The sequence below is a fragment of the Arachis stenosperma genome, chromosome 1, assembly GCF_014773155.1.
Source record: "Arachis stenosperma cultivar V10309 chromosome 1, arast.V10309.gnm1.PFL2, whole genome shotgun sequence".
NCBI classification, from domain to species: domain Eukaryota; kingdom Viridiplantae; phylum Streptophyta; class Magnoliopsida; order Fabales; family Fabaceae; genus Arachis; species Arachis stenosperma.
Window position 1 is genome coordinate 1,581,555 of NC_080377.1, and position 112,960 is coordinate 1,694,514.

Below are 112,960 nucleotides of genomic sequence, written 5' to 3' on the forward strand. Positions count from 1 at the left end.
AGAGATATCAAAACTTAGAAAAAGTTCAAAGGTTGCATACAAACCTTCGAACGAAAAGGGCTTGAGAAAACAATACAAGCCAACAAAGGGTTTTTTCAGAAAAGATCAAACATATCCAAAACAGAAAAGCATGTGCACGCACAAGGTAACTTAAACCCTTATCCAAAAAAGGGGGCATTTATTTTTAAAAACCCTTATCCAAAAAAGGGTACGAATTGGAATATTTTGCTTACGGCCTTAAAAGGCCAGAGAGAGAAATTGTTCACAAGCACCAACAGATAAATAAAGTTTAAAAAAGGGGGGACCCACAGGCCGGGCCCCCATATAGCCATAAAAATAAAGAAGTCATTTTTTGATCGGAGTAAAGGAATCACCACCACCAGAAGGAGCACCACCAGGACCGGGAGGAGGAGCCAAAGAAGAAGTCGGGGTAAGGATTGAAGAACTCGGAGCATCTTGGGGACGAGAAGGAGACTCAATAATCCTCTGTCCCCGAGTCTTTAGGTCTGACTCGGAAACGACCTCGGGAACAGGAGGATCAACAATGGCGCCATCAATAACTACTTTGTCAGGATGTAGTGGAGAAAGGTCCAAGTCGGGAGCGATAACTCTGACCTGTTCCAAGAAAATTCTCCAAGACTCCTCGGCACCATCGGCGATAGAGTCCTCCAACTCGGCGTATGCGTTCCGAGAATTCAACAAGTCCTTCCTCACGGCCACAATATCTTGAAATAAGCTGTGGTAGCTGTCTTGCGCCGTTTTCCTCAGATTCGCCTCCAAAGTGCATTGGGCCCGCAGTTTACCCTCCTCCTCCTTCAGGTGATCCCTCTCCTTCCTCAATTTATCCCTCTCCTCCTTCAACTCCTTCTCATGCTTTTCATAAATAAGAATCCTCCCCTCTAACTCCTCAACCCTCGAGGATGCCCCCAAAGAGCTGAGGGGAGCCTTCTCAAAAATGTCCAAAAGTTTGCCACAAACACCCGCCGCCCTAAAACTCTCCTCAGCCATGGTGGTAAGGTGGTTTCGAACAGAAACATCATCCATACTGATAAAAGGATAGATGTTCTTTCGGACGAATGCCATAGCATCCGCCTTAACCCCACCATCGAAGGAAGAAGAGCCAGACTCCAAAGTCTTACGCTTCTTCTTCTCGGGCTCGGAGAGAATTTGGGCTGAAGGGGGTGGTCGGGGCAAACTCGAGGAAGAAATTACAATGGGTTGAGAAGGAGTGCCAGTGTTCTTAGGAGGAGGAGGTGGAGGAGGAGGAGAAGTGATCGCCCCGGACCTAGCCCGGGACTTCGCCTTGGCCTCTCGGACCCTTTGGTAGGCCTCCTGAGCGTTCTTTTTTGCCATATCTACAAAAGAAACAACCAAGTTACAAGTCGGTATAATATAAGTCGGCGGAAACTACTCGGAAATAAAGAATGCATGCACTACCTATTTGAGATTGAACGAAAGACGGTGTTCCCTGAAGAATTTTTCTGGTATCCAAATATGGGGACCTCCCCCACGCTTCTCGGAAAAACCCTACAATGGCCGCCTCCACCTCATCCAGGTCATCGGGACCATATTTTTCACAAGAGGAGGGCGGCGACCAATAAAGGGGAAAGCGGGGAGAGGAATACTCATCCAGAAAAAAGAGGTGGTGACCCTCTACGGCTTGAACTTTGAAAAAGAAGTTTTTAAAGTCGTGGAAAGATTCATCAAAAAGGGTGAAAATCCTCCGACCTTGAATGGCTCGGAAGGATACCCATTGCTGTTTATTGTTGAGCCCACTAAAGGGCTTGGTCACATGGAAGAGAAAGAAGAAAATCTTTAGAGAAGTCGGAAAGTCCAGAGCATGGCTTATAAACTGATAAATCTTCAAAAAACCCCAAGAATTGGGGTGAAGTTGAGTAGGGGCAACATTACAATGATGCAAAACAGATATCTCAAAATCTGAGAAAGGGAGAAAAACACCCAAACGGGTGATCATGCACTCATACATAAAGAAAAAATGAGGGGCCTCCTCATTTTCTCTCCCAAAACAGACCCGGTCTTCAAGACCCGGGATTATCAGTTCGTATTTGGGCTCGTCCTCCTCTGAAGTACAGAGCCTGTGATGAGTGCGAAGATGAGTGATGAACTCAGCGTCGACCAACGGTTCCTCCCCAAGGACCGTAACATCTACCCATTGAGAAAGAATGTCTACGGAAGCCATTTTTTATATAAAGAAAAGTGGCAGAAACCTACAAAAAGGGAAAAAGAAAAGGAAAAATAAAAAAACACGGCCTCTAAGGAGAAAGATTCGAAACTAGAATCTACAGGTCAACCTATCTACTTGCAAAACAAAACATGCAAACAAAAAGCATGACATGAAAAAGGCAAAGCTAACCTTTATCCGAAAATGAAGGATGGGGAAGAACGGAAATCTTCAAGCACAAGAATGCAGCAAAAGGAGAAGTTTGAAAGATTGCAGAAACGGAAAAACGAAAGAGAGGGAAAGTATTTATAAATAGGCTAAGGGGCATAATGGTAAAAAACGAGGTAGTTATTAATGAGATCGCACCGTTTCCAAAGCCCTCAATCCCTAAAGGATCCCTCAACAGACACGACGCTTGAATTGACGTAACTGTCTGAAACAAAAGGTTGCGTAAATCACGTCGGTTTCAAAAACCCGTGAAAGTCGGCTACGAACCCGAGTTGAATACTTGAACCCAAGCCTTAAAGGGATCTTGGGCTCAAGTAGGGGCACTGTTCATACCCTGGCCCAATGATAAAGGCCCAGGCCCTATTAAAAAGCCTAATCCCATAGATTAAGCCTTACTAAACGCCGCCTTCACATACGAAGTCGGTGTTCATCCCGACCTGTGATGAAGAAGTCGGTTATGAGATTAGCTGGCAGATAAACACTCACTCAAATGAGTAACCGCCCCGAAAATCTCTCTAACCACTTCATAAAGCCATATCTTAACCTCCCTAAGATAATGGGACGGTTATTATCCTAAAGATACGGCACTACTCCAACGGTGGTTATTGGCTCACCACTATAAGTACACTGACACGCCTCAGGTATTCCTAAGTCCAATACTCTCTAAGACCTGCTTACACCCTTGCTAACTTAGGCATCGGAGTGTCTTTGCAGGTACCACCCCCCATTCACACGCGAGCACAAATCGGACGGAGCCTCCCGAGTTGCGAACCTACCTGGAGTCCTCCTCTATTATACACTTGGGCCGCCGAACGCCATCCATTGGGCTAATCTCCGGTTACCTACCGTAACAATAATATATTTTGTTTGGATTAAAAAGTAACACACAAACAGAAAAAGAAAAAATAAAGAACAAAATGAACTACTTAAAAAGTAAAACAATCTGTTGAATATTAATTTTAAATTTCTTTAAAATAATAGAAGCTTCACTTAATAAGTAAGTGTCTTTATTGTCGTCTTTGTCATGATGTCTGCTGTTGTGTTTGCATCTCTCAAGATCAACCAAAAATCAACATGTTATTTTCAAGTCATGATATTCCTGATTTTCAACACCAAAGAATTTACAAAACTAGAACTATCTTAGAAATGATTGACAAGAGTAAAAGTTTTCACACAATCTGTTTCATAAATAATATCTTTGTACCTCAAGTTCCAAACTAGAAAATATCCTCTTTAAATAGCAAACAACTCTCTTTGCAGAATATTATGACTCTCAATTGTTTCCAAACAGCCTATTTACCAACTTCCATTCCAATTCTGCTAACACAGACAAAACCAACACAATCACCAGTACCAGAATAACTAGCATCACAATTAATCTTAAAAGTACCCACTAAGGAAAGAAACCAAGAGCCACTAATGGTATAGGGGATAAATACTCGTTACAACTCAAAAATATTTCGAAACTCCTTTTCTAAGGCTAAAACTATACTAGTCACTTTATTTGGGGACCAAAGCTCGTGGGGATGAAATATCTCAATTTCTTGATCGCCAAATCCACTAGAAATCAGAAAAGAATCTAAATGAGCGCTCTTTACTATGTAGCAAGAACCAATTCATCAAATCTAGAGGTTGACAGGAAATCTTTAAAGCTTGCCAAACTAGCTAAGCTTTCGAACAATCCCGAACACAATGTAAAACCGATTCATGGCCAGAAAAGCATATTGGACAATTATCCGTGGGCGACATGCCCCTCCTGAAATAAAAACAGCAGTGGGCAGAGCCTCCGTAAGATAAAGCCAGGCCAAGAATTTGTGTTTTTTCGAAACAAACTGACGCCAAAGCCAAAGCCAATTCTCCCGATCCTCCCAATCAAACATCTTATTGAGTCACAAGTAACCACTACGAGAGTCATAAACTTTTGACGCTACACCAAACCAAAACCAACCTACTACTGAACCTGCTTGCACATCTGGGTTGTAAGAAGGAATGTTGCCTTGCAAAAACTGATTTAGAGGAGAATAGACATTCTCAAGGTGTCACTGTCCAGATGACCAAAGATCCAAGATCCGGAGATTCGAATAAGAAATATGAACATTATCTATCTCATGACAAAATTATCCCTCTCTTCTCCATTTAGAAAACCAAAAGTTTTGGTTCAAATCCCCAATGCACTAAACAAAACCTTCCTTTAAGATATCCCAAATTCTATATATACTCTTCCAAATATATGATTCCCTATCTTGAGAGTGACTAAAACAATCTTCCTGAAAGGAACGATATTTATCTGCCAACAATTGAACTCATAACTTGTTTGGATGATGAAAAATTTTTCAAAATAGCCTTCTAAAAAGGACAACATTAGTACAAAACGGATCTCTAATCTCCAAATTCCCAAACTTCTTTGGGGTGACCAGCACCTTTTAACTAACAAGATTCATGCCTCTATCATCTGCTTGACCTTTGCTAAAAAAATTTTGCATCATCGATTCTATCTTATTAGATATCCCTTTAGGAAAGAAAGATACTTGCATGCGATTAGTAGGAATAGCAGTCCCTACTGAATTGATCAAACATATCTTTTCTACCTTGTTAAGCAATCTCCCTTTTCAACTAGCTAGTCTATCCCGAATTTTGTCCAGAACATCATTGAAAGCTGCTCGTATCACCCGAAAATGACTAAGGATAACCCCTAAATGCTTGCCCAAGTTTTAGACGAATATGATAAAGGACAGCCTAGTAAAAATCTTTTTCCTTGTTGTTGAGACATTCTTGGAGTATAACACTTTAAATTTCTCCACATTAACCTTTATTTCAGAGGCTCTGCAAAAGTTATCCAAAGCTACAATTACAGTTTGAACTTGCTGCTTCTCAGCTTTATAGAAAAGAAGCAAATCATCGGTAAATATCAAGTGAGAAATTCTTGGACCCCCTCTAGAAACAGCAACTGGATTCCACATGTCCCTATCAACTTGACGATTAATAAAACAAGACAATCTTTTCATACACAACACAAAAAAATATGGTGACATAGGGTCTCCTTGCCTAAGTTTCCGACTAGGAGTGAAATTATTTAATCTACATTCTAAAGAATAGACAACAAGGAGGCAGTGACATAATGCATAATTAGATTGACTGTAGGAGTAGAAAAACTAAAACTCATAAGGATTTGTTTCAGAAACTTTCAATTAACCCTGTTATAAGCTTTCTCTAGATAAATTTTAAAAGTCAGGGTGTTTTTCTTTGTTTTCTTCATAAAATGGAGAACCTCTTGCACAATAATAATGTTGTAAGGGGTTTCCCTTTCTAAAGTAAACATTTTTTAAAGGGGGCCAAATAATATCCGTGAGATGAGAACGAAGTCTACTGATCAGGACCTTTGTTATAACTTTGTAAATTATATTGCAGAGACTAATATATCTAAAATTTTTTATAGAGATAATGTTTCTACCTCCGAAATAAGAACTAGAAGAGTCTCTAACATCCTCAAATCCATATCCATACCAAAGAATGCTTAGCTAATCCTATTCCAAACTTCAAAAAATAAGATAATAATATTATTATAAAGCTATTAGATTAAATTTGGATTAAGTACTAACGCGGTACTTATGATTTGGGATAAAAATCAAAATTATCTTTGACTATTTTTTTTTCCTAAAAATTGTTCTTGGTGTTAAATTTATTATTAAAATCATCTGTTTGTTCCAATCATTATTTAAAAGACACAACTATCATTTTGTTTTGTTTCCTTTCTGCCATTCTCGCATGCAAAGCTTGTTTTCATTTATCCTTCATCACTTATCAAGTAACAAAATGTTTCACTATCCAATGTGGTTGCTTGAAGCCTCAACTTAGATTTGTAGCGATTGAAGTTGAACCGGTGGAGAAGAGAGTTTGCGATAGCGATTTATCAAAAGTGTTGTCTTGCCTAGTTTGTTCAGCATTCATTGAAGTGTTGCTTGAGGTATGGTACTTCCTGTTCTGTTGACTCTTTGTTTGACTTTGGTTCAGCTCTTTGATACATGCGATTGGAATAGGGTTTCTAGTTTTATTTTTTGTTGCATGTTAGTCATTAATGATTCAATGTAGGTTAAATGTATTTTTAACAAGACTAGGATTTGGTGATATTTTGAGAATTTTTTTTATTTTAGTGTTATATTGTGATTATTGTTAACTGATAGGGTTTTAAGAGCAGAAAATGGAATATTTTAACGTGAATGGGGCATCATGAGGGTAGATTTGGTTATGGTAGTAGACCATTACAGTATCTGAGTGGACAAACAACAATTATTGAAGACATTGAAAGTGATTGGTGGTCTTTATTTGAAGAATAAGCAGAGATCAAGAAAATTTGGTTATATGGAGTCTAACATCTTGGCCTTATGGTATAAGGATCTAATAGTTGAAGACTTTGAGGAAACTTGAGTTGTTTAATGGCGATGTACTTGAAATGTGCAAAACAGTTGAAAAAGAAAATCATGTTGAGTTATTTGTAGTATACAAGGTTGAGGACGATAATGTGTTCCCTTCAGGTGGTTTACATTGATGTTGGGAGACATGAGGAGGTTGGTCATGAAGTTGCGGTGGGTATGAATTGGTGGTTTATCACTACAAGAAAAACGTTAAGTACTGTCGGATTTAGCATTGCACATTAGCGTCGGCTTTACTGACAGATTTATGGATGGTTTTTATGTGGAATTCGTCAGGTTAAATTGTTATTGGCGGATTTTTGTTTCCGACGGTAAATTTGATGGTAATAATTGGAGAAAAAACGGGAAAATAAGCACTAAATATAGCATGAAATTTGGTGGAACGTTGCGAACTTTGGTGACCGCAATGCGTAAATTCGACGGTAATGAGACCTAAAATTTAAAGTGCGAACTCTCTCTCTCTCTCTCTCTCTCTCTCTCTCTCTCTCTCTCTCTCTCTCTCTCTCTCTCTGTGTGTGTGTGTGTGTATGTGCGCGCGCGCGCGTGTGTGTTTGTGTGTCGCTGTCGCTATCCAGCACCATCACTGCATCTCTCTCTCCTGAGTTCTTCCTATGTTCGCTCTTCAGGTTCCATGGTCACTCTTTTTCTTTATATGTTAATTTAGGATTTCGGATTTGATTATTATATACTAATTTATTAAGAGTTAATTATATGTTAGTTTAGGATTTAGAATTTGATTATTATATGCTAATTTAGGATTTAGGGTTAAGTTATAGAATTTAGTTATATGTTGATTTAGGATTTGGTTATCATATGCTAATTTAGGATTTAGGATGAAGTTAATTTAAAATTTAGGAACTAGTTATATGTTAATTTAGAATTTAGAATTTGGTTATTATATGCAACTTTAGGATTTAGGAGTAAGTTAAGCTTCATATTAATAATTAAAATGCACTTTCAAGTAAATTTATATGAGTATAAATTGCTTTAAATTTAGTACTATAATTCCAAATAGAGATAGATATATGTATATGCTATGTAAAAGTGCGTTCTATATATACATTATATATAGTATGAATTTAAGTATGAAAACAAAGTGAACTTGGAATAAAAAGATAGATGGTAATGGAGGTATGAAGTTTCTTTACATGGCTTTCAAATAAAAAATTAAATATAAAAAGTATGCACTTTCTTAAAGTTGTTTAGTTATAGTGATTTTTGAATATTTCAAAAGCCAAGTGTGATAGTACATACACAAGAGAGAAACATTTATTGTATACTCTTATTTATATGTAATAACTTCTATGAATTAACGAAAATGTTGCCTTTTCAATGTATAAATAAGTTAATATATTCTGCTGGAAATGTTATGAATTTAATTGAATTTTGAGTGATGCTGTGGCTTGAGCTTGGTTGGATTTGTAGAAAGTGTAAAGGTGGATATATGTCCAATTTTAGGAGAGATTATGTCAAACTTTTTTAAAATAATGTAAATATTGAAAGATTTGTGTAGTATATATGCTATTTAGTATTAATAAATAATAATATATTTTCTTTGTAGACATAATAACAGGTAGCAGAGGTAGATCGAGTGGGTTTTATGGTCGTGGTAGAAGGAGGGTTTCCACCGAATCTCCAGGTACTGCTCAGTCATCGTTCTCTACCCCGACTACCCCATCGACCCCTGTGACGTCACAGGCGGGTCCAACGAACCAACAGTTCATCATGATCCTGAATCCAAACTATGTGCCTCCTTCTGTTATGCCTCCTACAGATACAACGGCAGAGCCTGCCGTGGGTGATTCGTTTAATGCGTCCTAGTAGGATCACCCTCCCCCACCGCCCGTCATACGGATGACGATTTGGCCTAATAGCATGCATGCGGGAGTTATTACTATTTTAATGTCTTTTATACAGATAAGGTTTATATGTTTTTATGTGTTTGTTAATCTTAAGTTTTTTTTCATTAATAGATTTCCACGGAACAACAATGCATGTACACAAAAAATATTTGAGGTGATTAAGTCAATGTGCAACCACCTGTGGCTGAGCTACACGAAGATCTCTGCTCAGACTAGAGAGCGATGGTTTCAGAAGTGGGCGATAAGAACCTAATATTGTTGAATTAACTGTATTTAAACTATTTTTTATTTTGACTAATTAATGTTGTTAAATCACTTTATGCAGTTAAAATTTATATGAGATACAAAACATGATTTTATGATCAGGAAGATCTACAACCACCTGGAAGTTAAACGACTTCAGCAGATGATGAGCGACGTTCGTCAGGGGCGCGACCAACGGAGAATCTAGATCCGTCCATCTATCAAGAAGGAACTGGAGGCCCATTTTAGAATTGATGAGAGGTTCAAGCATTGCTGTCTGATGAACGTCGCTAACAGGGCTTCGCCGAGGTCGTCGAAGTATACAGGTGGGTTGGCGACCTTCATGAAGACGAAGAGCAGACTAGTAAATAGTTTGCTAATGTTTGTTAATTTTTACTTGAATTAGTTGTTTCTTAATTTATTTTATTGGTTGATTTCAATATGTGTAGTCTAAGTTGTTAGATCGTGAGGCGACACTGGCGGAGACCTTTAAGTATACCCATACGTTGAAGGCTAACAAAGAGAGATATGGTGATGAGCGGTCTGTGGCTCATTATGTGAGTTTCAATTAATTCTAAGTTTGAAATTTACATCGATTTAAAGTCAATTAACTACTATCCTAATTCCTAATCAAAACGTATGTTACATAAGAGTGTTAAAATTTGGTTGAATTAGTCCCACATTGCTTAGGATAGCAAATGGAGTAGGTGGCCTAGGCTATAAATATGAGGCTAAGTTCTCCATAATTTTTGTACCAGTCGGAAACACTTAAAACTTGTATTTGACTTTTCTTTTCCTCTATACCTTTTGATTAGAGAGTGTTGTGATGTGTAGTTAAATATTTGTTTTGAGAGTGTGGGTGTACTAGGGTGCCGGTGTTAGAGAGAAATAAGTCTATGTGTTGTAACAATTTTCACATAGTGATATTCTCTGGTTGTCATTTAGCAACGGCCGTGATTTTTTCTCCAGTAATTGAAGTTTCCACGTTAAATTCTTGTGTTGTGATTGTGTCTATTTTATTTCTCTGTGAAAGGTATTTTCTCAAGGGAGAATGGTGTATTACTCCTAACAAGTGGTATTAAAGCTTCGGTTCAGTGGGATTTATTCTTAGTATGCTCTGTGGTTGCAGTCTAGTATGACCTTTCACATCAGAAAAGAATTTTGTCCTGTGGCTTGAGGTTGATCTTTGGTTGCTGTTGTTGTTGCTGGAAGGTAGTGTGACACTGTGAGAGTGCAGTTTGAAAAGGTTCTGGCTAAGAAAAGACCTGATATTTAAGTGTGTCTATTGTGACCCACCTTTCTTTCCTGGGGACCCTTCCTAGTGCATGGTCTACAGTTGAGTTATACTATTCCAGTATACGGTTGCAACAATGTCAGGATATTCAAGTGTTGTGAAGCTTGAAATAGAGAAATTTGATGGAAGAATCAATTTTGGCTTGTGACAAATACAAGTCGAGGATGTGTTGATACAATCAGGTTTGCACAAGGCGTTGAAGGAGAGGATCTCTGGTATGAAAGATGATGTTCTCTAGAAGACAAGAAGTATCCTCATGGTATTGCCGCACTGCTATGGATAAGGATAAGTTGTGACAATCGGGTCTACAATTGTACACGGGCATTGGTTGGCGTTGAGATGCAAGGTGTGTGGCGGAGTGATGTCGATGGCTGAAGAACTTCCAGGAAAAGCCAATTTGGAAGTTGCACCATGAATTTTCAGAAAGGTTTCGATCTGTACCAAGGCGAAATGCTTGGAGTGGTCTAATTCCAAGTGAGTATACTTTCATGGTAGAGTATGATAGTTCTCTGAATTATGATTGTTGGTATAGAAAATGGCAGCAAAGAATTGTCGGTGTTGACTATGGAAGCTGAAGATGTGTGACTATTTCAATCAAGGTGGAGATTGTTAGAATTTGGTTGAATTAGTCCCACATTGCTTAGGATAGCAAATGGAGTGGGTGACCTAGGCTATAAATATGAGGCTAAGTTCTCCATAATTTTTGCACCAGTCGGAAATACTTAAAGCTTGTATTTGACTTTTCTTTTCCTCTATACCTTTTGATTAGAGAGTGTTGTGAGGTGTAGTTAAATATTTGCTTTGAGAGTGTGGGTGTACTGGGGTGCCGGTGTTAGAGAGAAAGAAGTCTATGTGTTGTAACAATTTTCACATAGTGATATTCTCTGGTTGTCATTTGGCAACGGCTGTGATTTTTTCTCCAGTAATTGGAGTTTTCACGTTAAATTCTTGTGTTGTGATTGTGTCTATTTTATTTCTCTGTGAAATGTATTTTCTCAAGGGGAAATGGTGTATTATTCCCATCAAAGAGGACTACACGCAGAGATTGAGGCTGCGACCCAGCAATCTCAGCCGCCTAGTGAGAACGATAACCCCGACTTTGATACCTCAGTAGTAGATCCTGATAGGATTTGGTTCGAAATCGCCTTTGAACCCCATAAGAATCGCGTCTTTAGGTTGGGGTCGTTCTTCGCCAGTGGCCTTCGCACCTCTATATTGGCGGCTTCATCTACCTCTATCTCTGTCACCAGTCCTACCAATCCTGAGGAAGTTGTCGATTTGAGGGAGGAGGTGCCGAATCTCACACAAGAGCTTCACCAACAAGCTCAGCAGTCTGAGCAGAGGTACAATAAGCTTCTTTTATGTATGGGAGACACCGCAGCCACTAACTCGTAGATGACGGAAAAACTGGAGCAATTAGATCGTTTGCGAAAGCAGATAAAGGTGTACAACGAATAGAAGCGCGTTGGAGGCAATGGCGCTGCTAGTAGGGCACTGACTTCAGCACCTACTTCGTCGCCTCAGCAGGAGAAAGACGATGACGATTACCAGAATCTATATGGTTTAGGAATTTAATTTATTTTATGTCTATTTCATTGTATTTTACTTCTGTGATATTTTATTATATTTAGACAATTGATATTTAATAAAATCATTGGTTGATATCCGATAATTTTAAATTTTTGTCCTAATTATATTAACAAGAATTTTTATTTAACTATTAATTGTGAAAAAAATTACGGTAAGATTTACTAGAAAAAAAATTCGACAGTAATTAAACTCCAAAACACATAATATGGTGCCAAAAATTATCATCGGAATAATCGAAAATAATCAGCAACTTAGTCTCCCCAAAGTTGATATGTGCATATTCAGCTACTGGATGAAATGAAATGCCCAAATACATATTTGAACCGTTATTGTTTTATTTGACGAGTATAAGTCTTCGACGAATCAGTCTCTTTTCTTATAATTATATTTTTGAAAACTAAATTATTTTATAATAAAATTTGTTATAAATTTTTCTGTCTACTAAGAATACTAAAAATTTTATTAAAAGCGGTGAAAGACTAATCTGATAATTCTCGAGAATTTTCATTGAATAATAAAATTTTATTAAAAATCAAAATTCCATTCTAAAATTTATTAGAAACCAATTTTTATATTTACTTACTCTTACTCCTAAAAGACAAGTAGAAAACCTAACTAAAATAGTAATTATATCAACTGTCCTAGTTTAATTCATAGTTATGTCTTTTAAAGACCAATTTGAAACGTTTGAAACGTTTAAACTTTCAAAAACTCTCCGTGGTTCTTATTTGTAAACAAACAACCTTACATAACTCAAGACACAAAATAAATAAATATATAATATTAATAAAGAACATGAGTAAAATCACATTTTAAAAATATATCGTTAAACGTAGATATTATACATAAAAAATCGCATTATACATAGCTATTGATGGAAATGGGAATGACATTTCAAAGCATTATACTACTGCCTCCAAACAAACTACTACTCAACCAGAGAAAAATGTGCCTGTAAAAATTTGTAAACAATGAATTGTACAAGGTGTCAAAATTTGCCAGATTTTCTAGGCATGAATCAACCAGAGATCTAGGAGTAACATGGCAACGATCTTATATTTCCAGTTTCTGTAACAAGTCATGGCAACCGGTTCCCATCTTCACCGGCAAACCAAGACAAATTCTAGAAGACGGAGTGTCCAAGGTGTCGACCAGGCCATGAGAAGATGCTTCGACGATGAACTTGGAGGCCGTCTCAAAGCACATCTTGAGGAAAGGGGAAGTAGAGAATGCTATGCCTCCGGATCTGCTCATCGGACGATACTTACCAGCGAAAGTCATGAAATCGGCGATAAGCATCAAGTGCCGGATGTCTACGGATATCCCATAAGACTTGAAGACATTTTTAACTTCCCTGATGATGGTCTCTCTGGCTGCTTCCACACCATATGTCTTTAACATAGCATGGACATCGTTGGAATAAATGTACCTTACATCAAGATGATCTTGTAAGTCCCAAAATGTTTGAAAATTCACACCAGAAGTTTGAAGTGCTGGTATTTTTTCCGCTTCGGCGGCAGGGATATCTTCCCTTGAACGGTGATCTTCGCCGTAGTAGATTACTCCACTTTCTTTGCATGTAACAGCCTTACATTGGCCAACCTTTCCATACTTCTGGATGCAAACCTTATTGGCTGTTTTCTGAGCAATCTGCATAAAGTTAATTCAAAAATAAGTGAGCCTTTTTATGTTTGAAAGCAATGAGAAGGTAGAGAGATAACATACACTCATTTGTTAATCATCACTTGTCAACCAAACGAAGGTTACCATCTTCCCTCAACATCATTCATGCATTAATGTCTCTACAATATTTGCATGTCTAAGCTCAAATAACAACTTGACAAAATCTACAGCATATGCATCTTTTCTATAAAATTACCATGATAGCACCTTGCTAATATTTCCTAGTTGCAAGGGAATCAAACCTAGAATTGCAGAGCATACTGCATACAAGACTAGAATAACTATGTTGTTCTTTAGGCATAACCAAGGTAGAGAACATCAAGATTTATATCGTAAAATCATCCGACCTAGTAGAAATTTGTAAAATCGTTAACTCATTAAAATCATAATACCAGGAGATTTTAGGAGTTAAATAGAAATTCTGGCTACTATGAGTATAACCCACAGGTATTGAACATTCAGACTGATGCCGATGACACAGACCCAAACACAGAAATAAATTATGAAATTAGTGTACCTGAGCCAATAAAATATGCGGCTCGTGAGTAAATTGGAAGTGGATCTCAAAATGCATCCCTTTTGCTTCCACAAAAATTGATCTGTCATATTTCTTTCTTATTGGTCCAGATTTTTTCTTCTCTTTTTCACCACTAGATTTGTGCTTAGATTTCCGATCAATTTTTTCAGAAGGTGAGACATCCCCATCAGGCTCTGCCAGTTCTTCAAGTCCTTGAGAATCACGGGCATCAAGTGTGATGTTCTTATCATCCTCCTTATCACTTCCACCATAATCACCATCAGATACTTCTGATAACTCATTATCACGCGTCTCATCTTCAGGATCATCTTCATAATCAACCTCATCAGTAACTTGCTGTTTTCTCTTCTGTGCTTCAAAACCAAGATCCTCATCCCCTTCTGTGTCATCAGCCCCACCATCATCATCGTCATCATCATTACTCCGGCCTTTCTTTGCAGAATCCGTTTCATTGCCGTTTACATCATCTGAGCTATTTGTGGTGGATTTCTCTGTCTTAAAATCTTTAATGCCACCAATTTTGGAAAGCAGTGCCACATGATTCTCAATGGCATCCTCCAACTCCCTCACAAAGAGAACTCTTAGTGTGTCCTCCCAATCTTCAAGTGTTATATCCGTGTATTTCGGATAGTGTTTAGGTTTATATAGCTTCATCACAAGTTTATATACTCTGTAAATCTGACCATTACAAACAACTACTGGTACAACAGACACTTCCATACTTTCAATAATGTCAGCTACAGTTATTCTCTTCAACTTATCGGAAAGACAAATTGCATCTTCCCTGCAAGCAACAACTATGTCAAACATATGTATTGTAGTTTGTATAAGTATCTACACATAGAGAAAGCAAGGGGTGTTCAGAAACAAAACTACAAACAAATAGATTAGAGAACAGAAAGCAACGCCAGTATCTCACATTGATTTGTCAGCTCTCAAGGGGCATGTCATAAATGGAGTCAGTATATGTTCCGAGGCATTCATCACGATCTCTTGCAGACGCGGAATTCCAAGAGTCACATTCATTTCCCCTCGACCAGCAAGATGAAAAGTATTCAAGCTGCAGAATAAAAATGCAAAAAAATAAATAACAAGCACTGTTTACATCTTAAGTATTGAAAAATAGCTGGTAAAAGAACAGATGTACAGTTCCAATCCCACTAGCTCCCCTATGAGGCATAAAATTTAAATGTTTATCTTGTGAAGTTTTACTCCCTTAACATTTTACTTCAGTGAAAAACAGTAAACCAGCTTTTGATTACAAACTCCATACGCAAGTATAAAGCAGTTATTCTTATTAGTTCAGGCTATGATTTCAAAGATCCAGCAATTTATATGAAAAATAGTTCAAATTAAGCATATGCTGGGCAATATCGAAGTACTATCTGCCACGTTAATAAAAATTGTTCCTTCCAAATTGCCATAAATTATCTGGTCATTTTACTTTAAATACAAAAAAAATAGCAACAAGGCTCATCAAGAAGCATGTTCTCTCAGAAAAAATAGGGTCTTACGTCATTTGTGTTGCTGGTTCCCCGACAGATTGAGAGGCTAAAACACCAACTGCCTCTCCTGGTTGCGCAAGGCTTGACACATACTTGTGCTCCATCAACTTCAAGAAATCTGATCGTTTCAATGAACTACGATTTCTCTTCTTTGAAGAAAAATTATGAATGAAGTTTTCAGCTTTTCCTTTAAGAGCATCAGGCAACTTGCTAATATAAGGACTGGATCTGTCAAGCTCACGGCAACAGTTGCTGTAAACCAGTTCATTATTCTGAAATCGGCACAATAAACAAACATAGAAACAACATACAAATTGCATGCATTATTTAGGATTTTCAAAAAAATAACAATAATAGCAGTAAAAAAGCAAGTGCATACAGTCGACAAGGCTTCAAATTTGGTAATAAAGCTGGTTTGATGGACATCTACGCCATCTTCTCCATAACGAAATTGAATAACTGAACCATCAGAATCACGGACAGTGTGATCATAACTAACTTTGAGACACTCAAGATTTTTCATTAGACATCTTTGCAGGTAACCACTCCGAGAAGTTTTAACTGCAGTATCAACCAACCTGAGCAGCAAACATTCATTTGTTAAGACAACCATACTGTAATCGAAGAAATAAACCTTACATGTGAAATACTATCAAATTATTTATCCAAAATATGAATTGAAAGATTTTCCATTAGGGAAAGTGTTGTGGAGTGAAGAGAATGGTTCAGACAGCTTTGAAAAGAACATAAACAAATGAGCAATGAGATGCATGTCAGCAGCTAATCAACGTGCACATTATAAAGTTGAAATGTAATCAACATGCATACAACATGCATTCCCAAGTTCAAGTTACTTATATACCAATACATCTAAGCAAATGTCACTCAGATTAAATTTAAACTCGCTTAAAATCGTTTTCTTTTTTACATATTTTTTTTTGGGTATATTCATAAAGCTGAAATGATAATGTGATTTGCAACGTGCATAAGTTACCATGTATTAAGTGACATTATAACTTTTACTTCTTGTCAATACTGACAAGCATACAAGCATATAAGTATATATTATATATCAGTCCCTTCTTGACAATACACACAAGCAAACACCAATACAAAACATTAACAACCATAAACGTATCAATAAAACATTCAGAACGAACTGCTATCATGTTGAGTCCATAAGCTTTTTTTACCCTTCACGCCCTGCCATGCAATGAAAGTAATATTCCTGTGGACGAAGGGCTGTGAGAAAACGATCAATAATGAACCCTCCTGCTCTAGGGGAACAATCCCAGGGAGGAAAGCTTGGCAAGGTCTTTCCAGAAACCATGCGTGGAACTCGTTTTCCTTCCAACTCTTGCTGGCCTAAATGGGAAGATATCTGCTGGAAATTGACCTGTTTCAAAACAATATGAATCAACTTAATATTTTTAAATGGTTAAATGCCATCAAATATATCAACAAGACTTGTATCAATTCGAAAATACTAACAAATATACAGAGAATAAAGCGATATTAACACTGAAAAAACAATCAGACTAACTAGTTCTATATCATCAACTGAAAAAAGCAAATGCCAGACTAGCAAAACTTGATTACTTTGTAAAAGAATCCATTCAAAATAGTCGCAAAAGCAAATTCATTGTATCTATGCCATTCTGTAACCTAACCTGCTAAAATCTAATATAGCAGTGTAACACAGACAAATTAACATCACAACAGTATACTTACCATACTACCCTTGGCTCCAGATGTAGTCATAAGAGAAATCCAATTTTTCCCAGAAGGTTTCCATATACCTTCAGATAATAGCTCCTTTAAACCTCCTGAGCTTGTTTTGGAGTTAAGACTGCTTATCATCTTCCGATCCAAGTATGTTAAGGCTGCATCTCCATTACTGCGTATTTTTTTCTCAATATTCAACTGCAGTGTGGTTGGGTCTGAAATAACAAATATGCCACAAATCACAGATTTTACATAGGAAAACTAACTGCACTAAGTAAATGTCAAGTAGCATAGATATGCTGTCATGCTGAACTATAAGTTGGATGCATGGACCAATATATATATATATATATGATAGCATAGAAGAAATGCATTGGTCGATATGTCTCATTATATGATAGCGTAGAAGAAATGCATACCAAAATTTTATTTGGTTTGAAATATGCTTTAACCGGAGTATCTATGAAACAATACTAGCTATATAGAATCTGTGTACTCAGGAAACACATCCATATTAGATAGGAGTAATGAATTATCTTAGGATAGTAGAGTTACTACCAAAGTTTACTTAGTATTCTATTTTCACATCATAAACTCATGTCATTTAATAAATTAGATAGGAGTCATATAAGTAGAACGTGGATAGAAAGCTAGCAATTAAGCAATGTTACTACATCAGGAAATGGCATTTATTTTATAATCATATGGTTTGCAGCAGAAACCAAATTTAAGAATATTACCTATATTATCACCTTCCATGACTCCGACAAATTCCCGATGAACAATGTCACCAATTTCTTCGCAGCTTTTAAGTTGATTCATTCTTTCACCATCCTTTCTTTCTGTTATCAGAAGATCATCAACTCCACATGTGAACCCATGCATCTGAAAAACAGAAAAATATAATAGAATATTGAGGATAGATAAATCAATAAAATAACCAAAGATTATGTATTAACTCATTGGCAGCTAACCTGCAAGAAGTTTGTGAATAAACGACTAAATGCTGAAAGAAGGTTTCCCGCAATGTTTGAGCCATAAAGTTCTTGTACCGTATGTACTATACCATAGTCACCAAATTGAGCCTTATCAACCACGCCACGCACCAAATCATTTCTATATATCAACAATTTGTCCTCATCAGGCTCATCCTCCATCTTACTTGACTTCTTAGTGGTTCGTCCTTTAGTGTTTCCGTTTCGAGTCTTGAAAAAATTAGCTGGTATTTTCGCATTCTTCTCAACTGTAAATGGTGGGGAACCTCTAGTGACATAGTATAACAATGCACTAATGACCTGCAACATAGCAGAAACCAAATTCACTTACAAAAATTAAGGTCCTAAAGAAGCAAATCTTGAATCATAACTCAGTAGAAAAGTAATGGTATGTACCATACAATCCAGTTTTTCATATACTAAGAAATCAAAATTACAAGAAAGAACAGAATTGACAAAACAAGAAGGATCCAGAAAATTTATCAAGAAAATAACTGTTAGATATTAGATAAACATCCAGCAATGTCTCCATAGTATCTTAGAATAGAATAAGTATCTTAGATCTCTAAGAATAATTTATCTATTTCTTTATAGTTCATGATTTCTCTATATTAAATTAAGAGTATGATATTAGCACTCGTCATAAAATAGCTGATGTATCTTCTGAATTGCAGTATCTTGCATCGAATTCAGCTGCACATTCACTCCTCTCCTGTTATTCTATCCTCAAAATTTCAATATAGTATCTGAACAGCAGCACCTTCCAAGTCATGTCCCATCACTATTCTATTTCCAAGTTGACCAGAACTTTAGACTCTTAATAATATGACAACTTTCATCCTACTATTACCGTAAGTTGACCAGAAATTGATGCTCTATTTAAATAATATGCCAAATTTCATCCTAGTATTACTGTAGCCAATCATGTCTTACGGATCTTTTGTTCACAATCATGACTGTTATTTCTCCCTTAAATCACATCACCATCAATATTCTTCAACACAGCACCAGGAGCTACTCCTTAGAAACTGCTACCACACTTATAATCATTGTTGCATCCAGTAATTCCCTGATCATCTACGGACAAAAATCACATATAGTTTCCTTCCTGCATTTTGTGACTTTTGATATTTGATTAAATCAGTCTATCAATACATGTTCTATGGAGTAATTATGGAGGAGAAAGGCTAAAGGAATTTTTAAATGACATTCTTCCAATGCCAAAGATAAAAGGCCCTTCATATAATAGCAAAAAAGCCAAAAAACGAACCAAATGATAGTATACCTGTTTTCCTGTCCAAAGGGGCTCTGGCTTCCATATGGCTGGAGGAAACAAAAACATTTCACTCTCGGAAGTTGATGTGAAAACTTTCTGCCCAGGTTTTGCATAGAAAGATCCCACCATAGGCATGGATACACCAGAACTGTAGAGAAGTTGATTGAATGCTTCACAGCTTAAAAATGTATCCTTTTTTGTTAGAAGGGCAGCACTTACAATATGATCCTGGAAATTTATTTAAAAGGCAGAGAGAAAAAATTCAGTATATAAAAAAAATAAAAAATAAATAATAATAACAAAGGCTGTCTATGCAGTTAACTTGTTAATTATTTATGCAAATAGAGGGGTGAGGATCAGATTGCTTCCAATCCATTTAGCAATTCATGCAGTGGGCATGTAATTCTTCAATCCATAATGTTGGGATCTTCATTAACCTGCCACCTTTCTAAATTATTTATGCAAATACCTGAATCAAGGCTCTTATTGGATCACCACTGGTAGGCTTCACATATTGGTTGTTGGCATTTACAATATTGTAAGCTTCAGCACGGGAAATTTCATCTTGTGGAAAATGCACATTAATCTCGTCACCATCAAAATCAGCATTGTAAGTACTGAAATAATAAGGAATCGAGGAGGGAAAAGTTATTGACTGCATCAAAGTAAATTCTAAGGATACTTATTAATTTGAGGTATCAGAGAGTCAAAATGTACCCAATAATAATAATTTATTCCACAAGCACACCAAGCTTAAAACTAAAATAAAATATTACCTACAGTTTGCATAGTGCATACGCACTGTTTTCTCCCCCTTCAGAACACGAACTATATGCGCCATTATACTAGGTTTATGAAGTGTAGGCTGCAACAGAATGTATAGTTCAATTCAAACCAGAAAGTAAACACTAGCAATGTTTATATCACATCTCTGATCAATATTGTCTTCACAAACCAGCATATTTACCAAGTCATGGAATCATAACAATTATGGTTAACTTAAAATTGAATATAGTTAAATATACCCAATTAGCAGTTCCAAATAGTATATGAGAATATTCAATCACCATACATCGAGTGTAATTATTTGATTTTCTTTTCTTATATGATTAAAAGAAAAGAATTTCCAATTAGGGGAATAAAATGCAGTAACATTATAAGGCTTGGTTTGGTAAAACTTTTTGAAGATGTGTTTGTGCTTTCGAAAAGCACCTAAAGTGGAGCTTTTTAAAGTTGACTTGTACTTATCAAAATAAAAAATCTAATATAATCTCATATATTAGTAAATTTCCAAATTTACTCTTACATTTATATCTATTGTAGTATTTTAAATTTTAGAAGCTATTTTACCAAACACAATGGTTGTTATTTGTGCTTATTGAAAATCATTTTTAATTTATTTACCAAACATAGATGCTACAACTTTTAGAAAGCTATATTTTAAAAGCTAGCTTTGATAAGCTACCTTTAAAAAGTAAAAGCTTTACCAAACCAAACTTAAATGTGCTGACAAAACACCATATAATAAGATTATAAGATAATGAAGTACCTGTCTATTGACAAGCACAACATCACCATCCTTCAAGTGGCGATACACAATTTTTCCTTCAAATTCTTGATCGCATATCTTTCCATTATGCATGATAACCCCTCTTGATGATGGTAATTTCCTTGATGTCAAAGCAAGCAACTTCCCTTTTGGTGGAAGCTTTACTATTGATGATTTATCGCCATAATGTGTGGCACCTGGATGGGTTTCTGGACCATTAAGAATAGCATTCCTTAACTTCACTACATTCCAAGGAGTAACTCTCTGTAAGTTACCAAGGGCAGAAAACAAAATGAGATACTCAGAGCTTAGAGGATGTGACTTTCCATAGCTAGTAGTCTCGTATTCCATGCAACTTATCAAGGGGAAAAAACATAATGACATACTCATCTTTGAAGATGTGATTTTCCATAGCCAGTGATATCATATTCCATGCAAGTTATCAAGGGCAGAAAACAAAATGACATACTCGTCTTAGAAGATGTGATTTTCCATAGTTAGTAATATCACATTCCATGCACAGTCCAAACATAAACTTAGACATCGGAAATCATCAATGCTATCAACTGCTTATCAACATTCAGTCATTTACAATATCCTACAGATTGTTTGATTTCCTTAATAAACCCTAAACATTTCACTTCACAATAGAGAAATTTCCCATCCTATGTTCCTAATTCCCTGATATAATATGGAGGCCAAGATTTCACACTTCAATGTACAAATCATTTGCGGCAGAATACTTATTTTTCAATTTGAAATTGTATAGTTTTCTTCAAATTACATAGGCTGCATCAGATAAAAGGTGATTTGTCTATAAGATAACTGCATGTAAATAGCATAGGCAGAAAATTAACTAAATAAAGATGCAACGTCAATACCAGAATATATTAGCTTTTATTAGATCTGTAAGTAAATGTTTTGAAGGTATGAAATATGCAGAATGCTAAACTGAACAGACAAAATTCTTAACAGAAATGCAAATGAAGAACGTAACTTACATGCATATTGGGTAATACAAAATTATAATTCTCACCTCAGGATATGTTAACCTTAGAGCAAAATATGGGGGAATCCCAATTTCATTCACTGCTAAATAAGGATCCGGTGATATGACAGAGCGGCATGCAAAATTAACCCTCTTTCCCATCATTTTCTGGCGGAAGAGGCCTTCCTTCTTCTCCAGCAACTGACAAATTCCATTACTTGCATCTCTTTGGCCTAGACCAATCAAGAAGTAAAAGAAAATCATGTGTAACCATCACTAGCAAGAGAAATAAAAATATTTACATATTGACATGTTTATGAAGTAATCCACATTCGGCGTAGCCTGGTGCAAACTACCAAGGACTGCACCCTTCATCTCAGTCACATAATGTAGTCATGTTGGGTATTATCATATATTGTGCACATATTGTTCACGAGAAAAAGAAGAGAGTGCTCAACAGACATTTATCACATAAAGAAATTTATAAAATATATTACCCAACTACACCCAAGTCCGCATGTTACAACTAAAAAAAGAAAAGAAAACAAAACCAGCATAAGTTCTCACCAGAAGTGTTACTGTTAAAGAGCACATTTACAGATTGCTGAAGTTCCATCCACCTGGCTAAAACCATCGAGGGATCCTTCTTGTTTAGATGGGCATCCCCTAATCTTATGTTAGCCTGCAGAATCTTACTCAACAAAACAGTATGAGCATGCTCCGATACCTACAAACACAATTGCCCAAGTCAATAAGGTGAATGTAGAATAAAAAATATAGTCAAGTATTCACAAAACAATGAAAGGACTAAAAAGGAGTAGTTATACTTTGAATGTCAGCAATTTACAAGCCTCATCCCACTAAATGAGATTAGCTACATTGAAAGAGTAAGTGTGTTCTTGTGATAAACCAAGAAAGAAACTGGATTTGCATTTCATCCTTATATCCTCCCTTCACATGACCTTTACATCCTGCTGGCTTCCCTTCCTAAGAATGGCCCGAATGATTCATGATAGAATTTTCTAACAAAAATCCTTCATTTCCAATCTATATATATCTGCAAACAATTTCATAAGTAAATTTTTCCTACATTTATATCCCACAACAATTTCAAATTCAGAGTACTTCCCTAAACCTATACCTTGCATTGACAAACTTTGGAAATATTCCACACTCCACAGTAGAACCAAGAACATGGAGTACAAACAAAGAAGATAGAGAAATAGTACAACTCGTTAACAGTATTTATTATTCACACTTACCATATCACCTCCTTTAGTGGGAGGGCGGAATTTGATTGGTGGAACAAAAATATTCTCAAGAAAGAACATTGAGTGCCCTGCTTTCTTTCCATATCCCTGACCTTGAATATCATTAATATAGGAACAGAATCGAGCCTCATTTTTCCACAAAAGTTCTAACGTCATTTTAACCTGTAATTTGAATAGAATTAATATATGATTCTAAATTTTCCAACAGCATGTGAAACTTTTCTGTGTCCAGCTGACACTTTACATTGAGGTTAATTCAATATTTGGAAGAAACTAACTTGCGATGGTAACAAAGGACCAGAAAGTCGATTTTGCTCAGCAAGCTTGTAAGACAACTCGTGTCTTTTTGCATCACTTTTCTTGGTCCCAGCAGAGTTGATATCCTCTCCATATGTTGTATCCCTGTCATCGGTTATAGTCTCACTTGCCAAGATTGTATCATCAGAATTTATGACATTTGCTCTAGCATCAGCAGCTGACAGACCATCCTAGATACATTATCCAAAAACCCAAAATGGTGAAGGCTTTGCAAGAATTAGTAAAGCATGTGGATTGTTGAAACACCCACAAGAATGAACCTATGTAAATAACATAATGTCCTCCGGAAAGAAGAAAAAATAATAAAAAGTTGAAAATTCACCATTAAATTCTATGATTTTCTACTTCTCATATTTAAAACTGCCAGCAACAAAAAAAATAGCGGGAGGAGCATGAAAGGTGCACACAGCACAATTGCAAACATGACGAATACTGTGCATAGAAAACAGAACAACAAATATGCATAGCAGCAAGCAGTCATTCAGAACTTGAAAAATAAACCATTATAAATTCAGAATGCATCATCTATCATAAGACTCGAAGATGTTAGAGCAAGCTGTTAGGAACATGGGTATTATGGGGTGTCCAAAGTCCCACTTCGGATAGTATGGGATACTTGATGTTGTATATAAGGAGAGTGGTTCTTCCCCCTTATCAGCTAGCTTTTAAGGTGTGGTTCCCCACTTCCCTTAGATACTTAAGCAAGCTCAAAATAAAAAAGTATAGCCTAAATATGTTAAGGACTAGGATATTAAAGCAAGCTCAAAATAAAAAGTAGCCCAAAATATTAAAGATTGTTTAAAAGAAATAAAGTGAACAGGAAACTATAACCAAAACAGACAAGATGAAAAGAGAAATTGAGTCAAAAGAATGATGAATGCCTTCTACCCAGAAATAGAGATAATACGCATGTTGAGTGAAATGAACACCCCCCCCCCCCCCCCCCCCCAAAACACCCCTTCTTTTCCCTCAACGCATGTAGGCATTTACAATGTAAATATACAAAAGAAGAATATGTGTGTGTGTGTGAGAGAGAGAGACAGAGAGAGAGAGCAGTAAGAAACTCAAATCAAGCTCTGTAAATTACCAGTACTAGCATAGACAAGATATAGCATTTAAATCTTTATGCTACTTTAATATGAGAAAGCAATTTTAAGTGAAATTTAAGAATTTACCTTACGGAACCATCCAAAGGTTGGTTGGCTAATTTTAGGATTAATGGAACCACACCGTTGACATCTTTTAGAAGACTTCTTCAAAAATTTCTGTACAATAGAAATTGCCTCTTCGAACTGCAGCGAGGTCCAACTTTCTCCCTGCTGTTCAGAGCTACAAGACTGGCTCTTATCATCATCATCACTTTGATACATGGATTCATCTTTATTAATTGAATCCAATCTTTTTGCCCCAATGATATCCCCTTTCATAATAAGCTCCAACTGGGAACTACATTTTTCCACCTTGCAGCAACAGAAGACCATATGAGTAGTGACCAACAAATGCATAAAAATATTATAAAATCATGAGCTTATGGAGAAATATTTACCAGTTCTTTATTAGCCCTAAAATGACAGCAAGTGAAACAAGTTCTTTGTAGAATATTTCTAAGAAGACTGATCATCAAGGGGTTGTAGACAGGGGAAACAAGCTCTATATGACCAAAATGACCTGGACAAAGGTGATACAATTGACCACATGTTTTACAACTGCATCGAGGAAAAAGAGAGATCTCAATTATCCACCTCATGAAAACTTTGTGCAATACCAATAAAATATCAAATTAAGATCTATTGATAACATGAAATAATTTCTGTTCCAATTTGTCTCATCTCCAGTCCACAGAGCTATATCAAAAGAACCAACTTGGCTGATTCAAAAGAGTAAGATACAAAATTTCCATCCAAATGTAAAACTGTTAGCTATCATCAACAAGAATACAAGTTTTGAAGAAGTCCTATGAAGAAAACCAGAACTTTTCAAGAATAAAATAATTTCTTGTATGCAGACTGTAGCCGAAACAATTCAAAGGATAAAGGATAAAAGATAAATAAACAAAGAATGAAACAAGAGAAACCAAAAATTTAAAAATATAATAATAAAATAAAATAAAACAAAAACTAATTAACCAAAAATGAAGCCGCCTCCAAAAATTAGGATTTGACAAGCATGGATGTCCAACAAAGCACCACCACTAAAACCTAAACCCAGCAAAGCACTACTACTACTAAGCCCTCTCCAGAATAGGATTTGACAGGCATGGACGCCCAGGAAAGCACCACCACTAAACCCTAAACCCAGAAAAGCACCTAGCACCTAGTAGTAGTAGTAATAATAATCCATCTATACCAATATATAAAGGGTAATGGAGTACTTAGGTTGGTGTACTTGGATTGTTCTCTTTGATCTCTCACTCATTTTTTCATGTCTTTCTCTTACTAAATAAAAAAAAAAAAAGGAATTTTCTTCACACCTAGGATTTAAACCATGAAATTAAAGACCTTGTCATATTGGCTAGCCTCAGGGTGATTACCATTTATTTAACACATTCACAATGACATATAAAAATAAAGAGCAGATTAATAGTGATTTCACTTCCCCCTAGTAGTAGTAATAATAATAATAATAATCAGAATATGCTTTATTAAAAAAAACATACGGCAATTTCTCTTCGGATGGACCCAAAGCTGGATCATATAAACCACCAGGAGCGGGGACACCGATAGTATCAAGCAAGTTAGCATTTGTAATCTTGACGCGGCTGTTCTTCTTCACTTCTTCATCAGTGTAGAAGCTGAACACAACCTCCTCAACAGAATTCGAAGCACCCTTAAAAATAACAGAGGTTAAGATTTTTAAGTGATTGTGAGAAAGGTAGATGAAAGAAAGAAGAGGTTGTGGAGTACCTGGATTGAGAGAACCATGGCTTGGCTTTGGTCGTTGCTTGAAGTGAAGAGAGAAAGCAAGAGTGGAAGAGTTATGAAGTAGGTGTGAATGGAAGTGAAAGGAGGGAATTAGTAGCAGTGTTGGAAAGAAGGGAAGGAGGGAGGCGCTGCTGCGTTTGAGATACTTGGGAAGCTGAAATGAGTTGGACACAATGTATAAGACAGTTTTGCTGTGACTGGGGAAACATCACCTGAGCCGAAGCAACAGCGAGCAGAATTATGCGAGGCAGTGTATTAATTTGAGAATTTTTTTTTTTGGTAAAAAAACAGGGGCATAAGCCCAAAAGAAAAAAAAACCACAAAAACAAGGTTCAATTAAACAAGTACCGAGCGGGGCATTTGACCCTTTGGGAGCAAGTTTTTCAGGCGGCAGTCTAGGAATAGAAAAAGGTCGGATAGTTTGTGAGCTCTGCAGTTTGGTTTGTGTTTGGTTTAGTCTAACCTGATTTTTTTAAAAGTTTTAATATTGTAATAGGTTAGATTTAGATTTATTATTTAATTTTATTAGCGGATCTGTTAAAATATAATTAAATATATAAATAATTTTTTATTATTAATAAAATTATAAAATATTTAAATTTATTATATTTAATTATAATTTTTTTTATATTTTAAATATTTTAAAAGATTAAAAATTCTTATAAATATTAAATATAATATATTACATATAAATATTTTTATTAAAAAAATTTATTAAGCCTTTTAATAGGTTTAAGGTTAGAATAGACTATATAATAGACCAGACCTAATACTTTATAAATAGCCTCTGGCAGACTATAGGCCAGATTCAAATCAGTTAATTACATGATAGACCAGACCTGTTAAAAACAAAATCTAGTCTAACCTATCCTGTTTCCACCCCTAGATGACACATCAACAAATTGAAATCCTTATTCACAATCAAGACTTTGTTTAACTAACTAATTTGCACATGAGTTATTTTTTCTATGTATGTGTTTGAATTCAACTTGTCAAGGCTTCAATTTCATTCTCTTTATATTTTTGATTAAAACATTGTGACATTTGCAGAAAAGTTCTGGACTTGAATATCTTAAAGAAGATCTCTGAATCTGTTTCAACAATTACACGAGGCATCCCATCTGCCACGCCATCTCAAGGTCATGAAGGATTTTTCATAGTTCAGCTTTATCAATGCTATATTGTCTCAATTTGAGGATTTAATCCTTTATAAGAATTGGATTAATCTTTTTATTGTCGTCGGACTTTTTTTATTAGTAGATACATTAGAATCTTTTTTCAAGATATAAAATTTTATTAATGAAAATTACAATAGAGTAATATTGGTCTATTTAAGGACTCTAACAAAGATAAGGTGGGAATTAACCCAAGAAAATAATAATAGAATAACCTAAAAGAAATAGAAAAAAAAACTTAATAATTAGTTGTCTTAAGGTGATATTCCTCGCAAATGTTTTGTGTCTCTTTTCAAATAGTATCTAATGTAATTCTTTTGCCATAAAAAAATCATTTGTTTTTAGATATCCAAATTCTCTATAGTATTATCGTAGAAAGACTTCGATGTTTTTTATTAGAACTTTTTTACTTTATTTTTTACTGCGTCTTTCTCCACCAATTACAAAAATTACCATCCCATCAACTCCATTTGGCTGCCAAACAAGAGCCCCATGTGATTCACACTTGCCGCAAGTGATTGCAAGTAAGTAAGCAATGGGTCAAAGTTTCGTTCTACATTTCACATCTTGGACATATCACAGAGATAGCTTAAATGCGGGCGTGCAATTGGTGCCTAACCGGAAAGCCATTTTGGAGAGCTTTTCATGCATAGGCCTTAACTTTGGCCGGATAGTCAAGATCCCAAATCGAATTTCATAGATTTTTGTCTCCGAAAACTGGTGGAAGACTTTCGAATGGCGGGTGAAAAAACTTGAAGCATACCTCATATCCTGACTGTACAGAGTAAAAACCCCCTTTTTCCTTGTACCAAATTAATTTATCTTCTTCTTTAATGCTTACTTGAAGTATATCTTGTGTAATTTCTGGTACGAAGGTTCTGGCTATAAGTGATGCATTCCAATTACCTTTTTCAGTGATGAGTTGAGAGACCCAAATTAAGTTTGGATTAAGCTCCTGATTCTGTCTCAGTGTTAATGGTCCTTATTTTCCAACCCAATAATCTTTCCAAATCTTCACTGTTGATCTCCTCTCAATTTGCCAGCAAACCCCCTTTTCAACCTTTCACCTTTCTAATAGATTTCTCCAAGCCCAGACGGATTGTAGCCAACATCAGCTTTAGAAATGAAGAGTGTCTAAAATACTTTTTGAATACTTTAGTCACTAGAGAATTCGGTCTGGTCATCAATCTCCATCCCTGTTTTCCTAGCGTAGCAAGATTAAAAGTTTTTAGGTCCTTAAACTCCAATCCTCCTTGATTTTTTGGTCTACACAGTGTGACTCACTTAATGCAGTGAAGACTCTTTTCTTCTTTTTTTGTCCCCACCAAAATTGCATAAATATTTTCTGAATTTCATCTATGAAAATTTAAAGCACCCCAAAATATATATCGAGATAGCCGTACCCAAAGATTTAATTAAAACTTCACGACCACTAACCGACAATAATGATCTTTTTCAATGCTGTAAATTTTTTTGCAACTTTATCTTTAACATAAGCGAATGTTGCTTTTTTTATTTATGGATCAGGTGGTTTGGACATGTGAGAAGAAGACCGATAGAATATCCAGTTAAGAGGGTGGATGAGATGGAAGATGGACAAAGGGCGAAAGGCAGAGGAAGACCTAAGAAGACCATCCATGAGGTGGTCAAACGAGATCTACATGTAAACGGTTTCTCTGTAGACATGATACATGACAGAACATAATGACGTCGTTTGATTCATATAGCCGACCCCACTTAGTGAGACAAGGCTTTGTTGTTGTTGTTGTTGTTGTTGTTGTTGGTAAATCCAGATATTTGTCTTGAGTGCCAACATTCAAGACTTGAAGAATGATTGCAAAGATTTTCCTTTCTGATTGTGATGTATTCCGACTAAAAAATACAATAAATTTATTCAAGTTCACCTCCAGTTACTTATACTGTTTAGTCTTTCAAAACCTACATTATATTTTGGCATACCTATAAATTTGCTTTGTTGAAAATTATAGAATTATCTGGCACAAAATAAATGCACAATAGTAGAATAACTACTGTTTAATCTGAACCCTATAATAACAATAACAATAATAATAATAATTGACTGCTGCTTTCAGGAGAACTATCACATTTGTATAGACTCCAGTAAAAAAGAAAAATGCCTTTACCATGTCACATAATATTTTGGTTATTACCTTCTATTACGAACTCCATCACAACAACGTTATTTACCAATAGTTTCATATTTAAAAAATTTAAATTTTCAAATTTTTATTTTCAATCTTCTAATAATTTTAAATTCTAAAATTCATTCAACTACTTTTATTTATTTCAAATTTTATAATTTCATATGAATAATACTATTAGACTTATATTTTAGCTTAAAAAATTATAAACTAACATCAATCTTAAAAAATTTTAAATTCAAAACCAACATCATTTGAATTAAAATTGTGAGATCTTTAATTAACTCAAAATAATCTAATTTATTGTATTTTTAACTTACAATATCAAAGTTTTTAAACTATTTATTTTTAAATAATTTAATTTATACTAAATTTTTATTAATTTTAAATTAATATTCACTAATTTAAAATTTATAAACTAATTTTAAAAAAAATAAATACATATCACTAAGTCCTAAATTTTAAACCCTTAAACATAAGGAAAATTCTATGGTGTTTACAGCTGAAAAAAGCATACTATACTGACTATATGTGTCAATAAAAGAAGAGTGATACGTGGCTTGTTGTGCTTCTTTCTACCTCACACTATTAGCTTTATACACACAGTTATCATCACACACGCAATTTTCGTTTCTTATTATGAGCCAAATTACAGCTTAATATTTTGATTAATTTTAGAAAAATTGGAATTCACTTTTGGTAGTGAGCCGAATCTATTTAATTTTTAGACTACTAACTAGACTTATAATAGTTGATATTTTTTGGACCAAGACTTAGTTGAAATCATATATAATAAATATATATGATCTCTTAAACCTAAAAAGAATATATATATATATATATAAAATTCCTTCTGTACAATAAAAAAAATATACGGAAAAAAAATTATATATAGAGTAACATTATCAAAAAATAAAAATAAAATTATCATTTTTCATGTTTTTAATCTATAATTTATTTTTTAAAAGAATTAATTTTTTTTGGTAAATGATTTTTAATGTGATCATTTTTTAAAATAATTTAAAAATTAATTAAACATACAATACATGTATTTATGATTAAATACATAATAATTAATTTTAATATGTACATAATATTTTTTATATATTAAATATAAATTTTTATTCAAATTCTTAAAGGCAAAAAGATATCATATTCTCATAACTACTAATTTTATCAAAAATAAAATCACTGTTACTCACACTTAGTTTTTTCTATACATTATTATTAGTAATAACTAATGTGCCATGGGATTTATAAAATTATTGTTAATTTTTTATAATAACTAATGTTACGGGATTTATAAAATTATTGTTAATTTTTTAAGAATATTTTTTTTCTATTTTGATGTGCCATGGGATATTAATTATAAAAAACTACATTAAAAAAAAGTAGCGTGTATATAATTTTTTTACTGTACAGAAGGAGTTATATATATATATTCTTTTTAAGTTTCAAGAAATTATATATATTTATTATATATGATTTCAATCAAGCTTTGGTCTATAAAATATCAATTATTATAAGTCCAATTAAAAGTCTAAAAATTAAATAAATTCAGTCCATTATCAAAAATAAATTTCAGCTTTTCAAAAATTAATCAAAATATTATGCTGTAATTTAACTCATAATAAGAAACGAAAAATTATATGTGTGACTGTAACTATGTGTGTAAAAGTGACAGTGTGAAGTAGAAACAAACATACAAAGCTACGCGTCACTCTTCTCCTCTTGACACATATAGTCAGCATACTATGCTTTTTTTCAACTATATAAACACCATAGAATCTCCCTAAACATAAAACCTAAATGATAACTGTAAATTCTATATCTTAAATTTTAAATCCTAACACATAACTTCTCAATGGCCCTTAGAAGCAAAGCCACATATCACAGCTCTCCAACTTATGACATTTGGCTTCACTAGCGAATACCTATATGGTATTGGGGAGGTCTCATGACACAATCCTCATTTAGCATAAGTTGATATCAAACATTCCATCTTACTAGGTTCTTGGCTTTCATCTCGAAAAACAGTTTATGAGCATCCTTAAGATGTTCGTGCATTCCATGACAACCTATCAGTGCATTCTTTACAAACAAATAATCTTATAATCCACTTTTACCTTCTGTTTGGTTCAATAGAAAATGCAATGAAAAAAATGAATAGCAAACTTTATTTTCTATTGTTTGGATGTGAATGAAAATTGAAAGGAAAGAAAAAATAATGACGTGGGACCCACGTCCAACTTTTCCTTCCAAAATTGCGAAGAAAATTAAAGACAATTCTAAAATGAAAGTAAAATGATAAATTTACCCATGCAGTTATCATTGAAGAAAAATTCCTAATGTAAGTTACCTGTCACGTTTGGGTATTGTTGCTTTATTCAAAAGCTGAATTAATATATATGATATTGTGAACCATTTTTTTTATTAATTTCTGCATGTTTGATTTCTTAAGGGTAAAGTATACTTTTTGTCCCTAAAGTTTGCTAAAAGTTTCAAAAATATCTTTAAGTTTTGATTTATTTCAATTTTGTACATCAAGTTTTCGATTTGCATCAGTTTTACCCTAATTACTAATTTTCTGATAATTAATATTTTTTTTTTCAAATATACCCCCTTCCTTATACTATCATCATCATCATCATCATCACAATCCTCTGTCTCTCCTGCTTTCTCTCTTTTCATCTCACCGTCATCTCCACCACCATCATCATTATTGAGCAACACTGTCAACCTCCTCCTTCATCGTCGCCGGCCAAACCCCTTATTCTCCTTCTTCCTCCTTTCTTCTCCGACCCTCCATCTCCATCACCACCATCTCTGTTGAGCTCCATTTTCGATGACCACCACCATTTTTCTTCTTCTTCGCGAAAACCCAGCACCGTCGAAGCCATCGCTCTTCCTCCTTCTCTGTTAACAAACTCAGCTTCCTATCTTTTCATTGCATGTATATATCCTATATACCCTAATCAATAATAATACTAATAAATTAGGCCCCTCTTGTATTTGACTGCAAATTGAAGCCTAATTGAAAATCCAAAGCTTTGTTATTACTACTATGGCTTTGTATTTGATGATTTGAAGAATCAAGAAAGCTGCAAGGCTTGAAGATGTTGTAAGCCCTATTATTATGATCTGTACTAGTATTAAAGAAATTGAATATGCAAGAATCTTGGTGTGAAGAAGCAGTAGCTTGATATGATGATGGTAGAGATGAATACCAATTACTATTTGATGCTTTCTCGACTAAAAAGTTTGAATTTTGATCATTGGGTTGAAGCTAATTTGGGATTTTTCATAAACTGTGAAGTCAGAATAGTAGTTGTAAGAAGAAGGATCATAGAACCAAGGTGTATTACTGTTATTATGATTATGATTATGGTAAAAAAAATCATGATGATTGTTGTTTGAAAAATTGGGCTGTTGAAGATAGTAGTTTATGGTGGCTTTCCTTGCTTGAAGCTGCAACCTTTTCTTCTTCATCCTCTTTTTTCTTTGTGAGCATTTTGGTGCCCACCAAGTGTTTGTAAATTTGCAAATTCCTTCAAACAGTATTAGCACTCAAACTTCTTCTCATTATTATTAGTGGTTGTGGTTCTTTGATCTTGTGCTATGGTTTTTTTCCTAAGCTGGGTTTGCTAACAGAGAAGGAGGAAGAGTGATGATTTCGACGGTACTGGTTTCCGCCTAGAAGAAGAAAAAGGGTGGTGGTCATTGGGAATGGGGCTCAACGGAGATGGTGGTGATGGAGATGGAGAGTCGGAGAAGAAAAGGAAAAAAAGGAGAATGAGGGGTTTGGCCGGCGACGATGAAGGAGGAGGTTGACGATGGTTGCTCAATAATGATAATGGTGGTGGAGTTGACGATGAGGATAAAAGAGAGAGAAAGAGAGACAGAGAATTGTGATGATAATAGGTAAAAAGGGAGGGGTATATTTGGAAAGAAAAATATTAATTATAAAAAAAATTAGTAATTAGGATAAAACTGATGCAAATCGAAAATTTGATGGATAAAATTGAAATAAATAAAAATTTAGAGATATTTTTAAAACTTTTAACAAATTTCAGGAACAAAAAATATACTTTATCCATTTCTTAATTTTACTTTTTTATTTATTTTCCTCTTTTTAATTGATTTGATTTCTTCGTTACATGCTTCATTTGCAACCAAGTGTAGTGATTAACTGAATCAATATTATAGCTATAATTTATTCAAAAGTCCAAAGCTTTCTAAATGGTAAAAAATCATAAATTAAAATTTTTTTTAATAATACAAAAGCATAAAACATGATTAAAATTGAGTACACCCAGTTCCAAATCTTCCATCATGAATGAACCAAAAAAATAATAATAACAAGGAAAAAAAGGTCACTCCTTTTAACCAAATAGTGAAAAAAAAAATGAATTAACTGATAGTGAAAGTGGTTGAATTGAAAGTGAAAAACTTTGTTTACAAAATACTTAGATTTTGTTAGGATTTTTTTTGTTGTGAATTAGATCACTTTCAATTTCAAGTTCAAGTTCAAAGATTCAAGCTTTGTGTTTAAACTTCAAAGAGAAGGTACTAACTTAAGAGTACCTACATGAGAGAACGATACCACCCTTTATCTTTAGAAATTGTTTGTAAATTGCTATTTATTATTTGAATTTTTAGTTTTATTTTTTAGGTTAAAAGTTTTTAAATTGAAACGAGGCAAATGAAATAATTAATGAATTATAGGGTAAATAATTAAAAATAAAAAATTTAATACTAAAAACATTTATTGTGTGGAAGTATGTTTATTTTTTTTAACTGGTTATATCTTATCTTTCGTTGCTATGATTGTTTTATTTTAAATTTTTGCATTAAAATAACATATGAAAAAAAAATATTACTATAGGTACAAAATATTTGGACATTCCTCTCTTTAGGATCTTTGATAGAATTTAAAGAAAATTAATGGACATAGAGCATAGTACACATATGCTGAAACCTTATATTTTTTTTTAATGTCATCATGAGTATTTTAGTTCACCCCTCTTTTTATGATGAAATTCAAATTATACAAAAGTTCTTTAAATTAAATGGCTTTTTTTACTTGTGTCTGGCTAGACACTGTTATTAATTGTCCATGATTTAGTTATTACTAATTTCTAAATAGCTAAGTAAAATAATGTGCTTATTTCATTGGTGCACTTACAAAGTATTTGTTCAACGTATTTTGAACCCATTTTTTTTCATAAACTATACTAAATCTTGCTTTAGTTAACTTAATTTTTTACTGTCTAAATTATTAAGTGTTGTTGGTAGCTAAGTCCACTTAATTTTGGTGATAAATCAATGCACCAATTAATATGCCATGTGCCTTATAGTGTATGTTTATTATTTATGACTGTGAGTTTTGGGTAATTATTTTTATTAGAAAAATAATTTAAATATATTAGTATATTATAATTTATATATAATATAAAGAAGGGTATTAATGTAATTTTACTTGGTAATGATTTTTTCTTTTCTTGTTTTTTCTTTTATCCAAACACAAGAAAATTTTCTTTCTATTTTCTTTCTATCCATTTTCTCTTCATCCAAACAACATAAAAAAAAAATCAACTTTTCCTTTTACTTTTTTTTCTTTTATTTTCTTTTGTTTCATTTTTTTTCTCTCATATTTCATCTTCCATCCAAACAAAATGTTAACAACATATAGCCATGGATTTCAATTTCATTGTCCTGTCAACATCAATCATATTAGAACACACACTCATAGTTAAGAATGGCAATGGATTTTTATTGGGGAAGGGACCTCGTTCCCGCTGGTCGCCCTAGTCTCCATTTAGTAAAATGCTCCTATTCTTGTTTTATCTTCGCTATAGGTTCCTATTTATTTTTTTCCATGGGAATGCGGATATCTACGGGTATCCATGGATAGACTATCTATAAATATTAAATTTTAATATTTTTTTTAAAAAGTTAATAAATCATAATAAAATCTTATACAATTTAATTAAATATATTAAATCAATCACAATTCAAAGTTCAAACACAAATTTAACATAATACATACACATAAAATTTTTAACATATAAATTAAAATAAAATAAAATAAATTAGAGTTACTTACATCACTTTTAAATATATATAATGACATCTAAGTAAATTTTCTTTTGTAGGGATTTCACGTGTCGCTGTAGGGTCGGTACCTTAATATATGCTAACGTCCTTGTTAGAATATAATTAGGATCAATTAGAATCAATTAGTATTATTTAATATATCTGAATATTTATTGTAGAAGATTACGTCTTTATTATTACGATTTTCTTAGTACCTATAAATACCTTTTTATATTGTATCATTCTAGACAACTTGAACAGACAATTTGTGTAGATAACTTGAATACACTCAATAATACACAAAATTCTTTCTCCAATTTAGTCTCTTGTTTCTAACATGGTATCAGAGCCATGGTATCCTCCTTGAAGAGGATAGGTTGTTTTCCTTGCAGTGAAATCACCGTAGTTTTTGTATTTTTTCTATGCCATTCTTCTTTCCCTTTTGTCACTCCTTTGATGCTTTTTAGCCTCATCGACTAGCCTATTTTCTCTTTCTTGTGTTTTTTTCCAGTCGAATGATCAAACACTCTTGTCATCCGCTACTTATCTATTCTCATGAAAAAAATCATATAGTTTTCGCTCTCTTTCGGCAATTTCGTCTGCGTTCTCTCGTAACAGTTCCGTTTGTGTTCTCTCGTGACAGTTTCGTCTGCGTTTTCTCGTGGCAGTTCCGTCTGCATTTCGTTTGTGTTTCTTTGTGGCAGTTCTGTCTGCGCTTCCTTCAGACAAGCGGCAGTTCCGTCTGCGCTTCCTTCAGACTAGCGGCAGTTCCGTCTGCGTTTTATTAGTTTATGCAATTTTTTCCTCTTTATTTCGTTGTTTTAAATAAGTTTCAAACTCAAGTTGTCACTTGAGTTTGAGGAGAGATGTTAGAATATAATTAGGATCAATTAGAATTAATTAGTATTATTTAGTATATCTGAATATTTATTGTAGGAGATTACGTCTCTATTATTACGATCCTCTTAGTACCTATAAATACCCTTTTATATTATATCATTCTAGACAACTTGAACAGACAATTTGTGTATACAACTTGAATACACTCAATAATACACAAAATCATTTCTCCAATTTAGTCTCTTGTTTCTAACCGTCCTCATTTATTCTCGGGATGGGTCACGTTCCCATGAGGATTTTACGGATCCCCATTAGTTTTCCGTCGTGAGTAATTCTCACGGATATCCGCAAGTGCAGTTTTTTTTGCCATCCTTACGGATAACACCTGAGCTAAGGCTTCAACAATGATTTTAACCCCCTTATCCTCATCAACTTAGACAACTCAAGGGTTTCATAATAAAATTCACATCTAGCATCGCTTGTAAACCGTGAGGTCTCCGATTTGAGAATGAATCCTCTCAATTGTTAAAAAAAATTGAAAGAGGAAAGTGTAATCCTCTTAGAAATCCCAGAAGCACCAATAAGATCACAACTCAAAGCATAGGCCAAAAGACCATGGTGTTCTTGGAGACAAGAATTCTATCAAATTGGTGGCACGCATGTTCCATTTTTACATACTTTCCATACATGCTCAAAAGCTCACTCACCACATGAAGATGATTCCAAAAATCCATTAGCAAAACATGACAATGAACAATATTGCAGAGATCAGTGGCATCAACATTGGAACAACCTCGAACTACCAGAGGAAGAGTGAACCCATCGGGAAAAAAAATCCAAGCTTTTGCATGGCAACATAAAGCTGCTAATTCATAATATCCATAAGTGACATTGGCTCTAATGATAGAATTTCATAGAAGAAGGTTCTGGAGTCTTTTCAAGCATATGAAACAAGCCAAAATGCGTGAATATAAGAATATGAGTCTGGAGGACAAGAAGGGAGAACGATGTGCGTCGATAAGAAAGATTTGGGAGTGGATTTGGTGTGCTTGTTGGAGAGTAAGGGATCGTTGAAGAAGACAATCGAAGTAATGGAAAAGTTCGTTGTGATGGGTGACATAGGTGTGGAAATGGTGGTAGGATAGTAAAGGTTTGAAAAGAAGAATGGGATGGAAACTTGAGGAGCGAGAGAAGCAATCGGACACAGCATAGAGTATTATAGACCTGGCCAATGGCAGATGATGTCATCACAGGTGAAGGCAATGAAGGAAGCTTTAGGCTTTGTTTGGATATAGAAAAGAAAATAAAATGAAAGAAAATACGAGGAAAGAAAAAGTAGAGTTATTTTTATGTTGTTTGGATTAAGAGAAAATAGATAGAAATAAAATAGAGAAAATTTTTCTTTTGTTTGGATGGAAAAAAAGTGAGAAAAAAGAAAATCATAATAGTATAAAATTGCATTAATACCCTTATCTATATTATATGTAAATTATAATTTAGATTATATATCCATTTTGGTCCCCAACTAAAATTAATTAATTGATATGCCCCTAACAATTAATATCGTCAATCACTTAAGTCCTTTGCTTCGTCTACTCTAACGGAAGACAAAATGGTCATTGACAACTCTAACAGAGGACAAAATGGTCCCTGACAACCTCTGTGCAGAAATAACACTGTTCTCTCCCAATTTTCATCATATCTCGCATAACCTAACAGTCTAACATTGCAACTTCAAGTTATATGTGCATATTCTGCAACTTCAATGTTCAAAAGAAGAAAATCCTCCACTTGTTTTCAACCAATTCATACTCAGGATACTAATGACTATACTTTCAAGTACTTATCGTCTTCGATGGATCCCATGAATCTAGACAGCAAGTTCGATTTGTTAAGACCCCTCATTGTCATCGCCATCTCCCTCCTCCTCTGCCCTATTATTTCCATGACCATATTGTCCACCACTCCGATCGCTTCCTTCATCTTCTTCTCCGAATTAATGTTCAATAATCGCTTCAGTTTCCATAAGAGCGGTGACGGTGACATTGCTTGCTATACTGATAGCTTGGATGCAAGGCTGAAGCTGTCTACCAGCTTGGACCCGGAAAGAGAAGGAATGAAGTACTTGGGTCCATTCTAAATGAAAATTTACATATGATGTTGAAGGAGAATTTTCTCGTGATGTCCTAGTGTCCAACAATCTATATTGCTTGGCAGATAGTGAAAAAAGACGTACCCTTAGGGTAGTTGTAGAACTTGATCTTGAGGATGTGGTGGACGTTGTCGGGGTTGAAAATGATATTGTTATCGAGGATATGGAGGTGTATGCTTTTGGTGGGCGAAGTGGGAAGGAGGTGGGTATACTAGTCACATATTTGGAAAGTGTGTGGTCCATGACGTGTTGAGGTATGTTTGATATGCGTGGCAGTTACACCATGGCTTGATCTTGGAGATGAAGATGAGAAAGGAGAAAATGGAGAAGAAGACTATGAAGGTGAAGAAGAAAAGTATGAATGTTAAGGTTATACGAGATATGATGGAAATTGGGGGAGAACATTGTCGTTTCCGAACAGAAGGGGGCCATGGATCATTTTGTCCTCTATTAGAGTTGTCAGAGACCATTTTGTCCTCTGTTAGAGTTGTCGGGGACTATTTTGTCCTCCGTTAATGTTGATGGAGCAAAGGACCTAAGTGTCAGACGGAATTAATTGTTAGGGACTAATCGAGCAATTAATTTTAGTTAAGGACTAAAGTGTCTGGTCCGAAATTCTTTGAGGACCAAAATGAGTATATACTCAAAAAAGGGAAAAAAGACAGATAGGTTTCTGACTTTTTAAATTTTTGACAAATACATCATTGACAAAATTTAAATACAAAAAGTCCCTGACTTTAACAAACGGAGGACAATTTAGTCCTTCCGTCTATTTGCCTCTCATACACCAAACGGAACTGGCTGACGTGGCTGAAACGGTGTCTAGGTGTCCGTTACGTAGGTCCTTGACGTCATTTTGCAAATAAAGTTCGAAAGACAAATAGGTCCTTGAGAATTTAGTTTATTATACTTCTATTATGCTTCTATTATGAGAATTTAGTTTATAAAATTATGCTTGTATTTTGAAATCTAGTTAACTTGTTGTATTCTGCAATTTAAATTATTTGTATTAAAATTGCAGAAATTGGGCTTGTTCTGTTTCTACTTTTTTTCTTAAATTGCATTAGTTTAGTTTTAGTGCATTTGTGTATTATATTAGAATTTGTTAAATTGCATTAGTTCAGTTTTCATCATACCAGTGGCATTAGTTAGCATCAAGTTCATTTATGCATCAAGTTAGCATTAGTTCATTTGTGTATCATTCATGTATTAAGTTAGCATTAGTGCATTTGTGTATTATATTAGAACTAGTATTTTTATCCATAATAACATTACAAGAATATTTTTTTAAAAATTATAGTTCATTTTGTTCTAACAGTATAAATTATGCATGACACAAAAGATTTATAAAATCAAACTACTTTTACAAAAAAGTCGTAAGTTGACAAAAATCTTTGGCTAAGAAGACCAAGATATCTGCAGATAAAAAATTAAATAATAAAATTTTTAGTTATTATTTTTATATGAAAAAGTCTAATTTTTATTAATAATTAATTTTAACATTCGTTATCTAAAATTTAAAATAATTTAATCTGTATACTTTTATATTTAAAATATTTTAATTGTAAAAAATATCGGATGACATATTGATTTGTCAAATTACTAATATAAAATATAATTATATATAGAGTAAAAATAGTAGAGAGAAATAGAAAAATGGAGAGAAGTAGATGAGAGAATTTAAGAAAGGAGTTTATTAATTTTGAAAAAAAAAATATTTTCTCTCAATTTTAATAAGAGTGTCATGTGACACATTTGATTATTAAATTAGATAGTAATATATGATACATATAGAAGCATAGTGAACTAAATTCTCAAAAACCTATTTATCCTTCAAACTTTATTTGCAAAATGAGGTCAATGACTTATTTGTCCTTCGAACTTTATTCTCCTTCCCGCGTGGCACCGTAACGGATATCTAGACACCGTTTTAGCCACGTCAGCCAGTTCCATTTGGTGTATGAGAGGCAAATAGACGGAAGGACTAAATTGTCCCCCATTTGTTAAAGTCAGGAACCTTTTTGTATTTAAATTTTGTCAGGGATGTATTTGTAAAAAATTTAAAAAGTCAAAGACCTATCTGTCTTTTTCTTAAAAAGAAAAGAGTGAGAAGTGGGATATGAAAGTGCGAGACAGAGAAGATCGAAAGGCAGCAATCATGAATTTAGAATAAAAGTGAAGAGGGTGAAATATAAGCTCTTTTTAAGAGATTTGGAAAAGGAGAGATTTGGGAAGGGAGAGAGTGAGGGAAAATGAAGAAGCAAAAGAAGGAAGTAACGAATCTGTTTGACAGCTCAACCAACTCTGTTAATGGAACAGATTTTTATTTGCAGTCGAATATTTTTGTAATATTTTCTAATATTTTAAATGTATTTTTATCGTTAATAAAAGTAGACGTTATTTTAGTCAACATCCTGATAATTCAAAGACAAAATTGGTAATTTACTACAAAAAAAAAAATCAAATTATAGACGACTACTCCAATATAATATTGGGTTTAGAGTTTTTTAACATTTAATTTCTTCACTTCCTTCTTATTAAACTACTCTTCTACTTTAGCCATGACAACAATAAAAAAATATTTCATAGACCATAAATTCAATTCAAGTATTCAACAGAATACATAAATTTAATTATAATTTTAATCTTTATTATTTTATCTTATCTTATCTTTAGTTGTTCTTATCTTATCTTTATTTGTTTTAATCTTTTATAGACCAATATTCTATATATATTTAATTTTACCTTCATAATTCAATACAATTCAATTAATCAATCAACAATCAATAAAAATTTCTTCAACTTTTCTTTTCTCTTTCTATTCTTTCACAATTTTATCACTTCTTCCTTTCTTTCCTCGTCTATTCCCATTTCACAAAACATCCGAAATGGAAGAAAGTTATGAAGGAACAGAGACCAGCAAAATCCGTAACATATGCATCCTTGCCCACGTGGACCACGGCAAGACCACCCTCGCCGACCACCTCATCGCTGCTGCAGGTGGCGCCCTCCTCCATCCAAAACTCGCCGGAAGAGTCCGCTTCATGGACTACCTCGACGAGGAGCAGCGCCGCGCCATCACCATGAAGTCCTCCTCCATCTGCCTCCGTTACGGCGACCACTCCATCAACCTCATCGACTCCCCCGGCCACATGGACTTCTGCAGCGAGGTTTCCACCGCCGCCCGCCTCAGCGACGGCGCACTCCTCCTCGTCGACGCCGTCGAAGGCGTCCACATCCAAACCCACGCCGTCCTCCGCCAGTGCTGGATCGAGCGCCTCTCCCCTTGCCTCGTCCTCAACAAGATCGACCGCCTCATCACGGAGCTTAAACTCACGCCGTCCGAGGCCTACGTCCACTTATTGCGCATCGTTCAAGAAGTTAACGGCATTGTTAGCGCATTCCGTTCCGAGAAGTACCTATCTGACGTGGATTCCCTTCTTGCCACGTCAGGTATGAACCCTAACGAGATTGAGAATGAGGAAGCAGATGATGAAGCTGACGAGTTTCAACCGCAGAAAGGGAATGTGATATTCGCTTGCGCTTTAGACGGTTGGGGATTCGGAATCAATAAATTCGCTGAGATTTATGCTTCCAAGCTTGGTGCTAGTGTAAATGCGTTGTTGAAGGCTCTATGGGGACCTTGGCATTTTAATCCGAAGACGAAGATGATTGCTAAGAAGAAAGTTGGTGGTGGTGGAGACAGTGGTAAGGGTAATGCGAAACCGATGTTTGTTCAGTTTGTGTTGGAACCACTGTGGCAGGTTTATGAGGGTGCGCTTAAGGGTGGTGATGAGGGTAAGGGTGTGGTTGAGAAGGTTGTTAGGTCCTTTAATTTGTCGGTGCCGGCGAGGGAGCTTCAGAATAAGGATCCCAAGGCTGTGCTTCAGGCGGTTATCAGCAGGTGGCTGCCGCTCACGGATGCTGTGTTGTCGATGGTGGTTAGGTGCATGCCGGACCCTGCTGCAGCACAGACATACCGGATATCGCGATTGATGCCGAAGGTTGAGGTGGTTAGTGAGGTTGGAGTTGATAGGAGTGTTTTGGAGGAAACAGAGCGTGTGAGGAAGTCTGTGGAGGTTTGTGATTTGAGGGAGGATGCTCCTTGTGTTGCTTTTGTGTCCAAGATGTTTGCGGTGCCGTTTAAAATGCTTCCTCCCCTGAGAGGGGAGAATGGGAATAGTTATGGTGGCGAAGGAGAAAGCGAGTCGGACGAGTGTTTCTTGGCATTTGCTAGGATATTTAGTGGGGTTTTGCATGCTGGTCAGAGAGTTTTCGTTCTCTCTGCTTTGTATGATCCATTGAAAAGGGAATCAATGCAGAAACATGTGCAGGAAGCTGAATTGCAGACCTTGTATTTGATGATAGGCCAGGGATTGAAAGTAGTGACATCTGCCAAAGCAGGAAATGTTGTTGCCATTCGGGGCCTCGGCCAGCATATCCTGAAATCCGCTACTCTCAGTTCTAGCATGAATTGTTGGCCGTTTTCAAGTCTCGCATTCCAAGTTGCCCCGACCCTAAGAGTTGCAATTGAGCCGTCTGATCCAGCGGATGTGGGTGCACTGCTGAAAGGATTGAGGCTTTTGAATCGAGCAGATCCGTTTGTCGAGGTTACTGTTTCTGCAAGAGGAGAACATGTGCTCTCTGCAGCCGGGGAGGTTCACCTGGAGAGATGCATAAAGGATTTGAAGGAGAGGTTTGCAAAAGTAAGTTTGGAAGTATCACCGCCTCTTGTGTCCTACAAAGAGACCATTCAGGGAGAGGCATCCAAGATGCTGGAAAGTTTAAAAGCTTTTACTAAGAGCGCAGATTATGTTGAGAAAACAACATCAAATGGTAGATGTGTTGTCCGTGTGCGTGTGATAAAACTTTTGCCTTCTCTTACAAAGGTGCTTGATGAAAGTCCTGATTTAGTTGGTGATGTTATTGGAATTAAGTCAGCACAGACGATAAAAACATTGGATTGCCAGAGACCAAATGTTACTGAGAATGATAATCTGGCTGAAGTTCTAAGAAAACGCATTGTAAATGCAGTGGAGAGTGATGTGTTGAGCTGGAATGAGATTGACAATGATCATGCTGAGAGATGTAAATTGGAGTGGCTAAAACTTTTGAGGAGGATATGGGCTCTAGGACCTAGACAGATTGGTCCGAACATTCTCTTAACTCCTAATATTAAAGCAGAGGGTACCGATAACTCTGTTCTAGTACGGGGTTGTTCTCATGTGTCTGATAAGTTGGGCTTTGTACCCGATTCTAGTGATGGAAATTCAGTTGCTGAGACATCTTCAAATGCAAGTCAAGCTTTGTACAAAGAAGCCGAGCGCCTTGAGAGTAGTGTCGTATCCGGGTTCGAACTGGCCACTGCCGCCGGACCCTTATGTGATGAACCTATGTGGGGTTTGGCATTTCTTGTTGAGGCGTGGATATCTGAAGAAGAGCCAGACTCTGAAGTCTTACGCTTCTTCTTCTCTGGCTCAGAAAGAAGTTGGGCAGAAGGGAGTGGCCGAGATGAAATCGAAGAAGAAAGTATAATGGGTTGAGAGGGAGTGCCAGTATTTTTAGGAGGAGGAGGAGGAGGAGGAGAGGTGATCGCCCTGGCACCACCCGACCTAGCCCGGGACTTCGCCTTAGCCTCCTGGACCCTTTGGTAAGCCTCCTGAGCATTCCTCTTTGCCATATCTACAAGAAAACAACTAACAAAAGTTACAAGTCGGTAACATTCAAGTCGGTAGAAACAACTCGGAAATAAGGAATGCATGCGCTACCTAGCTGAGACTGAACAAAAGTTGGCGTTCCCTGGAGGATTTTCCTAGTATCCAAGTATGGGGACCTCCCCCACGCTTCTCGGAAAAACCCCACAATAGCCGCCTCCACCTCGTCAAGGTCGTCTAGACCATACTTCTCACAAGGAGAGGCGGCCAACCAATAAAGAGGAAAGCGAGGGGAGGAGTGCTCATCAAGGAAAAAGGGGTGGTGACCCTCTACGGCTTGAACTTTGAAAAAGTAGTTTTTGAAGTCATGAAAAGATTCGTCGAAAAGGGTGAAAATCCTCCGACCTTGTATGGCTCGGAAGGATACCCACTGCTGCTTGTTGTTTAGCCCACTAAAGGGCTTAGTCATATGGAAAAGAAAGAAGAAGATCCTCAAAGAGGTCGGAAAGTCCAGAGCGTGGCTAATAAACTGATAGATCTTCAAAAAACCCCAAGAATTGGGGTGAAGTTGAGTAGGGACAACTTTACAGTGGTGCAAAACAGATATCTCGAAATCCGAGAAAGGAAGAAAAACACCCAAGCGGGTGATCATACATTCATACATAAAGAAAAATGAGGGGCCGCCTCATTAACTCTCCCAAAACAAACCCGGTCTTCCGGACCCGGGATTATCAGTTCATATTTTGGCTCGTCCTCCTCCGAAGTACAGAGCCGGTGATGAGTGCGAAGATGAGTGATAAACTCAGCATCGACTAGGGGTTCCTCCCCAAGGACAGTGTCATCAACCCACAGAGAAAGAACATCTACGGAGGCCATTTTTTATATATAAAAAAAAGTGGCAGAAACCTACAAAAGGGAAAAAGAAAAAGAAAAATAAAAAAACACGGCCCCTAAAGAGGAAAGATACGAAGCTAGAACCTACAGGCCAACCTATCCACTCACAATACAAAACATGCAAACATAAGGTATGACATGGAAGAAACTAAACTGACCTTTATCCGAAGAAATGAAGGCTGGAGAAAACGGAAATCTTCAAACACAAGAATACAGCACGAGCAAGGCAAGAAAAAGTTGGAAAGATTGCAGAAACGGAAAAACGAAAGAGAGGGAAAGTATTTATAAATAGGCTAAGGGGCATAATGGTAAAAACGGAGCAGTCATTAATGAGATTGCACCGTTACCAAAGCCCTCAATCCCAAAACGCTTCCTCAACGGACACGACGCTTGAATTGACGTAACTGTCAGAAACAAAAGGTCGCGAAAATCACGTCAGTTTCAAAACCCGTGAAAGTCGGCTACGAACCCGAGTTAAATACTTGAACCCAAGCCTTAAAAAAGGATCTTGGGCTCAAGTAGGGGCACTGTTCATACCCTGGCCCAATGATAAAGGCCCAGGTCCAAATAAAAGGCCTAATATGAAGGATTAAGCCTAGCTAAGTACCGACCTCCACGTAAGAAGTCGGTATCAACCATGACTTGGTCTGAAGAAGTCGGATGTGAGGTTAGCTGGTGGATAAACACTCATTCGACTGTGTAACCGCCCCTAAAATCTCTCTAACCACTTCATAAAGCCATATTTTAACCTCCCCAAGATAATAGGGACGGTTAGCACCCTGAAGATACGGCACTACTCCAACGGTGGTTATTGGCTCACCACTATAAATACACTAACACCCCTCAGGTATCTCTAAGCCCAATACTCTCTAGACCTGCTCACACTCTTGCTAACTTAGGCATCGGAGTGTCTTTGCAGGTACCACCCCCCATTCGTTCACGCGCGCAAGTCGGACGGAGCCTCCCGAGTTGCAGATCCATCTGGAGTCCTCCTCCTTCATACACTTGGGCCGCTCAACGCCACCATCTCATTTATCTCCGGTTACCCACCGTAACACAAACACAAAGGATCTATTAGATCCAAAAACATGGAACCTACCAGCAAAACACATCGTGTGTGTTTGGATTTCAGTTTGCAAACGAGAGTTTGCATAAAAGTGATTTTGCAAACTTGCTTTTGATGAAAAGTAAGTTTGTGTTAACGTGATTTATGTTTGGCAATTTTTATATCAAAATTGATTATAGTAAAATAAATGTTGTTTGGATTATACTATTTAAAATCACTTTTAGATGAAAAATTACTAAAAGAGACATCAATTAAAATAATTTTTTATATTATTCTATTATTTTTATTTTAAATATTTGAATATATCTTATTAATTCATTTTATAATAAAGTTAATATTTACTTATTAATTCATTGTTATTCATTATTCTATTAAAAAAAATATAAATTTTAGATATATATATATATATATATATATATATATATATATATATATATATATATATAAAAGAGTATTTAATCAAATATGTTACCTTTTTATACCATACTCTCAATAATTTTATTCTTATAAGACTTTTTTGACATCCAACATTCATAATTTTATTAATACTTATGAATATTTTTTATTTAGTTTGTCTTTTTTGATGGGATCAATAATCTATATTATAAAAAAAGTTACAATAAAATATAATATATAAAAATTATAATTATAAACTTTACATAGTTCGAATAAAAAATAAAAAATTTCAGCCAAAACAAAAATAAAGTATAATAAAATATAAAACGAGAATTCATGTATAAAAATTCATATGAACAATATATATCAACAATATATATCATATAAAACCAACAATATAAATACAGGGCATAAAAAAAAGAAAAATAAAATTTATATGAACAAGAAATAAAAAATATCATAAAAAAATTAATAATATACCTGAGAGATGAGAGATTACAATACTGAAAAATAATATAAAAAAGGTCAATGATAAAAATAAGTAAAAAATAAAAAAGAACAAAGTCAAATAAAAATAAAAAAGACACCTTACATATTAAACATAAAGAACAGTAAAGGATAAAAAAAATTCATATGAACTAAAAAATAATAAGAAATAAAAATATAAAAAAGAGTACTATACATTTTATAATGTTAAACAAGAAGAAAAGATTTTATAATTTATTTTAGTTCTGTGAGTACTCTTTAATTTAATATATTTTGGACTATAAATTTTTATTATTTATGACTCTTTTATTACTTATAATTGCTATATAATAAAAACAAATAAAGTACAATAAAAATAAAAGACAAAAACAAAAAAAAATTATACAAACATAGTATATAATAATTACAACCAACAATATATATCATATGAACAAAAAATTATAATAAAAAGTAAATAAAATTTATATGAATATAATCAAATAAAAAAACAAAAAATTTTATACATAACATAAATATAGTACAATAAAGGATAGAAAAAATAATTTATATAAACAAAACATAATAAAAATTAATAAAAATAAAATTTATATCAACAATAGTTGTCATATAAATAAAAAAATAAAAATATAACAATAGAAAATTAAAAAAATAACATCAGAACACTAAAAAAATAATATAAAAAATATTTATCATATAAATAAAAAATACAATAAAAAACATAAAAATTAAAATATGAAAAAAAGAACTAAAAAATATTAAAAAGAAAATTAAAATCTTTACCTTGGTAGTGATGGAAACAAATCTGAAAGAGTTTGATAAAAAAAAAAATTTCTGTAACGAAGAACATAGAGAGAATTACTACTGTGTGAAATTATGTGGTTATAGACATCCTTTTTATAGAAGAAAGGAAGGGTATAATTGGTAGATATGAAATAGATTTGTTACTTAACTCTTCCAACGGTCATTAATTTTCCTAACGTGAACGCAGAAGCTTGAATTTTTAGCTTTTCATGAACGTACGTTCACAGGTGAAAGCAATTCTGGATTAGGGGTTCCAAAAAATTGCCAAACATAACAATGTAGCGTTCAAGACGTTCAAACGAGCTTTTTTGTTCCTCAACGTGAACCCCAAACACACCCATCATTTGTTGCAAAAGACACAAAAATGCCTAAACCTCTTATTATATGATTTTAAGAATTTCGTTTTTTTTTAATGTACTTGTATGTTTGGAAAGATGAAAATTACAATGAAACAGAACATATATCACTCCCAAAATACAACATAAAATGATTACTATGAAAACACGGTATTTACTCAAGAAGAACATAGAAATATATATAACGGAACACTAACGGTTTATTAGATTAAAAAATATTGAACCTACCAGCAAAATACATCATTTTGCTGCAAAAGACACAGAAATGTCTAAACTCATATTTGAGTTCAAGAATTTCATTTTGTGTGATTAAACTCCTATACCTCAGTGTTTTATTTGTTAATTTACTTTGATTTATTGTTAACTTATTGTGATTAAACTTCTTTGATTTAACTCATGAGTTTAGCAAATGTTACATAATTTATGTGATGTGTTGCTACTTTTTATGTGTTTTTTGAGAGATTGCGAGTGATTTGCTACAAACAAAACCTAAAAACACTTAATAAATGCAATATCATACAATGAGTTCCAGTGTTTTTTTTTTTAACTTGCCTTAATTTAATGATATGAGTTTAGTTAACGTTATATAATTTACGTGCTCTGTTCCTATTTTTTCTGTATTTTTCGAGAGATTGTGAGTTATTTACTACAAACAAACAGAATCTACTAAATGCAATATCACAAAATGACTTGTTACAAATACAAAAAAAGAGTAGTATTCAATGATTTACCTTCGATGATACTCTGTTTTTAGTTTGTTTGGTTTGCTTTACCAAAGTTGGGTTTCGAGAAAGAGACTGTGGGATGAAAGTAGTGATTTGCTACAAACAAAAAGCAAAAACACAAAATCACATAATGATTTGCCACAAATAAGAAGAAAGAAAGAAGAATCCAACAATTTACCTTCGTTGATGCTCATTTGGTTTGCGGTTCTGTGTCTTTGTTGATGCTTGTTTAGTTTTTGAGAGTGAGAATATACGAGGAAGTAGTGATTATGATTTATGAGTGATTATGATTTATGCTGTCTACCAAAGGTTTGGGTGAGTGGGAGCATGTTTTACACACCCTTAGTGCTAAGAATGGTTTTTGTTGGGGTTGCAATAACTTGGTTGGACTTGGTTGACAAAAAAGTTTGTCCATGTAGCATCACTGTACCAAATATTATGAAAAAGTGCTGCCAAAGTAATTAGCTTCTCAAGACATCCTAAAACAGAAAAATTAAAACCAAAATCGAGTAAATAGTTATGGTAAGCTATATGGATGTTCTTCACAGAAAACAGAAAGCTATATGGATGTTACATTCTCAATTATTAGTATCCCTTTTTTTCCCCTAAACACTATAGTTAAATTATGCATAAACAAAAACCAAAGAGAGGGAGTATATGTTGATCCTGGTCTAAAAAGGTTACTCTTGCAGCAATCTCAAGGAAGATAACTCTTGGAAACAAGAGGAACCTATCTTGAGGTAGAAATAAAGGTTTCAATTAACTTTAGTTTCTTATTCGTAGTTCAACTACTCACAATTGCATAAGTTGACCAATCTTAGCCTTAGATGTTGCTGCGCTTAACCTTCAACAACTTATGTGTTTGTAAAAAAAAGTACAATAACAAGATATTCTCTCAGCTATGTAGTATACACGAGCTAAAAATTCGTACTAGCAGGTGTTAATTGCAGAACAACCAAATAAAAAAAATTGATGAATATGATATAGAATAAAAATAGCCATAACACATACCAACTCCAACAAAGTCAATTAACATGAGAAACCCACCTTTTATAAATAAATTACCATAGAAGAACTGGAGATGCAAAATGATTTTCCTGATATCTCCATTAGTAAAAGAGGATGGAAGTTGACTCCTTCATATTCAAAAACCTGCAGGTCATTCAAAGAATCTCATTATAAATTTGGCCTTCAATTTTTTTTTCTCATCCGTTTGGGGGAACAGAGTATGGGACCTGTGTACAATGATAAGTGACATAATTCCCATAAATTTCTTACGGACAAAATTTAAAGATGATAAAGAGGTGGGTACCTTGTCACTGATTTTCCCATGGGTGATATTATTCCAATCGCGAGAATGTTTCCCGAGAATCCACAACAAAGATAAGGGGTGTTATCACCTGGAATATCATATGAGGATCAGATCTCTGGAGTTGTCACTGCCGAAATCATTGGATTCGACGTTGATGCAGTCACCCACAGCTGGATTAGATCACCGAGATTGTCACTGCAGCAAGAACTCCACTATATACTGCGACGACCCAGTGCAAAAAAATAATCTTCTTGCCTCTAATTAGTTTGTAACAAGCAAGAGCTCTGATTCGTCGTCAATACATTGCTGATTAAGGCAGCTATATCGTTTATTTATATTTGTCATTTGACGTGTCAATTCCTCAAGGATCCCATAAGTTTCATCTTGCCTCAAATGCAATATGCTTCCTGCTGAGAATGAATAAAATTTCTTTCTCACCTCAATCCAACTCTGTCCAGGTGTTTTCTTTAGCCCTTTTGATTTTGCTGAGACCCTAACCCTTGCTGAATCCTCCCATCTTCCACTTGCAGCATAAATATTGGAAAGCAGCATGAAGCTGCCAGTTATTTCTGACTTCAGGGTCAGAATGTTTGATTCTGTTTCTTCTGCAATGTCTGTGTCTCTGTGCATTCTACATGAGTTTAGAAGAGCTCCCCAAACGCAGTCATTAGGTTCAATTGGCATGTTTCTAACAATGTCGCTTGCTTCTTGCAGAAGTCCAGCGCGACCAAGGAGATCAACCATGCATGCATAGTGCTCTACATTAGGTTTAATCCCAAAGTCACTGGCCATCCGATTGAAAAGGCCACGACCTGCAACCACTAATCCAGCATGGCTGCAAGCGGATAGAACAGCAACAAAAGAAATGTTATCTGGCTTCATTCCAGCTTCAAGCATCTCATCAAAAGTTCTTAATGATCTCTCGCCAAGTCCATGGATTCCATAACCACCAATCAATGAATTCCATGAGATTATATCTCTACCCTTAATATTATCAAATACCAAATGCCCTTCCTTGAAACCACCACACTTCATATACATGTTAATCAGACCATTTCCCACCAAAATATTGTCATCCATCTGAATCCTAATAGCATAACCATGGAGCTCCCTGCCAAGATTCAATGCTGCTAACTCTGCACAAACTGATAAAACACTGGAAATCGTCACACAATTGGCGATTACTCTGCAAAACTGCATTTGCCTAAAAAGTTCAAGTGACTCCTCACAACGGCCCTTAGAAGCAAAGCCACATATTACTGCACTCCAACTTATGACATTAGGCCTCACTAGCAAATAACTATCCAATTTCTCCATCTGCATAAACAACGCATAGGCCTCATCACACAATCCTGATTCAGCATAAGCTGATATTAAAGCATTCCAGCTTACTAGGTTCCTGGCCTTCATCTCAAAAAACACTTTATGAGCATCCCTAAGATGTTCATGCTTCCCATAACCACCTATCAGTGCATTCTTTACAAACAAATAATCTTCATATCCACCTTTAACAACATACCCGTGGATTTCACTGCCCCTGTCTACATCAACCATATCAGCACACACAGATAACACCACAGCTAATGCTTCAGCACTAATTTCAACCCCCCTTGTTCTCATCAACTTAAACAACTCAAGTGTTTCATCATAAAATCCACATCTAGCATGGCTTGACAACAGTGAAGTCCATGTCACAGAGTTAGGTTGCAAACCTTCCAACTCCATCCTCTTAAAGATCCTAGAAGCACCAACAGGATCGCAACTCAAAGCGTAGCCTGAAACCATGGTATTCCAGGAGACAAGGCTTCTCACAAGCATTCTATCAAACAGGTGGCACGCATATTCCATTTTCCCAAGCTTCCCATACATGCTCAAAAGTTCATTAACCACATGAAGATGATTCCAAAAACCCATTTGCAAAACATGACAATGGACAATATTGCAGAAACCAGTGGCACCGATATTGGAACAAGCTCGAATTACCAGAGGAAGAGTAAACCCATCGGGGAAAAATCCAAGCTTTCGCATGGCAACATAAAGCTGAACCGCAAATTCATAATACCCATAAGTGACATTGGCTCTGATGATGGAATTCCATAGAAGAAGGTTCTGGAGTTCGTCAAAAGGGACCAAACTGAACACTTTGCGTGCATCAGAGACAAGCCCAAAGCGTGAATATAGGGATATGAGCCTGGAGGCCAAGAAGGGGGAACGATGCGCATCCGTGACGAAGATTTGGGATTGGATTTGGCGAGCTTGTTGGAGAGTAAGGGATTGCTGAAGAAGAGAATCGAAATAACCGAGAAGTTCATAGCGGTGGGTGACGCAAGTGTGGAAATGGTGGAAAGATATTAAAGGTTTGAAAAGAAGAATGCGATGGAAACGTGAGGAGCGAGAGAAGAAGCAATCAGACACAGCATTGAGCATCACGGACCTAGCCAATGGCAGATGATGTCATCGCAGGTGAAAACAATGAAGGAAGTTGTAGTTGAACCGAGGTCAAACCGTAATTGAACCGCTTTAATTAAATACAAAACAAAATTATTAAAAATCAATATATAAATTTCATATATTTAAATTTAATAATTTCTAGTCACCAAAAAAAAATAATAATTTCTAGGCTAAAAAATTTAAAATTTTACAATTTTATATAATAATTTATCTATAATTTATCGTTAAAGGTTCACAAATAAGTTTAAATATCAAAGTTTATTACTAAAAAAATTATCAAAGCACACATAAATAATAAACACATAATATTCCACCACGAAAAGAAACAACAACAAACAAGTTTTCTAGTTTTTTTTTTTTGGTGACTAACAAGTTTTCTAGTTTAATTAATATAAAACTAGTCTAGTTTGAGCTTTTTTTTTCTTTTTCCAGACACAAGATTTGAACCAATTCAACCAACCGAAACATTAGCACACCTTTAATTTTTATTGCATCAAAATTCAGATGATTATTTACCACAACTATTCCCAAAATCAATGAGATAAAAAAGAGGGATAAATATGATTTTGGTCCCCAAAGTAGAGGCTGAAAATTTATTTCGTCCCCCAACTTTTTTTCGCTCTAAAATAATTCCCAAGGTTTCAGTTTGTTTTAAAATCGTTTTTCGGACGAAAATACCCTCCCCTCCCCTCCCCTCCCCTCCCCTCCCATCTTCTTCCTCAACATTAACAGAAGCAGCAGCAGATGCACAAACCCAGAAAAAAAACAGCCAACAATGGATAACAACAACAACAATGACAAAATTGAAAATCAGAAGAACCCACCACCACCACCATTACATTATCATCATGGTCATTATCATTATCATCAGAACCATCAACAAAATTGAAAATCAGAAAAACAGCAAGCAGAAGCGGAAAAACAGCAGCAAGTGAAGCTGAACCCAGAAGCTGAAGCAAAACAGAAGCAGAAGCAACACCAATGAACTCAGAACTCGAAAAAATCATCATCATCAAACCTCAGAAAATCATAATCTGAACTCAAACAGACAACAATAAAACTCAGAATCATCTTAACTCAAACAAACAACAATAGAAGAACAACAACCCAGAACTCAAAATCATCGTCATCGCCAAAACTCAGAACCCAAAATCAGAAAAACGATAATCATAATGGAATCAAAAGAACAACAACAACACAGAAACCAGATTGATAATCATAAGCATGCAAAAGCAGCAGAACTAGAAGAAACCACAAGAAACCAGAAACCGACGAGGAGCAGCGGTGGCGGCGGCAGCGAAGAGCGGCGGCGTCCGTGAAAACCGGTGGCGGCGGCGAGGACCCTTTCCCTTCCCCCTCTTCTTCCCGAAATCCCCCTCCCCCCTCTTCTCCCTTCGCGTTCCCTTCCCCCTTTCCCCGAGGAGCAGAGCGGCGGCGGCAGCGAAGAGCGGCGGCGGTAAGGAAGATCGGTGGCGGCGGCGAGGAATGAAGAAGAAGAAGAAGAAGAAGGTGGTGGTGGTGGTACGGTGCACGGCGACAAGGCGGCGGGCGGCGGTCCCCTTCCCTTCCCCTTTCCCCCTTCCCCCTTCCCCCCTGCCCCCTTTTTCTCGCCCCCCTCCCCTTTCTTTCTTTCCCCACCCCCTTCTCTAACCGTATCTATCCCTTTCTTTTTTTTTATTTATTTTATATTTATTTTATTTTATAATTTTTTTAATGAAGGGTAGTTTGGTAATAAAAAAAAATAAAATTGGTAAAAATGACGATTTTAAAACAAACTGAAACCTTGGAAACCATTTTAGAGCGAAAAAAAGTTGGGGGACGAAATAAATTTTCAGCCTCTACCTTGGGAATCAAAATCATACTTATCCCTAAAAAAGAATAACATACCGAGTTGAGAATGAGGGACATGAATGAAGTGATCAACTCCACCATATGGGAATTTCTCCAAGTCAATCAAGTCTCTAATACAAAATATGCATCCAACATAAGAATCATAAGCATAAGCCAACGAAATCATATGAAGAAGGGAAAAAAACTTGATGCAGGAAATCATAGAATTATAAGATGCCAACGACCACTATAAAATCAGACTCGTTAACATGGATGAATATTGCCCCTCAGAAATCCCCTATCTATCTCAATTACCAAAACTCCTTGATGCATTATCCACATCTTTGCATGGACAGTTAAAAGAGATTGAAAATCTGCACTTCATGCAATTGATTTGCAACAAAAACTTTAAACTAAATAATGGCACATGGGTAGAAGCCACCAAGCCAATCAACAGTGTATGTGTAGCAAAGGAACGCCATAAAGAAATCCAATGTAGGATTGTGGCAATATGTTTCTATTTTGAATCAATGATAGCAAAATAACAACTCATATAAAATGCATTTCCAGAGAACATGACGAAGTAAATGTTGTAATAACTAACCGTAGCAATATAGTAATTAGTTTCATAACAAAACATAGCAGCATTATATCATATTAAAATCATAACAGAAACCAAATCAATTAAAATCAGAGGAGAAGAGACACTTGAGTTACCTAAGCAGAGGTTGAGTCACTCGAATCCAGAAAGGAGAAGAGACATGGCGAGGAGCACAGACCACCCAGCAGCGAGAGCAAGACACGACGAGAGGCAGAGAACCAGCGACCGCAAGACAGCGCGCGAAGCAGAGAAAAATGACGCACGGCAGAGGAGAGAAGCAGCGACGAGCCACGGCGAGGAGCGGAGAAGCAGTGGCAGCGCACGACACACACGAAATGAAGAGAAACTGAGCTGAGACGCGCAGTGAATACTGAATAGAGTGGGGCTGCTGCCTTCGACGATGGTGGGGCTGGGTGATGACTGATGAATTTTTATTTTAGAGTAATACCCCAAATATGTTCCCAAGAAATTTACCATCCGACAGTTTTGTCCCTCACAAAATTTAACTAAGATTTTGACCATGAGGTTTTCAGATATCCCCCAGATAGGCAGATTAGATACATCCCCAAAACCGTTTGATCCGGTTAAAGTGGTGACGTGTCAGGTTAACTGTGACATGTCACCTTTAGTACATTTTGGTCCCCATCCACGCTGGACAAAACGACGTCGTATTGGAACCAGGAGCAAAACAACGTCGTTTTGGGGAGGACAAATTCGTCTCCACTTAGACAGAAAATGCAAACGGCGCCGTTTTCATGTTGGGGACCTATTTGCCTTATAATAGTATCTTAGGGGACCTATTTGACCTATAATTCGTGATGTTAAAAGAAGCTATATTTACTTCAACACAAATCTTAAAAACACATTGACATTGGTCCGTTCATTTATCAAAATGGTAACATAAACCTGAGAACCCAAACATGTTAACCACACAAATATTTGGCTTCAATAGCAATACAAACCAAATCAAATAAAAAAAAAGTTTATTTTCTTCAACATAAACTAAACGAAACCATTCTAAACAACATAACATCTTCTTCCTCCAACATAACAAAAGGTGGTAACATAACTAAGACAACAACTTTCACACTAATTCTTAGAAGCATCATTTCTTGAAAGACTAGTTCAACCCTCGTGTTGGAATGAATTTAAACAACTTATATACTGTGTCACAGATTGCAGCTGATATTGTCTTAGTACTAACACTCCCCGAATTATTTGCCCTAATTACTGTCTCCTTTGGACGTCTAAAAGAAAGCTGAGCCTAGAATAAACAGTATTGTTATCACCATGTTTCACACAAAATTTGAGTATTGCTGAAACATGGTGATAACAAAGCAACTATTATAATACAAGGTATTTCTTTTTCCTGCCTGTGCTCGCTCCATATTCTTGTCTTCTCCAGTAGATTTAAGTTCCTTCAGTACGGATGATATTATTGATTTCCTGAAAAATGTCAATCCATCCAAGCTTGCATGAAGGTTGAAAGCGTACATCGTGAGACTCTGGAATTAAATAGAAAATGTTGTCATCATTACATTTTTGGACTATCATCCAGTATGCGTTGATATCTCATTTAATAATTTAGTCATTTAAACAACCAGAGGTATAGAATTCACCAAATTACATGGGAGCACATCATTGGATTCCTTTGTAAAGCTATATTACACTTAGATTAAAATCAAGTTCAATAAATCAATAGAAAGTGGTTGATTTTGATGTGGTCTATGTAAAACTTTTAGGAACATTAGTTAACAAGAAATGAGATGTCAAAAGAATATCTCTGGAAAAATACTTAATACATCAATATAAGGATTGCAAGAGAAAACACAGACAGAAAGTTCTCCTGCAGAAGGAAAAACAAGAGAAGGTCATAAATGTATACTGATAACAGGCTAACAAGCAATTTCAAAAGACTCCCGACCAATGCGACCCCTCACATTTTTGAAACTTTTACTAAGACAAAAAAAAGAAAGGAAGACAACTATCTAAAACACAATGTATAAATAAAATAAGGTACAGAGAACATTCATCAGGAAAAATATATTTAAAATACTATTCTATTGGTAGCTTGCTTTTTGCATGTGTATGACCAAAATTCCAAAAAACTGCAAGCCCACAAAATTTTCCCATTTATGTAACGCTTAACACAAATGGAAGTATATGATATAAGCTACAACATTGAGGTTCAAATATATAATGTTAAAATACAGAGAAGATAATTTTCATATAAAGAAGAAAAGCTATTTAAGATTCCTACTGGATTTTACCTTTCTCTCTGTGTTTTATCGAACCTCTTGCAGCTAGTATATCACAATATCAACATGCGCTTTCAACTGTTCAAACTGATCATCTATGAGTCTCTCCATATCACAATAGAGCTGAAATCACTGATTTCAACAACTTCAGTTAGCAGCTTCCATAACATTCACTCTGAAGCGAAAATACAGCCTCTACCATATCTATTAATGGAAGGTATGCAGCTTCGCACACAGTTGAATAAATCAAACGGGTGAAAAAGAACTTTATCAATTAATGAAACAATCAGATGAATCACAAGCATAAAGAGTAACTGCTTTTTGAGAGCAGAGAAGAATAATGAATATCCACCCTAATCTGTACAGCAAAAACCACTGGCAGTTAAAATAATAAAATGTACTCAGCAAGCAGCATTGGCTGACATTCCAAATCAAGATAAAAAAGGAACTCATATTCTTGTTCTTCTTTGGTTGCTTAATTTTTTCTCTTATTGTGCCATATACATCTTATAAAAGAAAAGCATTGAATTTTAAGTTGTTGAAATGTTTACCCTGGTGTACTTTTCCTTACTTCTTATAAGTAATAGCAAAGATTTAGAAGCACAATATAATTTCAATATTTAACAATGTTCAGTAGCAAATTAAGTCCTAGAAGTAGTAAGATAAAGTTTAACAGTCCTAACACAACCTAGAAAGCAAAATTTGTAACTGTAATTGGAAAATGTTTATAATTCAAGAGACCAGGAATGGAGGATCCATTAATTCCAAGGCATAAATCTGATTTACTAGAACTTCTTAGAAATAATCTCTCTTTCCAAACTTGTGTTCTCAACTGTTCCTGGACTTTCAATCGAACAAAGGAAACCTTTATAACATTAACTGAGCCACATTCTAGTAAGGCAAAACAAGTTGTATACAACATCTACAAGCATCTAAGTGAAATATACTATTGAATTGAATTGAAATGAACTATGAAACAATACTTCTGTGATGCTCTATAAAAAATAATAAAACGAACTCATGCCTGAAAAGAATGTTTCCTGAAAAAATAATAACACAGGGTATGAAGTGTGTGAGCTACACTAACATTCAAGTATAAAAAAAATTACAAGTTCACCTCACAGATATGGATACAACAGGAATGAAATATATTAGACTTTACGAGCCAACGTCCTCTGCTTGGTTCCATGTTGTACAACCTTTTCTTCCACAGGAAGGCCCTTGCGCCGTCTGACTGTGTTAATTAACTTTCTAGCTGTATTTGGCAGAACACTAGAACCATCTCCAAACTCTTCAATTTCCTCTTCCGTTCTGGGTACAAAGAAAGGATCCTCTGGAAGTGCTTCCCAGTGACTAAGGACAAGAAGCGCACTTGCAGCACCGGAAGTCCCTTTGCGGAGCTCATCCGCAAAACCAAAACTCTCAGAGACTGGAACATACGCATGCACAGTGAAGAAAGGGGAACCTTCCTGCATCTCTTCTTTCAGAACTCGGGCCCGTCTTCGGTTAAGTACAGCATACATTGGACCCAAACATTCAGTAGGTGTATTCAATTCACAGAAGTACATTGCTTCCACAAGCCGGGGTTTATTCTGAAGCACGGCTGCTCTACATGCATCCTTGACAGTGGCAATTACCTGCCCTGCAAAGATCCCATACTGTTCTGATTGTAGATGTGTTTCAGATTCATCATTCTGTTCAATAAGCGGAGATATCCACGCCTCAACAAGAAATGCCAAACCCCACATAGGTTCATCACATAAGGGTCCAGCGGCAGTGGCCAGTTCGAACCCGGATACGACACTACTCTCAAGGCGCTCGGCTTCTTTGTACAAAGCTTGACTTGCATTTGAAGATGTCTCCGCAACTGAATTTCCATCACTAGAATCAGGCACAAAGCCCAACTTATCAGACACATGAGAACAACCCCGTACTAGAACAGAGTTATTGGTACCCTCTGCTTTAATATTAGGAGTTAAGAGAATGTTCGGACCAATCTGTCTAGGTCCTAGAGCCCATATCCTCCTCAAAAGTTTTAGCCACTCCAATTTACATCTCTCAGCATGATCATTATCAATCTCATTCCAGCTCAACACATCACTCTCCACTGCATCTACAATGCGTTTTCTTAGAACCTCAGCCAGATTATCATTCTCAGTAACATTTGGTCTCTGGCAATCCAATGTTTTTATCGTCTGCGCTGAATTAATTCCAATAACATCACCAACTAAATCAGGACTTTCATCAAGCACCTTTGTAAGAGAAGGCAAAAGTTTTATCACACGCACACGGACAACACATCTACCATTTGGTGTTGTTTTCTCAACATAATCTGTGCTCTTAGTAAAAGCTTTTAAACTTTCCAGCATCTTGGATGCCTCTCCCTCAATGGTCTCTTTGTAGGACACAAGAGGCGGTGATACTTCCAAACTTACTTTTGCAAACCTCTCCTTCAAATCCTTTATGCATCTCTCCAGGTGAACTTCCCCGGCTGCAGAGAGCACATGTTCCCCTCTTGCAGAAACAGTAACCTCGACAAACGGATCTGCTCGATTCAAAAGCCTCAATCCTTTCAGCAGTGCACCCACATCCGCTGGATCAGACGGCTCAATTGCAACTCTCAGCGTCGGGGCAACTTGGAATGCAAGACTTGAAAACGGCCAACAATTCATGCTAGAACTGAGAGTAGCTGATTTCAGGATATGCTGGCCGAGGCCCCGAATGGCAACAACATTTCCTGCTTTGGCAGATGTCACTACTTTCAATCCCTGGCCCATCATCAAATACAAGGTCTGCAATTCAGCTTCCTGCACATGTTTCTGCATTGATTCCCTTTTCAATGGATCATACAAAGCAGAGAGAACGAAAACTCTCTGACCAGCATGCAAAACCCCACTAAATATCCTAGCAAATGCCAAGAAACACTCGTCCGACTCGCTTTCTCCTTCGCCGCCGTAACTATTCCCATTCTCCCCTCTCAGGGGAGGAAGCATTTTAACCGGCACCGCAAACATCTTGGACACAAAAGCAACACAAGGAGCATCCTCCCTCAAATCACAAACCTCCACAGACTTCCTCACACGCTCTGTTTCCTCCAAAACACTCCTATCAACTCCAACCTCACTAACCACCTCAACCTTCGGCATCAATCGCGATATCCGGTATGTCTGTGCTGCAGCAGGGTCTGGCATACACCTAACCACCATCGACAACACAGCATCCGCGAGCGGCAGCCACCTGCTGATAACCGCCTGAAGCACAGCCTTGGGATCCTTATTCTGAAGCTCCCTCGCCGGCACCGACAAATTAAAGGACCTAACAACCTTCTCAACCACACCCTTACCCTCATCACCACCCTTAAGCGCACCCTCATAAACCTGCCACAGTGGTTCCAACACAAACTGAACAAACATCGGTTTCGCATTACCCTTACCACTGTCTCCACCACCACCAACTTTCTTCTTAGCAATCATCTTCGTCTTCGGATTAAAATGCCAAGGTCCCCATAGAGCCTTCAACAACGCATTTACACTAGCACCAAGCTTGGAAGCATAAATCTCAGCGAATTTATTGATTCCAAATCCCCAACCGTCTAAAGCGCAAGCGAATATCACATTCCCCTTCTGCGGTTGAAACTCGTCAGCTTCATCATCTGCTTCCTCATTCTCAATCTCGTTAGGGTTCATACCTGACGTGGCAAGAAGGGAATCCACGTCAGATAGGTACTTCTCGGAACGAAATGCGCTAACGATGCCGTTAACTTCTTGAACGATGCGCAATAAGCGGACGTAGGCCTCGGACGGCGTGAGTTTAAGCTCTGTGATGAGGCGGTCGATCTTGTTGAGGACGAGGCAAGGGGAGAGGCGCTCGATCCAGCACTGGCGGAGGACGGCGTGGGTTTGGATGTGGACGCCTTCGACGGCGTCGACGAGGAGGAGTGCGCCGTCGCTGAGGCGGGCGGCGGTGGAAACCTCGCTGCAGAAGTCCATGTGGCCGGGGGAGTCGATGAGGTTGATGGAGTGGTCGCCGTAACGTAGGCAGATGGAGGAGGACTTCATGGTGATGGCGCGGCGCTGCTCCTCGTCGAGGTAGTCCATGAAGCGGACTCTTCCGGCGAGTTTTGGATGGAGGAGGGCGCCACCTGCAGCAGCGATGAGGTGGTCGGCGAGGGTGGTCTTGCCGTGGTCCACGTGGGCAAGGATGCATATGTTACGGATTTTGCTGGTCTCTGTTCCTTCAGAACTTTCTTCCATTTCGGATGTTGTGTGAAATGGGAATAGTCGATGAAAGAAAGGAAGAAGAAGAAAGTGAAGAAATCAAACGATGAAAAACCCTAAACCCAATATTATATTCGAGTAGCGGTCTATAATTTGATTTTTTTATTTTTTTTTTGAAGTAATAGATTGTTTGGATGAATTTATAAGAAAATATTTTTTTTAAAATATTTTATGAAAAAGTAAAAATTATTTTATGTTTAGGTATTTTATATAAAAAAAAATTTATTTATTAATTATGTTTGGGATAATAATATAAAAATATTTTTTGTTTATTTATTATATGAAAAATATCTTTTTTTAAGGAAAATAATTTTTTTAAAAAAAGATGTAAATTACTACTCCTCAAAAAAGATGTTTTTTTATTTTTCAAGTATTTTTATTTGTATTACTAAAAATTTGCCAAACACGCTAAAAAATAAAAAAAATCTTTTTTAAAATAAAAAAGATCTTCTTTTATCAAGATAATGACATCCAAACAAACACTAAATTGAAGTAGTGGTCTATAATTTGATTTTTTTTTTTGAGTAAATTATCAATTTCTTTGAGAATGCTGACAAAAATAACCTCTACTTTTATTGACAATAAAAATACATTTATAATATTAAAAAACATTATAAAAATATCTGACTGCAAATAAAAATCTATTTTATTAACAGAATTGGCTGAGCTGTCAAATGAATTCAGTTACTTACACCTTTTTTCTGCTTCTTCATTTTCCCTTACTTTTTTCTTTTCTCTCAAACCTCCCAAAAAGAGCTTATGTTTCATCCTCTTTACTTTCATTATGAATCCATGGTTGCTGCCTTCCGATCTTCTCTGTCTCGCACTTTTATATCCCATTTTTCGCTCTTTTTTTTTTCTCTCTTCTCACTTTCATTTCTCCAACACACAGAATATTTGCTCATCAACCCACGCCACTTTCTCTTTGTCTTTAATGGCAGAACCTCGTTGTCACCATTGCTTTTTATTCGCCGCCTCTCTATTGTCATCAGAAGTAGATCTCACAGTTTCTTACCCTCTTCACTCTCGCAACAGATCTCTTGATCTTTTCTCTCAGATTCGCCATTGTCGTCGCTGCTGCTTGCAGCGCCTTACTCTCCTCTCTCGCAATAAGCCAGCAGCAAACAGTCCCCCTCTCTCTGTCCAAGACAGTGAAGAACTATCTCTCCAACTCCTCTCTTTATCATTCTTTTTTTTGGATTCTATTTTTATTAGATTATTAAAAAACACATCATGAGAAATTAAGGAATTGCATATTATGGATGATTATGGCAGATTATTGCTGTGGCTGAGAAGAAAAGGAGCAGGCGTAAGGTCTATTCTGGGAGGAGGAGGGAGGGAGTCACTAAGATGTTGCTTATTGTTGTTGTAGTTGCTTTGAGGAGTGAGGAAGGACGGAAGGAGAGGGCAGCATCACCGTAGACATCGTCATTGAGGAGAGAAAGAAGCAAAATAACAAGGAGAGAGAAAGAGAGAGGCGACGAGAGAGAAGAATCGAAAAAGGAGAATTGAATGAGCAAGATAACACTGGGAAAGAGCAAAATCAATGTCGTACTTGAGGAAAAGAAACTGTAAAAAAAGAGGCAACATCGTATTTGAAGAGAGAAATAGTGAGTAAGATGTTGTTGTTGCAGGAGCTTCAGCTAAGAAGATGATGTTGTTGTCGTTGTTGCAATTTCAGAGTGACTCAGACATGTTGTTGCAGCGGCTTCTAGAAGTTTTGGGGGAGATGGATGTGGTGGTATGGTAATGGTGACGATGACAATGACGATAATAAAAAAAAAAGAAGAAAAATGAGAAGGAGAAGAAGAAGAAGAAGCAACGGGAGGAGGAGAAAAAAGAAGAAGAAGAAGACGAAATCCCGCAACGTAAACTAAATGATTTTGATGTAAAATTAATTGAATGTGTAGCTGGGTTCTTAAACTTTTAGTATGTATTAGTTAGTTAGTGTTAGATGAAATCATTATTTAGCAATATTTTTAGTTAATGAAAAATAAACATTTTAAATATATTGTTGAAAATATATTAAATATATTTTATATAATATATTATTTAAAATGATAAAGTATTAAATTGATCCCTTACGTTTGGGTATAATCATGTTTTGATCCTTAATGAATAAATTAAAGTGTCTTATTTGAATCCAAAAAAGTTTTATTTAGTTTCAATGTAGTCTCACCCTAAGGTCAAAGTTAAATAATTAACGAAATATCATACGTGACAACAGTGCAAGAACAAAATCGATAATATAGAGAACAAGTACAAGCTCCAATGGTACAAAATCAATAATGGATGCATTAATACATTTATTTATCATTGTCTTTAGTTCTATCGAAAATATTTTATTTAAATTGTATAGAGAATAATAAATAAATGTATTGATGCATTAACGGTGAAAATGGATCCTCTCTATTTTTTTAACACTTGAGAGAATAAAGTGTGATCTCTCACCTTTAATTCTATTAAGTCAGACCAAAATTAAATAGGAGAGAGAGCAATGAAGGGTGAGGTTAAACACTAGACACCATATCCAGTTTTTTTCCCACTAGAGAGGATCCACTCCCATTGACGGTTGATTTTGTGTTTATGGAGCTTGTTCTTGTTATCCAAATTATCGACCTTATTCTTGTACTGTTATCACGTAGAACATTTTGTTAATTATTTAACTTTGACCTCACAATGGGACTACATTGAATCTAAATGAAATTTTTTTAGATTTAAATAGAACACTTTAAACCTTAAGGACTAAAACATGATTACACCCCTAAATGTAAGATGATCAATTTAGCACTTTATCCTATTTAAAAATATTTAAAATATGATATACATTCAAATTCAAATATATTTTGAATTTAAATATTAAATATATTTCAAATTTAAATATATTGTTTAAATATATTAATATATTATACAATATATTATTTAAAAAATATGTAAAATAATTTAAAATATAATATGTTTTTAAAAACATATATTAATTATTAATTTATATATATTCAAATAATTTGTAAGGAGTTAGAGAAATAATTTATAATAAATTTAAATAATATTATATATATAAATAAGACTAATTCTATTCGCAACTTATTTTATATTGTACATATTTAATATAAAAAGTGATTAACTCGTATTCACACATATAAACTATCTCAAAAACTTTTTTTTTATTTGGGTCGAATTTGTAATATAACTGATAACAAAAATCAGATTAAAATCAAATCATAGAATAGTTTAATAATACAGATATAAGATTAAAATGTATACAATATAAACCAATTTGAGTTGGTCAAGTAGTCAACTCACTCGTCCGCTTAAACAAGTATCGAGAGTTTGAATTTCATTTTGTGCATGTAGCAACCTATTGTCCAGCGACAAACCCTTAAATAAAACTCTGATTTGTGATGAATTAGTCTTTAACCTATCGAATTAGATATACCATGGACAACTAAAAAAATGTAGACGAGATACAACACCACCTAAGTAGTATATAGTCCATATCCTATAACATACCTTAAAAAGAAGGTTATTCCAATAGTGAAATTCCAACGTGTCATCCCTTATATTTATTCTGAGTTTCTATCAAGATATCAATGTTTTTACTCTTTACTCGTTATGACCCTTATTACCATATCACTACTATATGAAACTATTTTCATTACACTTCACATTTCATGACCGTGTCAAGTTTTTCTATCATATTTTTAAGCTTGCTTCACATTACACACTTTCTTGAAATTTCAATTTTTGTAATTTTGAATTCAAATTCAAAATTAAAAAAGGATCTTTCCATTCTCTGTTTCTAGTTTTTTCTCTTTCTCCTCAAAATTAAAAAAAATTCTCTCCATTAATTTTTTCTCCTCCATTCACCTGTTCTCTTCTTCTTTAGTTTTTATTGGTCTCATCTGTTCACTTTCTTGAGACACACCCCCACTATCAGGTGGAGGCACGAAGTTTTGTAGGGGATCTGCTTCAATCACCGATTTGTAATACTTTGCGATGACAAGTTATGTATGTTTTTTATTATTTAATCTAACGTATATCTTCTAATTTTGGTAATATTTGAAATATTGCTGTTGTTATGCATATGCATCTTTGTTTGGTATGTAGTTGTTCATGCAGAAAAGCCAGAACCCCATTGTTGTTGCTGAAAATATATTTCCAATTCGCTAAAAGGTCTTAATCTCTTTTCTTCTTATATTCAATTTGCTTACAATATACAAAACCAAATGAGATTTCTTATGTCAATGTACGTCAAAAGGTTGGACCTTCTTTCATAATGGAATTTCGTTGGAGGGGTTCTACATCATCAGAAGTTTTTCTTACCAGGGGATGGCACAGATTTTGTCTTCAACTCGAAGGGAGCAAGGTCAAATTTGACGCTCCTATTGATGATGAGAAATCAATAAATTTAGAAGTTTTAAGTATTTAGTATTTGTTAGGATTTTCTCTTCCATTAAACACTATAAATCCTTTTTGTTATTCATTATGAAGTTAATTTGTTTCTATTTCTCATTATTTTTTCTATTTATATATGTAATGGATATATTTATTTGAATACAGTAGTCTAATTATCATGTTCATTAATTTTTTTATTAATTTCTGTTTCTTTATTAATTTTTCTTCTAGAATGCTTTATACATAATTTTCGTTGTATTTTTACATGATATCCAAGTTTCTACTACAAAATTATTACATTCTAATTATCAGATGACTCTGTACAGTGATATGATAATTTTTTAACTGATAAAATTTTGAACTAAATCATACGCTTCAAAATTTCTCTTATATCATATGTAACGGTAATTTATATACTACTGAAAATTCATATAATCCTCGTAATATGTTTCTACCAGATTTCTTCAATAAATACATAACTATTTGTATAGATGAATCATTATGTATGCCTAAACATAAAGCGAGTTATTATAACTCAATGCACTCAAATCATATATCCATTAATATTAAACTTGCTATGATAACTCAAATTTATATTCTTAAATACAATTTAACACTTTCATGTCGTATATAATTTTTGTAGTATTGATCATAGTTATATATTTAGTTGTTACTTCAAAGTATTGAATTAGTTTCAATGACTTCTCATTCATTTTACACATAAAATAATTCAATCAATATTTTGACACTTATTTTATACTAATTCTTGATAATTTAACCTCTCTCTCAATCATACGTTTTTGTTCTTTTTTCACTATTCTATAACAATTCTTTATCTACTTTACTATTTACATCATTATTTTTTGTTTTTATATTTAATTACATGTGTCACTTAAATTTGTACATTTTATTTGTTTTTTTTTTATAATGTCATTACTCATAATTTCAATTATCTATCATGATTTTCTTTTAGTCAATCATCTTAATTGTACAACATAATTATTTTTATGTTCTTTCTCATTATTATTAATTTTTTTGTGAAAGTCATGATGGTTGTTCACATTATAAATATTATCCTCTCTCAATTTGTTTTACCATACCAAAACAACTCTTTCAGTGCTATCACCAAATTAGTTTGATTATATTTTTTTCTATTATCTGTTTTTTCATTTTAAACAATAACTTTATTTTTCAACTTGTTAAAGGATATTAAAATTGTCAACAAAATTTAAAATTATAGAATAAATATCAGAATTTTAAAATTATAGTCAATCTCACCAAACAATCTAAATTATTATAGAACACTTATACATATGTTATTAACATAAAAATATTTTGATAGTGAATGATTTTCATTAAACTTACCATATTCGTGCATCGCACGGACAATTCACTAGTAAAACTAAAAAGTTGAATAACGTGCATAATATATATAACTTATATTATTTTTTATTTTTATTTTTTTGAAGATGATGAGCTGATAGCAGGATATTGCTTCACATCAAGACGTAGTATAAAGGGATAAGAAAGGGAACCACAATAAATGTGATCACCAATTTTAATTCCACTTGCTAATGCTAATTTGGGATCAGAATAGTGACCAATTGGTTTTCCATCCAAATCCACAGATATAACTCCTCCATTTTTCGCTATATTTGGATTCACTACATACTTTGCGAACATTCCTAAAGCCTTCCGAATCAAGGGATATTTGAATATTATATCCAGTTCTGAGGTTGATCCCTGCATTAACTCAAGCACAAAAAAAAAAAAAGAAAAGCATTATAATGTGTTATTACTTCTTATAGGCATTGATTACCAAAGTTTTAAGCTATAGACATTTGATTAAAATATAATGTTTGCAACATATAGTGATTTAAAGTTAAAAACAAAATATAAAATATGTAAAAAATAAGAGATTAAACTGAAAAAGTATGATGTATTATTAAGTGAGTCGTCAAAGATACAATTATAAGAGTATATATAGGTGCTAGAAGAATCAAAGTAATAAAAACATATAATCTTACAGTAAATATACAGATATGCTATATAAATATAAATGATGCTAACTGATCTTAATTGATCTTAATTATACCCTGACATTTTCCTCAAATTCAAGTGGGAGTTAAGGATACCATCTTGAGTTTGGATGATGAGCCTTCGTGAAGATATCAGCGGTCTGATACAGAGTTCCAACAGCTATGAGACGAACAACATCAATAAGGAGACATTGCCAGACAAAGTGACAATCAATCTCAATGTGTTTGATACGCTAATGAAAAACATCATTATGGACAATTTGAATAGCACTGCAGTTGTCACAAAAAATATCAGTTGAGGATGACTGAGGAAATGAGAGAGTCATCAAGAAATAAACATAACCACTAACCAGTAGTAGAACAACGATCAGTAAGATCACTAGCCCAATCAGCATCTGAGTACGCCTGAAGGGTTATAGATGAATAGGTAGAAAAATGAAGGCCATGAAACAGAGTGCCTTTGATATAGCGAAAAATGCGAAAAATTGCCGCATAGTGAGTAGTACGAGGAGCTGATAAGAACTGGCTAAGAACATGAACTGGATAGCCGATATTTGGTCGTGTGACAGTCAAGCAGACAAGACCTCCAACCAACTATCGATAAAGAGTAGGATTATCCAAAATAGCCATCCATAGGAGTAAACCGACCATTAGGCTCAAGAGGAGTAGACTCAGCGCGACTATCTGTAATTTCAGCTCGGTCAAGAAGATCCAAAGTATACTTAGCTTGAGAGAGATAGATACCATCATTTGTGGATATAACTTCTAGGCCAAGAAAATAACTGAGAGAACCAAGATCTTTCATCTCAAAAGTGTGGTGAAGAGATGCTTTAAGATCAGAGATACCATCAATATCATCTCCAGTAATGATCATGTCATCAACATACAAGAGTAAAAGAACAACTCCACGTTCACTTTTACAAATAAAGAGAGCATTCTCATAAGAGTTGCACGTGAAATCGAGATTGCATATAGTGGTGCTGAACTTTTCAAACCATTCATGAAGAGCTTGCTTAAGACCATAAAGAGCCTTACGAAGGAGACAGACTTTGCTAGGAGAACAAGGATACTCCAGGAATGGTTTCATATAGACCTTTTTCAAATCCCTATTAAAAAATGCATTCTTCACATCTATCTAACTGAGAGATCATTTTTTGACGATAGCAATGGCCAAGAGAGCTGAACAGATGTGAGACGAATAACAAGAGCAAAAGTCTCTTCATAATCAACACCATACTCTTGAGTACATCTTTGAGCAGCCAATCGTGTTGTATAATGGTCAATAGAACCATCAAAGCGAGTCTCGATCTTGTTTACTCATTTGCTACCCACAATTTCGTAATCAGAAGGAGGATCAACTAAGTCCAAAGTGTGTGCATTTTCAAGTACCTAGATTTCTTCCTACATTACTTGCTGTCAATTTGGATTTGTGGAGGCTTCTCAGAATGACTGAGGTTCATGGTGGTGAAGAATAGTAGAAAAACAATGATAATCAAGAAGATGAGGAGGTGAATTTCTTACCTTAGAAGAACAATTAAAGGGAGGAGGCATGACAGCAGGAGCAGGATCATCACGTGGTCTGGAATCATTGGGAGATGGAGAAGGCGGAAGAGTAGGAAGCTCGAGAGGTTCATTGGAGGTAGAACCTGTAGAATCATCACTAGGAAAAAGATCAACATTGGGGTTAGTGAAAAACAGTGACTGAGTAGAAGAAATGGACTCAAATAGGGAGAACTTAGAAAATATGTGATGCTCCCTGAATACAACATGACGAGATATATAGATGTGTCTAGAAAGAGGATCCCAACAACGATAACCTTTGTGTTCAGTATGGGCAAGACGGTGATGCTACAAGTGAAGGATAGATGGAGAAGAAACAGCACAGAGATTTGACGCAGGAGGAATATGAAGATTCTCGAGCTCAAACAACCTTCCGACCTTACGTCCAGTCTCGATGATTTGTCCTATCCGACGATCTTGTACACGATAGTCAGAAATAGAAAAATTGACATCAAAACCAAGATCAACAAGTTGACCAACAAAAATAAGATTAAAGTTTAATTGTGGAATATAATAAGTATCAATAAGATTAAGATTTGACTATGAAATAAAACCTTTATGTGTCGCATGCAAGATGGAACTATCAACAGTATTGATAGAAGGTGCATTTGTAGTGGAGATAAAGACGAGAAAAGATTGCATAAAGGAGACATGTGATGAAGGCAACTGGAATCAAAATATCATTAAGAATTACCTAGAGAAATGGAAAAAGCAGAAGAAGTATTACCAGAAAAAAAAAGAAGTTGCTTAAGAAGGGACTCAATATCTGATAGAGAAACAGGAGACGGGTGGAGAGAAACGGAGCTGGTAGATTCAGTAGCAACAACAGCAGCAAAAGCAGGCACATTCTTGTAGAAGTTGGGACGACAATAATACTTGATCTGATCAAGATGTGGTGGGTGAGTAAGATAGATAGTAATCAAGTGTCCTAAGAGCTTGCAATAACGGCAGAACAGTGTTGGACAATTGTAGCTAATGTGACCTTTCTGCTTGCATTTGTGACACTCAGTAAAAGGATAAGAAGAGGCACCTAGAACGATTACAATTTCAACAAAATTTTGACAAAGGCGAAAGAGAGAAGAAACTGCAAAATCGGGGTAGAAATTGAAAAAACAGAGTGCAGAATCAAAAATAGTTCACCAAAAAACCTTAGGATGGGTCCCACATTATGCCACGTTAGCACTACGTCAGTGCCACATTAGCGGATGGAAGACACGTGGCGTTGCAGGAGCGGAGGATGAAGCCACGTCAACAATGACGCGGCAATGAGCTGGAATGCGGATCTGGCCACGGGTCGGATTGAGCCTGCACGCAGGCTGAACACGGATTAAAGGAAGCTACGGGTCCACGACACATCGACGGTTCTGAAGCGTTGATCTTGGACGCAGATCAACAGTTCTAGAGCGTTTGGGAAGGAAAAAAAGATGATGATGGCAGAGAGCTTGCAATGGCGTGTCAGAGCATTTTCGATGACGTGGTTTGGCTCGTTGTACTTAGAACGACGAGACGAAGAGGATGATATGGTCACTGACAGAGGAAAACGTCGGTAATGTAATAAAATACAAAGACAAAGAGACTGTCGGAAAAAAGAAAACATGAAAGGTTATGAACTATTTTCCATCAGCAAAAAAAAACCTAAGTTCTTGATACCATGTTAAAAACAAGAGAATAAACTGAAGAAAGTATGATGTATTGTTGAGTGAGTCGCTAAAGATACAATGTACAAGGGTATATATAAGTGCTAGAAAAATTAAAACAATAAAAACGTAGAATCCTACAATAAATATACAAATATACTATATAAATATAAATGATGCTAACTAATTTTAATTGATCATAATTATACTCTAACAAAATATATAGTCAGAATTAAACTTATTATATATATGATACGAAAATTCAGTTATAAAATTTTAAATCATTAGAAGCTAATAATAATAATAATTAAAAATATAAGAAATTTTCAGATTAATTAAACCATAAAACATGGAGGTCAAGGAAAAGGTTGACGGGATACTACTCTTTTTGGTATGAATAAAAATTATTAGCATAGGAGATCGGATTTCCACCTTAAAATTTACATAAATATATAGAAGTTCCATTATTTACCACATAAATGCTATATATTTATATAGAAAAAATAATTTTTTTAAAATAAAAGATTAATAAAATAATAAAATAAGCGATGATAATTACTATTAAATTTATAATTTTTATTATGTGCGAGTTTTATTATTTTAAATATGATTACTAGATCTTTATAATTTTCTTTTATTTTACCAACTTACTCATTACCAATAAAAACACCATACATATATAAGGGAGTGGATCTTCTCCAGTGATAAAAAAATTGGATGTTGTCCCGTGTTTAATCTAGCTTTTCATTGTTTTTTCTTTTTTATTTAATTTTGGTTCTACTTAAAAAATTAAAGATAAAAGATTACACTTTATTCTCTCAAGTGTTTTTTTCACTGGAAATTAAAGGATCCATTTCCCATATATAATTATAATTATTGAAGGTAAAATAATTAATAATAAAAATAAAAGTAATTTTATTGAAATTGAGAATTGTTTTACCGAGCCTAAACCAATCCAATATTGGCCTTGTTCATCATAATGAATGTTATCAGGGTAGCCAGGTAGGTTATCACAAAATTTTTCCACACTTCCTTTCTTAGGGCCTTCTATGTAATATTTCTTGCATTTCATCCTGGATAGATAATCAAAGAACCTTCAAATAATGCTTAATTTACGGTTAATACAATATAATTTCAATGGAGCACAAGCCTTATTATTAATTTGCCCATCGCTAATATTAATTACACAATTTTCTTTTGAAAAATGTACCTTTCATGCATGTATTTAAATTACCAGAAGTGGTCTAATAGTGAGAGATTTAGATAATGTTAATGAGATTATAGCTTCAAATTAAAAGAAATTGACGCGTATGATTAATAGTTGTTTTAATTAGAAATTATAATTTGACGGGAAAAAAATTCTAAATGATGTGTATATATATGATTTTTTTTTGGGGTATTAGAGTCAATAACTAACTTTATAATACACTATAAAGTCCATTAGCCCATTAAAATTATTATTAGGATCATTATAAGATTATTAACAATCAATTAAGGGTATACTTAGTCTATAAACAAATGCCAATAATGGTGCAATACAAAAACTCTTTATGAATATTCTTTTAAAAATAATTCTATTCGCACATTAAAATTAGCTACTAAAATCAGTTATTGATGTATTTTTATATAATACATGTATAATTTAATTTATTTTTAATATATATTTGTATTTTGATATTATTTTATATTGATAATTGACTTTAATGACTAATTTTAATATACACATAACATAGTGAATATTCTTTATCTAAATACAAAAGTTATTTGTCTTAAAAATAAAAAATTCTTTCATTCTAATAAAAAATTCTTCCATTCTATGATAATTGCAAGTTATTAAGGCATAAACACCTAAGATATCCATCGCTATTTTCTTATTTTTGTTTCTGTATACTTTTTCATAAAAAAACTAAACTTAACCAAAATAATTAAAGAGTTTAATTTTAATACATTTATAATATAAAATATTTTATACAATTATTCAATTATATTCAATTTTTTAAATAATTATTCATGTGATCAATGTTAAAAGTAGTTATTTTTATAGATATATCTATGTAATTAAATATAGTGATGGATCCAAAAAATTTATGTTAAGAAAACAAAAATTATATACATTACCATCAAAAGATATTTTAATCTAAATTCAAAAAATAAAAATGTATATTAATTATTCGAATTAAAAAAATAAAAAATTACATATAATAAAATAGAATAAAAGGTATTTTTTAAAATATTTTTTCATTATTATTTCTATAAATAAAAAATATATATTCTAAATTAGTAAATTGATCAATTGATTTTAGAAATTTATATGCAACATAATTACATATAATAAAATAGAATGAAAGATAAACAAATAAATAATAAGGATCACTAAATTAAGAATAAAATATATAAATTTATAAAGAGAATAAAAAATTAGATTAATATCTAAATTATAATTGCTTGAATTATAATTTGTAATTGAAAATATCAAAAAGAGAAACAATGAAATTGAAAGATACATAGAGTCATAAAGAGTTATATTAAAAAAATAGAAAATTTAAAATTTACTTTTTAATGAAAAAAAGATAACCACTAGAAAAGGAATAGAAAAAGAAGGTTAAAACTAAGAAGAGGATTTAAGAGAATAAAAGAGTGATGATAAAATGAGAAAAAATTAAATTTAATTAGGTTAACTAACAGTCAAAATGATAGAAAGATAAAATGAATTTAAGGCTTTAAATAATTGGGCTAAATTTATTTATAATTAGGTCATTTAAAATTTAAAATGAAGACATATTATATATGTATATATTTAAAAAAAAAAGTGGAGACAAATACCCCTATTACACTACATGGGTTCGTTCTTGATTAAACGCACGTATAAAATTATTTTACATTAATAATTAACATATCAAAATTAAATCATAATTTTTATATACCTTTACTTAAGCATTTTAATAATAGAATGTTCTAAGAGAATGTAACACTTACAGAACACTTTCACAGAAGATGACAAATTGCTGATCTGGTGAGACAGCAACACCATTGGGGAAGTAGAGATTATGGAGAAGCACTTTTGTTTTCTTTGTTGTTGGATCATAACTCATGAATCTACCATGAGGCTTACCCTCCAACAAGTCTAAGAAGTGGTCCTTTAATGAGTATTTGTATGAAGCATCTGTGAAATAAATGGTACCATCTTTTGCTACATCAACACCATCCGTTAATTTGAATTTCAATCCATCAACCTCATCGGTAAGAACCTCTACCTTCTTATCCTTTGTAATTCTCAACAAACCCTACATCATTAAATTAATTAAGTTGAATTCTACATATCAGTGTTTAAAAAATATAAATTAGAAAGTGGATATTATTGTTAAGATTTGGATTCTCTAAAGTTTGAATTTCACTTTAGAGAATAAAGTATGATCTTATATCCTTGAATAGTTTTTCTTTCATATTTATTCTTGGTCCCACCTATAAAATAAATAGTGAGAGATCACACTTTACTCTCTAAAATAAAATTTAAACTTTAGAGGATCCAAATCCTTATTGCCACACTGTATTATTTCTCAATTTTAATTATTATTAATTGATTCATCTTGTCTTATAAATTATAATAATGTATAGCTTCTTTTTTTATATACCTTTTTTAGGAATATTCTTACTTCAATATTAATATAATTAATATTTTAATGAAAAATTTACTATATAATTATTTTTGTATATATTTAGTTAAACTTAGTTCTATTAATATATTGTGCTTTTATAAATTAAAATTTTATAATACTTAATTGGATATTAACTTTCAGTTAAAAATAAAATGATTTGTATACTACTATGTTGTTGTTTCGCTCTTTTAATTTAAAATTTGTATTATATATTATCTTATGGTATATAATTAATTAATATACTTATTTCACGTCAGGCAGCTTGTTCATATCTTATGTAAGCTTAACTGTATTATATTATATTCGTCCTTTTTGTCATATATAGTCATATCTTAATTAGTACTAATAATTAATAATCAGTAGTTAGCTTTTACACCAACTTGTCAATTGTCATTAGTAAAGTAAGGGAAAGAAGAAACAAGTGACAATATTATATGCAAATTATGTATCTGACATATATATTAGCTACTAATAAGTTGTATCTTAGTTATAACTGATAAAGTTATAAGAATAGAAAGTAAGTTTCATTTGTATCTTAATTTCTAAACATATTACTACACTATATGTATATTGGACTGCATTTGTTTACAGAGACACTTGAGACAAAATTATGTTTGACAGAAGAGATATAGATAAAGATAATATATTTAAAAACACTGAATTAGTATATTTTGTGTCATCCTAACAGAAAGGACACAGAGACACTAACAAGGAATATAACTTATTTTTTATTTTTTCTTTTATTATTCTTGTTCATTTTTCATAATTATATTTTTTATTATTATATTTTTTATCTCAAATTTTTTTAATGAACAAAATTAAAAATAAATTAGATTTTCATAATTTGTTATAGTTTATCATCAAATAGAATACAAGAACACAAAATTTTATGTCGTATCGTGTCCTATTTTATTCTCAATGTCTTTTTCTATTCTTTTTTCGTAAACAAATACAACCTTGTAGAACAAAAAATATTGCTAGCTTTGTATCCATAACTGGAGTTATATATTCATTCATTTAATTAGTTGAGTTAGTTTGCATGCCATATTAATTCATCAATAATACAAAATAAATAAATGAAACTCATTACAAATTAAAAGAAGAGGATTTAATTTTGTCATACTCAAATACCTACTATATTAATTTAATTATCTTAAGAAATAAAAAATGAGAAATATGTCCTATAATTGATCAATGATAATCTAATAACAGCTAGTTTAACTTTAGAAAGATGAGTTTATAAAACACCATAATATAATAGACAACAATGACAGACATAAACTAAAAATATTTAGTAAATAAAACTAAAAATTATTTTCAATAAATAAAAATATTTTAATTTTTAAAATTTTAAAAGACTTTAATAATAGATGTAAATATATAAAAAAATAAATACTATATACCTAGAAAAAAATCAATCACCAAATAATTATTATATATGTATATTATTTAATTTATTTTTAATATATATATATATATTATATTTCAATATATATTATTTATGAATAACTTATTCAATAAATTTATTCTTTTTCACGCATAATATAATTATATTTTTTATTTTCAAATACAAAAAAATATTTATACTTTTAAAAAATATTTACACCTCCTCAAAATACCTTATCAAACCTAACTTTGATCTAATTATATATACAAAGCCATCATATCATCTTCATTTTAAAATAGAAAGATTCTTTCCAAAACATAAATAAAAATAGGTAGAACTCTCCTGTAATTATTTTTATATAAAATTATTAGTTAATAATCATTAAATAATTTAACATATTTAATAAATTACTATCTAACATTTTTGAGTTAGCATTTTCATACAAAAATAACGACTAAAATTTCACCATAAAAATATAAATAGTTTTATAAGTTATGTTATGTGTATACTAAAATCAGCTACCAAAGTCAGTTATCAGTATAAATTATAAAATATAGAAAAAATCTAGGGGGTCAGCAGTTTTGTTGAATTTTGGCCAGCATGTAACCAGTAGAGAAATATGAGTTATTGGATGAAATCTCACACCAATCTCACACTATTAAATTATTATTAATGGCTATAAATAATTTAACATATTTAACTAAATTATTATCTAACCGTTTTTAGTTAGTATCTTTATACAAAAATAACGACTAAATTTTCATCATAAAAGTATAAATAGTTGTATGAGTTATGCTATGTGTATACTAAGATCAGCCAACAAAATTTGTTACTAGTATAAAATACATACTGAAATATAAATATATATTAAAAATAAATTAAATCACACATATATTTATATATAAATATTGATAGCTGATTTTAGTAGTTGATTTTAGTGTATAAATAACATTTTGTAGTTTTATATATATCTAACACGGGTACCTTATTGGCATCGCCAACAATGAGTGCACCACCGTGATCCAAAGCTACCCCAAGCGGTCTTCCACCGGTGTTGACCCAATCTTCCACCACCTCCGAGCCACTCACTGAGTCATCACTCAACTTGACTCGCTTGATCCAACCATCCCTACACCCCGTGTAAACCACGTTCGTCGCCACGTCGTAAACTAAATCTTCCGGCCCCGCCACGCGTCCATTTCCTACAACCTCAGACCCTCGTCGCATGTTGTCGTTGCGAGCCAGCGTGCCAGCCACTAAGTTGGGCCGGCTTATCTCGTGTGCTGGTAACAGAACCGGCTCAAACGGGTCGAGCCGGAATAGAACCGCAGCGATAACCACAGGAAGAAGGACGATGACAAAGAACGTTGTCCTTCTTCTTCCTTGAAGTTCAGAACGAGTTAGTGAAACTGAGTCACAACGTTCTGAACCTGACATTTTCGATGTCAAACGGTGTTGACTTTAGTATACGGTGAGAGATGTGTTAATTGAAATTGAAATACGTTACTCTATATTTATATATGTTGTATTAAATTAGAAAAAATGGTAGAAGGCCAGCAATTTTTATAATTTATAGTTATTAAATAATCATTAATAATAATTATAATAGTGTGAGATTAATATAAGATTTTATCTTTTTTTTTTTTATTGGTTACATACTAAACAAAATTTGATAAAATTGCTGACTCTAAACTTTTTTATAAACTAATAATATCCACACACATGACACACTCATATAACAACCCATAATAATACTACGTAGACAGCAAATCACATATCAACAAGGAGGGCTAAAGTGTAAATTTGATTAAGTTCGAGAATCTCAGTTATTGCTACATTTATTTATTAATTAAGAACTATATGTAGAGCAGTTGTAACTTTTGTCTGTATATTTGAATTAATAAATGAATTTAATTTTGATATAGTGATAATATAAAACGTTTTATATATTTGTATAATTATAATTTTTTTTAAATGATCATTCACGCAATTAATATAAAAAGTGATTATTTTTATTAATACGACGTTATATGATTAGATATATATGTAAAACAATTTTATACTGATCGTGTATCAAAATTAAATTATTAATGAATATAATGTAGGGTTTTGTGTTTTACTTTCATTCCATTATATCCTGAAATACAATGAATATTTATAGCGACACAAATATTCTAGTGAGCATAAAACTGTATTAGCTCTGTTATTTTTGCTTAAAGTTAAACTAAGGTATACAGGGACTACATTTTAGCCCACTTAATTAACCCAATAGAAAAAATAGTTTTTTTTTTTTAAATGAGTAAAGTGTTATTTTTGTCTGTGATATTTGGGGTAAATTTTAAAATTATTCCTAACATTTAAATCGTCCTATTTAATTTTGTAAACTTTAAAATTGGCTCAATTTTGTCTTACTGTTAGGAATTTGTTAACGGAATTAACAACGGAACAAAATTGAGACGATTTTAAAACGTTAGAGACTTAAATATGACGAAAATATTGGAGATAAAAACGTGAAATATATTTTAATTTTATCCTTTAATAATATCAATTTTTTACGGTATATAGTTATTCAATTATTTTTTAATCACATCTAAACAAATTACACTTAATCACATTACTTTCATTCTAAATAAATTTATTTTTTTATAATTTACTCTTAAAAATTTTTATTCATCATAAAATGTTTGTAGAATGACTAGTACATAAACTTGCAGAAAAAAATGATATATATACAATAAAGTATAAATTGTACATTTTATTTCTAATGTATCAAAATTCTTTAATGTTTAATTTAGTTAAACTTTATTTTTAATAATTTTAAATGATTTTAATTTAAAAATGCCCATAAAATTTATTGAATAACTGCAAATAAATTTAATTATTGTGAGTAATTGATTGATTATGTGGATTGTGAATTATTTGACAAATAATTGTTGAGAATGTTGAATCTTAATGGATTATATTGGTTGATTACTCTTGAGCTGGTTGTTAGACATATTGTAATGGTGGTAAAATTGGTTGGTGATTGTTTTGAAATTGATTGAGAAGTATTTAAGGTTGAATCTTGAAATGCTAAACTTTTTGTTGGAAATCTGATTTTTGAGATAGATGACAATTTTGAAAAGCAAACCAGTAATTCGATAGTGATCGAAATAATATGAGATTAAAAGTTAAAGTGAATTACAATGAGTATAGTTGCTGAAATTCAAATTTTAAAGGTTTCGTATTAACTGGAGAATTAGTTATGATTTCTCAAAGTTAAATTGTGAAATCTGATTTTTTGCCGTACTTTTAAATGAAACCAGAAACTTTAAAAATCTATAACTACTTTTGTGATAATCCAAATTATATGAGACCAAATCTGAATTAAATGTTGAGAACAAAAATAATACTTTACCCTCCTTTAAATTATTTTTCCTGTTTTAAGGGGGCAGCCAAGCTTAACAGCTAACAAAATAAATCTTTCAATTTTGAATTTTATTTAAAAATACATATATAAGATATAAAATTTACAAGAAAACGAACATGCCCAGTCAAAAGTCAAAACACCAAAGTCATAGATATACATGTTCAACATATTAATATTTGACTATTTGTAGTATTTCGCTATTTAGTTAAGTAAAAAATAAAAATAAAAAATAAAAAATAATAATAGCAATAATAATCAGGTGACGACACCCCTTAATCAAGAGGAGCCGCCCCTAATAGAAAAACACATCTGTTTATTCGTCGATCAATTTGATAATCCTTATAATATTTAATTCGTAAACATATAATCACTCTTATTTAGTAGGAAGAAATAAAGCAAATGATATTTGGTCAACGCCCCAATAGGGGTTAAGGGTTTAATGGGCTATGACCCCTGAGAGATTTTGTTTTAATTTTAGAGCATAATAAAATCCTTTCTCTAAGTCATTCTACGATTATTTTTTAAATTCATTATATATTCTCTCTTTTTCTTTAATTATTTTACAATAATGTAAAAAATAATTATTCATGTAAAAAGTTTTTCTTATCGATCGTGTATTTTATTTTAGAAATCGTTTATCTTTAATTACCTTTTCTCCAGAAAGGAACAAAGATTTTTGAGTCACGAGTCTCGATGCCTTGTGAGTTGTCACTTTGAAGTTTGAAATGTGTTGGTTTTATGTTGATTACTTATATTGAAAATATTTTTAAGTAAAGATAATATTATGAATGTTAGATAATTCAATTAAGCCTATCAAATCATTTAATATGTTGAAGAAGATATTCTTATTGTAAACTATTTAATTTTTAAGAGTAATCAACCTGAAATATCCATCAAATTAAAATATCATGAAATTTAAATAAGAAAATTATATGAAAAAATAATTTTAAGCTTTTGATAGTGACATATTTTTCTTCTTTTGAAAAGGTGGAAGCAGCCCATCTTGAGAAATAAAAAACTATCAACTATAAATTAAATAGGTTTAATTTATAAATTTTAAATAAAATAGATTTCTATTAATAGTATCCTAACATAGCTCACTTATAAATACCTTTATTATCTTAATGATATCGATTCATCACCATCCAAAACATTAGTCTTCTCTATACTTCCAAAAGAAAAACAATAGGAAACTTCAAATAGTTATTGTTATTATTGCTGCTGCTGCTTGGTGCCACAAGCTCACAACCACAGCAGAAGAATGTTGACCATTGTGCCCAAACAGAGGTTCACAACCAAAACCGCCACAAAAACCCCATGTTGCAAAAATTATTAATTCCAATATATTTGATCAAATGCTTAAGCACCGTAGCAGTGGATTCTATACCTATATTGCTTTCATTGAATTAAACATGATATTATATAAGACGACCAAATTTTGATATTCTAACTTAAAGACTTTTTGCTTCTAAAAATCTCAAATGTGATATTTTATGCAATTGAAAATTAGTGGAATATACATTTTATGCCCCTTAAAGAATCTATTTGTGATGAGATGAATTTCCCAAAAAAATACTAGGGAAGGATGTATGATACTTACAACACATTCTCAGAAGAGAGAGGAGGGTCAAGCATCCCTCCAAGACCCACACCCATAAATTCTGCAGCAAATTCCTCATCATTTTTTCCCAGCATATCCTTTAAGCTACATTCAATATGCCTTCCCTTGAGTACAAAGTATCTTGGCTTTATCTTCTTTTCTAATGAATAGCTAAAATACCTAGGGTAATCAACAACTTCTTGTACCGGCCTCTTCATCGACTTCACTAAGAATTCTATTTTTGGCCTCAGAACCTCCTCTATACTGTACCCGAAGAGCGGAGAAAACGTGCGCACCATAAACCCAATCTCTTTCTCCGAAAGTCCTAACTTCATCAGGTACATCAGCCTGCAGAACATCACAGATGAACTTATGAAAATATAGAGATTGTGGGAAGTATACAATTATGATACTATAGAACAACATTAAACAATGATAGCAACAACTAATTTTTTTTTTTTTTCAACTAGGTAGGATCAACTATATGCAGATCAAGCGATCTCAATTTGTTCAATCATAAACTGGAACAACAATCGACAAAAGACTAAATTGATGAGGACAATACCGATGTAGTATGGTTTTATCAGTGTCTGTTACAAGTAATTCCGGATACTTTCTGATTACCCCAGGAAGATATGCTTCCGAAACGCCAACCCCAGAAAGGAATTCAATCTTCCTCTTAAGAGTTTTATTGATGCTGGCAGCGAAAATTTCTGGGCAGCGAGAAAGAATTCTCCCAACAATTTCTCTATCCAAGCCCATATTTTCAAAGAACAGAACAACCTGCAGACAACATGGAACACAAGCTTCTTAACTGGAAAATATAAAACTAAAGAACAATGACATGCATATAGCATGCATGACCGTAGAAAAAAGAGAAATACCTGTAAAAAATCTCTGGGCTTCCGCAATAGTAGCTGCGGGCTTCTAGCAATAACCCTATCTAACTTATTTCCCTTAACTCCAAGATCAGCCAACTGATCCAGCATCGACTTCAGCTTGCCAGTTGAACAACCCAATAGGTATGGTTGGCCTCTGATTGCAGAGTCAATACATATCTTTCTAACCTATAATGAAGCATTCCTTTCGTTACTAGTCTAGTATTTCAACAAATAAATTTTCTAGTCATACTAATCAAATATATCTAACTCAAGAACTGACTCATCCATAAAACAAGTATCACTAGCATCAATGGATACAAGCACAAAGGCATTCAACAAATTCAATTCATAATAAGGCATGAAAAGGATCAAGCAACCAGCCAAAATCATGTGGATATGACATACTGCTAAAAAACTCCACATAATCTGATATAATTATGAAGATCCTAAAGAAACAACTACACAAAATTAAATCTGGTAAGTACTAATTAATTTTATAATTAGTTTTTGAAAAAGTTCTTACCATATTTTCTTGAATTAATCATACCACCAGCAACTTGTAAAATCCTAAAAGGTCAGATATTGGTTAACTTGATGCCTAAAACTTTCACCTAAAACACTGCAATAGCACATCATACTAGAGTGTATGCCAACTAGGAATTTTGACAGCATTGACATGGTTGTGATTTATGATGCTAAGAAAGGATATTTAACTTTTAAAAGTACAATGCAACGGGTTTATTTCAGTTTGGTATCTTAATTTAAATTTTTTGGTCCCGCTATAGAGTATGTTTAGGGAAACACCACTTCAAACTAAAGTCCTATTTGATTTGAGTAATATTAGCTCAACTTACAAAAAGATAAAGTCACAATGCATATAATATCAATAGGCAGAGAAGCATTGGCCTTACAAAATGATACCTTCTCAGAAAGAAAAAATCCATGAACCTCCTCATAGTTCTCTTGAATGCTTGTAGATAGAACCCAAGGATATCTGATCAACAACTTGATATAATCTTTATCCACCACATGAATCTGTAAAAGCATATATTATAGCAATTAAAACTTGGTCGAAAGTAGTCATGGTGCCAAAAGAGGATGGAAGGAAAGGAATAGACTCGAGAAAGAAGGAATAAACAACATGGATGGGAGGATACCTGTTTCAAGGCGAAGAGTCTAGCTTTAAGGAGTTGAATATTCCAGAACAGAATAGGCGGAAAAGAGAGTATTATGGTTGTGATGTGAACTCTGGGGAGTCCAATATTGTGGAGAAAATCGATAATAGGAACGATGTGGTTATCCAGTGAGAGTGAAAGTAAACGAGGAAAGGAATCAATCAAATGGCGGAAGGCAGTGTCTTTGTCAGAGAGCAAGACATTTAAGCCTCCACGCCTGGCTTCAAGCTTCTCAAAGAAGGAGAGAGTATGCTGTAGATCATCGTCGATTGGAATGGACAGGTGGAGCATCATGCGACGAATGTTGTTGATGAGGAGGTGATCAGCTTGATGAGAAAAGAAGTGATCCTTGATGGATGCAACCTTGTGCATGAGGGATGGGAGGTTCTGAGAGGAGAGATACCTAGCAAGGGTGATAGATGAAGAAAGAGTGAAGCCGAGACTCTCAAAGTAAGGGAGTTTTCCATTGTCACCTTTGAGGGAGGCAATGTGAAGAAGCTTTTCCCTGAAGCCCAAGGAGGCCGAATCGGAATTCCACATGGAGTGTTGGTCCAAATCCCTGACACTCTCCACCAACATGTTGGAGTAAGAGGGTGACTTGAATGCGATGGATAAGGACTCCTCCTCTGACACCCCTAATCCTTGAAGGAAAGTTGACACGGCTATACCTGCTTCCTTAAGTTCCCACTCAGAGGCAGAACCACAACAACAACAAATGCTGCTGCCTCGTCTTGGCCTTGGTCGTCTTCTCCTTTCTAATCGAAAGTGAAAAGTAGGAGTACGTCTACATGCATTGCTCGACAGCAGAAGAAAATGATGAGGCCGGGGAAGCTCAGGCAAGAGAAAGGAGGCTGTGTGAATATGGGGAGGCCACAACCGAGACAACATGCTCACATCAATTTCAAGTTCATCAAAGCAGCATCTCTAGTCTGCACGGCAACTTGCAGGTCCAAAGAAAAATGAGGCACACCACAGACGTCTCTGATAATTGCAATTCAGGAGGAGGAAATCATGATTTAAGGACCTATGACTTTCTCTAGTAATATTGTCATAGTCACAAGTCTAAGTAAATTTAGTCGAATATAAGCATTCTAAATTAACAATTTCACCACAAAGCACATAGTAAATTAAAATGGTAGTACAGGTTACAACAAATGCATTCAAATCCTTATCTTAACTCTAATCATGCACAATTAAAATTCTTAACAGCCAAAATCATCAACAATATCAAATTACTAACAACAAACTTGGTAACAACCATAAACAATTCAAATAGACTAACAGGGTAACTCAATTGTGAGAACTGAAAAAGATGTGATGGAGAAGGAGAGTGGAGACGTACACGAAGCAGCAACGGGCCAAGAGCAGAGCTGTAGAGTGACGTCACGAAGTGCTGCTCAAAATCGGCGAATGACGGGGCAGAAGCAGCAAAGCAAGAAGTTGAGATCCATAAATCCCAATTTCATGTACCCTGGAAGAAGATGGGGGAGTGAAGAAGATGAGGAATTCATCGAACCGCTTTAGTTACTGGTTCACTGGTTCATTGGTTCAATCGATTCAACCATGGTTTAACCGAAAAAACCGTTTTATAATAAACACTTGATTCTATAAAAATTCAATGAATAAAGCAACTAGTTCTAAACACTCTTCTACTGTATTTTTTTTACTTCAAAAGGGGATCATAAACAACTAGTTCTATGAATAAACAAACTACAATGATATGCAATGCCAAAAATAGGCCAATGATGAAATAATAAAGGGTTTTTCTCTTCAATTCAATGTTCAAGCTTGTAGCAGACCAGAATCAACAGAGTAATACCGTTGAAATAGTCTTCCTTCTTAATTCTTATATACCTCAGAATTTCCTACAAATTGAACACAACACAGCCTTAAAATAAAAACAAACAACACTCAGAAGTCAATCACCTCTTCCAAACACAGCCTTAAAACAAAACAAAACAACATTTAGAGTATGAGCATTGATCATAAAAAATTGATTTCTGAAATGAAACAAAACAATAACAGCAGCACAACATTCAGAGTTTAAACATTGATCACAAAAAATTGATTTCTGAAACAAAACAAACACAGTAAAACCAGCAGAACAGCATTCAGAGTTTGAGCATTGATCACAAAAAATTGATTTCTGAAACAAAACAAACAATCAAGAAAACAATGAAAACAAAACTTTTTCCCTTCAGAAGAAGAAAACAATGAAAACATCAAGCATATAATAAATCAATGATCACCAATATCCAGCAATAATCTCAAAGACAACAATAAATACACAACAACAATTTAGCAAATAAACAAGAACAAGACCTAAATAGAAAATCCAACAAATTAAATCGCAGCAACCTAACAATTTAGCAAATTAAAACAACAGCAGCCCAACAATTTAGCAAATTATCAACTTAACAAGTTCAAGAACAGAAAATCACAACAAAAAGAATTTTTTTTAAAATAACAGAAGAACAATTAGCAAATTAACAAGTTCACAATAACAGTTAAAATTTGCTAGAAGAACACTAATGCAAGTGGAATCATAATGCTAATAGTTTTCTGCAAAGATGCTATTTGTGCAGCTAAAATTTCCTAATTACTAAGATCCAATTATTCTAATTTCACATGCAATCAACTTACTAAGTTTCTAAAAGCTAGAAATTATAAAACCAACCAGAAATATGGTTAAAGCATTTCATCAAACATGTTGAGTGCGGTAAAATTAAAACGAAATAAGAGAATTCAAAGCTTAATATCAATGTGATAGAGAAGAGAACATAACTATTGTATACTTTAATTTAGTCTGAAAAAAATCCAAACCACTACCAAATCAAATAGTTACTTATTGTAATAGAAATCAGAAGTTGCAGAGTTTGAAGCAGAGTATTGGTGTTGTGTGAGCGTATTGTCTGGTCGCGGGCTTAGGGAACTCACGGCGGCGACAAAAAGAGAGCAGTTCAACGGCTAGGTGGAGTGCGCGGGTTGGTCGCAGAGTTTGAAGCAGAGCAACGTGGCTTCCAGACGAACGCGAATGCGATCCCGAACGGTGAACGGCGAGTGAACGCAAACGGCGAACGCCGAGCGAACGTGAACGGAGAACAACGCGAACGAAGACGACGGCTGAACAAAGACGCGAACGTGAACGGCAAACAAACGGCGGCGGAAGCGCGGCTGAGCAGACAAAGACGACGGACGCCGAGCTGGAGGAAGCAGCTGCGATTGGTGACAGCGAACAGGAGTTGAAGACTTTGAGCACGAGGGAAGCTAGATAGACGGATGGATGGCGAACTTTGAGTGCGACCGACGGCGGCAGTATGCCACTCCTTGCACCGGTGGCGTAGGCTTACAGTGCTATGGTTTTTGGGTTGAGTTATGAAAGAAAGACAGGGAGAAAGGGAGAAAGAAACGGAGCTTCCGTTTATGTGTAAACCGGCAGGGTACCGGTTCGGCCGTCCGATTTTCAACCGATTCAACGGTTTTTCCCCAATTTTTTTATTAACGATTTTACATATCTAATCGAACCGTTAATATTGTCGGTTCGCTATTGGACCAATTCGGCCAATCGATCCGGTCTGATTTTCAAAATCATGTCAGGAATTGATTACACTAACCGGATTTTTTTTTTGGTCATTGGGTCTGACCGAAACAGCCCAATTTTCTTGAATTGGTCCAAACTGACCGGAAATGAGAATCCATTTCCTTTTTTTTTTCTATATGTTAGACCAATATTTTTGTTAACCACAAAAACAAAAAAAGAGAGAAGATAATAATTTTCTTGAATACATTCTTATTATAAATTATTTAATGTTTAACGGTAAATGGTAACAAATTTTCATGATGAGATTAACATATCATCAGATTTTAAAAATAAAAATATTGTAAAATAAATTTTTGAAAAATACCTCAAATATTTTATTTATAATTATTAATTATATAACTACTCGTTAAAAAAACATTTCAAAAGATAATATTTAAATTAAGTAAATTACTAAAAATAATAAGAGTATATAATTTTTCTTCGACTGTCACATTAAAAATAGTAGTTGCTTTTGTATTTATTAGTATTATTATTATTATCATCATATATAAAAACAAATATTACACATTATATAATAACAATTTTAATACTTTAATCTGTAATTATATTAATACCTTAAAAAATAAAAAAGATAATATAAGGTAGGGTAGGGTAGCGTTTGGAATCAACTCTAATTTTATCCGTACATTGAAAATATCTCAACTCTAACTTATCTGTTTTAAATCCGTAGATATCTTATTTTATTTGCAGATTATAAAAAAGATGCAATATTATTATATAATTTGATGATAATTTAAAATAAACTAATTTTTATGTTAAAAAAACAATATTAAATTATTAATTAATGATTTTCTTTTATTGACTAAGAATCTTTTACATTTAATAAGAGATCTTTGATTTAATATCTACTTCAAAACATATTTTTATACCTTTCCTGCGTGTCAGAGAAACAATGTTCTTTTTTGGGACTTATTGTGATCAACTTCTTGTATGTTCCCATTCAATATATACTTCGGTAGTTCGGTGAAATGTTTCCTTTTAATCTTCTGATTGGTCTGAAATTTGTTATATATGTCCAATTTGTAAAAGGTTGAATTCTCAAAACAAGAAAATATCAAAATAGCGACCGAAAAAATTAATTACTAATAGTGATCGATTTAGTGATCGATGTGAAATTTCTAAAACTAAAAAAATATTGGTCACTGAATTGGTCGCTAAATTACATTCAGCGATCAATTTTAGCGACTAACAAAATCGGTCACTAATAGCAATCGAATTAGCGACCAATAAGACTTTAACAGAATCAAAAAAAAGCTAGTCACTAAAATCAGTCGCTATTTTTCCATTTAGCAACCGATTTAGCATCCAAAACGGAAAGAAATGTCTTTGGAATTATTGGTCACCAAATGGTCGCTATTTTTTATTTTAGCGACTGATTTTGCAACTGATAATGAAATAGGGTGAACAACTGTTTGGTCGCTAATTCAGTCGCTAAATTATTGGTTACTAAATCGGTTGCTAATTGTTAAGTTAGTGACTAATTTCAGTCACTAATAGTCACTGAATTAGTGACCGATTAATTTTATACAACTAGAATATAAATGGTCGCTAAAATCGGTCAATATTTTTTAATTTAGCAACCGATTTAGCTAGCAACCAAAATAAAGAAAGGAATATCCTTGCGACTTTTAGTCACAAAATCGGTCCATATTTTTTAATTTAGCAACCAATTTTACAACAGATCTATAGGTAAATAGAATAACGTGGTTAATTGCTAATTCGGTTGCTAAAATTATGGTAACTAAATCGATTACTAATTTTTAAATTAACAACCGATTTCATAACCTATCAATGACAAAAGTTATGGTAGTTACAAATATATTCCAACATATTATTAATAATGGACAGTCCACTATTGATAATGGTTAGTTATAAATATATTTTCACCATACTATTAATAATAGACAATTAAAAATATATTTTTAACTATACATTATTAATATATTTGTTTCTTCCATATTTACCTATTTTTTTGGTTGTTGTACGGGAGTATATATAAATTTTATTTGTTGTATGGGACTACATAAAAATTTGAAATATAATTTAAGTAAACAAGATTTCATATTATATACGAATAGAGTAGTGACATGCATTAACTGGATCATTAAATAAATAACGTGTATTTAAATTATATTTTAAATTTTTAAATAGTGGATAATTAGAAAAGAGGTAATAGTGTTAATAGTGGAATGAACTAAAATTGATTAAACATATCTATCTTAATCTTTTATACTAATTTTTTTATGTATTAATTGCATAGCAAAAATTTAGATTATTGATATTATTAATATTTTTTATTATTTTTAATTTTTTTAAAATACATATATCTCGTAAACAAGATAAAAGAGAAGTATTTATTTCGTAAACATTCTTTAAATTATTTATTTCAATAATTATTACATTTATTTAATTTATAAAAATAAAAAATCCACTGACATCTACGTTAGATAATTCTATAGCATTTTTCAGATTCAAATAGATGTAAGAATCTCAACGTCACGAATTTGAATAGTTGAAAAATGATTTTATATCTTTTAATTTTAAAGAATGAATTTGTCTTTAAATAAAAAGTTGAGGACGCATTTATCTTTTTTTTCTTTTTATTAATTTGCAAGTGAAAAAAACGAAAAGGATGAAATACAATTCATTATAATTACATAATATAGTGTACACATAAATAATTTTGTTTGAGAACACACTGTCCTTTAGCCAGGCTGCTGAGCAAGTACCCCATTTTGCAGCTAAGTACTTAAAAAAACATAAAAACACTACCATTATTTGTATTCATTTTAGGTGCTCGAACTAAACATAAAACTAAAACAATATAAGAAAGTGGATGCTAAATAAATAAAGATCCATTTATTTATATCTTTTTCTTTCAGAACTGTTTATAACGAGTTTTTAAAATAAATACAAATATACAAACCAATATTAATTCTCGAAAAGCATTATAATATTGATAATTTATCCATAAATAAAATACAATTTGATAATACTATTTTGAAAAGAAAACTCACCTACAGTTGAATAATTTAATAACATTTGATTAAATTATGGTAAAAATTCAGATACAATTAACTTTACGTGAAATTGATAATTGAGAGTCGTTAGATAATTTGACTAAATTTTTATCTAATAACTTTCAACTATCAACTTATCACGTGAAATCGACTGTACGAGTTTTCACCTTATTTTAATTATTAATTGTTATAAGAAGAGAATCTGTAGGTGAATTTCCTCATTATTTTGTGAAGAAAGGGATTGGTGTTCATGCGTTCCTGGTCAACGATACAGTGACGTTGAAAAACTTGGTCTTCTCCTTAGACATACGGTCAGTTAAGAGGTTCTGGTAGCGACTAAACACGTTTTCAATGATATCTTCACCGAAGTGGCTAACCAGCAAGGGTTCAGCAACGGCTCTCATGCACTGCGACACATTGTATCCGCCATCGCTAAGTGATTCGCATTCTTCCGATTCAAAATCCATGGCGCTCCAATTGTTTTCATAAGCATTCCAATTCACTTCAGACACCTCTAGGCGGTTGATGGTGAAGGATCCTTCGCTTTGAACTTCAAGTTTCACTTCGGATGGGGACGGTGTGTATTGTGGGATGTTGAAAGCATCCATTTGCTCTTCTTTTATGATTCCCTGCAACACACAAAACAAACGGCTGCTTTTTTACATAAAGAAATTATTAAATAATTAAATATATTTAATAAAATAAAAATTCAAGAGACTCAGCAAATTTTTAATACTTTTAGTTATTATTTGATTAGTATAAATATTAAATTATTTTTAATAAATAAATTTTATTAATTTATATATATAAATTTTAAAAATATGAGTGTAACTTGTATTTTAATTTATGCATGTAAATTTTAGTAAATAAAAATGTAAAATATATATTTTTTATTCACAAATATAAATATAAATTATTATTAACTAAATACTAATTTAAAATGATAATATTTACTGGTAATGTAGGGTTGTTGTAATAAAATCAGTTATATTTAAGTAATGTATTGTGTACCTCCAAGACCATTTGATTGAGAGCGGCAGCCATGAGTTCCCAAATGTAGCAACACTCCTTAGAAGATGGATCATCACTTCTTCTTCCCAAGAATGTTAAAACCATGACACCTCCTTCAACCACTTCCTCACCACGACACTTGAGAAAGAAAGAGAAGTCTCTTCGAAATTGTTCATAGTAAGCGTTCAGAACGTTTAAGGGGCTTGTGCTTGACATGTAAATGTTGCCCTTGTTGTTCTCTATTCCCTCAGGAACCTAGTTAATCACCAATAAATTAGACAAACATATAACGCTGCTTTATGTGTCCAATAATTTTGAATAAAAAAATGATGTATATCCCAAAATCAGTTATTATGTAATTATATTAAATATATATTATTTAATTTATATTTTATACTATCAACTGATTTTAATGTACAATAATTAACACTAATACAATTGATATTAGTAAATATTTTGGATCAATGTTTTTTTGTACTATTAAATTTAGGATTTAAAATTTAATATAAAATATTTGTCTGGATCAAATATTGATATAAAATAATAAATTTTATTGATTATGTAGCCTTATTGAAAAAAAAAAATTCACAATAACTTTTAGAAATTAATATCTTAAGATATACTGATTATTTATCAACAATTGAGGACTAAATAGTCTATATATATCACTTACAAAGAATGACGTCATTTTGGAATTAAAAAACAAAAACTAGCATTTATGAAGAGACGTGTGTATTTAGTATTTACTCTAAAATTAAAAAAAATAAAAAAGTGAAAATTCAAATGTATTTGACTTTACGTGAAGTTGATAACGGAGAACCGTTAGATAAAAATTTAATCAAATTAATTAAATCATCTAACGGTTTTTAACTATCAACTTCACATGAAGTCGACTATACGTGAGTTTTACCAAAAAAAAATATAAAAAAATCAATATATGGATACCTTAGATAGCCATTGAAGGCTGTAAGAGGCATGAACAAAATGAATACTTGTGTTTGCAAAAAGCCTGCCATAGAATGAACCTGGAGCTCCAAAGAGGAAACAAGGACCGCAACTATTTTTTTCAAACTTATTATTATTATTATTACTTATCATGAGATTCTGTTTGAAGCTGTCAAGGGACCTGAAAATGTTGTTGAAATCATTCCCTGGGAGATCATTCATGAACACATTGTATTCAGGGGAATTCTGGTTCAGCTCTCTGCAAAGATTCTCAATGGCTTTTATGATTTCTGTGACAACAAAGAAAGTGTTGGGGCCAGAGGAACACCCCAAGTCCGCAATTGATACGGTTCTTGGGATTTTCTTGTAGTACAGGCTGGTTATGGCTTCCTCTCTTATTGGTCTTGTTAGAGAAATCACCTTTTGCTGCATAATTAATAATAACATGCACATGATAAGACATTAATTCGAGTTTATTTTGATGTATTAACGGTATAAATATTTTAATAAGATAAATAATATTTTTTATTTTTAAAGTTTATTTTAAAATATTTTTAAATTTATATCAAATATATTTTTTACAGTTAATTTTAACAATAATTTCATGAAGACAATTTTTAATATAAGTCAAAGATAAAATTTTATTATTAAATTTAGTTGTCAAATATTATTATCAAGGAAAAATGCTAGGAGACCCTAAATTTAGGGAAAGTCTCGGGAGCAGCAATTTTTTAAAAAGTTGGTCCGTATTTAATCATTAAAAGAAAATTGAATAATCTTATACCATTAGATTTAATCTCGTACCATTTCAAATATTATTGATGGCCAATTGATAGTTACAAAACACAAAAATTGTTGCCGTCTAACACACCTCCTATCATTTGTAACCATCAATTAGCCATCACTAATATTTTTAATGGATTGAGATTACATCTAATAAAATTATTTACTTTTTTTATAGTTAAGTGTTAGCCAAATTTTAATAAAATTATTGGTCCTTCATTATGAAATTAATCCTATACTTCTTAAAAATTTAACAATTAAGATATATTTAAAGTAAATAAAAATTTTTTATAACAAAATAAAATTTACTGATATTTTTAAAATTTTAACAAAATTTAAGTACAAAATAAATACCGCCAATACAATTTTTCTAGAAAAAATATAATTATATCAATTTTTTTTTGAATACCTACCTTCAATATAAAAATTAATTTGTTTTAACCTAAAATCAGACACAAAGTAAATGCAGGGAACGTTATGTGTACCTGAACTAAGGAGTTATTTGCGTAGCTTGCTTCTCCAATTCCTCCATTCATGTGTAGTACCTGTTCTACTTCCATTTTTCTGATATCTCTCTTACTCTCTCTCTCTTCTCTTCTATCTGGGTTTTGTTTTAATTTCTTGCTTCGGTGCGTTCCAAGAAGTCCACACCACCCATATATATAGACGCGAATCCAAAGCCATTTCGTTTACAATGAATAAAATAAAACAAAATAAATTCAAAAAATATTTATTTAAAAAATGTTTTCCTCAATACTAAAAATCAGTTACAAAATAAAATATATATTATATATTTATGTATATTTATATATATTATTTCACTTATTTTTTTAATAAAGTGATTAACCACCAAAATAATCCAACATTTCACAATAAAATAATTAAATATTACATAGTAGATTAAATAAATATTTTCAGAACAATATAATTAAACTATAATAAACATAAAAAATTCGGTACCAATATATCTTTTATATTTTTATTCATATTTTGATTAAAAGTGTGAATTAAATTCGACTATATTACTTATGAAATTTAATTTTAAATATAAATTTAGATATTAGATTATTATATTATTTATAAAATTTAATTATGAATAATAAAACTATACTATAATCATACAAATAATTTGATTGGTGTAACTTTATTTTGTCTATATAACATAACTATTTAACTTAATTTTGAAAGCAATCATCGGAACCTTCTCAATAAAAGCCAAAAACGATCAAAATCACTATTTTCTGAATTTTTAATGTTACGTCGCATATCAATATCGGTGTCTACTAGTTCATGGTATCTGGTACTTCTAACTTAATAAAAGATATTTGGATTATACTGTGTGTACATTAAAATCAGCTACTAAAGTTAGTTACCAATATAAAATATACGTTAAAATATAAATATATATTAAAAATAAATTAAATCATATATATATTTATATACAAATACATTAATAACTGATTTCAGTAACTAATTTTAGTATACAAATAATATTTCTCAAAATATTTTGTTCAACTTATCGGTTATTCTCGTATTTCAATGCAAAATTCAATCATTTCTTAAACAGCTTCTATCTTTATTCGATCCCCACACAATTGTAAGCACAAAAGCTGGTATAAAATACTTTTACTTATAAGATGGTAATTGAATAACATATTTTAATAACGCTTTTTTAATAACATATTTTAATTGCTTAATTAAAATACAAATTAGTAAATAATCACAATCATTATGAACCATAGAAAATATAAATAAAATTGAGTAGTTTTAGATTATCCTCCGTCTTAATAAATGTCTATTTTTAAAGATTTTTTTAATTTAATTTTAATGCACTAATAATATAATTGTATATATAATTATTTAATTATATCTATTATTTAGAGAATTATTTATATAATTAATATAAAAACTAATTATTCTTATTAATGTGCATTATCTATATAATTGAATGTACGTATAAAATTATTTAAATTAATTTTTCATTTGTTTCACAAATATTTATTCATTTAACAAATTAATGTAACATTGATTTTTTTTTCAGTTATGCTCCTAATGATAGTTTTATATTACTATTAATGATAGTTTTATATTACTTTTTAACTTTTAAGATTTGGTTGACAACAACTATCCTAAAAGATGCTTGTTAAAAATATAAAATGGAAAAATTTTCATTAAAAAAGTTACTTATATATTTTTAATATATTATTAAAAATATCAAAAACATAAAGTTTATTATTCTTTGTTCAAATAAATGTTTAAAAGTATACATTTTAAGAAGATGAATATTCTAATAAAAATTTTATAATTGTCTTCGTCTAAAAATATTTTTTTAATTCTTAAATGATAAATTGTATGTAAGTTAAATTTTAATATATTATAAAAATATTTTTTTATTTAAAATATAATTAAATAAACAAATTATATCTTTAAATAAAACATCTTCATAAAAAAATATTTTTAATATCTTTGTTTGAATAAGGGCCTTTTAAAAATCAATGTCGAAGTTATTATTAAAAGTCCTATGGGTGGAAGACTGGAAGTGAGTCAAGTCAGCTCATGAGTCAATTTGAACTCGACTTATTAATAGTTCGATAAGTTAAACTTTTGAACTAGTGAGCCGAGTTTAAGTTTGAAATTGAACTTATAAATTAAATGAGTCAAACTTGAGTTTAGATAAGATCAGTTCATTAGTTCGAGAACTGGCTCGATTATATATATAATATTAAAAATATATATTAAATGCATATAAAATATGCGTATTAATAATTTAATATATGTAATAGTAATATATAATCTTATATATATATATATATATATATATATATATATATATATGAATGTTTTTAATTATTAAAAATTTTATATTTTTTATATATAATTTTAATTTAGGATATAAATAAAAAATTTATAATTGATAGATAGATAATATATAAGATTTATATTTTTTAATATATTTTAATATATAAAAGTTATAATTTATTGATATAAAATTATAGATTATATTTCTATTATCTGAATCAGTTCGTGAGTTTGAACCAATCCGTGAGATTTTGTTGAGTTGAACTTGAGCTTGCCAAACATATTTAATTGTTAATAAGTTGAACCGTAAGTCAAATTTAATTTTTGTAAGCCAAATTTAAATTTCATCTAACTCGACTCTGTTCGACTCACCTCGTGCTCTAAGAAGACCAATTACAAGATATTTGTTGCGTGTATGTGGAGTGTGTGTGGCTATTATGGTTCAGAATTTGAGATCCCATTTGCTGTCTTCGAAAACATGCATTATTACCATACGCGTTGACGCTAACCACTGAAAATTTGGAGTATCTCAAACCATGATTTGATGATTTTTTTTTTTCCGTTGAGTACGAACGGCCCCTCCTGTAGTCAAATAAAAATTATAAAATGACCCTTAACAAATTTCTTTTTGTTGTAATAGCACAATGCTATTGAGTATTGAGCACGATATTGCAATATTTGTTGATGTAATAGCACATGAATACAATTTTGTTGTAACAAGCGATATTTGAGCACGCTTATTGAGACATCAATATGGTGAATTTACATGGAAAATTTGCAAAATTATAACAATCGGTATTGTCGTGAAACTTTTTTTTTTTATAAATTTTAAGTTGATCTGAAAATAATATGAATGGTTATGTTATTAATACATCTTTTAAAAAAAATTCTCTTGAATTTATTTTAATTTTTATATAATTTTTTTAAATTAATAAAATGAAGCACATAAATAAAAATAATTATATTTCTAATGCGTATTATTATTATTTATTATCTCAACAGGTTTTGTTTTATTTGATTATTCATTTTGCGTAACTATAAGAAATCATAGTATTTGCGTTAATTCAAAGATTCCTTAAAGAGAGAGAGCAGTGTATATATAAAGACGATTGTTATTATTGACAAAATGTGGTGTCATTAAAATACGTCAGTAGCATGAAATCAGCTTCTTACCGCAGCGTGGCAATTATTTGTCCTATTTTTATTTTATTTATTCATCCTATATTTTTCATTATATTTGCAATATTAATATGATTAATTATAATATAAAAAATAGTATAAACATACAACTTAAACATATATATTCTTTATTTATAGTTGATGTGTGTTCATAAACTATTGTAGAGTCCAAAAATTTTTTATTAATGCGATCTTTTTATAAACCGTGAGAGGCCGTCACGATTTATGCTCTAACTCCCTTCTTCATAAAATCACTTTGCAGCCGTTGTCTCATAAAAAAGTTGCTATTTGTCCTAAAATAAAGATTCGATAGATTTTAATTGAGAAAAATTAAAGAATCACACAATAACCAAATTTTCTTAATTATGTTCACGAATTTAGATATATTTTCGCATCCTCAACTCTCTCTCTCTTTTAATTATTTAACATTGATGATTTTAGAATAAAAAAATCTAATATTTCAACAAGAATCCATCTGTACCTATAATTATTTTATGATTTAATTACTCTCTTGATCCCTATAATTTCACTAAATTTACAATTAGGTATATATATATTTTTTAATTGATTTTCTATACTGTTTTTAATTTTGTAATTAGACTTTATATATATATATATATATATATATATATATATATATATAATAAAAATAACATAATATTTTTCTAAAAAATATGTAATTAAAAATCTAACTAAGTTTTTAATTATAAATACTTTCAATTTATAAAAATATATTCAATTAATTCTAATATTTTTTATACTAAAAAAATCTAATTACAAAATTAAAAATAATATAATATCTTAATTAAATATATATATATATATAAAAACTTAATTTAGAATTTGATAAAACTATTAAATTAATAAAAAAATTAAACCTTATTTTATTTGACATCAATATCAACACATACATTTTACATTTCCTATAGAAAAAATTTAGAGAAATCAAATATAACAGTTACATAATTAAATTAATACATATATAGTTTTGAATTAACACATATTACCCGTACCAACCACACATTTGACATTTTACATTTCTTATAGGAAAAAAATATTTTCAGTACCAGTTACATAATTGAATTAACCCATACTGCCCGTACCAACCATTTTCTAAAATATTATCGAAGATGACTATAGATCAAATAATTTAACTGACATTTTTCTTCAACTAACCGATTATTGTCCATATCCTGGAGTCTTTTTCTGGTCGAGGATTTTTTGTAGTTTTGTACCCCCATTTTCACAATCCCGAGATTCCTAATCTATAGGAAATTCAGAAGCAAAAATCAATATACGCTCTCTCTTCAGTTTCATAAATCAATATACCTAATCAAGATACTCGCTGCATCGACCAGCCCCGCTCATTGCTGTCGTTTAGGTTGTTGCTGTTGAATATATTATTATAAGAAGATGACAAATTTTTATATTTGTGTAGTGATCTTAAAATATAATTAGATATTTATTAAATTATTTTTTTATATTAGTCCATGACAACAATAAAAAAATTTTGTGGCCCATAAATTTAGTCAACAGAATACATAATTTCAGTTATTATTATTTTATCTTATCTTATCTTTATGTTATCTTCTCTTCTTATCTTATCTTTACTTTTATCTTTTATAGGACAATGTTCTATATATATTTAGTTTTACCCTCATAGTTTACAACACTTCAATCCAATTCAATCAATCAACAATCAATAAAAGTTCGCATTCTTTTCTTTTCTTATTCTTTCACAATTTTATCAATATTTTTTTTAAAGAGATATTTGTCTTTATGTTTAGTTGTTATAGAGTTGATAACAATACTTTTTTAGAATATAATGAAACCTAAGAATTTCTTAATTAGCAACGGTAAAAGATTCTCAACTCTCTTGAATAAAGAAAATTACTTAATAGTTGATTAAAATGTACACTTAGTACTTGTGTTGCTGAAATATCGAACAAGGACTTATTTATACATATTGCACGTAGCAATTATGATTAGTTACATATACAAATTGTTGTGTCTTTTCTATTACCAATAGATATAATGTTTTGAACATATACAATTCTTAAAGAGTTGTGTCTCTTTAACCAATAGACACAATATTTTGAACAGACACAATTCTTAAAAGGTTGTGTCTCTTCAACCAAATGGTACTAAACGGTTAGTAACCGTTTATTAATATTAATAATAATATTAATAATAATATCAATAATATTAATAATATTAATTAATCAAATTTGTAAATACCCTTCAATCCCCCACTATTTACAAAATTTAAATGTCACACAAGTATATGATGCATAAAGAATGTGTCACTAAGATTAAACATTCTTTTAGTGTAAATTTTAAAGTTCTAACGAAGTAGTAGGTGTCGAATCGATCAAACCTATACTCCATATGTTAGTACCAAAAATCACACACATTACTTATACCCTCCAAGTTCAAGAGTTTACCATTTTAAGCACTTATATGGCCTTGTGCTCATCCTGGTTTTATGAATATTTACGAGAATAAAACTTCTAAAATTCTCGATTAGAGCAGCACCACTCTTATATTCATATAGGTGGAATCTTTTGATAGATAATATTATCATTCCATTAAGAGTTTAAACTCACCCTCCGAATTTATTGTAAATAGCACTAAATCCTATACTTTAGTGTTCCAATTGCTAAATAACTTGTTATTATCCATTAAACCTTGAAAGTTGAAACTAGTGGTCTACTAGAATAAGGTTGGGTTCTCATCATTTAACAATAATAGGTTTTAATCCCATTTTATCAGTAGTTTCTTTGATTTTATCCCTTGACAAACCTTTAGTCAAAAGGTCTGCTAAATTTTCTTGAGATCTTACATAAGTCATGGTAATTACACCATTATCTATTAGTTGCCTCACAAATTCATGTCTCAAACTTATATGTCTAGACTTTCCGTTATAAACCTTATTATATGCTCGAGACATGGTTGATTCACTATCACAGAAGATTGAAATAGCTGTCGTCTACTGTGGCCACAGCTTTATATCATATAACAAATTTCTTAACCATTTCGCTTCTTTACCTGCGGCTGATAAAGCTACAAACTCAGCCTAATAGTAGAATGTGTAATACATGTTTGTTTCTTTGAGGCCCAATTTATTGCTCCACCACCTATAGTGAAAATCCATCCTAAAGTGGATTTGTTGTCACTAAGATTTGTAATCCAACTTGCGTCGGAATAACCTTCTAAAACTGCGGGATAATCACTATAATGTAATCCCAAGTTTATGATTTTCTTGAGATAACCAAGAACTCTTGTTATAGCTTTTCAATGTTGATTGCTAGGCTTTCCAGTAAACCTTGATTATTTGCACAGAGCAAATGCTATATCAGGTCTAGTACAATGCATTGCATACATTAAACTTAATTTCTTTCCAGATGTAAAATTTAATTCTACAGTTCCATGACCACAAACTTTGGCTGAGTTGTCATTGCCCATTAAGACCTTTCTATTGTTCTTATCTTGTTTTGAATCTTTAGAGAACTTTCTTTTCTTCTTATTAGTGTTGTTTTCACCAATATGATTCACTTTAGAACTTTGGGAAAGATACACAGCATCACGTTTTCGAGTTTCCTCCTTTATACGTATATGCCTTAGTAATTTCTCAATTGTGAAGTCATCACCAAGATGTAAAAGTTTCTTCCTATAACCATTCCAAGACGAAGACAATTTTGAAATAATTGCTCCAACTTGTAATGATTCAAGGATCACCACTTGTAGATCACGAAGTCTACTTACAAGGATTTGTAATTCATGAATTTGATCAATGACAGGCATAATATCATTCATAATAAATTCAAAATATTTCATCATAATAAAATTATCTGTTCTTTGTCGTTCGGTATTGTACTTTTCTTCCAAAGATTTTTAAATCTCTAATGGTGATTGAATTGAGATGTAGATATCATAGAGTCGGTCGGATAAAGTATTGAGAATATGATCTCGACATGCAAAAGTATCTTCATCACGTTTCTTTTTCAATTGAACAATCTTTTCTTTCTCTTCCGGTGTGAAACTTTCAACGGCATCGGCAATTGGTGTAGTCTTTGGGTCAATCACATATGTAAAATTGAGAACTGAAAGAAGAAACATCATCTTGTCTTTCCAACGGTTGAAGTTCGTTCCATCAAAGCGATCTAATTTGTCAAACTCTTGATTCATGACCTTGAATGTAGTGTTTTGATCTTGTGTCATCTTCAAGAAATATCTCTCTAAAATTGTTGGGTATATTATTATGAGAAGACAACAAAATCTTATATTTGTGTAGTGATTTCAAGGCACGATTAGATCGCTTTCTTTAGAGAGATATTTGTCTCCACACTTAGCTGTTATATGGTTGATGACAATACTCTCTCAGAATACAATGAAACCTAAAAATTTCTTTATTAGCAATGGTAAGAAATTCTCAACTCTCTTGAACAAAGAAAATCGCTTAATAGTTGATTAAAATGTACACTTAGTACTTGTGTTGCTGAAATACTGGATAAGGACTTATTTATACATATTGCACGTAGCAATTATGATTGGTTACGTATACAAATGGTTGTGTATTTTCTATTGCCAATAGATACAATATTTTGAACATATACAATTCTTAAAGAGTTGTATCCCTTTAGCCAATAGACACAATGTTTTGAACATACACAATCCTTAAAAGGTTGTGTCCTTTCAACCAAATGGTACTAAACGGTTAGTAACCGTTTATTGATATTAATTAATCAAATTTGTAAACACTCTTCAGTCGCTGTCGGCTGTTATTGTGCAAGTGATGCCATCACGTGCGTTTTTCATACACTATTGCGACTATTTTGCATTCTACGGGCGTAGCTGCTGCTTCGTGATTCTTGGACGACGCTGTTGTTGTCTTGTTGTCATCTTTTTTCCGTTGCCGTAGTTTTTTTTCCTCTTTTTCTTTTTCTTCATCTTCTTCTTTAGATGTGATTGGCATTAAGAACAAATATCCTATTTACATGAAAAATAAACATCGTATTTGCAGAAAAAATAAAATATTTAGATTTGATTTAAATAGATACAATAAAATTTACTGGATGTTTATTTTACTTGATATGTGGATGTTTATTTATTTTGGATTAGATTTATGTAGATACAATAAAATGTGTTAAATGTTCATTTTACTAGGTATGTGGATGATTATTTTCATTCTAAACCGCAAAAAAAATTTGATGGCGGTGAAGCTAGCTGGTGAGGGAGAGACCGACGGCACAATGAAAGTTTGAAAAAGAGTATGCAGCGATAAAATGATTAAAAGATGGATGGTTAATGTAGAAGGTAAAAATAGAATTTTTGGGAGGATAATTTATGATGAATTATTTTTTTTGTCTTTCTATAGATCAAGAGTGCAGGCTATTGTTTATGAACAATAATAGTTAATAACATATGTTTTGACTAACTGAATCTACTTAGATATATTATATAAAAGTAGAAAAATTGAAAACATTAATTTTTAGCAAAATGTATATTGAAAATATGGACAGAATGAAATAAAAAAATTGAAAACACAAAAAAAAAAAACAAAAAAATTCAAGAAAAATGAAAAAGCTGCCAAATCAGCTGTTAAAGACTGAATTTAAGATATAACTATAGATGGTTGTGATCGTATCTAAATTAAGCCATTTATATACTCATTGACTATTTTGGTTTCAATTGCCAAAATATTAATTTATTCTTTCAGATTAATACTTATTCAACTCACTAACTAACTAACCAGAATAAAGGATGCCATGTAAATTTGACTTGACTTAGATTAATTTTAAAACACACAAGAATAGACGTACGAAAACAGTGGTATAAAAGTAAAAGACAATCCAAACAAAGAGTCATTTGGATAATAACTTGTTATGAATAATTTATTAAGGAGCTAATTAATTTGTTTGATTTGCAAGCTCTACATGCAATACACGATGTAGGAGTGACATAATCAAATGTTGTCGTGAACAACATATGTTCTTTTCGTGTGATATGTTTTGATGTATCCACATAAGGCATGCTTTTGCTTAAAACAGTTGGATACTGTTTGAACTTTGAACTTTCAAGATTATAGATAACAATAATATTTTGTTGCAAGTTTTTATGACCACATAATCCATTTATATTGGATCCACGGAGTAAATTAAGCATAGGAAAATCGAAGCATGTTACATAAACAATAAATAATAGAGGCAATTATTGATCAAAGTTATGCTGAGCTAACCTTGTTAGACGCAATTCATGTGACGCAATGAGCAGTAGCCATTTCATCCTTTTGCATTATAACTCAATAAATGACATTAATGACATTTCTTATCAAATTTATTTAGATTGATGTATTTAATAAATCTCACATAACATAAACAAAAGAGTTATGCTACGTGTATACCAAAATCAGTCACTAAAATTAGTCACCAATATAAAAATACATATTGGATTACTGGAATATAAATACACATTGAAAATAAATTATTAAACTACACATATATTTTACATAAATACATTGGTAGCTGATTTTAGTATACAAATAGCATTTTTAAAACAAAATTATGTTGTGTTTATGGAATATTTCTCTTTTTCAATTACTGGAAGGAATAGTTAAAAAATAAAGCTGGCATATTCACGAATATGTTGTGATTGTTATTATAACATACTAATAAATGTATTAAAAAAATAAAATAATATAATAATATATAGAATAAAAAAAAGAAATATGATGTATTTAATATTTTTTAAATTTATTTTATATTTAGTCGATATTAACCAATTTTTTTCACATTAAAAATATTGGTATGCCAGCTTTAGAAAAAATAATTTCTCTATAAGAAGGTTCCACTTCATTCTAGTATCATAATATGATTATTTATGCAGCTTCTTCTTATTAGCTTAAACTTTTAAAAATAAGTGATATCATGACATAAAAATAATGCAAGAAAATATGCTAGCTTATTTAGTGATTTGCAAGAACAAGACATATTACACAGATTTACTTGTCCTCGTATCCAAACAAAATGGAGCCTCAGGAAAAGAAGCATAGAATTTAAGTAGCAAACGTAGAAAAATGATCATACTTCACATTATGGGTTACAAATCCTTCTCTCTATATGTTTCCAGGAATCGTCTATTATGAGAAAAGTGAAAGCTAGTTTTTAGAGGATCTATTTTCAAGATTTCAAGTATGTGATAGTTGTTGCCTTATATGTGAATAATTTGGGTTATGTTACGTGTACACTAAAATTAGCCACCAAAGTCAACCACCAGTATAAAATATATGCTGGAATACAAATACACTATGAAAATAAATTAGATCACAAACAAATACATTAATAGCTGATTTTGGTGTACAAATAACATTTCTCTAGTAATTTTTAAAACTTTAACCTCTTGAGTTTTTATAATTTGTTATTGAGCCATGTAATTAGGTAAAGGATAGATATATGTAATGTTGTAAGTGTTGAAGAGACGTCATTAGCAAACTGGGAAGTAGTTTTTGTTTTTTCTTTTGGACCGAAACTTTTAGATGGGTTGAAGATGTCTTATATATTGAAACCCATTAGTATGGAGGTCCATTCTTTGTTCATTTTTTTGTTGTATTTTTCAACCCATTGTTAGTTAGCTAATGAGAAGAGGAGGTCGGACCAAATTCCATAAAAAACACAAGGATTTAAAGAATAATTAGTCTTCTAAAATATAATTAGTCTTTGAAAATATCCTGTTCAAAAATTAAAGCACTAAATTACTAACACAAGGATTTAAAGAATAAAATATAATTTAAAATTTAATTTCTTCGAATTTAGAGGGAACAGATGACGAACTGTACGTGTATGATATAATAATGATCATCTTCTGAACATCAAACGGTTAATTATAAGCTCTATATTTTTTTTAATACAACTTTTCATGATATTATGTATCTGAACTTGTGTTAAAATTTATTTTAAAAATATATAAATAACTGAATTATTTTAATTAAAAGAAAAGAAAAAAAAAAGTAAATTAAGTTTCTATTATTTAATACAAACATACTTTTGAATGTAAAATTAGTTAGGATAATAAGTTATTTATAATTTAATCAAAATATTTTAAATTAAAATATGAAATTTAAAAATTTTGTTTTTGATAAATTAAATATAATGAACAATACTTTAACAACGAAACTGTTTACTATTTTTTTATTTTTTTCATCTGAGTTATAATTTTAGGATAATTAATAATATTAAACAAATTTTTTTTCAATATATACATTTTTTCCCGCTCTTACAATTCAATTAAGTTTCGTGTATATAACATAAAAAAATGTTAGCGCTCGTATTTGAATAAACAAATTATATTATAAAATAATATCATTTTAAGAAAATGTACTACAACAATAATTTATAATTTTAACAAGAAATGTAATTATTGTTTGGCAAGTGATGTAATTTGAAAACTCTTGAGCCTTGTCGTTGGCAAAAAGGGGTATTCTACTTTGTCTCTCACTCTCTCTCTCTCCACCAAACTCCCTTAGTTTCAATGTTTTTTTTGGAAGTTAATATTAAGTTGGCTTGCAATTTTATCGTCATGCCATTAAAAAACAAAGGTTAATACATAATTATTATATCTCAAATTGATCCCAATTATTTTAGAATTTAAAAAAGAATCCTAATCTTTTAGGCAGCATTTGTTTAATGTATGTGTCTAGCTAAGACATGAATACAATAAAACATGTCTTTTATTTAGTTTGTGAGACAAAAAATAAGAGAAATACGAATATCCATAAACATACACAATATATATATTTTTTGTGTTTCACTCAATTAATGAGACACGAAAATGAAGCCATGGATACGGATTTTAATTTTTTTGGACCATTTTATTCTCATTGAGTTTTTAAAATTTTAAATATCTCTTTTTTTTACAAATTCTAATTTAATTTACGAGGATAAAATAATTATTTTTAGTTATATAATGTTCTTATATTTTGCAATCAAATATAATATTAGACATTATACCAGTATTATGTCTATTATTTTCAAATATTGTACACAAATATAAATATTTTATGTTTATATTTTAAGTATATATGTCTTAATATCTATGTCTCAATACATATACAAACCAAATGGAGTCTTAAGAACCATAATATACTTTCTCCGTCGTAGAAGTTTCCATGTTTTCAATTGCGAATCTCTCTTTAATTGCAAGATTCTTATAATCCTTTAGGAGTAATTAGGACATGTGATTCTTGTCTCCATTATTGCATATATGTTCCGTTTTCTTTTACTTTTAAATTTTTCTGAACCAAAGCAAAAGAGAGGAATACATGAAACTTTATTTCAAAATTCAAGATACAAAGTGAAAGATCTTTTAATGCCATATACATAACAAAGTACGTCATACGGCATATGATGAGTCAGCTAATAATGAAAGTTACAAAGAATAAAATCCAACAGGTTATCTTTAACCCTTTATTTCACTCAATATGAGAAGCAAGAAGTGTTTAATTCTGAAGTAGAGTGATCATTTTGGTGAACCAGGAGGGGAGGGATATCCACTGAGGAATGCTAAGATCAAGTTGAAAGCCCGTTCTGGCTGCCAGCTTGGAACCATATGCCCTGCTCCTCTCACTGTCGCAAATACCAATCCTTTGTATTGCACCGCATATCCTCCAATCTATTATCATTTATAATATATATTACAATCTTGGTCATTTTGCTCCAAACTAATTTTATCCTTCAATTTAGAGGGTAGATAGGTAAATAAAAATACTATACCCTGCACGTCCAATTTCAACCGTTAATCAACCATCTATAATACGCAGCAGGTCATTTTAATGTAATGAACTACAAGACCTTACCAGAACCTTTATTATCACAAAAGGTAACTCATATATATGGTGAGAAAGTCTAAGGTCTTATAAGCTGCGTTTGGAAGGAAGTTTCAGACTGAGATATTAGAACGTAGAGATAGAAATTAAATTAAGTTCCTGTATTATTTTTTGTGTAAAATATAATAATTGTCTTAGTATTATGTTTAATTTAAGATAAATATAAAAATTTAATGGTAGATTTAAAATTTAAAAACTTAAATAAAAATATTTTTAAAAAGAATATTATTAAAATTTTAGTGTTTATTCCCAAAAATTCCAATCTCTTATATTCTCATTTTTTTGAGGTATTGAAAAGATCAAAATTTTATATTTTTGAATTGAAATTTTATGTCAATCTCTAACCACCAAACACAATATTAATTTTCAGTACCAGTCTCTTAAAAAATACTGGAATAAGATTCTTTTTTTTGGTAGGACTTTTTTTTAAGTGTTAGTCCAAATTCATAACATTTTTTTAATTAAGAGTTTCACTTTGTGGCACTTTACTGAGTTGCATGTCACTCGAACTTTTTTCTATAGTAGTAATAAGATTGTTGGATCAATCTATATTCCAATTGTGATTACTCAAACTAAGATGTCAGGTTATAAATTTTGGTAAATTCTATGATACTTTTATTATAGTGCTTAAATTGTCTAATTTATTTTTAAAAGTAAAAAATAAAATATTTAAAATTTATTAAATATTATTTATTTATATTTTTTAGTAAGTTAGGTATCGTGTAAGAAAAAGTCTAGGGGCCAGCAACTTTTATGTTTTCTAGCCAATACTCAACCATTAAAAGAAAAGTGAATGATTTTTCACTATTGGATATAATCTTAATCTCACACCATTAAAAATATTATTAATGACCAATTGATGGTTACAAAATACTAAAGTTGCTGGCCCTAACAATAGATACCATAGCATTTACCATAAATTTTGTTGCCTAAATTAGACCTTATCTGTTTCTAGAATCGAATATGTATGGTTGGTAAACAAATATTCAGCTTGCAAAATGATGCAGTTGCTCGCAGTTATTGCAATGCAAGTGTAGACTGTAGAGCGTATTACAACAACAATATGGCAACTATAATTGGTGTTTGTAAACTGTAATTTAAGACCATGTCATTCTTTTCTTTTTATTAATTAATGGGTCAGGAAATTACATGTAAAACTTAGGAGTGAGAAAAGTGTAATGATTGCATACCTCGTTTTCAGAATACCATGGATACCAAGGGGTCACAATAGGGAGCTTGAGGACGTTGATTGCATATCTGGTAGCTGTGACTGACACTCTTGAATCTACATCACCACTGTAAAAAAAAAAGACCATTTAAATTTAGGATTTTGCAAAATAATTACTCATAAAAAATACATATTAAAATATAAAATATAGTTGAAAATGAGCTATGTATACACAAATAATCGTTAACTACTTTTTTTTTGCATACGGTATCTCCTAACCCGACAGGTCAAGAACCGTCGCGAATTTGAGTTCTATCTAAAGTTTTACTGCTGCCCAATGGGTTGCTGCATGTACAAGGCGAGATTCGAATCCTCGACACTTGTTTAAGGGACGAGTGAGCTGACCACTCGACCAACCCAAGTTGGTTAAACGTTGGCTACTTTGATAGCTGATGTTTTGTGCACTATTGCACAAGTTTGTTACATGATTTTTGGACAGACTCAAAAAATTTGAGAATGATAAACTTGTCTGTATATCAAAATAAAAGAGATTTTGTGGGTTCAAATTTAGTTTGGAATTGTTTAGTGGTTGTAAGAATGAGAATGACATTGAACTTGCCTGTATATCCAGACATTAATATTGTGGTCGATGAGCTTCTTGATGAGGGGTAGGACTGTAACTGGGCTGTCCTTCCACTGAAAAAAACTATAACAAGACAGAACTGGGTCAGAATAATAATGTAATAAAGGATTCAAAGTTACTATTATGCCCTTCCATAAAATATTCAAATTTACCTGCAGTGGCTCCATTGTGTGGGTTTTGCATGAAGAGCTTCTTGGACCTCTGGCCTATTTAGATAGGCTTGCACGTACACATCAGAGCATGGGTCGAAATTGTATACCTTGCAATATAAATAAAATCGTTTAATACGTGGTTTGAGAAGTATAGATTATAAATAAATAAATAAAATGAGGCAAAATATATAACTTACAGAGCCAGTTTGAGAAGGTTTGAGAGAGGTGTCGTGACAGAGTGGTGCGTATATATTATAGGAGTCAATGGGTCCTTTCTCAGCGAAGGCATTTCTTGTTGCATTGATACAAATAGAGGAAATGGGTTGATGGGGTTTGAAGTCACAGTATGTCTCAATGAGCTCATGAGTTTGGTCTGAGTTCAAAGCATGAGTCCAGAGGTAATCAAATAACCCCTTTACACCAGTCAAATCATCAACCCATGGGTTCCCAATCTGAAATTTCAAGCGTGTGTATTAATGCTCCGAATCCTGCTAAGGAATGGAGTATTTGTACAATGTGTACAATGAACTATTTATTTAATCTAATATAAGTTAAAAAATGAACATTCAATACACCCATATTATCCATAATAATCATCTGGGTACTAGAGATAATAAACATCTGATAACCTATTGAATCGAATATTCCTAAACCCCCATTATACACATTATACAGATACTCTATTGGCTCCCTATACTTCCTCTGATTAAAATGACAGAAATGTCCTTGGTAAGAAAGTTAAAAGCAAGGTATGCAGTGTGCAGCTTAAAGGTAAATTTGGAACTTACAGCAATGCCTTGAAGGTTGATAACAGATTGGTTGGCAATTTGTCTGAAAAGATTGTTGACAACAATAGTATATGCAAGCTGAGGTACATAGTGACCGGCATAGCTCTCGCCAGTGATGTAAATTTCACGGTCTTTGTACTCTGGAAACCGGTCTAGCCAGTTAACCAGGAATACGTAGGCATCTTTTGCAGCAGCCTTGTCACCGGAAGTAGGGAAAAATGTTTGTGAGTCATTTTGTGCGTACGAGAATCCCACTCCAGCAGGGGATTCCAAGAACAGAACATTAGCCACTGCAATTAATTACATCATTTTATGTGTTAGTTAGAAAATAGTATCATTTGAGTGATGATTGTGTTATATATATATATATACCTTCGTTCCAGGAAAATTGGTTGCGGTATAGGGTTTGACCATCAGGGTTGACTCTGAAGGGTCCCAACTCCTCAAATGCACCGTAACCCAGTGAGGAGCAACCAGGTCCTGCATGTCAGTTGCAATTTCAATTTTCAAGAGTTCTTTTTATGGTGGAAATTTAATTGCAGTCCACTTCACGTGAAGTTGATAACTGAGAATTGTTAGATGATTTGACTAATTTGATTAAAATTTTATCTAACAGCTCTCGACTATCAATTTCACGTGAAGTCGACTGCACCTGAGTTTTCACTCTGTTTATTTATGTGTGCGGGATTACATGACTGTTCTCTTCTAATAGCATCTTCAATCAAATATTTTTGGGTATTACTTAATACTTATAAGAAGTAAATCGATTTATATTAAAATTGTTAGATAGAATAAAATTAATCTTATTTTTAAAAAATAGTATTATTTTCAGAGAAAATTAATAAAACTTTATTATTTATATAACTACTTTGATATATAATTTAAATTTAATTAAAACTGAGCATTAAAATGATAAATTTTATATTTAATTTTAAATTACTATTTATGACGAACGGTCTCACAAATATTGATATAGTATTTTACGATATCCACAACGAAACTGAAATTAAAACTAGCATTAGGGTTATACTAAAAAATTAAAAGATAAAAAGAAATTATGACTAAATTATTCTACTTAAATAAAATACAAAGAAAATTATAAAAATTAATTGATAATTAAAATACCTCCATTGAGCCACAAAACCAAAGGGTTGTACTGAGAGGAATTAGCTGGAGACTCCACAAAATAATAGAAAAGATCTCTCCCAACATTTGGATCAACAGTAACATACCCTGCATATTGGTCAAAATTTGACCCATAATATGGTTGACCTGGCAATGAAGTTATTTTATCAGCCAACTTTTGCTCCTCTTGTGATGGAGATGGACCAATAGAAGAAGTATGATAATATTTTGGTATGTATGCATCTTCTTTTGTCCATGAAAGAGTCTTAGGAGCATTCTCTGAGCTTCTTGAATTAATCAACTCATCAAGGTTGTCAACTTGGTTGGCTTTGCAATTTGAGAATACTAGACCCAAAAGGGTAACAAGGAGGAGTAAATAAGAACAAAGAGCAAAAGTGTTCTTCATCTTGTTCACAACAAACAACTTAGTTGGCTGTGTGGTTATTTTTGTGTTGAATTGTGTTTGAATATTTATAGATCAAAGTGACAGCACTACCAATGTCCATTGGCAAATGTTATGCTTGGAACCTTGTGAAAGAAACAAGGGAGATGGAAAAAAAAAGAAAGAAAAAAAAGTTATTGGCTGAAGGAGGCAATTATAGAGAGAAGTATTAGGGGACAATAATTTTTGTGATTTGTAGCCATTAAATAATTATCAATGATGATTTTAATGGTGTGAGATTGGTGTGAGATTTTATCCAATGACTCACTTTTCATTACTAGTTACATGCTTATCAGAATTTAATTGTACAACTATAATTTTAATAGAAATATTATAGTTATTTTTTATAGAAATATTTTTCAAGCATATTTTTTAATAGAAGTATTATACTATTTAATGTCTAAATAACAATACTATACTACCAACACTTGGCCAACAAACATAATTTTAATCGCAATGTCAAAAAAATATATTGTTGGTTGTTTTAAATCTTAAATTAAAAAATTCTAAATCTTAAATTTTAATAGTATAAAAAAACAGTATTAGTTTAAAATATTGACTAATATTAATAAAAAATATTAATTTTTTAATATTAGACCAGACAAATCAATAAATCAAACTTTAAACTGATTTAAATTAATTTTTTTTATAAAAAATAAGTAAAATATTTTTATTATAAAAAATAATTAAAATACCTCTATTATATATATTAATTTTGATAACTCTATGACAACATAGAAAAAAGAACATAGAAAGAAGAGAAGGGTTAAAATATACAATTCTCAAAATTAAAATATATATATATATATATATATATATATATATATATAATAGAAGTATTTTAGTTATTTTTTATAATAAAAATATTATAGTTATTTTTTATTAAAAAAATATTAGTTTAAACCGATTCAAAATTTAATGTACTAATTTTTTAGCCAAATTGATTTATCCGATATTTATTTTTCAGAAACTTTAGAACTACACTTTTTTTTTTAATTTTAGGGTCTTGTCATTATACTTGTAAATTTAATATAAATTTTTCGATGTCTCTAACTTTTTATATGAGTTAGTCATTTAATGCAATTAAAAAAAATTATTTTCCCGAATATCTCTCATTTAATAAAATATTCGGTCTCCAATTTTTTTTAGAAAATAAAAATGAGTCTCATGCAATTTTGTAAATCAAAAGAAACAAGAAGCGAGAGGAAACAATGCTATTATTATTTTGACCATGCATTTACAGCTAGCTAGCCGGCTAATAATATATATAACATTGTTTTTCTTCGCATTCTTTGTTGTGTTTTCTCTAGAATCATATGAAGCTGTAGTTATTAGCTTTATGATACACAACTTCGTGAATAACACTCAAGATTCGACCTTAGCTTCTTTCTTAACTTGGAAGGTAAATACAAAAATACGGCTTCGTTATAATCTAAACTAAAATTAAAACACACTGTAATTGGAAGGAGAATACAAATTAAAAATACAGACAAGAGCATAGTGGTAAATGCTAATTCACATTTTCAACGATATTTCATGAATAAAAAAAATTAGT

General features: G+C 32.5%; 8 protein-coding genes and 1 pseudogene across 18 annotated transcripts; 1 reads left to right on the forward strand and 8 right to left on the reverse strand.

Annotated features, from left to right (window-relative positions):
• Positions 1-12,657: 12,657 nt before the first annotated feature.
• LOC130964214 (DNA-directed RNA polymerase I subunit 1-like) lies at positions 12,658-26,828 on the reverse strand. Its single transcript, XM_057889862.1, has 21 exons — positions 26,581-26,828; positions 26,334-26,503; positions 25,224-25,383; positions 24,853-25,137; positions 23,638-23,847; positions 23,351-23,521; positions 22,656-22,815; positions 22,137-22,321; positions 21,101-21,364; positions 20,328-20,416; positions 20,021-20,168; positions 19,561-19,779; positions 18,255-18,575; positions 18,021-18,165; positions 17,287-17,495; positions 16,749-16,951; positions 15,935-16,133; positions 15,565-15,827; positions 14,970-15,110; positions 14,030-14,834; positions 12,658-13,479 (listed from the first exon to the last, which is right to left on the reverse strand). The coding sequence occupies exons 1-21, from the start codon at positions 26,596-26,598 to the stop codon at positions 12,883-12,885; spliced, it is 4,962 nt and encodes a 1,653-aa protein (XP_057745845.1). The 5' UTR covers positions 26,599-26,828; the 3' UTR covers positions 12,658-12,882.
• A 5,887-nt stretch (positions 26,829-32,715) lies between these two features.
• On the reverse strand, positions 32,716-34,032 carry LOC130965345 (zinc finger protein 5-like; annotated as a pseudogene).
• Positions 34,033-41,911: 7,879 nt separating this feature from the next.
• On the forward strand, positions 41,912-49,484 carry LOC130965352 (uncharacterized). Its single transcript, XM_057890124.1, has 2 exons — positions 41,912-44,476; positions 49,431-49,484. The coding sequence occupies exons 1-2, from the start codon at positions 41,912-41,914 to the stop codon at positions 49,482-49,484; spliced, it is 2,619 nt and encodes an 872-aa protein (XP_057746107.1).
• LOC130971506 (putative pentatricopeptide repeat-containing protein At1g17630) lies at positions 43,629-53,147 on the reverse strand. Of its 4 annotated transcripts, none has more exons than XM_057897115.1 (5): positions 50,714-53,147; positions 50,449-50,553; positions 49,580-49,880; positions 49,408-49,497; positions 43,629-44,705 (listed from the first exon to the last, which is right to left on the reverse strand). In XM_057897115.1, the coding sequence occupies exon 1, from the start codon at positions 53,138-53,140 to the stop codon at positions 50,975-50,977; it is 2,166 nt and encodes a 721-aa protein (XP_057753098.1). In that variant the 5' UTR covers positions 53,141-53,147; the 3' UTR covers positions 43,629-44,705; positions 49,408-49,497; positions 49,580-49,880; positions 50,449-50,553; positions 50,714-50,974. The 4 variants fall into 4 exon arrangements, with proteins under 4 accessions (XP_057753098.1, XP_057753097.1, XP_057753099.1 ...); XM_057897114.1 differs by lacking the exon at positions 43,629-44,705 and adding an exon at positions 47,445-47,536; XM_057897116.1 differs by lacking the exon at positions 43,629-44,705 and having other exon boundaries at positions 47,942-49,497; positions 49,580-49,825.
• Positions 53,148-56,482: 3,335 nt separating this feature from the next.
• Positions 56,483-62,145, reverse strand: LOC130965129 (uncharacterized). 3 transcript variants are annotated; one of them, XR_009081188.1, is made up of 3 exons: positions 58,971-62,145; positions 57,866-57,985; positions 56,483-57,041 (listed from the first exon to the last, which is right to left on the reverse strand). XR_009081188.1 is itself a non-coding variant. In XM_057889923.1 (2 exons), the coding sequence occupies exon 1, from the start codon at positions 62,104-62,106 to the stop codon at positions 59,005-59,007; it is 3,102 nt and encodes a 1,033-aa protein (XP_057745906.1). In that variant the 5' UTR covers positions 62,107-62,145; the 3' UTR covers positions 58,058-58,078; positions 58,971-59,004. The 3 variants fall into 3 exon arrangements, 1 of the variants encoding a protein (XP_057745906.1); XR_009081186.1 differs by having other exon boundaries at positions 56,484-57,100; XM_057889923.1 differs by lacking the exons at positions 56,483-57,041; positions 57,866-57,985 and adding an exon at positions 58,058-58,078.
• A 5,702-nt stretch (positions 62,146-67,847) lies between these two features.
• Positions 67,848-78,271, reverse strand: LOC130961099 (protein STRICTOSIDINE SYNTHASE-LIKE 7-like). Of its 2 annotated transcripts, XM_057886789.1 has the most exons (5): positions 77,789-78,271; positions 74,738-75,045; positions 72,702-72,834; positions 68,621-68,704; positions 68,181-68,268 (listed from the first exon to the last, which is right to left on the reverse strand). In XM_057886789.1, exons 1-4 carry the CDS (start codon positions 78,239-78,241, stop codon positions 68,651-68,653), a joined length of 948 nt encoding a protein of 315 aa, XP_057742772.1. In that variant the 5' UTR covers positions 78,242-78,271; the 3' UTR covers positions 68,181-68,268; positions 68,621-68,650. The 2 variants fall into 2 exon arrangements, with proteins under 2 accessions (XP_057742764.1, XP_057742772.1); XM_057886781.1 differs by lacking the exon at positions 68,621-68,704 and having other exon boundaries at positions 67,848-68,268.
• Positions 78,272-81,533: 3,262 nt separating this feature from the next.
• LOC130946860 (transcription termination factor MTERF9, chloroplastic-like) lies at positions 81,534-87,247 on the reverse strand. 5 transcript variants are annotated; one of them, XM_057875770.1, is made up of 8 exons: positions 86,807-87,247; positions 85,689-85,734; positions 85,212-85,340; positions 83,852-84,850; positions 83,616-83,729; positions 82,698-82,880; positions 82,379-82,596; positions 81,534-82,161 (listed from the first exon to the last, which is right to left on the reverse strand). In XM_057875770.1, exons 4-8 carry the CDS (start codon positions 84,755-84,757, stop codon positions 81,810-81,812), a joined length of 1,773 nt encoding a protein of 590 aa, XP_057731753.1. In that variant the 5' UTR covers positions 84,758-84,850; positions 85,212-85,340; positions 85,689-85,734; positions 86,807-87,247; the 3' UTR covers positions 81,534-81,809. The 5 variants fall into 5 exon arrangements, with proteins under 5 accessions (XP_057731753.1, XP_057731729.1, XP_057731744.1 ...); XM_057875746.1 differs by having other exon boundaries at positions 86,715-87,247; XM_057875761.1 differs by lacking the exon at positions 85,689-85,734.
• Positions 87,248-90,307: 3,060 nt separating this feature from the next.
• LOC130970845 (S-adenosyl-L-methionine:benzoic acid/salicylic acid carboxyl methyltransferase 3-like) lies at positions 90,308-93,894 on the reverse strand. The gene is made up of 4 exons (XM_057897048.1): positions 93,715-93,894; positions 92,447-92,872; positions 91,502-91,756; positions 90,308-91,119 (listed from the first exon to the last, which is right to left on the reverse strand). Exons 1-4 carry the CDS (start codon positions 93,787-93,789, stop codon positions 90,739-90,741), a joined length of 1,137 nt encoding a protein of 378 aa, XP_057753031.1. The 5' UTR covers positions 93,790-93,894; the 3' UTR covers positions 90,308-90,738.
• A 12,607-nt stretch (positions 93,895-106,501) lies between these two features.
• On the reverse strand, positions 106,502-111,392 carry LOC130938668 (serine carboxypeptidase 1-like). The gene is made up of 8 exons (XM_057867172.1): positions 110,964-111,392; positions 110,211-110,318; positions 109,839-110,128; positions 109,248-109,502; positions 109,051-109,157; positions 108,875-108,961; positions 108,278-108,383; positions 106,502-106,873 (listed from the first exon to the last, which is right to left on the reverse strand). Exons 1-8 carry the CDS (start codon positions 111,367-111,369, stop codon positions 106,721-106,723), a joined length of 1,512 nt encoding a protein of 503 aa, XP_057723155.1. The 5' UTR covers positions 111,370-111,392; the 3' UTR covers positions 106,502-106,720.
• Positions 111,393-112,960: the final 1,568 nt, after the last annotated feature.

Excerpts from the sequence above, each read along its gene's own strand:
- LOC130970845 (XM_057897048.1), bottom strand. The coding sequence starts at position 93,789 with ATGGAAGTAGAACAGGTACTACACATGAATGGAGGAATTGGAGAAGCA. Across the intron at positions 92,873-93,714 it reads CAAATAACTCCTTAGTTCAG|CAAAAGGTGATTTCTCTAAC; the intron begins GTACACATAACG and ends TTAATTATGCAG. Across the intron at positions 91,120-91,501 it reads TCAATCAAATGGTCTTGGAG|GGAATCATAAAAGAAGAGCA; the intron begins GTACACAATACA and ends TGTGTGTTGCAG.
- LOC130964214 (XM_057889862.1), bottom strand. Across the intron at positions 23,522-23,637 it reads GTCCTTTGTTACCATCGCAA|GTTAAAATGACGTTAGAACT; the intron begins GTTAGTTTCTTC and ends TTCAAATTACAG. Across the intron at positions 20,169-20,327 it reads ATGCACTATGCAAACTGTAG|TACTTACAATGCTGATTTTG; the intron begins GTAATATTTTAT and ends TTATTATTTCAG.
- LOC130946860 (XM_057875761.1), bottom strand. The coding sequence starts at position 84,757 with ATGTTGTCTCGGTTGTGGCCTCCCCATATTCACACAGCCTCCTTTCTC. Across the intron at positions 82,881-83,615 it reads GATTTTTTCTTTCTGAGAAG|GTTAGAAAGATATGTATTGA; the intron begins GTATCATTTTGT and ends GCTTCATTATAG. Across the intron at positions 82,162-82,378 it reads GATAAAACCATACTACATCG|GCTGATGTACCTGATGAAGT; the intron begins GTATTGTCCTCA and ends GATGTTCTGCAG.
- LOC130971506 (XM_057897115.1), bottom strand. The coding sequence starts at position 53,140 with ATGCTCAATGCTGTGTCTGATTGCTTCTTCTCTCGCTCCTCACGTTTC.
- LOC130961099 (XM_057886781.1), bottom strand. The coding sequence starts at position 78,241 with ATGTCAGGTTCAGAACGTTGTGACTCAGTTTCACTAACTCGTTCTGAA. Across the intron at positions 75,046-77,788 it reads TTGTTGGCGATGCCAATAAG|GGTTTGTTGAGAATTACAAA; the intron begins GTACCCGTGTTA and ends TTAATGATGTAG. Across the intron at positions 68,269-72,701 it reads ATTGGATTGGTTTAGGCTCG|GGATCAACCTCAGAACTGGA; the intron begins GTAAAACAATTC and ends GAGTTAATGCAG.
- LOC130965129 (XM_057889923.1), bottom strand. The coding sequence starts at position 62,106 with ATGGAAGAAAGTTCTGAAGGAACAGAGACCAGCAAAATCCGTAACATA.
- LOC130965352 (XM_057890124.1), top strand. The coding sequence starts at position 41,912 with ATGGAAGAAAGTTATGAAGGAACAGAGACCAGCAAAATCCGTAACATA. Across the intron at positions 44,477-49,430 it reads AAGAAGAGCCAGACTCTGAA|TTTGTTTGGTTTGCTTTACC; the intron begins GTCTTACGCTTC and ends CTCTGTTTTTAG.
- LOC130938668 (XM_057867172.1), bottom strand. The coding sequence starts at position 111,369 with ATGAAGAACACTTTTGCTCTTTGTTCTTATTTACTCCTCCTTGTTACC. Across the intron at positions 109,158-109,247 it reads AACCTTCTCAAACTGGCTCT|GTATACAATTTCGACCCATG; the intron begins GTAAGTTATATA and ends TTATATTGCAAG. Across the intron at positions 108,962-109,050 it reads ACACAATGGAGCCACTGCAG|TTTTTTTCAGTGGAAGGACA; the intron begins GTAAATTTGAAT and ends GTCTTGTTATAG.